The 141162-nt window shown below is 55.1% G+C and overlaps 1 protein-coding gene across 1 annotated transcript; it reads right to left on the reverse strand.

The window, feature by feature from the left end:
* Nucleotides 1-43027: 43027 nt before the first annotated feature.
* EFNB1 (ephrin B1) lies at nucleotides 43028-103660 on the reverse strand. Its single transcript, XM_068157605.1, has 5 exons — nucleotides 103382-103660; nucleotides 67920-68197; nucleotides 50027-50119; nucleotides 49039-49167; nucleotides 43028-48059 (listed from the first exon to the last, which is right to left on the reverse strand). The coding sequence occupies exons 1-5, from the start codon at nucleotides 103495-103497 to the stop codon at nucleotides 47671-47673; spliced, it is 1005 nt and encodes a 334-aa protein (XP_068013706.1). The 5' UTR covers nucleotides 103498-103660; the 3' UTR covers nucleotides 43028-47670.
* Nucleotides 103661-141162: the final 37502 nt, after the last annotated feature.

Consider the following 141162-nt stretch of genomic DNA (forward strand, 5'->3'; position numbering starts at 1 on the left):
ACATGGCACGAGGAGCCTGCTGCAAGGATGCTGCCTTCCGTGCCTCTCATCCGCGCTTCCAGCCGGAGCAGGAGAGCCTGGAACGGGTTCAGAAAAGAGCTGGGAGTGAGTCAAGGCAGTGGAAAATATGCATTACAGTGACAGGGGGAAGAAGCTCTGGCTGTTTAGTTTATTGAGGGGACCAAGAGGTGGCTTGCTCACGGTCTGCAGGCGGACTGCACGGGGAAGAGATCTCTGATAGCAGACGGCTCTTTAATCTAGCAGGAAAAGGCATTACAGCATCCCGAGCCGGGAGCCGAAACAAGACAAATCCAGATTAGAAGGAAGCAGCAGAGTTTTAGCAGTCAGAGCAATGAAGCATTGGAATGAATCCCTCAGGACAGAGTGGGATCTCCACCACTCCAAGGTTTTTAATGGAGACTGAGTACCTCTCTGAATAAAAACATGTTTCGGCTTGAGCACGAGTGGCGGAGTTTCTGCCAAGGCAGCGGGCTGTGGAACGCAGGAGGTCAGCCTGGCTGGTCACAGGGATCCCTCCTGGCCTGAAAATCCATGAGTGGTGGTGTAGTTTGCTGGGCTGGACAAGGGCTTCCTGAGAAGCAAATTGGCACGTTTATTCTGTTGGGCTTTGCATGCAGAGCCTCAGAGCTGCAGCTCAGTCACATTGGGGTGGTGAGAATGAGGCTCACCTGGAGGTGGACAAGGCCCAGCTTAAGGGTTATCAACCACTGCAATGGGCTCCCCAGGGAGGAGCCGAAACCACTGTTACTGGGGGTGTTTAAAAGACACCTGGATGTGATGCTCAGGGACAGTGTTTGCACCAGACTTGGCAGAGCTAGAGAATGGTTGGACTTGGTGACCTTAGAGGTCTTCTCCAACCAAACCAAAGCAATTCCATGATTCCAAAGCAACTCTGTGATTCCAAAGCAATTCTGTGATTCCAAAACACCCATTGCTGGGGGTGTTTAAAAGACACCAAGATGTGATGCTGAGGGACAGTGTTTAGCACCAGACTCAGTATGAGTTAGAGGATGGTTGGACTTGGTGACCTCAGAGGTCTTTTCCAGCCAATCCCAAAGCAATTCCATGATTCCAAAGCAAGGCTGGAGCAACTGGTGCTCCTGGCTGATGTCATGCTCCTGGGTGACCACAGTAGAGTCCTTCAGCTCTGCTGAGCCCCCAGGGCCAGCAGCTATGATCACAACGGGGGACAGCCAGCATACCCTGAGCTAGATGTCCCTACACAGTGTGCTCTGCATGCAGTGGGTGAGGAAACCTCCCTCAGGCAGGTCTGAGAGGTGTGGACTCATCTAAGGTGAGGCAAACCCAGACGGGAAACCTGTCAAGGGCAGAAGAAAGCCAGCTTTGAATGGCTCCCTTTTAAATGAATTTAATTCCAGTCTTTAATGATTATTTTAAGGCCATTTTTAGCCTCTAACAAAAGGAGCTTTAAAGTCTCTTGGAAGGGGGACTGCTGTAAAAGGGGCAGGGGAAGGTGGGAAGCCCACGGGACTTCGTTAGGAACGCTAATGCTGATTGTAAGCTCAGCAGGCCAGCGTGAGGGAAGCCTGACAATTAGCACAGCCCCACCACAAACCCCTTTTCCCCCTCCTTGCCCCCTGGTAAGGCTGAAGGAGCAGATAGAGGTGATATGGCACAGGCAGACACAGAGGCACCATGCCCAGCAGCTGCGTGGCCCCTGTGGGATCTGGCAAATGCCAAGCTGCCAAGCCCACAGCCAGCTGGGACCACCAGGGGCTTCCTTACATGATGCTAACACTGGCTCAGCACAGCTCCAGCTGGGTTCTGGGTGTCCTGGGGTCTTTCCCCTCCAGCAGTGTTTGGACACTGGTACCATCACAGCCCCAGAGACTGATGGAGATGCAGCATGAAGCTCCAGCCAGCAAACCACCAGAGCTTCCCAGCTGTGGGGTGATGCCTGTGGGTGCTCACTAGACAAAGTCAGAGCATCCCAAAATCACCTCAAGGTGAGGGTTAAAAGGGGCCTCTGCTCCTCATCTTGTCCATCCTCCCTGCTAAAGCAGGGTCACCCACAGCAGGTTGCCCAGGATCATATCCAAGTGGGTTTGGAATCTCTCCAGAGAAGGAGACTCCACAACCTCTCTGGGCAGCCTGGGCCAGTGTTCTGGCACCCTCACAGCACAAAAGTTTCTCCTCACATTCAAATGGAGCCTCCTGGGTTCCAGTTTGTGCCTGTTGCCCTTTGTCCTGTCACTGGGCACCAGTGGAAAGGGTCTGGCCCTGTCCTCTTGCCCCTACACTTTAGATATTGATAAGCATTGAGAAGGTTCCAGTATCTTGGGATACCCTCTCCCATGGGGTGGGGTGCTGGATGACTTGGGGTTACCTGGTGCTGTGCTCAGTGCAGGTGTGCCACAAGACCAGGACTAGTCAGGCTACACTACAGCAGGCAGCAGAACACCAGAAAGACAAGACAGCAGCTCTACAGGTGGAAAGTGGTCCAGCAACACCTGCCTACAGAAACCCAAGGGATGGTTATGACCCCAGCAGCTAAGAATCTTCCAGCTTTGGGTACTTTATTTAATTTAATGTTCCTCTCTCTCATTCTTGATTGCATTTATCGTCATTAAAACACCAGCAGAAGGACCTGGCTCCAGCCCAGGCTTGCTGGTGCTCCCATTTAGTTGATGGATTTAGCCAATGTCCTGCCACCTGCTCCTGGCTCTGCCCTGTGCTGTTTGCAGAGGGCAAAACCTAGTCAGGGGTGAAGTGACAGCCAAACAAAGAGAAGCAAATCCACATGGGCAGAGAAAATCAGCCCTTCTAGACCAGCTGGAGCAGTGGTGGGGTGTTCCCAGAGCCCCATCCCTGTGGGGCGAGGGGTTCCTGGTGGTATCAGTCTCTCTCTCTGAGCTGCTCATGTTCAGCACTCATGGAGCCGTTTTTCTCCTTCAAAAGGGGCAGCAACCATGAACTCAGTCTCACAGCCACTTTGCCACAACTCAGACATTACAAGGGAGCAGAAATCAGAGCAGAAACTGTGGCTGGTCAAGGCAGGGCTGAAGGAAAGGCAGGTTGACACCAGCATCCCATTGACATCACCACCATGGCTCCCTCCTAGCCTGGAGCTGAAAGCCAGCCTTCTCCTCTCTTCTGCGACCTTCCTTCAGCCATCTGGTCCTCTCTGGAGGCCAAAAATGGGCAGAAAGGACCTTCCTGAGCCCAGGAGCCAGAGAGTGATGGGAAAGGGCTGCCTTGCTCTCCATCTGGAGCTACACTGATGTCTGACTTCATGGTCCATGAACTATGCACAGGGCCAGAGCACAAGTCTTGTGAGGAGCAGCTGAGAGAACTGGGGTTGCTTAGCCTGGGGAAAAGGAGGCTGAGGGGAGACCTTCTCACTCCCCAGGAGCCCCTGAGAGGAGGTTGGAGCCAGGTGGGTGCTGGGCTCTTCTCCCAGGGAGAAAGCACCAGGATGAAAAGAAACAGCCTCAAGTTGTGTCAGGGGAGGTTTAGCTTGGACATGAGGAACAACTTCTCCCCCAGAAACATTGTCAGTCCCTGGAAGAGGCTGCCCAGGGCAGTGGTGGAGCCACCATCCCTGTTGAGGGTAGAAAAGATGTGGTGCTGGGGGGCATGGCTCAGCTGTGACCTGGCAGTGCTGGGTTGATGGTTGGACTCAATGATCTTGAAGGTCCTTTCCCACCAGAACAACTCTGTGATTCCAGGACTCTGTGACTTGCTCTCACAGGCTGTCACTTCACCAACAAAGAAAGTGCTGAATAATTAGCAAAGCAGCAACCAGCCACAGAGTAAAGGAGGAGGAATCAAACAGGATGTGGGGGCAACCTAAGGTTTCCACTACTCCTTTAGCACAAGCACAGGAGAAGATGCAGCTGGCTCCCTTGGTGCACCCTCACCCTGTGGAGGACAGCATTAGTGGCCCTCAGGTGAGTCTCAGTCTGTGGAGCATGGTACCATGGCAAGATGGAGAGGAGCAGGGAGGGAAGGAGGCCATGGATTGCAAATGACAGGACACTGAAGGGCCCAGGAAGGTTGGGGTGGTTGATGTGACTCTTGCAGAATGTCCATCAATGGGAGGGCAAGGGGTGGCTCTGCCTGCCCAAGGACTGCACTTACACCAAAGAGCACTCTCCTAAACCAGGACACCAGGGCTCCAAGGACATGGAGACTACAATCAGCTGGCCAAGGTGTACCTCCCTGCAGGGAGGCTGGGAAAGCCCTGTGCCTCACTTGGGAGTGTCCACAGGGACAATGCAGAGATTGATAGAGGGAGGCACAGCTCAGCCCTTCCCCTCGGGTAGGGCTTTGATTTCCTCCAAGTGCCAAGTCAGCTGCTCCCTTCTGGTCTCTTCCCAGCAGACAGACAACACACATCTTCAGATTTCAAGCCTCTGCCCTGCGCAGCTCTGTTCACCAGCAAACAGGAGGCATGAGGCCACTCTGGGCTCCAAGATGGGAGCCAAAAACCCAGACACATTTGCATGTGAACCTTTCTGCTGTCTCTGCAGCAGCAGAAATGCCTCTCCATGGACTTCTGTGGCTTCACTCTGGGTCTGTGATGAAATGTGTGGCACTGGGAGGGGCTCCTTAGCAAAGCCCCAGCAAGGTCCTGCAAAGCCCTCAAGTTCTCCAGCGTGCTCTCACCACAAGGAGATCTAAAGAAAACTCCTTGGCCCCATTTCAGGACTGACTTTATCACAGCAGGGCTGGAGATGGAGCAGGGAGGGTCAGAGCTCCCTGGTGCTGCACCAAGTCCTGTCCCTGTGGGTAGGACACCCGTGGAAGATGAGGAGTTGCCTGTAGCTAAACTTCCCTGACATCCACCAAGGCTAGAGAAGGATGAGCCAATATTCTCAGCATCCAGCCTCTGAAGGACAGAGCCAGACAGATGACAGCTTTCCCTAAGCCCTCACCCTGGCTCCCCAGCCATGCTGGCCCCCTCCTGCCCCACCAGCTCTTGCTTATGGCTCACATCCCCAGCCCTGCTGTCGGAGGGTGAGACACAGGCTGCACCCCACAACTCACAGCCCCTCCAGATGCTTGCAGATGGTGTTTGTCGTCTTGGTGTCTTCAAAGCCCTTTTATTCCTCCACCTAAAAGGAAAGCTTTCAGGTTGTTTTGTGCTGCTGCTGTTTGTCAGACAAATCCCCTCCAGAGAAGTCATCCAAAGGCAATCAGACTCTGCTGGCTGCCTCACCTCCCTGCTCCCTGCGTGCTCTCAGGCGTGCCATCAATTGCTCACCGGTCTGGAAACATCCGAGGTGAGCCCAGCCCTCTCTCCCCCACCCCCCAGCACTGACAGGAGGCTGTGGGAGACCCTTGCCTAGCCCCAGGAGAGGGGGCTGAGAGCAAGTCAGGTGCCTGATGGCATTTCTGGAGCGTGGGCAGGATGGAGAGCCAGCCACATAGAAGTGAGCAGGTTTAAAACACATGGCAGGACAGCCAGGAGTCTGCCAGGGCTGCTCCTGGCCCTGCCACCACCCAGGTGAGGGGCACAGCCTGGTCTGAGACACTGCAGACACTGGATAGCAAAGGGGAGACCTCCCAGTTTTGATGTCTTCTCTTTCTTCCCCACCTAATAACAGTGCTGAAAACTGACCACTCTGGCTCCAGCACAGGTGAACATCTCCTTCTCCCAAGTTCTCCCAGGGAACAAGTGATAGGACAAGAGGAAATGGCCTCCATTTGTGCCAGGAGAGGTTTAGGTAGGACATGAGGAACAATGATTGTCAAGCCCTGGACCAGGCTGCCCAGGGCAGTGGTGGAATCATCATCCCTGGAAGGCTTTCAAAGCTCTGTAGGTGTGGTGCTGAGGGCCATGGTTAAGTGGTGACCTGGCAGTGCTGGGCTAACGGCTGGAGTTGATGATCCTAAAGGTCTTTTCCAACCCAAATGGTTCTAAGATTCCTTGGGGAAGAGGCTGAGCTTGGGCAGTCCCAGCTTCAAGCAGAAGATGCACACAAACCCGTTGGTAGCAGGCCACCAAGGATGGGCCCATGGAGGAGCTCTCCATTTACAGCCTGGCAGGATAGACCCAGAAAGTAAGAGCTGGAGCAGCAAGCAGGGGCCTCCATACCTGCTCCTGCAACCCAGAGCCTGAAGCAGAGATGCTGGAGGAGATGTGGGCAAAGGCAATGGCCTCCCACCAGTGGCACAGGGCAGGAGAGCCTTGGGGACAGTCTGGCTGGTGGGGGACACCCAGCCGACAGCAGCTTGCCACACGAGCAGATCCAGCCCTCCAGATGGCAGAGAGATAACTAATTACCCACTAATTAATAATCAGTTCCCTGTGATTTTATCTTAATTGGGCTCTTTCCTATCCAGCCTTCTACAGCATCTCCCTGGCCTTCAGCAAGCAGAGCTGGGGTCCCCTCACTGCTGGAGTCGCTCATGTCCTGTCTGTGCTCACCTCCATGTGGGATGGCAAGAAGGGCTTGAGGAGCAGCACTGGGGGCTGCCAGAGCTGCTTCTGGGAGCACAGCACCTCAGACATCACCCCCTGGCTCTTCTTGGCTGTAGAGGACCCTGAGCACTGCTGCTGCAGGTGAGAACAACCAATGAGACAAGAGCTAAGGGAGTGCTGCTGGGGGGATGCAGCAGCACCTTGCCTCTCCTGCCCTCCATTCCTTTTCCCACCAAGTCAAAGCAGGATGTGGCCTTGGTGGAGCTGACCCCACTCCACCACCCTGCATCTGTTTGCAGGCTCCTCCTCATCAGATGACTCACTCCAGGCCCCCATCCTCCATAGGCTGAGGCAAGCAGCCCCTCACCAGCCTGGCATGCAGTGGTTGTCCCAGAAGACCTGTGGCTGTCTGCCAGCTCTGGCTGTCCTTGGTGGAGCTGACAGCCTAAGCCCAGTGAGAACCATCAGCATTGCTGCCCTGGCTCCTCAAACCCAACCTGGAGAGCTCAAGCATGAGGGGAAGAGGAACAAACCATGGACCATCACTCTGACTTCCTCCCAGGAAAGGAACTATCAACCTTCTCCCAGGAAAGGAACTATCAACCTTCTCCCAGGAAAGGAACTATCAACCTTCTCACTTTCTACAGCTCCCTGAAAGGAGCCTGGAGCAAGCCTGGGGGCTGGTCTCTTCTCACAACAAACAAGCAATGGGACAAGAAGAAATGGCCTCAAGTTGCCCAGGGGAGGTTTAGGTTGGACATGAGGAACAATTTCTCCCCCCAAAAGGGTTGTCAAGGCCTGGAAAAGGCTGCTCAGGGCAGTGCTGAATGGAGAGGTTCCAAAGCTGTGCAGATGTGGTGCTGAGGGAGATGTTTGAGTGGTGACCTGGCAGGGCTGGGTTAACAGTTGGACCTGATGATCCCTTCCCACCTAAAGGATTCCATGATTCAATGCCTCTGTTGCAGCAGTTAGCACACACAGACTCCAGTGATCCCTTGCAATAATTGTGGGTGGGTAAGGTGAAGACAGCAGCAGGCTGGGGGTTGGGGGGGCTTCCTCATGCCAGAGGGGGATGTCCCACCAGCCCTGGGCTGCAGCAGCCAGAGGCAGTGATGGGGCAGGAAGAGGAGTGTTGGCATCTAGAAAACACTCTTTGTGTTCAGTCCTGCTGCTGCCTCCAGGCACAACAGAATCACAGAGTCACCAGGTTGGAAGAGACCTCAAAGATCATCAAGTCCAACCTCTCACCCAACACCTCATGACTAAACCATGGCACCAAGTGCCACATCCAATCCCCTCTTGAATGCCTCCAGGGATGGTGACTCCACCACCTCCCTGGGCAGCACATTCCAACAGCTAACAACTCTCTCTGGGAAGAACTTTCTCCTCACCTCCAGCCTAAACTTCCCCTGGCACAGCTTGAGACTGTGTCCTCTTGTTCTGGTGCTGGTTGCCTGGGAGAAGAGACCAATCCCCTTCTGGCTGCATCCACCCTTCAGGTAGCTGTAGACAGCAAGAAGGTCTCCCCTGAGCCTCCTCTCCTCCAGGCTAAACAACCAAGAGGCAGAGGAAGGTGAAGCCTCCCACCATGGTGTTTCTGGGCTGCTCAGGTTTTCCCTGAGGCTCTCAGGCTCAGGGAAGGCTGCCAGGCTCTGCCCAGCTTTGGCTCTGGGTTATGGGCAGCAGCTCCACCACAGCACCAAGATGGGCAGGCATCCCGTGGGGCCAAGCTGGGGTCTGCAAAGGGACCCCAGTGTGTGGTAGCGAGGTGAGGAGAGCCTGGGGACTGTGGGAATCCCTGGGAAAATCTTTTCCATGGTTTATTTACATCACAGGTATTTTGGTAGTAATTGAAGTGCAACATCTGAGGCAAAAGAAGAGCAAAAAAATCTTCCAACCACTTTAAAGAGAGACTTTGGAAGAGGAAAGCAATAAAACATGCTGTGCTTAAACAAATCCCTTCTACCTTTCATCATTTCCTGGCTAATTATCAAAGCTATCTGTGTTTTGGGAATGAGCCCCACTCCTTGGCCCCTTCCCCCACTCCACCCTGCCTTGCAGTCCCAGTCCTTCCTCCAGTGCATCCCAGTCCTTTCCAGTAAAGCACCAGCAATGCCAAGCCGTGGCTGGGAGGAGCCACCAGGAAGCTGAGTCCTTGGCACAGCCCTGATGGCACAGTTTGGGGTCTCCCCAGGGGCAAAGGGAAGGGCACAGCATCCCCCAGGGGTTGGGCCAAGCCTTTGCCCACCACAGGGACAGGGCAGGATGCTCAGCATCCCAGGGGGGTGCTTTCCCTCCAGCTTGGCCTTCAGCCATGCTGGGAGTCTGCTGTGAATAACAGAGCCCTTATAGCCCCTGCCACGGCTGGCATTGTTTGCTGGCATGAAACTCACCCCAAAAATGATTTATTTTAAAAGAGAGGAACAAAGGCAGGGTTCTGACTTGGCTGCAGGCGGGAAGGGCTGGAGGAGGAAGGGCTGAAAGCTCCCATTGAAGGCCCTGACTGCAGGCTAGTGCCGGGCCGTGGGGAAGCACCAGCACGTCTGGATGCTTTGTGTCCATCCCTGCCCCATGCTTCCCAGGCTGGATGCCTCCTTTGCAGGCTGGAGGGCTGCCCACCACCCTAACCCCCTGCCTTTCCCAGCAGCAGCCAGACTGTGTAGCAGACACCACAGCTCTCACCCACCGCAGGACCACCACTTTCCTGCCCAGAGCGGTCCAGGCAGCTGATGGAATGGCCACCTGCCCAGCTCCATGCAGCTCAGCTCCCCATCCCCGGGTTTGAGTTGCTCAGGCTGGTCACATTCCAGTGGAAAGTGCTACTTTTCCCCCTCTCTGGATCCAGATGTGGAGCAGAGCATGGCAGAACTGCAGAGCAGCTCTTGGGGTGACCAAGGTGGGCAATGTCCATCCCCCCAAGGCTCTGTGCTGGATCTGCTGGTCTGTGCTTCAAAGCATCCACAGAGCTCCCAGCAGCACAGGAAAAGCTGTCTCCCCCACCTGCTCCCTGCACTGATTTATCTCTTTAGGTTTCCCCTAAAGCCTGGCAGGAAAACAAAGAGAGGGAAATCTGAGCACGGTCACTAAACCAACAATCCCTTCAATGCAGCACCGAGCAAAAGCATTTCCTAGTGGCAAAAGGATGATGGAGTGAAGCCGTCAGGGCTTGTGGGAAGGCAGCACACAGGCAGCCAGAGCAGTCCAGGGGTGCTGGAAGCTGCCTTGAGAGGAGTGCTTGCAGGAGAGGCTGAGCCAGCTTTTGGGGAGGAAACACCAGGAGCGGATTAACTCTTCCGTTTGGGAAAGGGGGATGCAGCAGAGAGGGAGATCTGCTATCTTCATGGGAAGGAAACAGCCTTGCTTTGAAGGCAGATGGGTTCCCAGAGCCAGCTCTGTCCCCTGGAGCAGCTGCTGCTCGCCAGCAGGTGAGGGGGAAAAGGTGGAGAGAAGGGAAAATCGGAGTGCAGAGTTCACAGCATTTCAGCAGCAGCCTGCCAGAGGCTGGGGATTTCCCCTCCCATTTCAAAGCCAGGTCCTCAAATAGCTGATCCTCACCAAAACCTCTGCTCCCTGGGGAAAGCTGGATGGTCTCCACTGCAGGGCTTGTTGGCAGGGTGGCTGCACAGCACAGCAAGGCAGCCTGATAGCTTCCTTCTCCCTCCTTACCGGGACCAGCAGCACAGAGAGGAAGGAGCCATGGATGGAGCAGAGATGCCAACACCTGCACGTGTGCAGGGTCTGCCCTGGCCCCGGTGTCTCGTTTGAAGGCTCTTGGACCTGCTGAAGCCAGAACAGAAGCTGGAGAGGTAAAAGAGATGGAAAGCAGGGAAGAGAGGGCCCTGGAGAGGATGCTCCCATGGTGAGGGGACACAGAATGATGACAGCAGGAGAATGAGATGCTTTGGGTGCCATCATCATCCGACCCATGGGGACCAAGACAGCACCAGGAGACCAGACCACCCTCCAGCAGCTCTGGGTGAGCATACAGGTAGGATCCCCTCCCCTTTATCCATGGCCCTAGAGGTGCTGTGAGCCCCTGGGAGCCTAGCTCTCTTCCAAAGCCTTGCATGGGCAGCTCTGGGGCTGAGAGGCTGCTTTGCAGGGCTCATTGCCCACCCTGTGAGCTTTGCACAGCACCCATCACCCTCCTGCTGCAAAATCCCTTTGTTCCTGGACTGAGTCACTCCACCATAGTGTTGCAGAGCTCCCAGCCCCCAGCAGAAAGCAGAGAGTGATGCTGCTCTCAAAGTCAGCATGTCTGCTGGTCTGGGCTTCTTGGGTTTTTTCTCTACAGTACTGAGAGGCTTTTGGCAGGTCAGTGCTGTGGCCATGCCAGCACAGTGAGCCCCTTGCCAGCTGCCTGCTTGCCACTGGCTGCCTTCTGGTTTGAGTTACCCAAGCTGGTCACATTCCAGTGTAAAGTGGATTTTTTTTTCCCTCTCTCTTCCCCTTCTGCCCCTCCTCCAGCTCCCTTCCAGGAGCTCCCTTTGATTTAGTGCTTGTGAAAAGCTGCAGGACATGGCCCCAAGCTGCAGCTCAGGTACAGAGCAGCCGAGCAGAGCACAAATTGCTCTGGATTAACCTGCCTGTGGAAATGGAGCCAGAACATCCCAGGGATGCCAAGTTCTGCTTGTGCCCTGGTTCCCAACAGTCAGCTGGGCTGGGAGCAAGATCACCCACCCCAAATGTTCCAGGCAGAGTTTGGACACCCCCAAAGCTCCTGTTTCAGGCCCCCCAGACACAGCTCAGACCCTCCAAGTGCCAGCTGAGCTGTACCAGTGAGTGACATGTTCCAAGGCACTGGGCAAAGGCTGTACAGAGCCCCCTGAGGAAAGGCTATCCCAGCCCCAGTGCTGCTCTTGAGGCTGGACTGCAAGCAGCAGGAAGCTTACTCCCCAGTTTCACATCAAATGCTTTTCAAGTTCCCCGAGCTCCCTGGTAGCTGAACGACTTCATGGAGCTGCTGCAAATGCCAAAAGCCAATAAAGCTGAAAGTGGCTGCACCTGCAGAGCGGGAGGGGAGCCGCTGCTGTAGAGCCCTGCTCCCTTCAGAGCACAGGCAAACTGGTATTAAACAGGATCAGCTCCGGATTTGCAGCAGAACCCAGGAGAGCTGAAGGGCCAGAAAAGCTGCTCTGAGTGTGTCCCCCACCTCACTGGGGCTGTGACTGGCCTGCAAAGAGCCAGGTCCTGCTGCAGCTGCGAGCCCCAGCCCTGCCATTGCCACCAGGACAGGTGGGAAGCAGAGTGGTGAAGGATGCAGGCAGAAGAATCCATGTGGTCCTTATAGCTCCGTCTCTTTCTCTCCATCCCTGCCTCTCATCCCTGACACCCAATCCATTCCAGCCTCTTCACCCCTGCCACTCCATCCTTACTGCTCCATCCTTGCCACTGCATCCATGCCTCTCCACCTCTGCCTCTACCTCCCTACCACTCCATCCTTGCCACTCCATCCATGTCTCTCCATCCCTGCCTCTCTACCTTTGCCTCTCTACATTTGCCTCTCCACCTTTGCCTCTCCACCTCTGCCTCTACCTCCCTACCACTCCATCCTTGCCACTCCATCCATGCCTCTCCATCCATGCCTCTCCACCTCTGCCTCTCCATCCATGCCTCTTCCTCTTTGCCCTTCCACCCATGCTACTCTGTCTCAGCTGCACCATCCCCAAAGCCCCATCTCTTCTGCTTCATCCTTGCCACTCCATCTTCATGGCTCCCTCCCAGCCACTCCACCCCTGCCTCTCCACCCTTGCCAACCTCAACTCCTGTGTGATCTCCATCCCCAGCTCTGCAGCTTGGAGGAGCTGGGATACTCCTGAGACGCAGTCACACGTGGGGAGGGTGCCCCCAGAGTGTTTGAAATTTGACCATTGCTGAGGAAAAAGCTGAGCAAAATGAAAAGAAACCCTGAAAGGGCTAATGTGAAAATAATAAATGGCAAACATTCCTGTGGTGGAAGTGGATTCTCTGCCTCCTTTTATCCCTGCACATTGTCTTCGCAGCAGCCGCCTGTGAAATTGTGCTGTTATTGAAGTAATTCTGGGGGTAATTAGAGTTAATAATTCAGTATTTTATTTCTATTCTCCGGTTACTGCAGGGGGAAAAGCACACAGATATATAATCCAGGGAGCAAAGGCGCCCTTCTCCTTCTCATGGCAAAAAAAACATCGCTTTGTCTGGGTCCAATCCTTCCCTGAGCCCACCCACAGCCTGCGGCACCCACCTCCTGCCCGCGCCCCACCTGCCCGAGTGCTGCCCGGCCTGCTCCCCGTCCCATCTCCACCAGATCCCATCAGACTGAGCAGCTCCTGGTGGGACTTGGGGTTCCTGCCTGCCAACAGTGCTCCCTATCCCACCTCCACCAGCACTTCACCTGGTGGAGCATCCCCAGGTAGCACTTGGGACTCCTCACTGCTCCTTGCCTGCTGTCCTGCTCCCCATCCCATCTCCACCAGCATCCCATTGGACTGAGCATCTCCTCATGGAACTTGGGGTTCCTGCCTACCATAGTACTTCCCATCCTGCTCCCCATCCCCACCTCCACCATCACTTCACCTGGTGGAGCATCCCCAGGTGGCACTTGGGGCTCCTGACTGCTCCTTGCCTGCTGTCCTGCTCCCCATCCCATCTCCACCAGCACCCCATTGGATTGAGCATCTTCTGGTGGGAACTGGGGTTCCTGCTTGCCAACAGCGCTGCCCATCCTGCTCCTCATCCCACCTCCACCAGCACTTCACCTCATGGGGCATCAGCAGAGTGGGAAGACCTGGGTGCTACACACCCCTCTGAGCACCCCCTGCCCCCTTGCGAGGGGCTGCTTAGACTCCAGTGGGGGCCCAGGCAAGCACTCGGCGGCATGAGCAAAGTGCCACCGGCCGGTCACCAGCTCATCACTTTCACTCCTTCCACAACATTAAAGCACTTTTCTGTTCAATTATTTGGAATTAAGTTTGGCAGCAGAGCCCTCTGGGAGGGATCAGATTGATTTCCTCAGTGAAATGAGTTTGGAGAGGCCTCAGTCTGGTTCCTCGCGCTAATTACCCCACGCAATAATTAAGCCGTCAGCAGTTGGGGAGAGGGAGGCTTGCCTGGGGAGGGAGAGGGGAAGGTGAGCCCACCCCAGGGGCTCAGCCCCGGCCCAAGGCTGGGCTCAGCCTTTCGGAGCAGGATTAGGGCGAGAGACAGAGCGAGCGCAGGAGTTATTAGAGCAGGAAATTTCAAATTATATGGAAATAATCTTCTGAGTGAGAGTTTATTTTGGAACTTTAGACTTAATAATTCAGCACTTCTGGGACTTGGCATGTGAAGTGACAAAGATTAAAGGCACATTGTCAGGTTGACAATTGGGTGTTTTCAAACCGGGCCCTGCCTTACCTGGGTTACGAACGCAGCGGGGCCGGGGCTGCTCCTCGCCGGTTCCCACGCTCCCAGCTCCGCGTCCACGGAGAAGTCCTTCGCTCCCTGCTGAGCCGCGGGGCTTTAACAGCCTGGACAGTGCTGGAGCGAGGGCTCGGATTACCAAGAGGAAAATATTCCTCAGAACATGTGCTAGCACATTAGGAAGTATAATCATAAATAATTAAAACTTAGCTACACTTGTCAAAGGAATGAATAAAGCAGAGCTTGTGCTGCGCTATCCCTGCCTCCCCTCGCCTGCCTTTGTCACCAGCTCGTCGAAAGGGGCAAACTATTTATAGCAAACAACTTGTTCCAAGAGTTTTGCCCTTTTTTTTTTTCCCCTCTTGTTCCCTTCCTGCCTGCCTGTGAATTGTTCACGAGCAGGCTCTGATTCTTCGCTAATTTCTTGGTTCCTCATAATTGCTCTCAATGCGTTTCATCTGCACGGGCTCCAGCGCCAGAGCTGATTGCAAACAGCTTCTGGGTATGGCCAGGAGCTCTTTTGGTGGCTTCCAGCTTTGGGGTTGTGGCTTCGGACCCTTCTCACCCCCAATGCAAGGTAAAGCACCAGAGACTGGGTTCATCCAGCAGCCTGAGTGTGCTGGAGCGAGGATGGGCTTCATCTTCCCACCGTGAGGTGGCTAAAGACTTTGATCGGTGCATCCAGGGGGTAGCTGTCAACAGCTTGATGTTTGAGAAACCACTGGTAACAAATGGTGTCCCTCAGGGGTCTGTACTGGGGCTCCCAGCTCTGGAGTCCTCAGCACAGGAGAGATGTGGACCTGTTGGAGCATGTCCAGAGGAGGCCACAAAAATGATCTGAAGAGTGGAGTCCCTCTGCTGTAAGACAGGCTGAGAGCTGGAGTTGTTCAGCCAGGAGAAGAGAAGGGCCCAGAAAGACCTTCTTGTGGCCTCTCAGTGCTTAAAGGGGCCTGTAAGAAAGCTGGGGACAGACTTTTCAGGAGGGCCTGTTGTGACAGGACAAGGGGTGATGGTTTGAAACTAAAGGAGGGAGGTTTAGACTAGAGAGAAGGGAGAAATCGTTTATGCTGACGGTGATGAGACCCTGGCCCAGGTTGTCCAGAGAGGTGGTAGATGCCACATACCTGGGACCATTCCAGCTCAGATTGTTTGGGGCTCTGAGCAACCTGCTCTGGTTGCAGACCTCATAGAATCATAGAATCAATAAGGTTGGAAAAGACCTCAAAGATCATCAAGTCCAACCTGTCACCCAAACATCCTTGCTGAGTGCAGGGAGTTGGACTGGAGGAGCTTTAAAGATCTTTTCCCAACCAAACCAGTTTATCATTCCATGACCCAACTTCAACTGCAAGTCCCAATTCCAGCTGCATTAACGTCAGCTTCTCCACAAGGAGGCTTTCCACTTTCACACTTCCATGGACAGGTCCTACTCACCCACTGGCCAGGAGGTTGGTAGAGCGATGAGCCACGGGGTCCAGCCCCTCCAGCCTACTCCCACCCCCCTGGGCAGCTCCAGGCTCAGGCGAAACTACCAGACGAGACGGGTCCAGCCCAGGACATGCCCCAGGAAGCTGAAGCATCTGGGGTAAGGTCGCTCAGGGGCATCTCCACCTGGGCTCTGGCCATGGGTGCAGGATTTTGCATGACCCAACCTTTCTTCTTTGTGGCTTCCCAGGCAAATGTGCAGAACAAGCTACTCGGGGGAGAAAAACAAACAGGAGCTGAGAGCAAGCTTTGAGTGTTCAGGTGGTTCCTCTTTCGCTGGTTGGGTGATTTGCATGCAGAACCACAGTGCTTTGTTTGGGTTCTTTCAATAAAACACAAACCACCTTCAAAGCAGCGTTTCCGTTAACCCCTCGCTGTCTGGAGCCCAGTGCTGAGGGCAATTCCAAGTGTGCAGCAAGGCCAGGAGCCAGAGGCAGCGACTTTTGGCAGACAAGGATGAGAGAGGAGCCCACCCCCGCAAAGCTGCAGGGATCCTCCTGAGCCTACATGCTGGATTTGGCTGACAAGGGCCTGCTGGAGCAGCCAAGACTCAAACCTGGAGCGCCCAAGGTGTGGGCAAGGAGGGTCTTGCCCACACAGAGTGAGTTGGCCACCATGAGAGGTGAGGTGCTTGCCATGCCGGGTGAGATGGTGACCATGCAAAGGGAAATGGTCGCCATGGGTCCACCCACGGGGACTTGCTGCAGTTGCATCAATAGTTTTCATTTGAGAAAAGAAAATAACACAAAATAAAATAAAATAACATAAAATAAAATAAAATAAAATAAAAACAAAACCCCCAAAAAACAAAGAGAAAAGAAAAGAAAAGAAAAGAAAAGAAAAGAAAAGAAAAGAAAAGAAAAGAAAAGAAAAGAAAAGAAAAGAAAAGAAAAGAAAAGAAAAGAAAAGAAAAGAAAAGAAAAGAAAAGACACAAAATCAAATAACAAACCTTGAAACAAAGGCTTTATAAGGGAAAAAAACCAAACCAAACAACAAGCAACAAAACCACCCCAACAGAGATGCCAGAAGTGGACCTGAAAGAGCCAGTGGCCAGGGAGGAAAGCTCTGCCATTACCCAGGCCCAGCAGAGCAGAGCTCATTTCCAGCTGCCCACCACCTCCCCAGCGGCAGGACCAGTCGGTCCCAGCACGGTGCTGGCTGTGATGGTGCTGCCAGTTCTGCCCTCGTTGCTGCCAGTCCCGAGGCCAGCAGAGGGGCGAGCCGGGGGTGACTCAGGCGATGCCAGACGGCCGGGCTCACCTTCGCCCGGGGGGGGAATGTCTGGCATCTCGCCGGCATCTCGCCTCCTGCGAGGTGTTGAGCCCATCAGCCTACCAACCAGGGGCCATGAGAGCGGAGCTGGGGGTGGAGGAGATGAAAGCGGGGCGGTGGAAGGCAGCGGCAGACAGCGGGATGCCGACACGCCCCGTGGCTTGGTTTCCGACTCGGGTCCGCACCCAGGTGAAGACAAAGAGCCCGAGCAGGAATTTGACTGCAGGCTGGTGTCTCGTCGAGGCATCGTCATGCCGGCCTCGTCTGGGATGTGCACACGCAGCCCATGGGAAATTTCCACCCCGATCATTGCATCCTGCACATTCCCACCCGGGGGGAGCTGTCCCACCCGCACCCCTAAGGATGCTCCCCGCTGGTCTCTGAATCCTTGGTCCCTCCTCACTAGCAGCTGTCTCCACACCTCTCCTCTCTCCCTGGCTCCAATCAAGCTGCAACCATAACACTCCTGGTATTTCTGCTGTGTCTTTGCCCCGAGGGAGCTGGGGACCTTCCAGTTCTCCTGTTCCCGATGCGGTTAGTCAGGAAATGCAGCCCCATCACCGCGGCCTCACGAAGCAGCTCCCCGGGGAGCTCCCAGCCGTGGGCTCAAGCCCATTGCCCAGCGCCTGGCCTGTCTCTGCTCAGGGTTGCAACGATGCTAAGGGATTTGGGAGGATTTTAGGCCTTTCTGTGTCTTTCCTAAACGCAGAAAATGAAGAGGTGCTTAAGAATCTGCTGTTTATATTGAAAACCAAAATCCCTTTAGAATTTAATCTCCTGGTGATGGATTTAAAACTCTTACAGACAGTGGAGTCCTTTTTTTATTGCAGGAGTTGTGGCAACTCTTTGAAGCAGGATTTTATTGCAAACAGGGTGTTTGTCCCCCAGGCCCCATCATGGCAGTGTCCATACCTAGCTGTGGGTGACAGGGGTGGCCAGGGAGAGGAGTGACACATTCCTTCACCATGACATAGGGAGGATGCATGGGGGCACCTGGAGATTGGAGAGCATCGCTGTGAGGACCAGGCCTTTGTTCTGCTGAGGGCTTCATGCCCAGGGACATGGGTGATGCACTGGGCTCGGTGGGGTGCAGCCAGGTTGTTGTGCCCAGAGAGATGGGTGATGCTCTGGGCTCAGTGGGATTCAGCTGAGGCCTCATATCCAAGGAGAGGAGTGATGCTCTGGACTTGGTGAAGTGCAGCTAAGACCTCAAATCCAGGGAGATGGGCAATGCTCTGTGCTCGGTGGGATGCAGCCAGGATCTTGTGCCCAGGGAGATGGGCAATGCTCTGTGCTCAGTGGGATGCAGCCAGGATCTTGTGCCCAGGGAGATGGGCAATGCTCTGTGCTCAGTGGGATGCAGCCAGGATCTTGTGCCCAGGGAGATGGGCAATGCTCTGTGCTCAGTGGGATGCAGCCAGGATCTTGTGCCCAGGGAGATGGGCAATGCTCTGTGCTCAGTGGGATGCAGCCAGGATCTTGTGCCCAGGAAGATGGGCAATGCTCTGTGCTCAGTGGGATGCAGCCAGGATCTTGTGCCCAGGAAGATGGGCAATGCTCTGTGCTCAGTGGGATGCAGCCAGGATCTTGTGCCCAGGGAGATGGGCAATGCTCTGTGCTCAGTGGGATGCAGCCAGGATCTTGTGCCCAGGGAGATGGGCAATGCTCTGTGCTCAGTGGGATGCAGCACCAGTGCAGGTACTCACAGAGGATGCACTGGCTGCCACGCTGGGATTCACACACTCTCTCTGACATGAGAAACTTTGCTTCACATGGTTCCAGCTAGAAAGACTCCCTTTATTTCTAAGGGAATGGCCAGAAGACCAGGCTTGCAGCAGCACAGTGCCCTGGCACCGCTGAATCAGCCCTAGCTCAGCAGAAGGAAGCACCACCCTCTGAATCACCAGCCGGGCGAGCGCCGGCTCCCATGGCTGACCCATTTCCCTCCTCACATGCAAAGAGCTGCTGAGATTATCTGCAGCGGACACCGCGAGGGCCCGCAGGGGAGGAAGGACTGAGATCATCTTGATGTAATGCAAAAGAAGGGGAAAGGAAAGGGAGGAGAGGGATAGACCCACAGGGCTGGCTCACAGACCTTGCTCTAACCACCACACCACCTCACACTGACCTGAAGGCAGGAGATGTATGTTCTACCTGCCAGTGCCTTGGGCTCCCACCTCACTGACTGGTGCCCTACATGTGTGGCAGTGACCACTGAAGGTGATCTAGCTGAAGACATCCCTGCTTACTGCAATGGAGTTGGATGATGACCTTTAAAGGTCCCTTCAAACCCAAACCATCCTATGAAGGGTAGAGAAAAACAGAGGAAGATGGAGGGCTGGAGAGCCAGGCAGTAAACACTTATCCAGCCCTCCAACCCCCACCAGCCCCACTGTCATGCAACAAAACCCTGCTCCCCCTTGTCCTACCAGCACCTCACGAGCTGGGGAGGTGCAGATGCACTTCTGCATGTGCTTGCAACATCTCAAGGAGCATCCTCACCAGCCCTGGCAGCTAAGCCCAAAGACGAGGTCTCACCCCTCCTCAGCAATAAACCTGCCAGCAGGAGTCATTGACCTTGTCCCCATCTTTCAGCTGCTGTTTCAGGAGATGGAGAAGGGAGACACAAGGTCACTGTCTCTCGCCTGGCAGCGGCTGAGTGGCCATTTCATCACCGAGGAATAGGCTGGTGCTGAAGAACGCCTTGGCTGGGGGAGAGGAGCTGACAGACATGCAGGGGGCTGGGCAAGCGGGGGCTGCGGGAAAGCTGAGCCCCTTTGTCTTTATCCAAAGAGTCCTTTTAAGTTCCTGCTCCAGGAGAGGGGTCTGACACAGCCTGGCCTGACCACCTGGTGATGGGGTGCAAGGTGTCCATCTCCACACAGCTCCCTCCCCTTGACAGTGCAGCTTTAGCCTCAAATCCATCTTGATGTTTCCCTGAGCCTGGGCATCGGAGCTTCCCACCAGGTAGCTGCCTTGCTATAGAATCATAGAATGGTCTGGGTGGGAAGGCATCTTTAAAGCTCATCTAGTCCAACCCCCACCCTGCAGTCAGCAGGGACATCTTGAACTAGAGCAGGTTGCTCAGAGCCCTGTTCAGCCTGACCTGGAATGGTTTCAGGCATGGGGCACTTACCTCCTCTCTGGGCAACCTGGGCCAGGGTCTCACCACCCTTAGTGCAAAACAACCTCAACACCTTCCTTCTCTCTAGTCTAAATCTCCTTCTTCTATTTCAAAGCAATCCCTCCTTGTCCCCTCATGCATCTGTCTCACTGAACACTTGCTGGAATGACATGCTTGAGAGAGCTGTCAGATGTGGTTACCATCAGCCAGTGGGCTCAGGGCTGCTGCGGGGGGACAGATGGACCCTGGCACACACACTGCGAGTGCGGCGTGTGCCCAGCAGCTCCATGAAACCAAGATCCGACCTCCGTGGTGAGTCTGGGCTTGGAGAGGACACGGAAGCAGAGGCTGTGCGGGGCTGTGAGACACGCTGGGGTGAGCTTGGCAGATGGTGTCTGTGGCGGAGGGGCTGGAAAATGGGCTAAAACCTGTCCTGGAGGGCAGCTGGCCCCGAGCCGGCCTGACAGTGCACTGCGCTGGAGGAGTGGAGGGCTGGCTGCAGGCAAGCCCAGGCACAGGAGATGCTCCTGAAATCCTTCATCAAGGAGCAGAAGAGGATGAGTGGCCACCACCCCAGCCTGGCAGCCTTTTTAGCAGCCGTCATCAAGGAGAGAAAGGAACACTCAGCAGAAAAGGCTGTCATCTGAGAACGGCCGGGAGAGATGACAGCCTCCTCCTGTTTCCCCTCGGCTGGCTGCAGCGCTGGGAAGGACAAAAGCCCACGTCCGGGGCCAGGCAGCATGTCCTCAGCACCCTCCTCTCCCCAGGGCTGAGAAAAGCTGCTGGGGAGGCACAATCAGAAGAGAACCAGGGCAGACAACCCAGCCCAGGGCTGTTCAAGCTGGAAAACCTCCTTTCTGCAGGGTTCTGTGCTGGGGCTGCCAAACATCCTGACTGACCTCCCAGCACAGGCTGTGAGGATTCATCACGCTGGGATATGGGTCAGGCCACTGCGTCAGAGGCTGAGCCTCCTCCTTTGCCAGCCCCTTGTGGTCTCACAGAATTCATTTGCTTGGAAGAGATCTTTCAGATCAGGTCCAACCCACCTAGCCTTGTTCAGGGCTGGATGGTCATTAGGCCTGTGTCCATCCCTCTGAGCATCCCTGGTCCTCCACAGATGGTATCACCAGAGCCCATCATCCAGTGCCACTCTCCTGGCAGGTCCCACACCCCACTTCCTCACAGGCAGATAATTACCATCTCCTGAACTCGGCCATAATGAGCCCAGGTGCTCATTTCCCAGCCAAGCAATTTACTCAGCAGATCCTCCAGCAAAAGCAGAGTCCCACCGAAGGGCCTGAGAGAGCAGCTGTGATGGATGCGGAGGAGATCTGAGCAAAATTACCTTCTCAAGGGTGGAAGTGAAACAACAGATAAGGAAAAAGGCTGGAGAGCAAGGGGAAGGGAGGAGGAAGAGACAAAGAAAGGGAAAAAGCAGCCTAGGTAGTGAAGGGAAAGCGGGAGAGGCTCTAACAGATGTTGTTCTGTGGGTTCCCTATGCAAATACCACCCAAAGCAGCATCCTGGCAAACACAGGTCATGCATCAACAGAAATAGCAGCAACCACTGAGCTCCAAACACTATCAAAACACAAACAGGGGAGCTCAAAGGAAAAGCTTTGTGTTTGAAAACCTTTAAAGACAATAAAAACATCCTGCTCTGCAACAGCAACCTGTGCTGGGCAAGGGATAGGGAACATCATCTTGCAAGAGCAAAAGGTGAGCCCAGGAGCCTGCAGCCAGCACTGGCTGCCCAGGCACATGGACACTCCACACCCTACAGCTGCAGGTGACATTCCCAGCAGCAGCTCCCAAGGAGGGAAGCAGAGACTGGGAGAAGCAAGAGCCCTGTGATCCCCCAACCACCAGCCCAGCCATGCTCAGGCCAAGAGCCAAGAGCTGGCTGCTGTGCCAAGGTCAAGGGGGTCGAGCTCAGCCGGGGCCTGGCTGAATGTTTTTCTTCTCAGTCACCCTGAGACAGGGCTTGTGCATGGCAGGAGAAGTTTATAGACACCTGTGAGCTCTGCAAGCCGCTGCATGGTGCAGGCACCCTGCCTCAGCAGCCTGCAAAGGTAAATAGAGGGGAAATGTTACTTAAAAATAGCATCTGGCTTCACCTTGACATCATCTCCCTGAGATTCATGGAATGGGTTGAGTGGGAAGGGAACTTTAAAGGTCATCTAGTCCAAACCCCTCTGCAGTCAGCAGGGATATCTTCAACTGGAGCAGGCTGCTCAGAGCCCTGTCCAACCTGACCTGGAATCGTTCCAGGGACAGGGCATCTACTGCTTCTCTGGACAGCATCAGACAGGGTCTCACCACCCTCAGCATAAAAAATATCTTCCTTAGACCTAGTCTAAATCTCCCTCTTTTATTTTGAAACCATCACTCCTTGTCCTGTCACAACAGGCCCTGCTAAAAAGTCTGTCCCCAGCTTTCTTGCAGGCCCCTCTAAGTACTGAAAGGCTGCAATTAAGGTCTCCCTGGAGCCTTCTCTTCTCCAGGCTGAACAAGCCCAGCTCCCTCAGCCTGGCCTCACAGCAGAGGGGTTCCAGCCCTCAGATCATGTCTATGACCTCCTGTGGACCTGCTCTAACAGGTCCATGTCTCTCCTGCACCAAAGACATGAAAATGCTTTTCAATGCCCCATCCTTCATCCTTTGCAAGGTGGAGGCATTGCAGGAGAATTTCCCACGCTGCACAGTGAGGCTGCTTCACAAATCCTCACCTTGGTGCTGCTGGGCTCAGCTCCCTGGGCACACCTGAGCATCTCACTTGGCCATAACTCACCTCCCCCACCCCTCAATCCAACAGATCAGACACTCAAACTTCCCTGTGTGTGCTGGGCTTAACATTCAGCAGCACAAACTCCTCCAGAAACCCACTGAGCTCCCTCGTGGACCCTGGTTCCCCTCCCCGGATTCTGCTCCAGACTTTCACCTCTCAGGTCATAGAATCACAGAGTCAATAAGGTTGGAAAAGACCTCAAAGATCATCAAGTCCAACCTGTCACCCAACACCTCATGACTACTAAACCATGGCGCCAAGTGCCACATCCAATTCCCTCTTGAACACCTCCAGGGATGGTGACTCCACCACCTCCCTGGGCAGTACATTCCAATGGCTAACAACTCTCTCTGTTAAGAACTTTCTCCTCACCTCCAGCCTAAACTTCCCCTGGTGCAGCTTGAGACTGTGTCCTCTTGTTCTGGTGCTGATTGCCTGGGAGAAGAGGCCAACCCCCTCAGAAACCTCTTCCTGATTTCCAGGCTAAATTAATTCACTCATTGACAGCTATTTGATCTTGTGCTGATGCTATCACTTAAGGCAAACTGTTTGTCTCCTTCATAGACACTTGCTCCCCCAAATATATTTACAGAGTTGCTAGAACCTCTCTCAGCCTCTGTTTGGTGAGGCTGAACCAACCCCTCTCTCTTTCACCTCTTGTCTTAGGGCAGATGCAGTGCTTGAAATCAGCCATTTCAGCCTCAGGCGACTGCCTTCGGCAGCCCAGCCCGAGCGAGGTCAGGTCCAAAGCTGCTCTGAGCATCACGCTGCCCTAGTTCTTCTCTTCACCTCTATTTCAATTGCAACTGGGCATTCAATCTGAATGTGAACATGCCCAGAACGGCCACCTCAGTGTCCCCAGGCCCCCAGGATGGCTCTTTCGCTCGTGACCGTGTTGCAGAAAGAGGGTCTGGGGTGAAGAGAAGAGATCACAGTAGCTGGGGAGGCCCAGGCAGAGCTAAAACACCATTAAAAAGAAAACCCCAAATGATCTAAATGTTAAGGGAGGAAAAACTTAATAAATTAAACATAAATCTATTTTTGTTACATCTGTTCAGATCCTTTAAGGAGCTTTAGGACAGCTGTTTCTATATCCCATTTAATCTTGATGTTATTGTAATGAGCTAAGGCTCGGGGTCTGAGCTGATTGTCTCTCCAGGCAAATTCCTGAGCACCAGTGAAAATGCTGCTCCCTGCCAGGGCTGGATCCCCCAGCTCCCCCCCAGCTCAGGGTGCAGCGGGAAGCAGGGGTGTCCTAGAGCGTGCCTGGGCAGCCCTTGGTGCGGGGCCTCAGCAAACCCCGGTGCTGAGGGGAGCTGGACCCTGGGTGAGCTGCTGGCAGTGGGTGAGGGTTGGGCTTCCATGCACCAAGGAGGCTTTTGGTGAGCAGCAGCTCCCCAACAAGGGTGCAGAGGGGCCATGCCCTGCCAAGCTGATGGAAGCGGGGAGCAGAAGCCCAGCACTGGGGTCCCAGCCGCATGGTGCCGGCACCTTCTTGCCCACAGCGAGGAGCCAGGGGGTGAGCTGCAGCCCCACCACCCACCCACCACCCATTCCTTGCAGGCAGGCAGGCGAAGGCGAGGGCTGCACCCATGTGCCTGCCCCGGCCTGCACACCCAGCGCAGCGCCGAGGGGTCCCGGAGCTGAGCCCCCCGGCTGAGCGGCTCCTGCCCCTCCTCCGTCCCCCCTGCGGCTCTCCGCGGCGGCCGCTCCTCTGATTTCCTCGCCCCGAGTCGTCACGTCCCCCTTTGCTCTTCATCTCTTCCCCCTCTCTGCTGGCGTAGTTATTACTCTGACATTAGAGGCTTTGTTTTTAATTTCCTAAATTACAGCATAATTTAGGCTAATTATTGCTTTGTCCCTCTGATCTTATTAAACCTTTAATCCCTGGGTGATTCCCCACCCAGAGCAAAGTCTGCTGTTCTCACATTCATTCCTGCACTGGGCCTGCTCTTGCCTCTCGCCCCAGGCGGCCTCACCTCCGAAACAGGCTGCAGATGCCCATGATCTTCTTCTCCCCAGCTTCTCTTCCCTCCAGTACCATGGGAAGCCCTTAGCACCAACACATGGTCACCTCGAGAAGGCTCTGGCACCCTGCTAGATTGAGCAATATTTCCAGCACTGTGCTTACAAACCCTCCTGGCTCTTATCTTGTGTGCTGTTGTCCAGCTGCCTATTGATCATGGGGTCCTTGGTAGCCACATGTCCCACCAAGGAGCTGCACATGGTGGTGGGCCCCACCTCTCACATACCCAGCCAGGTCTTGTCCTGATGGGCAACCACTGACAAGGATCTGCTGCTCTCCCTCCTTAGCAAGCTAACTGATGGCTTTTTATTAGCCTTCCTGTCCCCAACCCAACTACCATCCACTTCCCCAAGGCCTGAAAGGTTCCTGTAGGCACCATCTTCCCAAGCAACCCAAAGCCTCTCCTTGCCATGATGTGCAGAGTGTGTCACCCATCCCTCAGTGCCCTGCAGCCACCTGAGCAGTCCTTACCCATGCAGAGCCCAGCAAGGGGGTAAGGACCTCACCTCAGCAGCTGGGACAATCCTTGCTCTCCAAAACCACCTCCTGGGTCTTTGGGTACCTTCGGCATCCGGGGGACATTTGACAGCAGTGATGTGCACAGGGCAAATCCCTGGGGAATACAGCAGGGACTGGTACAGGAGGAACTGTGTCCTTGGTGGATGCTTTCCCTACTTCCCACCTTCTGCCCAGCTCTGCTGAGTTCCTGCTCAAAGTATTTCCTCATGCCAGGGCTCCTGAGTGGCAGAGCCCAGGGCGGAGGGGAAATTCCCAGGGCTGGGGACGTGGGGACATGCCAGGAGCAGGCCTGCTGCCTCACTCAGGTGATGCACAGATCGACAGGGCCAAGGCACCAGCCACGAACTGCTCACATTAATTTGCTTGGGTAAAACAGATTACAGAAGTTTACTTTTTATAGCTACAAAGTTGAAGGATTTTCTGACCACAGGCTGCAAAAATCCCCTTAATGAAGCCCCACAGCTCTCCAGGGCTTTGGGAAGAGCTCTGGCCCCTGCCTCCCCCTCCCCCCCCCCCCTCCCCTTCTCCACTTGAAGTATTGTTTCTGTCTTGAGTCTCCTGCCAAGAATCTCTTCAGCTCTGCAGCTGGATTTGATACAGGGGTGGGGAGAGAAGCTTAATCACAGCAATAAAGAGCGCGGCGGAGAAGCTGTTCTGGGGGAGTCTTTCAAGGAGCAGGGTTTAAAGAGTCCCCAAGAGCTGAGGGGGCTCCCAGATGCCCAAGCTGGAAAAAAAAACACCCAAGAAAAGCAAAACAAAACCTCTCCCAGGCCTTTTCTGCCTCTAATTTATCCCAGTGCCTGGATTCAAAGTAGGTCATTAAAGCAGCGGCAGGGACGGGGTGAGGGTAGCACTGCTCGTGTCAATTAAGCAATGGTAAATCACAGCCCCCAGCCCCTTGTGCTGCCAGCAACAGAGCTGAATTTACAGCCAGGGGTGAGAGGAGCTAGGAGAAGGGACAGATGGGAGAAGTGTGGCACAGCCAGAGCCACCATCCCTGCTGCTGGTACCCAGTGCCAGGCACAGGCAGGAGGAGCCACAGGACTCAGCTGGCTTTGAGTGAGGGAAGCAGGACAAGGATTCTGGGATCTGGTTTTGAGGACTGAATTGGTAACAAGGCTCTGGAGAGAGCCCAGATCATCACTTGGCTTCAAACCTCCTGGTCTGGCACTGCTTATATACAGGAGTAATAGAGTGATGCCCACCAGGACAGTCCCCATGAATCAAACTTTGCCTCTTTTAGTTCCTTATTTTCCTGATCTTTGCAAGCTAGAATCACTGACCTACAGAATTGTTTCACTTGGAAAAGACCTTCATGATCATCAAGCCCAACCATTAACCCAGTACTGCCAAGTCACCACTAAACCACATCCCTCAGCACATCTACTTGGCTTTGAATCCCTAAACAAGGATGGAGACTCCACCACTGCCCTAGGCAGCCTGCTCCAGGCCTTGAAAACCCTTTGGGGGAGGAAATTGTTCCTCATCTCTAACCTAAACTTTCCCTGGCACAACTTGAGGGTGTTTCCTGTTGTCCTGTTGCTTGTTCCTTGGGAGAAGAGACCAACCCTCACCTTGCTCCATCCTCCATTCAGGGAGCCACAGAAAGCAAGATCTCCCCTCAGCCTCCTTTATTCCAGACTAAACTACTCCAGTTCCCTCAGCTGCTCTTCACAGGACTTGTGCTCTAGACCCTTCATCAGCTTCTCTGGACACACTTCAGCACCTCCATGTCCTTCTCCTAGTAAGGGGCCCAAAACTGACCCCAGTATTGAGGTGCAGCCTGACCAGTGCTTGATACAGGGGGTACCCTGTTCCTGCTGGCCACAAATAAAGCCCTCCACACTTGGGCACAGGGGCTCTAGCAGCACAGGATTCCACTCCCACCCAGCTGGAATCGGAGCTTACCCAGCATCACCCAGTGCAGCCAGGGAGCAGTGGCCAACACTGTGCTGCCGCCGGAGCCCCGAGCATCCTCCCGGCTGTGATCCCTGCAAGTGTTTCCAATTAAGCACCTCCGGAGAGAGCCGGGCAGAGCGATACACCTGCAATTAGCCGGCACGGCGGCTCCGAGCGCGGGCGACAGCGCAGCTCCTGTTGCTCCCGACTCAGCACAAAGAGGCCCTTACATCAACCCGGCAGCCGACGTGTGCTGGGGAGGGGCAGCAATTACAGTTGTATTCTCTCGTTTCGGCACTTACTAACATTCCTTCACACGGCAGCCGGGGCTCCGGGACAGACAGGAGCTGCAGTGAGGATGGGCAGCGAGGCAGATGTCAAGCTTGGTCCAAGCATCTGCTGACAGCCTCTGCACCGGGCATAGTCCTTGTGGATCCTCTGCTTTCCACTCCCTGCATCCAAACAGGGGAGAAACCTCCCTGCCAGATTTGTTCCTGCTGTTTGGCTTCAGTGCTGGTAACCAGGCAAGCCATCAGCCAGGGCCAGCAGCACCCAAACCCCGAGCTCAGTTGCCCCATGGCTGTGGCAGCATCTTAGCTGAATCACCCTATCCTACCCTAAAAAGTACTGTGGGAGCCAGGCTCCCCTTCCTGCAGCCAGACAATTGCTCTCTCCACCGGGCACAGTCCTCATGGATCCTCTGCATTCCACTCCCTTCATCCAAGCAGGGGAGAAACCTCCCTGTCAGAGCTGGGGAGAGATTTGGGGATGGCCACAGAGTCATAGAGAATAATAAAACCACAGAAACATAGAGTCACAGAATCACCAAGTCATAGACTGCTAGAATCAGACTCACAGAAACATAGACTCATGGAGTCACAAAGTCATAGAGAATCATAGACTCAGAGAACCATAAAATCATAGCATTACAGAATGGCTTTAGTTGGAAGAGACCTGAAAGATCATCTAGTTCCAACCTCCCTGCCATGTGCAGGGACATCTCTTATAGACCAGATTGCTCAAAGCCTCATCCAGTCTGATCTTAAATACTTCCAGGGTTGAGACATCCACAACTCCTCCCTGGAAGCGTTTCAGACACTTAAGTGTTGTCATCCCTGTCCTTCCCCATCTCCAATTCTGTTCCTTGAAAGTGTGCTCCTACACATCCCTGCTTCCATAGAGAAGATCTCTCTGTGCCTCCTCTGCTCTCTTTTTCCTGGCAGAGCTTTTCTTGCTCTCTCCCTCCACATGCTCCATCATCTGCAATGGTCTTGGAGACAGGAAGGCTTTATCTGTTCACCATGACTCCTGCCATCAGGAGCCCACTTTGGGAAGCAGTTGGACTTGAGGATCTTAAAGGTTTCTTCCAACCAAACCAATTCTGTGATTCTCTGCTTCTAAGGCTGGTGCCACTCAGGCAAGAGCTGCTCTGCAGAACTGCAGGAGAGGATGAATACAGCGAGGACCACACAGCTCTCCTCAGCAGGCTGCCTGGCACTGCCTTTTCATGATTTCCAGGTCAGATCAGTTCCTGCTATTTGACTTTGGTGCTGGTGAGCAGCCAGACCATCAGCCAGGGCCATCAGCATCCAAACCCTGAGCTCAGCTGCCCCATGGTTGTGGCAGCATCTTAGCTGAAAGCTCCTCTCCTGCTCTCAAACGTGTTGTGGGAGCAGGGCTTCCTTCCCTGCAGGCACACAGTTGCTCTCTCCCAGCTCTGTGCAGCATCTCCAGTGATTTTGTCTGCCCTGGGGGTATCCACAGCCAGGGAAGGAGCTGTGCCAGCACCCTGCTCTTGTGCCATCCATCCTGGGAACAGCATGCCCAGTGCTGGCTGGTGGGCAGGGTTAGAGGGTGGCAACAGAGCAGCACGTGGCTGGATCATGTTCTTTCTTACCACTGGGCTCTGGGAAGGACTCTGACACTTCCACAGCTTGAAAGAGCCACAAGGGAAAATATTTCAGGTGGTCCCTGTGATGGAGAATGGCACCTTGCCTGCAGGTGGCTGTCCCAAACCTGGGCATGGGGCAGGGGCTTGGTGGCTACACAACAAAGCATGTCACAGCTCTGCTTTCCCTGAGCCAAGCAGTCACCACATAAAGACCTGAAGGGAGAGGAGAACAGGGGGGAGGTCATCTCAGCTCCCTGCTATAAATCATAATAAAAGACCTGTTTGCCTCAGCCTTAAAAGGAAGAGCAAGCTGGAAGCCACCAGCTGTGGATCACAGAGCCCAGACACGCTTCATGGAGCAGCAGGGAGTGGAGGAGAGGTTGAAATCCCCAGTAACACTAATTACAGTGAGCAGAAGCTGCATGGGGCTCAAGAGCTGTCACAGTCTTCCAGGGGCTCCTCAGGTCTCTCAGCTTCCTCGCCACATGCCTCAGCATGCTCTGGTCCTGGACTCACGGTGAGATTTGCTGTGAAAGGTCTTGGCTGGGGCTGCTGGAGCTCCTGGGGGGCTCAGGGCACAGATCTGGAGCCAGACCCACTGCCAGAAGGGCTGACAGCCCCATGGCACAGCCAGGGCCCATGCTGTGAGACATGCATGCAGGAGCATCCTGCTCGTCACCTCGCACAAGGGATGACAGCAGGGGCTGTTCCTGCGCTGACAGCCTCGTTGGGGTCTCAAGCTGCTCGGGATATGGAACAGCCACATCTCACCATCACCCACCTCCAACCAGTCACCAGAACCCTGTGCCAAGGGGAGAATCAGCAGGGCTGGTCCTCCCCACACTTCCTGCTCACTGCCTCTGGAGAGAGGGGTCTGAGTGGGAAGGAGAGGCTCGATCTCACGGCAAAGGTCGAGTGACCCTATCCCAGGACACGACTGCCCAAAACTCACCCTCCAGCAGTGGCAAAGCAGGACCTGGCCCCCAGTCGACGCCAGGGCATGTGCAAGAAGAAGGACTGGATGGGGAGAAGGGTCCAAGCCGCTCCAAACCAGGCTGACTCCTGCCGTCTTCCAGGTGGCCGAGCTGCCAGCCAAGGAGGCTGCTGAGAGCTGCAGGGCCCTTCTGCTCCTCCCGGAAGGAACCCACAGTTTCACTCCAGGGGTGAGCATTTGGAGGCCAGGGAGGAGGAGAACTGTGGGGGCTCACTGTGCCGGCACCCCCCTGCCCCCACAGCCCCTTCCCATCACCCCTTCCATCCCCTGCCAGCTGATAGCTTGTCCCTTGGCCAACGGGACGGAGCTGAACTAATATTTTATGCCTACAGCCTGGCCAAGTCCAGTGAGGCGTTGGAGAGAGAGATCTTCAGCTGGCCATGAGCATCTCCCCCACTGCTCCTGCTCCCTGCCATCACCAGCTCAGCTCTTGCCATCAGCCCGGGGCTGGGGACAGCAGATGTGGGGAAAGAGAGGATGGGAAGGGTTCTAAATGCTCTTCTGAGCTTGGATTGACCTGGAGGCACCTCTGCCCTCCGTGCCTGGGTACTCCAAGGCGGGGGGCTGCTCTCTGGCTGGCTCTGGGGTCCCTTTGGAGCATCCTGGCTCAGCAGGACGCGGGGGGCTGTCAGTGCTAACAATAGCGAGGGAGAGCCGGTTGTCCCCTGGCGCCGCGGAGCCTGGGCCGCCAGGCTCACCACCCACGGCACAAAAGCAATTAAAAGTTGCACACAGAGGCCACTGTGAAGAATGAGAGCACGTAGCCATGTCACTGCTGCAGCGCTCACGCCTGTCACACCAGCGGAGCTGCTCCTGGGGGACACCCAGGGACGCTGGGAAGTGCTGCAAAGCTGCTGGTCCAGCACGACCGAGGCCTGGGCAGATGGCAGGAGTGGGTTCAAAGGGCCTTTTGTTACCCAGGCACAGGCAGAGCTGCCTCCTCCACCATCTTTCTCCATCAGACATGGCTCAGATCCTTCCAGCCCATAAGCGTCCTCGGTGACCATCATAGCAGCCTCAATGACCATCACAGCATCCTTAATGACCATCACAGCACTCTGAGTGGCACCACAGCATCCTCCATGCCTATCATAACACCCTGAATGACCACTACAGCATCCTATGAGACCACCACAGCACCTTCAATGACCACCAGAGAACCCTCAATGACCACCACAGCACCCTGAATGACCACCACAGAAACCTCAGTGACCACCACAGCACCCTCAATGACCACCACAGCACCTTCAGTGACCACCAGAGAACCCTCAATGACCACCACAGCACCCTGAGTGAGCACCAGAGCATTCTCATGGGAAGGCCCACAGACAGAAGCAGCTGGCAGAGCAGTGGGCAGGATGCTGCCCAGCAGTTCGCAGGGGGTGTGCAGGAAGCCCCCTCCTGCCCTGGCAGCCCCCTGCCTCCCCGCCACAGCCCATTGTATAACGTGGCCAGGCCGTCAGGCTGCATCTCGTCAGCTCGGGCAGCCCAGTCTCCCCGGGGAGCCGGCGGCAGCAGCTGCCAGCCCGCATTAGGCAGCGCTGCCTGCGCCCATGCAGGCGGGCAGGGTGCGGGCAGGGGGAAGGGAGTCAGGCTGGGCTCACACGGGAGCCCAGGGTTTGGTCCCCATGCAGCAGCATCCATCACCTGCCCTGCCAAGAGCTTTTCCAGCACGGAGGACGTACCCCCCACCGAGCCGTGCCTGCTGCCCACCGTGCCAAGAGTTCCCCCACCACAGGGGCACACATGCCGCAGAGCATCACCCACTGCCCACCCTGCCAAGACCTTCTCTGCCACAGAGGACACACAAGAGCAAAGTGGTCTAGCAGAAGGTGTCCCTGCCTGCGGCAGGGGAGTTGGAACTAGATGGTCTTTAAGGTCCCTTCCACCAGAGAATCATAGAATGGTTTGGGTTGGAAGGGACCTCCAAAGTCATCCAGTCCAAACCCCCTGCAGGCAGCAGGGGCATCCTCAACAAGATCAGGTGGCCCAGAGCCCTGTCCAGCCTCACCTGGAATATCTCCACGGATGGGGCCTCAACCACCTCCCTGGGCAATCTGTTCCAGTGTTCCAATTCAAACCATTCTATGATCTCACGATCCCACCAAGCACCACTCAGTGCCCTCCTCACCAAAAGCTTCTCCACCATAGTAGCCAGGTGGGGGTTGGTCTCTTCTCCCAGGCAACCAGCACCAGAACAAGAGGACACAGTCTCAAGCTGTGCCAGGGGAGGTTTAGGCTGGAGGTGAGGAGAAAGTTCTTCCCAGAAAGAGAGCTTGGCCATTGGAATGTGCTGACCAGGGAGGTGGTGGAGTCACCATCACTGGAGGTGTTTAGGAAGAGCCTGAATGGGGTGCTTGGTGCCATGATTTGGTTGCTTAGATGGTGTTGGGTGATAGGTTGGACTTGATGATCTCAAAGGTCTTTTCCAACCTGGTTATTTCTATTTCTATTTCTATTTCTATTTCTATTTCTATTTCTATTTCTATTTCTATTTCTATTTCTATTTCTATTTCTATTTCTATTTCTATTCTATCCCATCCCACCCCGTCCCATCCCACCCCGTCCTACCCTATCCTATCCTATCCTATCCTATCCTATCCTATCCTATCCTATCCTATCCTATCCTATCCTATCCTAATAAAAAACCTCCAAAACCCAACCAAACAACCCCAAATGAGCCACCAGTGGGAAACAAATCTCCACCCCCTCCTTTTTTCCTGGGTTAAACCAGGCAGCAACACATCATCAACAAGGGAGAACAACTCACTGCAACAAGAACTGTGAAAAGAACCAGTTTGGGGTTTCCTGCAGGCCAATTCTCTTTGAGCAACCAAGAACCACCACAAAAGCCTCTCCACCAGGGTAAACAAACAAACAAGCATTAAGCACGGCCCCAAAAACCCCAGCAAAGTTTGTTTGGGGCAGGGAGAGTTACCCCTTAAGAAAAGAAACGTTCCACAGAGCTTCACCTGATCTCCTGCTCCTGGACTCGGGAATATTTCATTTCAGACCTGTCACAGGGAGACATTTTCCTCTTTATAAGAATCCATTCTTTTGGCCAGGGACCCAGAGTGTCTGAAATAGCTCAGGGCTGCTCCAAAAGTGCAGATTCTTTTTCGGTGGAGCAAAGCATTTATCACAAACGTCTCTCCCTGCTCTGCTAGGAGCAAAAGCGGCTGCAGCGAAGCAGCTCCCGCCATCTGGGCTGGGAGAGGGGAGCTGGGCAAGGGACCCGCTTGAAGCCATGCTTTAGTTAGTCAGGAGGTGTTAGGTATTAGGTAATAAGTTGGACTTGATGATTTCTGAGGTCTTTTCCAACCTGGTTGATTCTATGACTCAATGATTCTATGACCCCTCCCCACATCAAGGAAGGCCACACATCCCCCAAGCAGCTGACTATTAATGGGGGCCTCTTAGTTGGTAAGGACTGCTCCTGTCCTGGGTTTGCTGCAGGGTAACCAGGCTGAGCTCTGTACCAGAGCCTCCTTTAAAAAGCTCCAGAATGCCAGGGGAGGTTTAGGTTGGACACTGGGGAAAGCTTCTTTACTGAGAGAGTGGTGAGGCACAAAGGTGATCCAAGGGCCTGTGAGGACAGGCTGAGGGAGCTGGGGGTGTGCAGCCTGGAGAAGATTCTGGGGGAACCTTAGAGTTGCCTTCCAATACCTGAAGGGATCCTACAGGAAGGCTGCAGAGGGATTTTTCATGAGGGTGTCTAGCAACAGGATGAGAGGGAATGGTTTGAAGCTGAGGGAGAGCAGGGTTAGGCTGGAGCTTAGGAAGAAGTTCTTCAGTATGAAGGTGGTGAGACTCTGGAATGAGCTGCCCAGGGAGGCTGTGGATGCCTTTTCTGGGGGTGTTCATGACCAGGCTGGGTGAGGCTTTGGGCAGCCAAGTCTAGTTGAGAGTGTCTTTTCCCACAGTGGGGAGGTTGGAGCAGATGATCTCTGAGGTCCCCTCCAACCTAAGCTGTTCTATGATTGTGTGATGTCATTCCAGTAGGAGATGGGTGGTAGGAGCCTATATCCAGGCAGCCAAATAGCCACTTGCAGGTCCCTGAATGAGGAGCTGGGTGGTGACACAACCTAAGGGGGAAACTTCAGTACATGTAGTGTATACAGAAGCCCAGAAGCCCAGTGTGGTAGGGGTTGGGAAGGCTTTCTGGGGATCATCCAGTCCAACCCCACGCTGCTAAAGCAGAGTCACCCACAGCAGGTTGCCCAGGATCACAACCAGACAGGTCTGGGAACACTCCAGAAATCATTTAGGTTGGAAGAGGCCTTTCAGATCATCAGGGCCAGCAGCTAACCCAGCACTGCCAGGTCACCACTAAACCACGTCCCTCAGCACCATATCTCCACAGCTTGTAAATCCTTCCAGGGCTGGGGACTCCACCACTGTCCCAGGCAGCCTGTTCCAAGAAATTGTTTCTAATATCCAACCTAGACCTCCCCTGGTGCAACCTGAAGCCATTTCCTCTTGTTCTATCACTTGTTCCTGCCTGTCTTGCCTATGAATTGATATAAATGACTTGCCTAAAATTACACCAGTGTGAAAATTAAAGAGAACCCTTTTGGGTTCCCCCCACACACACACCTTGGCAACACATCAATCCTGCAGGACATGGGAAGCCTGACACCCAGGCTTGAGCTGCAGGACATGGGACAAAAAGCATCCTCCTGACACCCAGGCTTCAGTGTCTGTGAGCTGCAGGACATGGGACAAAAAGCATCCTCCTGACACCCAGGCTTTGCTGCTTTTGAGCTGCAGGTGAGGTGCATACTGCCCAGGTCCTTCCCCCAGGTGCAGGATAAACCTCCCAGCCCTCAGCTGCCGGGCACTGCCCAGCCCAGCCTGCAGCCGCCCAGCCCTTCACACCCCTGCCCAGGACAGCCCAGGGCTCATCTTTCCCATTTATTAAGAGCTAATTATCCCTCTATTAGTTTGGGGAAGGATAGCGGGCAGTGTTTGTAAAATCAGCATTCATTAACCCTTTCACCCCGGGCTGGGATTAATTTCCTGCTGACCCCGTGGCGGGCGCTGGGGGTCCGGGGGGAGCCGGGCGGCTGGCAGACAGTGAGGCTTTGTTCAGCTGCGGCTCTCGCCGGAGTATCGCCTTACGTGGCCACCGCTCCAGCCCCACTCCCGGCGTCCAAGAGCAGCAAAGCCCAGCAGGCACCGGGATTATTATTGGAAGTCCGGGGAGGGGAGAGGAGAGGCGTGAGGTTTTGGCAAGGCTGCAGCCCTGGGTTCACGGATGGGAGCAGGAGGTGTGAGGGGGAAGGACAGGCAGAGATGGGAAGAAACAGCAGGACCCACACACCCTTCTCTGCCTGCCTGGAGCTGCCTTCTTCTGCTGGGATGAAGTTCAGCCATCCCCATCCATTCCCTGGGAAGCCTTTTTCCCGGGTAGCACAGGTCCATCTTCACCCTTGGGCTCTCTGTGTGATGCAGCTGCTGGCTCCTCACCGTTCCTCCCCAGGCTGGGCCGTTAAGCACATAATGAACGTCCAACACCTTTACTACATGAAGCAGCAGGATGCTGAAGCTCATCCTGCATCTTTCTTACCATCTGCTTTTCCATTTAGAGCCTGTCTAAAGTCATGCAGGGATGGGAGCTGACACCCTTGCAAGAGCCTGCTGCCCTGGCACATGGAGCTAGCTGCGAATTGCCCAAGGTCATGCTGAAGGTGAAGCAGGGCTGCCCACAGGTGAAGGTGAAAAACTCTTCACTGGGATGCTGCTGGCATGCACCAAGATGTGTCTGCTTGGGACACCATGCCACACAGCTTCCTCCACCACCCTGCACTGTGCATTGCCCTCCACTTGCTTCCCACCACTGCTTGTGGATGGCCTGCAACAGGCACAGGCAGCTCTGAGCATGGGATGGGTTTGGGATGCTGCAGGCACAGAGCCGGGCACCAACTGCCCAGAAGCTGCAGATTTGGTGCTGGGAGATCACAGCCTCCAGTGCCTGCTCCTTGGCCAGCTCCAGTGTCCAAGACTGAGCACCATGCCCAGCATTGCTCCAGGGGCAGCCAGGGAAATGGCACCTTCTTTCTCAAGAGCAAGTCAGCGCCCAGACTGTCCCATCCAAGGTGGGCAGCACCAGCCTTACAGAGCAGTGGGCAGGGCTAGCAGGCAGCACTGGGCACAAGCCACCTGCCAACAGCCCAGGCAGCCCCATCACAGGGCCAGGGCAGCAGGAAACCTCTTGGCACTTTTCTCTCATTAGTGCAAAGGAAAATAAACCCGGCAGGCAGCTGCCTTTGTGCTCCTGGCTCTGGCAACACGCTGCCATTTCACACACCAACCCATCTCCCCACACCAACCCATCTCCCCACATTTCCCTGTACCCCTCCCCCAGCTCCATCCACACCACCACTGCACTGTAAGGACAAAGACCCTGGAGAAGCCCACCCCCAGCCAGGGCATGTCCTGAGCACAGAGAGAAGCCTCTTGCCTCCTGCTGCATGGGCACCCACACCTTGGGGCCAGCTCCACTCCAGCACCTGGTGGGAATTGGGGCTTTTCCCATCCTATGCCAGACACCAGCCGAGTCCCCACCTGAGGTCCCCTGTCCTCATCCCCCCAGCCTGGGTAGAGCAAAGCCTCCCTAGCCTCTGCCTTTCTGAATTGCCATCTCTTTTTGTTCTGGCTCAGCTACCTTACAAAGACCCCAGAGCCACAGCAAGAGCCAATTTCCAGCAGGATCCTGGCACTGGGATCACTCAGGAGGATTACACCAGGCTGCAGGAATTAGGGGGCGGGGGTTTGGGGGGGTGCAGAACCCAGCTGAAACCAAAGCCTTGCTCAGCCAGGGAAGGGAGAGTGGGTCCAAGGCAGGAGGAAATCACTGGGATGGGGATGGGAGGCTTGCCTGGCATCATCCCAACACACAGCTCTATGTCGTGCCTCTGCCCAAATTGTGTCCTCCCCTGCGCTCTGGGTGCTGGCCTTGGGGATGCAGGAGGTGGCAGGAAAGGCTCAGCCACATCTCTCTGTGAGATGGGATGAAGTGGTGGGTGCACAGCTCACATCTCAGCCCCTCGAGGCACACCCCAGTGCCCTTACCTCCCTTTGCACCCAGGGATGCTGCTGTACAGGCAGAGGCACAGAGCACTCGAGGAAGAGGGGTAAAGCCCCAGCCCAGGCGGCAGACAAGCAGGATCCCCCCACCCAGGCTCACAGGGTGGCCTCAGCACAGACATTTCACATTCACCTTTCATCCTCCAGCAAGACAAGAAAAAGGCAAAGCTCAGTGTTTCCTTCAGACCCTGCTCCAGCAGCCAGGGGACCCTCTCCCAGGGTTGGGTTTCAGCAACATGAAAAGCTTGCACATAATTAATTGACGTTTGCTGCAGAGCAACACTTGTTTTCATTCCTTTTCTAACAAATGAGAAACTACTGGGTTTATCCCCTTGGAAGCAAACTCACCACCTCCTCCCTCCTTGGCTCTCCAGCACCCTCCAGAAGGTCTTTTCCCTTTCTCAGCCCTGCTGCCCTGTCAGCCCAGTCCTCTCCTCCCATCAGGCTGCTGGGAGGATCGTTGCAGGGGCAGTGTGTGTCCCGTGGCTCTTCCCTCCTCGCACACAGGCTTCCACATCCAGGGAAGAGGCATTTCAGGATGCTAGAAGCTCTGCCAGAGGAGCAAGGCTGCAGCCATCGCCCTGGCTTCGGGCCTGCGGAAAAAAGAGCCCTTGGCAGCATGTGAATCCTTTCTTGGAGCGCTGGAGATCAGCTGGGTTTAGCTCCGGAGAACTGCTGCTCCTTTGTGTGGAGCCTGGGCTGGCTTTCCTCTCGCCACAGCTTTGCTCTGCCTTGGGGCACAGATGGCTTTGCCATCACGAAGGACGATGCCGCTCTACGGCAGCCGCGCAGAAACACAGAGCAAGCGCTGGATCCTCACCCGCTGCCTTGGCATCCACGTCCTCATCCTCCTCATCCTCATCCTCCTCTGCCAGGCAGAGGTGCAGGGCGAGCCAGCAGCATCCCTTGGTGATTCTGTGACCAGCCAGCCCTGGGGCAGGGAGCGCCGGTGCCCCACGCCCCGGCACTGTCCCTGCACAATGGGCCGGTGACAAACGGCTCTCCGGTGCCTGGCCGTTATTGCTCTCATTACAGAGCCCCCGGGACTCGTTGCATTCCACGACAGCCTGATGGATCTTGCAGGCTCCTCTCCGGGCCAGCGTGGAAACCAGGTGCAGGAGCGTGAGTGGATGCCGCAGAAAGCTTGGCCGGGAGAAGAGCCCAGCGCCTCGACCAGGGGAACCTGTTAGTTACTTTGGATGGACTACAGGGAAAACAAGGATAAACTTCCCTCTCCTCATGCAGCAGCTGGCCCAGCCAAGGGTTGTTAAAAGGCATTGCTGTTACGCAGTCCTACAGGCTGAGGGGTTTCAGATGCTCCCCTTGGAATGGAAATGCTGAAGGAGGGCTGGGAAGGCCAGCCTGTGTCCAGGAAAGGGAGGTAAAACAGTGTGACAACGGAGAAGGAGCCTGGAGCAGCCTAAGAACTGTGGCTGTGCTGCCCTGCTGAGCCTTGGAGACCTCAAGGCAATGTGTGGCAGGGATGAGCAGGAGGCTGGAGGCACCAGTGCTCAGGCTCTGTTCCCAGTGCCTCCTGGCGCTGGCCGATCCCACAGCAGCTGCTGCTGGGAGAGGGAAGCTCCAGGGAAGGCAAAAATCACAGGGTGAGGAGTGGAGAGGAGGATGGGTGCAGCTGCAAAGCACCAGGCAGCAGAGGTGCATGGAGCCATGGCTGCAGGATCAGTGCCCCTGGTGCTGCTGTCTCCCCTGCTCAAAGCCCTTGGCACACTGGGAGGCACCTACAGCAACGGAGAGATTGGGATACACCAAACACATCTGAAAAGCATCAAGTCGCTCTCTGTGGTCTGCTCTCCACCCAGGGAGGTTGCTGCCAGGCAACATGGCTCCACTGGTATGCGAGGCTGTGGCCATGAGGCCAGAGGAAGCCAGAGGTGGCCAAGCCTTTGCTTGGACCTTTGTCCGTAATGCACAGGGGTGCTGTGGGGTGTGTGGTGTGAGAGGCGATGCTGCAGCCCTAGCACACATCCTCCCAGCAGTCCTATGGAGCATCCCATGAGCTCCTCATGTCAGGCCTCCGCCCAAGCCCCACAGCCCAATGCCTTATCTCCAGCTGAGCCTCATCTCAGCCCAGAGATGGAAGTGCTGCAGATGTTATTCCTTTATCACCCACCACCGAGGTAGTTTGAGTTTCCCATCATTCAACCAGGCTAAAAAGGTGGTTCTCACATGGGCTCCCCCTTACATGGAGCAGAGCAGGCACACATGAAGGGCCACCCTGGCCATGCCACCCCCAGGCTGGCTCCTGCACTCAGCACCCAGCTGCTGCAAACGCTCCTGGCAGCTGCTGCAGACCCGAGAGGGACCCGGCCAAGGGTGAGTTAATAAACTTGACAGAAAGCTCCTTTATGTTAAATAATTAAAATATCTTCCCCAGTCCTGATAGACAGCCAAAAACATCAGCAGCTTTGCAGCTGTAATGAACTTTCCAGATCTAAAGGCTCCTGGGCAGGATCCTGCTGAGCCCTGTTGCGACCAGCCAGCCCTTGGGAGCAAAGGCATCCCATCTCGTATCCCCATGGGTGCTGGCTCTTCCCACCTCAGCCAGAGCTGAGGATGCTCCCAGGTAAAGCCCTCCCAAGCTCCATGATTTTTGAAGGACCTTGTAGTAAGGTGTGAGGAGGAGGAGCGGAGTGTAGCAGCTCCCCAAAGCCTGCAGCCACAGGGATGATTCATCTCCATCGTAGCCATGCCCCGTGGTAGCAGCAGCCTGGAGGCACACAGATGGACAGAGTTTAGCACCAGGCTTGCTAGAGTTAGATAATGTCTGGACTCAGTGATCTTAAAGGCATTTCCCAACCAAAATGATTCTGTGGGTAGGGAGACTGGGTGAGATTCCATGGATCCATGAGAGTCCACCCCACCAGGCCCTGCCACGGGTGTCCCTGAGCCTGTGCTGGGTCCCTTGCTTAGCCCACCTGGAGCAGCCCCGGAGCCGGGAGGAACCTGCCATGCTCCCACTCGTGGGCTGTTACAGGAACCTGTTAAAGTGCTTTTCTCCTCCTCTGGCAGGCCCCAGCAAGCTTGGCTCTCACAATTTTACCCTTTGGGCATCGGGGACCAGCGAAGCTGTTTAAAATTAAAAGCATTATTTAATTCACACTGGGATCAAAGCACGCAGAGCAGGAAGATTTCCAAGGCAGCAAACCACATAGAAGCACGTCTGTCACACCCAAAGGCCCACTCCCCCCACCCTCACCCCAATTCCAAGCAGCCCCTGCTCACTCCCACAGACATCTTGGCATGCTCCCTGCACCCTCAACACCTGCGAGGCAGCCTGCTGCATTTGACCTCACCCCACCTTGCCTCTCACCCCCTCACACACTGCCCAAGAAGCAGCCTGCTGCATTTGACCTCCTCAGCCCACCTTGCCTCTCACCCCCTCACACACTGCCCAAGAAGCAGCCTGCTGCATTTGACCTCCTCAGCCCACCTTGCCTCTCACCCCTCACACACTGCCCAAGAAGCAGCCTGCTGCATTTGACCTCAGCCCACCTTGCCTCTCACCCCCTCACACACTGCCCAAGAAGCAGCCTGCTGCATTTGACCTCAGCCCACCTTGCCTCTCACCCCTCACACACTGCCCAAGAAGCAGCCTGCTGCATTTGACCTCCTCAGCCCACCTTGCCTCTCACCCCTCACACACTGCCCAAGAAGCAGCCTGCTGCATTTGACCTCAGCCCACCTTGCCTCTCACCCCCTCACACACTGCCCAAGAAGCAGCCTGCTGCATTTGACCTCCTCAGCCCACCTTGCCTCTCACCCCTCACACACTGCCCAAGAAGCAGCTCATCCTCCCCCCTCTCTTGGTGCCTCAGACTCATTTCCCCTCCAAGACCCCATAAACCCAACCCATCCTTTCGTGCATCCCTGCAGTAACCAGGAAACCCAGCACCCACAGATCACACAATCCCAGCACGGTGGGGAGTGGGAGGAACCTCTGGGGATCATCTAATCCAAACCCCCTGCTAAAGCAGAGGCACCCACAGCAGCTGGCTCAGGATCACAATGCCCAGGTGGGTTTGGAATCTCTCCAGAGAAGGAGACTCCACAGCCTCCCTGGGCAGCGTGGGTCAGAGCTCCAGCAGCCTCACAGGAAAGAAGTTGTAAGGATGAGGCAGCCTGGATGGATGCAGGCAAGGTTTATACCAGGCAGCCAGAAGTACAACTCCTCCATCCTCTCCTACAGCAACTGCTGGGTGAGGCACAGGGAAGCTGGCCTTGCTCCCCTCCTCCAGGTGCCCTGCTGCACCCTGGTTTTCCCTCTGCCTGTTGATGAAGGTCACTAAGGTGAAAGTCCTTCTGGTCTGGGCTGGAAATGGGCGAGGTCATGGTGCCCCAGGCTCCACACCACCTTACTGGACCCTGAGATCTCCCTGGGACATCAGTGGTTGGCACTCACATCCCCACATTGCCTTGAGCAATGACTGGGAGAGGACCCCTTCTCCATCACCCTGCTCCATCTGAGCCCCCATATCCCGAGTCCTGAATCCACCATCCCACATGCAGCAACGCAATGGCTCCAGCACTGCCCTTTCCCAGGACCTTCAGCCTTCTTCAGCCATCCCAGGTGCCCTGAGCTGCCTCTGTGCTATCCCATGCTGCTCCCAAGAGATTCAACCCTCAGAGAAGGAATAAGGCACAGCCATGGGGTTGCACTCACCAGGGAAGCAGGGAGGGGAAGCCTCTTGTCCCTGCAGCAAAGAGGTGCCAAAAAAGCCCACCAACATCAGAGTGCTGAGCTTCAGGCCAAGCAAGGCAACTGAAGAACCCCTTGAGCATTTCCCCTCCACACCTGACATCTCATCCCTTGTGTGTTCACTGCTTGGTGCTTCCCAGCAATGCCAAGCGCCCCGTGAAGGCTGGTTATGAAGAGCAGTGACTGTGATGGAGCCCACGGTGGAGCTGGCAGAAGCACCATCTGCTCAGGATTTATGGCCAGAACAGTTCCTGAAATGGCTTTTTAATAACTCATCAAATGAAGGAACACTGAGGAACGAATAAATCACCATCAGTCACTCACTGGGATGAACAATGCTGTCCCAAAGCCATCCCAGGAGGCACTGCCTGCCTCCAAAGGCAGGAGCAACCTCTTGAGCTCCCGGGGCACAGGGACCACCAGGTAGGACATATGATGAGCCAAGGAACGTGCCAGCAGCTCTGCTCTCAGGGGCCAGGCAGGGGGATGGTCACCCACAGGGAACAGGTAGCCTCCAAGGAGCCTCCAGCTGAAGGGAGTTACAGAATCATCACTGAGACTGGAAGGGTCCTCCAAGTCCATCTAGTCCAACCACACACCTTCAACGAGACCAGGTTGCTCAAGTCCCCATCCAGGCTGACCCTGAGCACTTCCAGGCATGGGGCATCATAACATCATAGAACCAGAAGCTGGTTTGGGGTGAAAGGGACCTTAAAAAAAAAATCATCTACTTCCAACCCTCCTGCCATGGGCAGGGACAGCTCCTGCTAGAACAGGCAGCCCAAGGCCCCAGCCAACCTGACCTTGAGAACTCCCAGGCATCCACAACAAACCTTTAAGATCATCAAACCCAACGACATCCCTCCCTAGGCAACACTAAGTCCACTTGCAGCACGTGAGATGCTGCAAGCACAAAGACAAAACCCTCCAAAAGCACACCCAAGAGAGCTGCCTCCAGCAGCAGGAGGAAGAGCTTGTGATGAACAGCACCAGCTTGACTTAGAATCAATAAGGCTGGAAAAGACCTCAGAGGTCATCAAGTCCAACCTGTCACCCAGCACCTCATGACTACTAAACCATGGCTCCAAGTGCTACGTCCAATCCCCTCCTGAATACCTCCAGAGACAGTGACTCCACCACCTCCCTGGGCAGCACATTCCAAGGGCTAATGACTCTCTCGGTGAAGAACTTTCTCCTCACCTCAAGCCTAAACCTCCCCTGACACAGCTTGAGACTGTGTCCTCTTGTTCTGGTGCTGGTTGCTTGAAAGAAGAGACCAACCCCCTCCTGGCTACAACCTCCCTTCAGGGGGTTGTAGAGAGCAATAAGGTCTCCTCTGAGCCCTCCTCTCCTCCAGGCTTGTGCCAGACCTCTTCAGAGCAGGCTGTGAGAGAAGGTGGGGCAGCAACAAAAAGCACACGGGAGACAGCCAGGATTCCATAGGAAAAAAACCCTTTTATTTAACAATATATCAGGTTCCATCACGGCTCCATGGAGCTGAGGTGCCACAGAGCTGCTTACTGATGCCGATGATATGCTACTGGGCAGGAGAGAGCTGGGGAGGAGGCGAAAGGATTCAAAAAGAACATGACACGAAGAAACAAAACCTCTGCGGCTGCAGGGAGCGCGGCCCAAGGGACCTCACCGCCCAGCGCCGCTGCGGCCCCACCGGCAGCCCAGGATGGCCAACCGCCGCGGGATTGCTGAGCCCTGCTCGGGGATGTGCCCTGGGGACCGGCCAACCCCCAAGGAGATCCTGGGACAGAGGGTCTGGGTCCCTCCGTGCCACAGCCAAAGCCTTGGCAGCCCCCAGGTCGTGCAGTGCCTGCTTGCCAGTGGCAATCCCCAGGCCCCCAAGCCCTCATCCCCTGTGCCCTGCGCTGGCACTGGCCACATCCAGGCTCCAAGCCCACAGCCAACTCTTGGCTAAGAGCAGAGGAGGACAGACCAGGAGAATCTGGCAGCCTGGATGCTCCAGCAGCGTGGCACAGACAGCTGGGCACAGGGGGAAGCTGGGGCAGCAGCTGGTGGATCCTGGGGTGGATCCCACTTCCCCACCTCGGGATGCGGGGCCGTGGCGAGGGTGCGGATGCGACGTCATGGGATGGAGACGTGGTCACAGCTCTGAAATGTGGGAGCGTGATGAGGGGGTGCTGGTGTGAGGAGCAGCCAGGAGGGAGGGAGGGAGGACCCCCAGGGCAGCCCCTCCTCACCTTCTGCTGATATAATGCAGGTTCAGTGGCTCCAGTGAGCTGCTGGGACTATAAGGAACTTCCAGTTGCCCACTGGGAGATGCCAGGCAGGGTGGTGACATCAGAGATGGCTCTGTAAGCACTGGCCACCCCTTCGAGGGCAGGGACCCCCAAAACACAAACCAAGGGTGCTGCTAAGAGGGGCAACACCCCCAGCCTGGGCATCAAGCAGAGACTAGGCTACGGGGGGGCTGGTGGTTGGCAAGTGGAAAATTGAGATAGCTGGGGAGAGGGATCTGCAAGAGGAGCAGTTCCACAGGTCTGGGAAAGCAGTCTTGGGATGCTGCACCGAGTTATGCACCCCAAGGTTTGGCATTTTTGGTTAAAAGAGATGAATTTGATGCTTTTTTGTTGTTGTTGTTATGGAGCCCCTTGCCCGTGAAGAAAGCTCTGTCCAGAACCAGGGTGGTCAGAAATCCACCAAGAAGGAGCCAGCTCCAACCCTGCCAGGAGTAGGGATCTGGAAGCTCTGTCTAGACCGAGGATGGCCAAAATCCCGCTGCGAATCAGCCAGCTCCAACCCTGCCACGAGCACCAGGGCCGAGCTGGCACGCAAGGGGCACAACCAACCCCTGCTGCCCGCGCCGGGAAGGAGCCAAGGAGGAGCCAGCATTCCCAGCCTCGCTCTCTGCTTGGGCCCCAGCAGACCCTGCATTATATCCAGGGGGATGGTCCCCAACTCCATCCTGACCCCCCCTGCCCCGGAGCCATCCTGCCTGCACACCAGCACACCACCCTGGGGGGCAGCGGCGGGGCTGAGCGCCGTATGACAATGTTTGAACACCCGTTCTCGTGGTTAACATTTCTTTGTTTCTTTGCCTTTTTCTTTGTTTGTTTTTTTTTCTTTGCCTTTTTTTTTCCTCTCTTTTTCTTTTTTTAAGTTCTCATTTGTTTCTTTCTTTTTTTTTTTTGTGTGTGTTTTTTTTTTCTTGTTTTTCCTAAGAAAAAGCAACCAGAAAATAATTCGGAGTTTATACAAAACATCTTTACATTATTTCTTCCAAAAAAGACTAGTATTTACACAAACAAAAAAAAGAGGGGGGGGGGAGGAGAGGGGGGAAAAAAAAAAAAGGGCCCCCCAAAAAAAAGAAACAAAACCAAAAAAAAAAGGACAAGAAAGAAAAGAGAAAGAAAAAAGAACCTCACCAAACTTCAACGGACAGGGCTGAAGGGACACGCTCCATTTCAGGACCCAGCAGACCGAGGTGCTCAGCAAAAAACCCCAAGAGAGTTCTGATTTCACCCTTTCTTCACATATTTACAAGGTTTCTTGGTTGCCCTCCCTCCCACCACCCCACTCCCCACCCCACTCTCCCCCCCCCCCCAGCAATGAGCTAAGCAATGAGCCACAATCCAGCTTGGGGGGACAGCCGCCGCGCCGGCGACGGCCACCAGCGCTGCCAGCTTTGCTTCTGGGCTGACCCCATGCTCAGATTCCTTCTCTCTCCTCCAAAACTGAACCAAAATAATAATAGTAATAAAAAATAAATCATCCCCCCCCAGCTGCCTCCTCCATCAGAACCTCCTCAGTGCTACAGCATCCTCCTCCACCACCACCACCACCACCATCATCAGCCCCCAAGCTGGGGCTCTGCTCCTGGCAGGAGCTGCCCGCGATGGTTCTGCAGACGGAAGAGGGGGAGGGAAGGAGGGACTTCCTTTAAGACAATTCTCTGTGATTTCAGGGAGCAGATCCCAGGTGGGGAATGGGAGGTCCTGGCCAGAGCAGCTCCCAGCCCTTTGGCAGCCCAAGGTGGGTGGTGCTGGCATAGATGCTGTGGAAGAAGAGGGGCTGAAAGGTGCTACACAAGGGGGACAAGGAGAAGGGCTGGGAAGGGAAGAGCACCCACGTTGGCTCCCCCCTCCAAAGTAGAAGGTTTAGGACCCTGGAAGTTGTTACCACCTTGGGATGCAAAGAACAGGGTCAAAAGCTGTGGCAACCTGCTCTGCTCCAGAACAAATTCCTGCCTTCAAAACCAAAAAAGAACCAACACCATGACCTGGACCGCAGCTGGCTCCCCAGCACAGCACTCAAGCCAGCAGGTTCCACCATCCCCCACTCTGCTCTGTCCCTCCTGCCCGCTCCTGTCAAGGCACTTTTGCAGAGCAGCTCTCTCACTCTTTGGGCACTTCCTAAGGCAGGTTTCAAGGCCCTGGGGACAGGCCTCATGCCACCCCAAACCCACCACCTGCCCCATGCTTGCTCCCTGAGCAAAAGCAGCTACTTCTGAAAGGAAAAGAAAGCATGGAAAGAGGGGGTGGCCACTAGCCCCTGGGCTGGGACAGCCCAAGGACACTGCCATCAGCACCACTGGGCTTGCTGGCATCACCCATGGTGCTGGTGAGGAGTCCTAGGATGAGGAAGCTGAGAATGATGCCACCAGAGTCCAAGGCTCAAACCCTTCCAGTTTGGGGCAGGAATGGGCAAGCCCAGGCTGTAGGACTCCCAGAAGGTGGCACAGCTCTGTGATCCCAGCAGCATGGCCAGGAAGGGGTCAGGCACTGCTGGGGGCCAGTCCCCAAAGGCAGGACCCACAGAAAGATACCAGGAGCCTTCAGCTCCACTCCCAACCAAGCCAAGCCCAGTGCTAGAGGCAGCTCCAAGGATACTTCTTTGGGGGCTTCCAGCCCTGAATCAAGCACTGTCCACCTCCTTCCTGGGAACCCCAGCTCCTCCTGGTGCCTCCAGCTCCTTCTTGGCACCCCCAGCTCCCCTCAGCGCAGGCTGCCAGTTTGTTTTCCAGTTTTCCTTTCCAAGGATAACCACCTGGGCGAGGGACAGGACTGGGGCCTGCAGCAGTCCTGCGCCCTCCCGCTGCCCCCCTGCTTCACTTCCAGCCCCACGGAACCCCCCAGCAAAGGCTTCCCTCGGCAGCAGGGTGAGGCAGAGCTGCTGGGCTGAGGCTGGGGGGCAGAGGAGCAGCTGGGCTCTCGCACACTGAAGGCTCAAGACACGGTCTAGGGCTAATTCTGGGCTTTTTTTTTTTTTCTCTTTCTTTCTTTTCTTTTTATAAAGAGACTAAAACAAGAGTCAACAGCTATGAAAAGTTGGAGAGGGCAGCGGTGGGAGCAGTGTGTGTGGGGGGGGAGGAGGGGGTCTGCCCCCCACGGGGACGGTGAGATGGAAGGAGGCGACGGCGTGCGCCCAGAGCGGGGCCCCGGGCGGGCAGGAACCCTGCCAGGAATTCACCAAAATAAAAACATTACCCCCCCAAATTAAAATAATTATAATAATAATAATAGTAGTAGTAGTAAATCGGGGTGGCCAGCTTCCTCCCTGCACAGTCGTCTGCATCTTGGCACCTAGGCAAAGCATCCTCCTCCTCCTCCTCCACCCAGCTCCTCGGCCTCGGGGCTCCGGGAGCCGAGCGGCGGCGGCGGGCGCAGGGGCACTTCTCGCAGGAAGGACCTGGGGGCAGGGCCCCCCCAAAAGGGCCGAGGGGGAAGGGCGGCGGAGTCTCCGGGTTTGCCGGTGGTGTCCGAGCGAGCGCGGTTAAAAAAAGGCACGGCCGGCCGCAGTCTGGAGAAGAAGAGGAGGAGGCTGAAGGCTCGCCCTCGAGTCTCGGGATTACAAAAGCTGAGAACTACAAAACTAAATACAAAGGGGAGGAGAAGCCGGCGTGGGAGCGGAGCCGTCCGCGCTCCGCGCCGCCGCACCCCGGCGCTCCCCGCGCCGCCGCGGCCGCCGTGTCGGGGGGGCTCTGGGGTTCGTTTCGCTTCCTCCCTCCCGGCGCCAGAGCCGGGGCGGGGCGGCCGCCCCCGCCCCCCGCCGCCACGCTCAGGCTCTCCCGTGCTCCTGCATCAGCGGCTTCGCCCAGGCTGCTCCTCACACCTTGTAGTAAATGTTGGCTGGGCTCTGGGGAGGCATCTCCTGGACGATGTAGACGGGGTGCCCGTAGTCCCCGCTCACCTTCTCGTAGTGCGGGCAGTAGTTGTTCTCTGTAGTCCGTAAGGGGATGATGATGTCGCTGGGCTCCGAGCCCGCGTTCCCGCTGCATTTCGGGCTGGCCAAGGTGCTGAGGGACAAGGCTGCGGCTCGCTGCTGCGTGTGCTTCCGGTGCCGCTTGCGGATCTTGATCAGGAGGACGACGAGGAAGATGATGATGAGGATGAAGATGACGCAGCCGGCGCCGATGGCGGCGAAGACGGCCACCTTGGAGCTCAAAAAGCCGTCGCTGGGACCTTGTGTCTCCTGGCCGTCCTGGTTGACGGGGCCTGGAAGGTGAGGGGAGAGGGGTGTCAGCAGCCTGCACCCCACCTCTGCCTGGATCACATCATCAGAGCCCTTCTCCGCTCCCACACTTGGCACAACAGCTTCCTCCTGTGCTGCCTTGCAATAGGGAGCAGCCCCCGCGCCTCCAAGAAACATCTCCTCACCTCCCACCCCAGTCAGACCCACTATTCCCGGTCTGCAGGCACTGGGTGGGGCAGGCAGGAGCCCTGGGCTCACATGCACCCTATCCCCTACCCCACACGGCTGCTTCCCCTTTCCATCTCCCATCACTGCTCATGTCTGGGTGATGGCCAGTCTGGACCTCAAGACCCTTTGGTCTCTACAAGAAACCTGGATGCTCTAGTGAACGTGGAGCCCTTTGATATCCAATTACTGACCCCCCACCTCCGCCTGACCCCCAGGCCAGGGCAGCCCATGCCCCCCTGAGGGGACAGCACTTGGCTGGCTGTCCTGGGCAAGAAGAAAGGAGCAACTCTTCCCTCCTTCATCTGATTTCACTTTTCTCTCAGCAGGGTCAGGAACTCAGGAAACCACCTTCAAAGGGCTTTCACACTGGCTCAGCTCAAAAATCTGAGGACCTCACCTCCTCCAAGCCCTCTCAGATGTAGTGCAAGGAACAGATGGGCAGCGAGGAGGAGGAGGAGGAGAGTGCTGAAACAGCACTTCCCTGCAAAGCTCCTGCCAGGACATACCAGAGCTGGGAAAACAAACCCCAGCTGCTCCACACCACAGCCTGGCTGCCTGCGCCAAGCCCCAGCCAGAAGGCAGAGGCCTGGGGCAAGGAGACGCTGCGAGCAGCGAGGGTGGCAGAGACGGGCACAACACTGCTGGAAAAAAGACATCTGGGGCACCCAGCACCCCCAGGATCCACCCAAGAAGCCTGGCTCAGAGGTGCTCTGCTGGCAGCAGCTCCCTGCCACATCCTGGTCCCTGTCCTGGGGGGGGCCCAGTGAAACCCACCGGGCTTGCCAGGCTCCTCCGCCGCAGGGATCTTGCTGCGCGGGCTCTGCGTGACGATCTTCACCGTGTTGTCCGACTCCTTGCTCGGCCGACTCGTCGTCAGCTGCTCTGGGATCACTGCATTTGGATCTGGGAAGCACAGGGAAGGGATGGATGAGAAACCTCAAGTCGACCTGGGTGGCAGCAGCTCCTGCTCCCACCTAAAGAGCTGCCCCCAAAACCCCTCCACGGGACCAGAAGTGATGGGAGATCCTGAGAGCAAAGCAAGGCTGCTTCAGGGCAGCAGGTCCCTCAGAGGGGAGGCAAGAGGGGAGGCAAGAGGGGAGGCGCCGGCCAAGGCTGCAGCACTGCTTCTCCTGTTTATTATAAATATTGGCCCCAAAGTTTTCCCACACTAATGAAAAGCAGCCATCAGGAGCTGCACATCCAAGTCAGGGGCTGAAACGAGCCCAGTGCATTGCTGGGGCTCTGGGAGCACCACCATCAGTGGTACCCTTGCTGGCCACCACCACCATAAGCCTGTGGCATCCTCACAGCACAGTGGCATTGTCACTGAGACCACACAGAGCCCAAGCACTAAGGCCTGCCCAGCTTGAACTCCTCCTCAAGTGCCCAGTGAGTCACAGGGGCACCAGCTGTGCCAAAGCCCCTCTGCCAACGAGTCCCACATTGAGCTGGCTTCCCACTGGGCCAGGGACCACGCAGCAGTGCAGAACAATCACCCATTTTAATGCCAGTGCACCACACATGTGCAAGGCTTGGCAAAAGGAAAAAAGGGACAAAGGCAAAAAAGATGCTAAAAATGAAATTCTGCTGAACTAAACGAACTCAGAAGGTCTGCTGGGCTCCCAGGACCAACCAGGATGGCCTCCCTTTCCCAGAACCCAGATTCCTCCCCAACACAGCCAGACAGGGCCCATGGTTCAGAGCCTTTTGCTGGGCAAAGGCATTTCAGCAAAGGGAGAGGCCAGGGCTCAGGGGGACTCACCCTGCCCCACTTTCATGACGATCTTCATGGAGCGCGTCTGGCAGACCCCTCCTTCCCGGTTCTCCAGACCATCCAGAGTCCCATTGGAAGTGGCTGCAAGAAAAGAGAGGAAGCATTAGGCACAGGGCTCCTAAGACCTAAAATGAGCCCAGCTATTCCCAGGCACCACTGGGCAGGTCCCAGGTCTCCTTGGGCAGATCATTGCTGTCCCTGGGCACTGCCAGCCTCACTATGCCTGGGTACCACAAAGGACCTGGCAGAAGCTCAGCACCTCCCAACACTGGGGCTTGCTCCTGACTCCCCACAGTACAACCACTTCTTCAAGCCCCAGTCTGGAGCCCACCACAAGTGTTGAAAACCCCGAGCTCTCACTTTCTGCTCAGAGTTCTCACTTTCTACATCTTCTAAAGCCATGTGCAGGATGAGGATGTGATCCTTCCAGCTTCCCCCCGCTGCCACATCCACACAAGGAGCCATTCTCCACTCTGGCACCCTCCTCCTCCCCCTTTAATTCCTGGATAATTTCCTTTGCTCCTCGGTGTATAATAGGAGCACATGCATATGCACAGTTTAAATTATACATCTATAATTACACCCTGTGCCTCAGTAAAGAATGTAAACTCAGAGCCCCAATGGGGTTGAGTGGCTTTAATTGCAGGGCAGAAGTCAGTTAAATTCACATTAACTTTCTGCTTTAGCGAGGGTGGATTTGGAAGGCTTTCGCTCCCATGGGATCACAGGGAGCTGCGCGCCTCCCGCTGCCACCACGCAGGAACCCCTCCACCCACGTACCCACCGGCTCCTGGCCACAGCAGGGAAAGCTCAGGGCGTGAGGAGGAGAAAAGCCAAGCTGGAGGATTACAGGGCTAAGCACCCAAATAGCAGATTCCTGCTACACATGCTCCAAAAGCTGGTTTGGAGCCCAAAAGGCCTCTCGGCAGCGGCACCAGCAGTGAGCGCCTGCTGATGCTGGGCTGAGACAGTGACAGGCTGGTGGCTCTGGCTCTCCTCAGCGGCCAGGCTCTGGAGCCAGCACCTTCATCCACCTCAGCAAACACAAATCATTCCAGTGCTCCACTAAATCCGGGCATGAGGATTCATTCACCCAGGGAAGCCACAAAATCTGGGAGGAGCACGGAGACAGCTCAAGTGGGGCTCAGGAAAGGTGATGAACGGAGAATCAAGGAGCTTTGGGGATAATTTTCCAGAGATGAGGCAAGGAAGTAAAGCAGGATTTGGCCAGCACAGCACAGCCAACACCTTCCCTGAGCCTCAACACCAAAACTCTGCCTCGGGGTTTCAGGTTGCCTGAGCAGACCAGTTCCTGCCTTCCTCCCAGCAAAGCTTTGGATGTGGGGAGGGCAAGTGGCTGAGTGCACTCCCCCCACCCTGGTGGCTGTCAGTGAGGAAGAGTCTGGGTTACACAGACAGCTCTTTCTGCAGCCCTTTTCCTGCAGCAAGGCTTTTGGGTGGTTCAACAAGGACTCAATGCTGGGCTCCGCTGGAAAGCAAGCCTGGATCCCACTGGGATGCAGACTCTGAGTCCACCAGCTCTGTCCAAAGGCCTCTGTGCAGTGGAGGCTGTGGTGTGAAAGCTGGGGGCCGCTGGGCTGAGCGCCGAGTTATTGCCTGTCCCACGGCGGCGGTCGCCTGCCAGCAGCTCCCAGCATCCACGCAGCTGGGATGGGCACCTTGACAGCAACACTCTCAGCACAAATCCCCACCCAAACGCCTGGGAAAGCGGAGGAAGACCCCCCCTGCAGCCTGCACAAGCTGCTCCCAGCGCCAGCCAGAGGGGCCCGAGCTCAAACTCCCCATAAAACCCATCTCAGGGAGCTAGCTCCAGCAGCAGGCATCACAGCCCAGCTCTCCTGGGCCAGAGACACTGCTTGGGCATGAAATAAAATGGAATATCCCAGCTCACAGCAACTCCATGAAGAGATTCCCAGCCTCCTAGCCCAGCTCTCCTGGGCCAGAGACATTGGTTTGGGGATGAAATAAAATGGAATATCCCAGCTCACAGCCCTGAAGCAACTCCATGAAGAGATTCTCAGCTCTCCTGGGCCAGAGACATTGGTTTGGGGATGAAATAAAATGGAATATCCCAGCTCACAGCCCTGAAGCAACTCCATGAAGAGATTCCCAGCCTCCCAGCCCAGCTCTCCTGGGCCAGAGACATTGGTTTGGGGATGAAATAAAATGGAACATCCCAGCTCACAGCCCTGAAGCAACTCCATGAAGAGATTCCCAGCCTCCCAGCCCAGCTCTCCTGGGCCAGAGACATTGGTTTGGGGATGAAATAAAATGGAACATCCCAGCTCACAGCCCTGAAGCAACTCCATGAAGAGATTCTCAGCTTCCCAGCTCAGCTCTTCTGGTCCAGAGGCACTGGTTTGGGGATGAAATAAAATAGAATATCCCAGCTCACAGCCCTGAAGCAGCTCCATGAAGAGAGTCCCAGCTTCCCGGCACCATGCTGTGGGTTGCTCCATCTGGAATAGGCTTCCCTGACTTCACAACAGAGCTCCATGAAGAGATTTCCCAGCTTCCCAGCACCATGCTATGGGTTGCTCCATCTGGAATAGGCTTCACTGACTTCACAACAGAGTGGGGTAGGGAAAAACAGAGCAGCCTGTAAACACAACCCTCTGAGACCTCCAAAGGTCTTGTTTACACGGAAATAATCTAATTATACCAAAATTATCTACGAAGTATGGCTCAGGCACAGAGAACCAGGAGATGCCTCAAATGTGGAGCATGCAGCAGCAACAGGAGACAGCAGTTCCTTTAAAACAACCTTGGAAATGTCCCATTTGGACACAAAAAACCCATAGAAAAGGTCCAAAAAGGACAGAGAAGAGCAGCTGGAGTCAGAGGGATGGACAAGGGGATGTGGCTGAAGATCCTTTTCCCCCCACACATACACAGGGGGCTTTGTTCAAGGAGCCTCTTCTTGCTCAGATCATCATAACGAGGAGAGGAGGAAGCAGCTTTGAAAAGAAACCACAAAAAAAAAAAAAAAGAAATGAAGCAGCTACTTGAGGGAACATTAAAAAAGGGGCAGTCAAAAGGGTAAACTGCTTGAAAAATAAAACAAACCCATGGCAATGGTCTCCAGTGGAGCCTCTTGAAAGGAGGCCACACGCTGCCACGCTCCGTACAGATCCAACGCAGGCCACAGCGAAGGGAAGGGAGATGCTCCACCCAGCTGGCCAGGCTGTCAGAACTCCAAATCCCATCCACAGGGCTAAAAGAGATGAATGCAGCTTCTAGTGGGGTTTAGATCAACACACAGGACAGGCTGACACTGCTGAGCAGTGGGTTTGGAAGCGGCCAGGCAGTCCCCACTGAGCCACGGCTGTGGTGGTGGCACTGAAGGATCTCACCGCAACACTGAGAGGTGGAGAGCTGATCCTCCTGCCCTGTTTCTTTCTGTCACTGTGGAAGATTCACCAGTGGGCCATAGGATGCAGCCCTGATCCAGCAGAGACCTGGCAAGCAGCAAGATGGAAGTCCAAAGCATCTGAGAGAGTTGCTGGGAGAGGCACCAAGGATCCTCACAGCAGATGAAATCCAGGGTCAACGAACACACGAAACAGGTTAAATCCACAGGCAAGGAGAGGCCCTGAGCCCAGGGGGAGGTGGTTGAGCTCTGAACAATGAAGACAGGTAGGGAGCTGAGGATATCCAAGGAACTGCAAACAGCAGGTCTGGAACCATGGCTGTCATCTCCACATCCTTCACTTGCCATGTGCAGCTCCATCACAAGAGCAAGGCTTGATCCAGTCAGCCCCAGCAATGCAGCTTGGGAGCATTTCCTTGCCCCTCTTCCACTTTGGAGGGACTCACAGTTCAGGCTGTAGGACAGGAAGAGCAAAAGCAGCCCCTGGACAGATGACTTCTCTGGGGCTTGAAGAAAAGGCAGCTCCCAGCCTGAGAGCCATTAGATGCCTTTGCCTTAATGAAGCATTAAGCCCGGGGCTGCTGAGTGATGAGGATTTACCACTGATACCATTAACCATGTAATTGCTTGTCAATTTAGAAGAGATGCTCAGCTTGCACAGGCTGGACCTCTGCTTGCTGGTGTGACTCACCCTAGTGGCTCAGGCATGAGACCAAGGAAACACCAAATCCCAGCCTTGTGACACACACCAAGGTGGGATAGATGCCTCCGAGAGCCCCAACGACCCCCCCCTCCCCACTCCCACCCCCAGCAGCAGGCAGGGCTGTGCCGACCTCTGGCATCACATTCTGCCTCCCCATCAGGAGCGTCACCCTGGCTTTTCCTCCTCCCCTACAAATATTCCAGAGGAGAAGTTGGGTTTTGGCAAGATGGGAGGCTCTGGAAGCAATAGCTGGCAGCAGATGAAGGCAAGGGTCTCTTAAATGGTCAGCCTTGGACAGAGCGAGACGTTTGGTTTCTCTTCTGGACTCCCTCTAGCTGGACTGCGTTATGATTTGGGCCCCAAAGCACAATTAATGTGCTGAGACTGTAACGAATCCAAGTCTCTTTCCTTTTATTATCCTTAATTACTCTTCCATCTGCACAGCACGGCCCTGCTCCAGCCCCAGCCAGCCGCTGCCTGGACGCGGCTCGCCCCGGAGCCCCCCGAGCCCCCAGCCCTCTCCAACACTCACGTTTCCATCCCACAGCCCGCGGCCTCCCACAGGCACCCACTGCCAGGGGCTGGGGTGCTGAGGGGCAGCTGGGTCAGAGCAGCCCCAGATCAGCCCAGCCTGGACAGCCACCCCAGGCTGAAACCCCTCTTGGCCCAGGTAAAGGCCCTGTGGGTAGCCCTGAAGATGCGCCTCACCCATCCCCAGTGTTCCCAGAGCCTGTGCCAGCAGACTCTTGGGCGAATCCACAGTCAGGCTCTACTTACAACCAAACCTGAGCTCATGCCACCTCCCCTCTCCTCCAGAGAGGCTGTTTTATTCACCCTTAGTACAGAGGTGTGGGTGTCATTGCATCAGCAGAGGTGCTGCACTGGTGCCCAGCCCCAGGCACTGGGCTCCTCCCTCCCCCCATCCCAGCCAAGGCTGGCACCACAGAGGACCCAGAGCTTGGCACTCCAAGGGACATGCAGAGCCACTTCCAGGTCACTGAGCAGAGGCACCCACATGCTCCACTGCACACCAGCACCCTGGGGCTGCCCACAGAGCAGGGCTTGCTGCAGCCCCCTTTCCTCCTCCTCTCCAGCTGAGCTGGGAGGTGGCAGGGGCACGCTCCTGGTATCCCCATCATTATTTCCTCCCTGGGCCCCACTGAGGGGAGGCTGAGCTCGCTTCACACCCTCCCCCCCTTCCCCCCATCACCCCCAAACCCTTTCCATCAGCTCCAGCACGTTGGTTGGGTCGGCTGCCAGCACAAGGGCAAGGGCAGCGCGGGGGGAGGCGAGCCCCTGGCTGTCACCCTGCCAGCAGCCTTCATCCAGCCCAGAGGCAGCTGCACCGGGAAGGGGCCCTGCAGCCCCAGAAACATGTCTGCGAGCCAGCCCAGCCCCGGCCTGGCCCTGAACGTGCAGGGCTAGGGTTTCACACAGCCTCCTGGCAGCTCAAGAGCTGCTCCAGCCTTCCCAGTCTGCTATGGGAAGGGAAGAGCCCAGGAGCCCTGCCCTCCCAGCACCCCAACCCCAAGGGTGCCCTGGGGTTCAAGGGCTGCCTCCTTCCCAGCTCACTGGTCCCTGCAGCTGGTCACGATCAATGCCAGCTGGGATTGCTCTGTCCCCTATACCTACACTGGGCATGCAAGACAGACAGTGAGTCAGCTCCAGGTCCGTTCTCTCCACTGCCTCCAGCAGGCACCAGGAGATGACCACCATGAGCACTGATCCCTAGCCTGGCAGCTGCCACCATCACCTACTCCTCATTACCCAAAAAGCCTTCTTTTGGCAGGAAGCAGCTCTGCTCTGTGCATGGCAATGGTTCTTGCCACGGGGTGGGAAACATGTGGAGATCCTCAGAGGTGGGGACAACCACCACGGCCTTCCTGCTCTGCCCTACCAAGCTTCCAACACACCCCAAGACCCAAATCTGTTTGTTATCTGCATTGTTCTCTTTGCCCCTCGGGGTCCCACAGACACAAGCAGCTCAGGAGAAAGAGATACTGCCAGGAGCTCCTCCCAGGACTGCCAGTGCTGGGCTTTTAAAGTGTGGGATGGAGAACCCTCCTCATGACCTAGCAACCAGGGGCAGGTTCCCTCTGCCTGCAGCACAGCAACTCCTGGGGTTATGGAACCACCACTACAGGAACATGAAGCCCATGTCCTCTCCTCTGCAGGGGGTGAATAGGAGCCCTAGCAAGTTCTAACCCCCCCTGCCCCAGGGCTGACCACTGCAGGCTGTTGAAGCAGCAGCAGTGGGACCCACGCCAGCACGCACTGGGTGATGGAGTGCCAAGGTTCACAGAATGGTTCGAGTGGGAAGGGACCTTTAAAGGTCATCTAGTCCAACCCCCCTGCAGTCAGCAGGGACAGCTTTGAGCAGATCAGGTTGCACAGAGCCCCAAACAAACTGGCCTGGAGTGTTTTCAAGGATGAGTCACCTACCACCTCTCTGGGCAACCTGGGACAGGGTCTCAGCAGCCTTAGTGTAAGAAATGTCTGCCTTGTCTCAAGTCTGAATGCCCCTCTTTTAGTTTAAAGCCATCACTCCTTGTTCTGTCACAGCAGACCCTGCTAAAAAGTCCATCCCCATCTTTCTTACAGGCCCTGAAAGGGCACCAGGTGGTCTCCCTGGAGCCTCTTCTCCAGGCTGAACCACCCCATGGCTTACACTCCTCCAGCACAGGCACAAAGCTTCCCACCCTTGACAGCTTCAGCTGCACCGTTTGCTTCCACAGCCCCCTCCAGCCTGTGGCTCTGGTTCTGCTGACAGCATCAACCCTCCAGAGTGGTGGGAGGCTGCTCCAGCAGCACATTCCCATCCCAGTCCCACACCCAGTGTCACACTGGCCCAGCCACCAGTGTCCAGCCACAGCAAGCAGGCACGCAGCAAAGCCCACTGCTGGCCCACGCACAGCTGCTCCCCATGGCTGAGGTGTTTGCCATGCATTTCAGCTCTCCAGAGCATTATGTTCTCCTAGGAAGCCCTGGAGAGCCCAAGGATGGCTGGTGGGGATGGTGCCCTGGGATCACCTGGCTCAAGAAGCAGGTTTTAGATACAAACACACACAGCTCTCCTTGTCACAACCTCAGACCAAACCCTTCCAACAAGAGGGAGCATGCAAGTATGGCCAAGAGCTGGTGGGTCTCCAAGCAAGGCATGAGGAGATGTCCTAATGGAGCTGATTCAGGCTGAATTTGTTACAGCAACCATTTTGTGGTGGTGTGCTAATTTTCACCACCACAGGCAGAGCCTGGTGTAATGTTCTGGTCTGCTTCTACCAGTCAGGGTCAAGGTAGAACCTAGGGCTTCCCCTCCACCTTCACCACACATGGCAAGCAAGGGGCAGCCAGGGTGACCACAGAGGACAGACCATTCTCACAGGCCCTGGAGAACCCAGACATCCCAGCTGGGCTTCTTCACACACCACGAGGTGAAAGCCACCAGGTTCAGATATGCTTCTGGACACAGTGCTGGGTCTGGCTGGGATGAAGGTCATCTCCTCCAAGCCAGCCCCTTCAGCATGTTGAATTAGCTCCACCCTTCACAAGAAGAGGCAGCTCCACTCACAAAGGACAGGCCCAGCAGCACCAACCAGGTTCAGGGTGTAGAACCATAGAACCATTTTGGATGGAAGAGACCTTTAAGATCACTGAGTCCAGCCATTAAGCCAGCACTGCCCAGAAGAAAGGAGGACACCACACACCCACACTCATCCTCCCCCCACACTCATCTTTGTGTGCCACAGCACCACTGCCTGGGGAATGGCTAAGGTGCTTTCCTGGGGTGAAGGGAGAACATCAGGCATAGCAAATGATACTTGAGCACAAGTAATGACCAAGTGAAAATCTGTTCTCCCATTAAAGCACCTTTCTGATGGAGAAATTACAACCAACCCTAATTAGCATCTAATTAAGAACCACAGCTACATCACAAGTAGCCTCAGCAAGGCCAGAAAACACTTCTTGGTCACAAGGGCCACTGCTGGGTTCCTTGTTCACAAGCTCTTTAGTACTGATGCTGCTGAGATGTCCACGTAGACAGACTCTGCAAGCTGCCAACATCCTGTGCCAGGGAGCTCAAGTGGACCAGGACACTAAACAAAGCCTTTGTCTTCAGGGCTCTCCACCCCCTTCATAAACAACCTGAGAGCACTGGTGGAAAAGAAAGGTGACTTGCACAGTCTCTGCAAGCAGCTGCTCGTAGGTCAGGAGGCAAGTGCCATGGAATTCTCCACCTGAAGCTCTGCCAGAGCCCCTTGTGGGCACATCTGGGAGCAGGAGAGAAGGAAAAGTGCTTACTGCATCTTAACAGGGTGCAAATCTCCTTGGTTAGGTAGCAAAACATCCATGACTGACTGAGAAATGGGTCATGCATGGGATGGAGAGGAGTGGTGCTCTCTGGGGAGGTCAGTGTCAGCTCCTCTTCACACCAAGATGCTGCAGGAGGCAATGCTGCCCACTGAGACTACAGCTGCAGGGTCAGATGAGTCTGGGCTATGTCATCTTTGCCTGGGAGCTGAGCTGCAGGCAGCTCAGATTAAAATCAGTGCTACCAGGGACCAGAGAGGTGAATTCCTGTGCATATCTGCCTGGGGAGAGTGTGGGGAGCCAAGAAGTAAGGAAGCACAGGAGCTCAGGGTGTGCTGTGGGGCAGAGGGGGCAGAAGCATAGCCACAGCTGCATGGGGAACACCTTTTGGGGGGTGCAGGCAGAGTCACACTGATCTGGCAGTGCCAAGGGGTGCAGAGCAGGACCAGGCAGGGGATGCAAGGTGTCAGCTGGATGTCACCTCCTTGCTGCTATCACCCAAGCTGCATGCCACATCACCTCTGCAGGCCAGCTCAGTTTTCAGGAGCACTGAGGTAAACTCATCTTATTTTCTCCTAATGGGCTATGTTCAGAAGGTGACCTTAGAAATGCTTTGTCCTTGGGAAGAGCATCCTCAGAGGCAGGAAGCTGGGTATCAGAGAATCACACAATCATTCAGGTTGGAAGAGACCCTGGAGATCATCCATCAGGCCCAGCCATTAGCCCCACTCTCCCAAACTCACCACTAAACCATAGTGCTAAGTGCCACACCTAAACGACCTTCAAACACCTCCAGGGATGGGGACTCCACCACCTCCCTGGGCAGCCTGTGTCAATACTTCACCACTCCTACACTTTAAACAAGTTTTCCATGTGTCCAGGCAAAGCCTCCCTTGGTGCAGCTTAAGGCCATTGCCTCTTGTTCTACCACTCAAGAGACCACCACCTACCTCTCTTCATTGTCTTTTCAGACAGCTGGGCACACACAACCCGGTGCCCAGATCCTGAGAGCCCTTGGCTGGGCAAGAGCTGGGTGCAAGCAGGGGCCAGGCTGCCCAGCAGCCAGAGAGTTAAGCAGGCAGCAGCACCTCTGGCCGGGGGTCTTTGTTGCAGGCAGGGCCCCCCTCTCCCGGCCCAGGAGCAGATCAAAGTGCTGGGTATTTACCTCCTGGCTGGGTGTGGGACACTGGCCCTTTCTGATAGGGCTTTTCATCCCTATTAGGGCCGTGAAAGGCCTGAGCTATGAGATCAGCTGCCAGGGGCTGTCCGGGGACAGCGCTGAGCCGAAAAGGTCAGGAGGGAGGAGGAGAAGAGAAAAGAGGCAGAGGCTTAAGGGACAGGGCTCAACAAAATCGCATTTACGGTGGTCACGGTCTTCAGCCAAGCCTCCAAGACAAGGAACCAAGTGTTGTCTAAGGGCCATTATTTGGGTCTGACACGTCCAGCACCCGGGCTTTGAAGTTGGGAGCAGGACACCGTTAGAGCCCCGTTTGTCTCCGGTACAAGCCTGGCAGCTCCCACGCAGCATCTCCTCTGGGGAGAGGGTCTCATCCCCCCTCCCAACCCCCCCTGCCACCAGCTCCCAGGGCATCAGATCAGCAGCAAAGCCAGTCCCCAGACCCAGATGGTTGTGCCAGCAGGATGGCTTCACATCACAGAATCACAGAATCAATAAGGCAGGAAGAGACCTCAAGGATCATCAAGTCCAACCTGTCACCCAACACCTCATGGCTACTAACTCATGGCACCAAGTGCCACATCCAATCCCCTCTTGAACACCTCCAGGGATGGTGACTCCACCACCTCCCTGGGCAGCACATCCCAATGGCTAACAACTCTCTCTGTAAAGAACTTTCTCCTCACCTCCAGCCTAAACTTCCCCTGGCACACCTTAAGACTGTGTCCTCTTGTTCTGGTTGCCTGAGAGAAGAGACCAACCTCCACCTGGCTACAACCTCCCTGCAGGGATTTGTAGAGAGCAATGTGGTCTCCCCTGAGCCTCCTCTTCTCCAGGCTAAGCAACCCCAGCTCCCTCAGCCTCTCCTTGTAGGGCTTTGTGCCTGAGGCCTCTCCCCAGCCTCCTCACCCTTCTCTGGACACGTTCAAGACTCTCAGTGTCCTTCTTACACTGAGGGGCCCAGAACTGGCTTTCCACAGCACCACAGGTATGTTGTAAGGTGGTGGGGATGAGGATGAGCAGGCAGCAGCCCATTTGGGTGAAGAATGAGGAAGGCACTTAATTGAGGTTTTTATCAGCTGGAGTTCACAGCTCTCATGGCAGCATCAAACGACACTTCTCCTTTCAACTCATCTTCACCAAACAAGCTGTGGGCTGCAAGATGAGGAGCACATGAAAGGGGCCACATTCAAATGCAATCAGCAAAGAAAGCCAGCAAAGAGCTGGCAGGGTGACAAACTGCCCTGGAGGGGGGGGTGGGGGCTGCACCCACACACCCCCCTCACGGCACAGCACCCATCAGAGATGGGCAGAAGGAACCGAGGAGGAAATGATTAACTACCAAGGGCTGCAGAAAAGGAGCTTGCCTGGTTCCACAGCAGCTCTCACCCAGGCTGCCACGGGCTGAAGGCTTCCCAAACCAACAGTGGCTGTTTCAGAAGCACAGCCAGCAAAGCAAGTATGGCAACAGGGCCCAGGATAAAAGAGAGGAGGAAGGAGGATTCTGGCAGTCGGCAGCATGCAGGTGACCTCCTCCTTTCTCCACGCTGAAGCTCAGGCTATAGAAAAATGCTGATATGGAAGAGCCCAGGACAAAGCCCACGTGGCAGAGGCAGAAATGGTTTATGACAACTGATTCCTGCCAGGTAAAGTCTAATTGCATCTAAAAACAGAAATGCAAGACAAGGGCTTTAAAGAAACACTCAGGGTAATAGAATCAGGGCTCGCTGACTCCTGCTGCCAAAGAGGCATTGGATTGGATTAAATCAAGAATGGATGAAGGGCTTAAAGACCAACAGTAAACAGCAAACACAGTAGTTTTGTGGGGCAAACATCTACCAGGGCCTTGATTTTCCTTCAGCATCTTCAAGTGAGCTCTTGTTGTCTTAAACACACTCACAGGAGTGGTAGGACACTCCCCACCTGACTGAGGCCACGTCTAGAGTCCTGGGTCCTGCTCTAGGCTCCCCACTTCAAGAGAGACAAAGAAGGAACTACTGGAAAGAGTCCAGCAGAGACTAAGAAAACGCTGAGGGGCTGGAGCACCTCTGAGAGGAGGAAAGGCTGAGAGCCCTGGGGCTGTTTAGCCTGGAGAAGAGCAGCCTGAGGGAGGATCTGATCAATGCTGATCTGAAGAGCAGGGGATAAGAGGCCAGAGGATGAAGTCCTCCAGGATAAGGGGATTCACACTTGGGGGTCTGTGCTCTCCCATACCCCACCAAACACAGAAAGGGCTGTGGGGACCAACACACCACCACATGCAAGGATGGATCAAGCACCAGGCTGGAGAATATGGCACCCAGGAGACCTCCCTGCCAGCTCATGGTGGCACCACTGGGCCCCATTCAGAGCTCCTGCATGGTGAGGAGCCACACCGGGAGCTCCTCCTGTTGCCAGGACGTGGGGATTAATGCCTCTCTATCTAGGCACCTCATTACCAGAGATAGCAAAACTGGAGCAAGTTCAAAGAGGAGCAGCAAATGCAATTAAGAGCTGGAGTGAATTAGGAGGGGAGGTGGAGGGAGCCAAACCGGCCCGGCTGGATACGCCGGGGAGGGTCGGAGCTGCCCACGAGCACCCCAGGAGTGCAGACACCAGGAGAGGAGGAAAGGCTACTTGAGTAGAAGAGGGAAGCAGAGCAAAATCATCACAAATTGGTAAAAAACAAGGCTGAGGAGAAATTTTGGCAGCATCAGGCTCACAGACCTGAGGTAGATGACCAGCAAGCATGAAGGAGAACTCTCACCACACCTCCAGGACAGCACCTTCACAAAACTCGTTTCAGCTTTCACCTCCCTGTAGCCTTTTCATCCTGCTAGCCCAAAAAGCCAATTGGGTGGATCATTTTTAGGCACCCACACATCATCTTCCCTCCCATTTCAGCCATTCACAAGCCAACAGCTTCTCTACCAGCTTGGCAGGGACAAAGGGAGGAGTAATCACACATCTGCTAATGAGCCAGAAGCACCTTCTGCCTGGAGGAGATGGTGAGGATGATCCAAAACCTCGCTGCTGGCCCAGGAAATGGTAGCAGGACTTGCATCCACACACATGTCTACAAGTACAAGCCACCCTGGAGTCCCCTCTGACCTTTCCTGCCTCCACATTGCTTTGTGCCTGGCCAAGAAACTCCCCAAAGGACTTTCTTCTGGGGCCAAAAAACAAAGATTCCTTCCTGTTGGACCTCACCTTTCTACCTCCCACACAGCAGAGCAAGAGGAACCACCTGGGAGAGCTGCCACCACGTGCTTCCCTCCATGTGCCTGTGGTGTATGATAGCTTTGGAGGGAACAGGAGACTCCAAGCCAGGGACAGAAGACCACAGCAAGACGAAACCACAGGATGCCCTAATCCCAAATCTCACCATGGAGCAAAACACCCAACTCCTTAACTCCCAACCTCTCTGAAGTCTCAGGGCCCCATCCTGAATTGGTACTCAGGTGGGGTTGGTGCCCCATGTCCTGCTGGAGCCCTATGACCTCCACCAAGCCTCCATCATTCTCCAGCATGGACCTACAGGCAGAAACATCTTGTTCTTGATGAAAAGGCTTCAGAAGAAGCACCACCTTCCCCTGCCTGGCCTGGGGAGAAAAGAGGCTTTTAAGGGAAGCCAGGGAGGGGCTGGCACAGGGGGGGACGAGGAGAGGTTACGCTCGCTTTCAAAAGCCTTTTTCATTGCTAAGCTGAGGGCTGGGGCCACATCCCTCTGTGATAAAAGTGGTCCTCAACGAGGCTTGGCATGTCCAAGGCAAGGGGGGGGAGCAGCCCCTGAATGGGGAAGGACCCCAGGAAGCCCCCCACCAGGCTCTAGCAAGGAGGTTTTCCAGCTGCCTGGGGAAGGCGGGGGGCGAGCGGCACACTCCGCTCCCCTCCGCTTCAGCACCGCTTCCCGGCTTAGGGCTGCCGGTAAATGAAAAGGGAGGGGGAAAAAAACCCTATTGTGTCCAGGCAAAGCTTGGGGAGGGGGGAGAAAGGGAAAGGCAAAAAAGACAACACGTGGGTGGTCTGCTGGGGAGACTTTTGACTTTGTTTTTTTGGCTATTTTCTTCCTTGGCAGAAAGAGCTCCTGGGGCTGCTCGGCAGAGGGTAGGGCCAGATCACAGGAGCATCCTCGGCCCACCCAGGGGCCAAAGTTCAGCTGGCAGCAGCCGCTGGCTCCCCGCGCCGAGGGGGCTGGCTTCAAAGCGAGGAGGAGTCAAGAGAAATTAGAGTCAGAAACGGTCCAGGGAAGGGGCAGAGGGCACTGCCGGCCCCCCGAGGAGAGGGGGGGGATGCTCCGAGCACCCCGCATCCCTACACCACTTCCCACATGCTGCAGCGGGAGACTGGGGAAAGGAGGATCAATTGGATTTTATGGCTGTTCCACAGAATCACAGAACTGTCAGGGTTGGAAGGGACCTCAAGGCTCAGCCAGTTCCAACCCCCCTGCCATGGGCAGGGACACCTCACACTCCAGCAGGCTGCGCAGAGCCACATCCAGCCTGGCTGCAAACACCTCCAGGGATGAGGCTTCCACCACCTCCCTGGGCAACCTGTGCCAGGCTCTCACCACCCTCATGGGGAAGAACTTCTTCCTGACATCCAATCTCAATCTACCCATTTTGAGTTTTTTCATCACTCCCTGACACCCTCAAAAGTCCCTCCCCAGCTTTCTTGGAGCCCCTTTCAGATACTGGAAGGCCACAATAAGGCCTCCTCAGAGCCTTCTCTTCTCCAGACTGAACAGCCCCAACTCCCTCAGCCTGTCCTCACAGGAGAGGTGCTCCAGCCTAACAAGAACAGAAGGAACAGTTCCTGGGGAGATTCCCCCTCCCCATCTTCCCCACCTTGGGATGAAGTGGGATTGCATTACAAACAGACTCACATCCAAAAGAAAAAAATCAAACAACCAACCAAACAAAGATTGGGCAACAACACAAGGAGCTGAAAAGACTCAGCCAAACCTCCCGTGGGATGCAGAGCCGGGAGCTCGCCAGCCGCGTTGTGCCGGCTGTGCCCACAGATCCCATCGGATCCGTGGCCACGGTGACCCAGGTGTGCTGGCAGCGTTGGAGGGGAGCTGGCAGCGGCTCAGAGCCGCAGGGACCCGCGCTGGTAGCCGGCAGCGCGCCGCCAAAACGCCAGCGACAGCTGCGGGGAGGTCGGTCTGAGCTTCGGCAAGAAGCTTGTGTGCGAAATGCAAAAGCAGCTCCTGGAAACCTGTGGGATTCACAGCCTGCTAAACTTCTCCCTGCACTGACAGACTCTGCCTGCAATAGTGTCACAGTATCAGTCAGGGTTGGAAGGGACCACAAGGATCATCCAGCTCCAACCCCCCTGCCATGGGCAGGGACACCCCACACTAGATCAGCCTGGCCAAAACCTCGTCCAGCCTGGGCTTAAACACCTCCAGGGACAGGGCCTCAACCACCTCCCTGGACAACCCATTCCAGGGCTTCACCACTCTCATGGGGAAGAACTTCCTCCTCACCTCCAGCCTGAATCTCCCCACCTCCAGCTTCATTCCATTCCCCCTAGCCCTATCACTACCTGAGATTCTGAGAAGTCCTTCCCCAGCCTTCCTGTAGCCCCCTTCAGATACTGGAAGGCCACAATTAGGTCACCTTGGAGCCTTCTCTTCTCCAGACTGAATCACAGAATCAAGGGTTGGGGTTGGAAGGGACTTCCCTAAGGTCATCCAGTCCAACCCCGCTGCACTCAGCAGGGACAGCCTCCACTACAGCAGCTTGCTCAGAGCCTTGTCCAGCCTGACCTTGAACATCTCAAGGAACAGGGCCCCAGCTACCTCCCTGGGCAACATGTTCAATGAGGATTCCACCACCCCCACAGTGCAGAGCTCACTCCTAACTTCCAGTCTAACTCTGCTCTTCTTTCATTTCAAGCCATTGTCCCTCACCCTATCACTGCAGGCCTTGCAAACAGTCCTTCTGCAGCCTGCTTGTAGCCCCCTTCAGGTACTGGCAGGCTGCTGTTAGTCTCCCTGGAGCTTCCTATTCTGCAGTCTGAACAACCCCAGCTCCCTCAGCCTGTCCTCACAGCAGAGGTGTTCCAGCTCCCTGATCATTTTGACCTCTGGACCTGCTCCATCAGGCCCATGTCCTTCCTGTGCTGAGGGCTCCAGAGCTGGACACAGTGCTCCAGGGGAGGTCTTACCAAAGTAAAGTGGCAGGACCACCTCTCTCAATCTGCTGGCCATGGGACAGATACAACAATAAACAAACAAAAGAAAGGATCTATGATATGGTAAAGAAAACAATAAATCTCCAAATGAATTTGTGTAAAGCACTCTGAAAGAAATAACATGAAAATGTGACCTGCTGTTGATAAACCCCTAGAACTGATTCAGTTCTAGTGAGGTCTGAGGGGACTGTAACACTGCTGAGTCTAGTTGGAGGGAGTGGATTTACTCCAGGAAAAAAGCTGCAGGTTAGTGCAAGCAGAAAGCCTGAACAGGACATTCTGAACAAATGCCTCCCAGTTGCATTTTTACCTCCTTAACTCAGTTTGAGAGCCACGTTACAAGGCTGGGCTCCAACCCCTAAAGAACAGCCAGACCTGCAGACTTCAACATCCAGAGCTGAGACTCAGCCCAGGAGGCTGCTCTCTAGTTGAAGGCGGGGTGGGGGTGGTGTGAGCTGCTTCTAGGGAGTATCTTTGGTTATGGGGCCTATCTGCAGGCTCCTGAGCTTGTTCTGGGCAACACATTTTGGCTTGGGGGTTGTTTGCAGCCCAAGGGTCCTGTGGGACGTAGCACAGGGACCCCACTTTCAGCCCTCATTAGGTTGATGATGAAGTCTCTGCTTGAACTTGACCCCTGAGTGTGGTGGAGGCCCTGACCAAATGCTTCAAGATGTTTGCTTGACATACAAAAGGCAGAGCCATGGCTCTGCTTTCAGCCCCTCTGAGGGATAGCAGAAGAGCTGACCTTTCAGTGTCCCAGAGCCATCAAGGCTGATGCCAGCCATGGTTACCAGTGGTAAAATAGATGGGAGCCTGCTGGGGAGCTCTGCCAGGGCTTTTGGCTTCCTCAGCCCATCTCAGGGGCACCTGGGCTTGCAGCCAGCTGTACCCCTGGAGCAACACCAGGCAGATGGCTCCAGATCCTAGCAGAGAGGGTGACCAAGCAGTGGCAGCTCTCAGCAGAGCCTGGCCGTGCCAAACGGTGACTCAGCTGCACTCTGTGGGCACCAGGGCGATGCTGAGCAGGATGAACAGGTTATTGCACCACGTCCTTCCTGTGTCACCTCTCCTGTGGCCACACAGTGACCAAAAATCCCTCTGAGCCCCTTTGCTGCTGCCACCACCCTGTGCTCACCCATGCGTTGGGCAGCGAAACTACTGGCAGCCCCAGCCCCAGGGAGGGCTCCTGGCAGGCAAACCCAGCCTGGGAGCATCACTGCAGCACCATTCACTGGCACAGCACCTCCTGCCCCTTGCCACCCGCTCTGAGAGCAAAGATTTCAGGCTAAAAATACATTGTTTATGGTCTGGGAAGCTCCCATGCAGGTGGCTGACCTCTGCAGCAGCAAGCCTGTAGCAAGTGATGGACAGAGGAGAGATGAGCTGCATGGCCATCGTGCCCTTTGCCAGCTGCGGGCTTGCATGCCATGGGCCAAGCCAGGCAGAAAGAGCGAGGTTGAGGAGAAGACAAGGAGAGGAAGAATGAACTGACAGGCACAGATGAGCCCAACAAGCTCCCTGGAGTCCTCCCTCCATCCATGCCAGAGCTGGCACAGGCAGATAGATCCTTGAACAGTCCCCTGCACGCACAGACCCAGACTCAAGGAGAATCCATCCCTCCTTTCCTCTGTGCCCTACCAAGAAACAAGAGGAACAAGCCAGCATGCAGACCATTTAGACCACAGCACCTGCTGCTGGGGCTGCTCTCAGAGGCCACATTCACAGAGGAAGATGATCATCTCCTCAAGTCACTGTTCCTCCTGATCTCAGACTGCCCCATAGCAAAGCCCTACAAGAAACACCCCACGGCACCTCCAGCAGAGACGGCAGCACAAAGCAAGCTCGGGGTGTGACGGTGCTCCAACACACATTGTCCCTTGGCTGAGGGACACACTCCTGCTCCCAGCTGCAAACAGGGCACAGAGCACAGCACAGGCCCCAGAGAGGGGCTGGTGACCCGCTCAGGCCCTCCCCTTTCTCCCATCCAGCAGGAAATACTTTCCACACCTGTCAGCTCCCTGCACCAGCCAGGTCCTGACCGAGGGCCTGGGGACATTCGCCAGGACCACCCCCGGCCCCGCCGAGCTCAGGGCTGGCAGCGAGGAAGAGGAGGGCAACTCACATGTGATGAAGTAATCCTGCTGCCTCTTGAACTCCAGGCCCATGTAGTTGGGACTGAACTCCTGGAACTTGATGGTGAAGCGGATCTCCTGCTCAGGCCGGTTGCAGGTCACCAGCACGTTGGGGTCCATGACGGTGCTGCAGGCATCAGCCTGGTCCTTCCTCACCAGGTACAGCTTGTAGTACTCGTAAGGCTTGGACGGCTCTGCCCTGGGGCAGATGATGTCCAGTTTATCCCCAATCTCCGGGTAGATGACCAGCCCCTTGCCACTCATGAACCTGGAAGAGACAAAGCAGAGAGGTTAGTCACCATCTCCACAGAATCCCAGCACCATGAGGGTCAGAAGGGACCTCTGGAGATCACCCAGTCCAATCCCCCCTGCTAAAGCAGGGCACCCACAGCAGCTTGCCCGGGATCACAATGGCCAGGTGGGTTTGGAATCCCTCCAGAGAAGGAGACTCCACAGCCTGCTCCAGGGCTCCAGCAGCCTCACAAGAAAATTTTTTTGTTCACATTCAGATGGAACCTGCTGGATTCCAGTTTGTGCTCACTACCCCTTGCCCTGACACTGGGCACCACAGAAAGGAGTCTGGCCCCATCCTCTTGCCCCCCACCTTTTCACTATTAATACTGAGCAGATCCCCTCTCAGGCTGCTCTTCTCCAGACTGAACAGCCCCAGGTCTCTCTGCCTTTTCTCCTCACAGAGGTGCTCCAGGCTGCTCAGCATCTTCATACCTCTCTGTTGGACTCTTTCTACTAGCTCCTAGTCTCCCCTGAACTCAGGAGCCCAGAACTGGACCCAGACCTCCAGATGTGGCCTTACTAGGGCAGAGTAGAGGGGGAAGGAGCACTTCCCTCAACCTTCTGCTCACACTCTTCTCAACATAACCCAAGACACCATTGGCCAGAAGGCAGAAGGGCACATTGCTAGCTCATGGTTAACAGCTCAAGAACAGGCAAGCAAGGACCATGCCAACCTGTCCCACCCCAAGCAGAGCCTCTCTGTCACACCATCTATTTCATGCTTTCTCTCCACAAGATGTTTTTTGACACCAAAATGAAGTCCTCCTCTTCCTTCACCATCACTGCATGTGCAAAGAGGCAACTCAGGATCCCAACGACCCAAACAGAGCCTTGTTTGGCTTAGTTCCACTCCTCATCCATAGCAGGGGTGAGCACCCTCCCCAGCCCCCAGCCCAGCACCCAAAAGGGAACACAAAGGGCTGGAGACACCACAGCTCTGCCCAAAGGCCAGGCAAAGAGCTTCCTGCAGGGAGAGGTGATAATCAGAACGGGGAGAAGTCCTGAGAGCAGGGTGTGGGGAGGGAACCCGTCCACGCCCCAGCTCCCCGAGGAATTCCTGCCCTTAAATGGAAGGGAGGGAGGGAGGGAGGGAGGGAGGGAGGCATCCTGCAGGACAACTTCTCCCATGCCAGGCTCAACGGCGTGCCCAGGAGTGTGGGAGGACCGGATGGAGAGGAGCAAGGAGAAAGGAAAGCTATTTGGGGCTGGAAGGCAGGGCACAGGGAAGGGAAGGGAAGGAAGGAGAGATGCTGATAATTACCATTCAGATTTCGTTACTGAGCAGCAAGCCTCTGAAACTCATTCATTTATTTCTTTAAGCGTGAAGTAGAGGATTAGGGTATCAAGGAGGGAAGCAGCAGATCAACTACTTTGATGTAGGCAAACATGAGGCATTCTTGATGGAAGATAAGGTGGGAATGGATGCTCCTGCAAAGTTATCTCTGCTGCAACTCCCTCACGTCACAGCCAAAGCGCGTGCTTCAGCAGGCCGCACATCCACAGCCCTCCCTTCCCCACCATGGCCAGGCCCTGCCTCATCCCATCCCAGCAGCTGGATCCAGAGATGGCCCCTCACCATCTCCCACCAGCCAGCTGTCCTGGCCAGGGCTGCAGGCACCATGGAAGGAAGATCAAATCAAGTCCAACCTGCTTCATGGCTCTGCTACAAGTCTTCGCAAGAAGTCAAGGAGCTGAAACCAGCTCCTGAGCAGCTCAGACTCTGGAAGCTTCAGCAGATCCACATCCTCCCAGCCTGGCTGGAAGGAGGCAGGAGCTGGAGCCCACGCACACCCCAATGACCTTGGCAAGGGCTCTGGAGCTTGGTGCCAGCAGTAAAAGCAGGAGGAGCAGCAAAGACAAGACAGACAGACAGACATCAGCTGTGCCAGGGGAAGTTTAGGCTGGAGGTGAGGAGAAAGTTCTTCACAGAGAGAGTTGTTAGCCATTGGAATGTGCTGCCCAGGGAAGTGGTGGAGTCACCATCCCTGGAGGTGTTCAAGAGGGGACTGGACTTGGTGCCATGGTTTAGTAGTCATGAGGTGTTGGGTGACAGGTTGGACTCGATGATTGATTCTATGATTCAAGGCACAGGGAGAGCAGGTGAAGTGCCCCTCACCCATGCTTCCCTCAACACTGGATATGAATTCAAGTGGATTGTCTACCCTAACCTCCCTGTGCCACAGCAGAGCCCAACTCCACAGAATCCCAGCATGGTGAGGGCTGGAAGGGACCTCTGGAGACCATCTAGTCCAAAGTCTCTGCTAAAGCAGGGTCACCCACAGCAGGTTGCCCACGATCACAATGTCCAGGCAGGTTTGGAATCTCTCCAGAGAAGTCTCTCCTCATGTTCAGATAGAGCCTCCTGGGTTCCAGTTTGTGCCCCACTGCCATTTGCCTTGTTGCTGGGCACCACTGAAAGGTGTCTGGCCCCATCCTCTTGATCCTCACCCTTCAGCTGTTGATGAGCCTTGAGAAGATCCCTTCTCATTCCCAGCTCCCCCAGCAGGTGAGCTTCTCTTTGCCCAAATGCTACCAAGTAGGTCAGTTGGCCCTTGGCCAGCAAGCCAAAGCCTTGGGAGCAATAGGGGCTCCTTCCCCCACCCACAGCTGCAGCCCTGACGCAATGCCAGGAGCCATGCAGGAGGAGATGCAAAGGAGCCCCAGCCCAGGCCGCAGACATGCAGCACAAGTGAACGCTTGCACGCTCGCTCAGGGCTTCCCACCCCGGCAGGCAGCGGCTGGGTCCCACACCCCTTTCTCCACCACTGGCCTGAGTCAGAGGCTTTCTGGCACAGGGCTCCCCAGTGACTCAAATTCCCTCCTCCAGCCCCTGCCAGCTCCCTCCTGTCCAGAAGATGCCAAACAGGAAGCCACAAACAAGTCATGCAGATGTCTTGCAATGGCAGAGCAGGAGAAGGCGGCTCCTATCCACCTCCCATCTCCATACCAGCAGGCCCTATCACACCTCCTTGGCCAACACCTGCAAACCGACCAGCCCATGCCACCCCAGCCTGTGCCAACGGCACGGCCCCCTGGGATCCAGGCAAGATGGTTTTTAGCCAAGGGAGAGACCAGAAAACAGTCAGAAGAGCTAAGAACAGCCCAGCACCACATCCTGCCGGCATCACTGCACCCCAGGAGCTCCAGAAAGATCACCTGGGTTTGGGTCCTTTGCCTCAAAGATAAAACTAATTCCTTCCAGTTCTTCAGAAGCACGTGGCTTCTCCCTGGGAATCAGCCCAGGAACATCTTCCAGCTCTCCCACACAAACATCAAAAGCAAGACAAGAGCTACCAGCCAGCACACACAGACCTTCATTGCTTGGTTTGGGGCACTCCTTCCAGCTTCTGCTCCCCACCAGCCACATCCATTCCCACCCACACACGTTTTAGCCTTTGCCCTCCAACTTCCCTCATTTTAGCTCCTCCATTTCCCCCCCTCAGTGTCCTCCTCTCAAAGCAGCTGAGAGGCTGGGCACCACAGAGATACAACCCTGAAGCTGTATCCTCTCACTGCTCCTTGACCTCCTAACCACACACAAAGATCATTTTTGCCCCCAAAAAAGTTTTGTTTCATGGCAAGCAACACCTTGATGACCATCCAAAGGAAGATCAACAACAGCTCCTGTGATGTGAGAGGCCAAATTCTCTGAGAAATCCTCCTTTAAACTGCAGAAGGCAAAAAAAGCAACATTTGTCACAAGAAAAGGAGAGAAAAACAAGCTCAAATTCCCTCCCCAAACTTGTCAGGAGCTGCCTGAACAAAGCCTTAGAGCAACTTGTGTCTCTTGTGTGATGAGACATTTAACTTCAGGAAGATCGTTGAAGGCAAAGAGAAATGAGACTCCTGACTGCTCTTTGCAAGGATATGTCTCTGAATTTATCTTAACTGAGTTAAAAAATGAGCAGATCTCCTTTTAAATTAATAAGGAAATTCATCATGGCCTCAGAGCACCAGCTGTAGTTTAGGGAGGGGAGGGGGATCACAGGATGTCAGGGGTTGGAAGGGACCCAAAGAGATCATCCAGTCCAACCCCCCTGCCAGAGCAGGACCATAGAATCCAGTTCAGGTCAGAGGAGCACATCCAGATGGGGCTTGAAAGTCTCCAGAGAAGGAGACTCCACAACCTCTCTGGGCAGCCTGTTCCAGTGCTCTGAGACCCTTACAATAAAGTTCCCCCTTGTGTTGAGTTGGAGCCTCCTATGCTGCAGCTTACATCCATTGCTCCTTGTCCTATCCCAGGGAGCAAGTGAGCAGAGCCTTCCCCCCCCCCCCCCCCCCCGCTCCCTTCTCCATACTTCAGTTTGATGTCCCTCCTCTAAGGTGGGGAGGGAAAGAAAAAATCAATCTCAAAACTCCACCTCAGCACTGAAGCCAGGACTGACACCTGCATGATGATCCACGCTGGGATGTGTCAGACAACCCAAATGTGGGTCCAGAACAGCAGGGGCGTGAAAAGTCTGCTCAAAGTCAGGACACCCTGAAAGCCCAGTTTGCAACCCTGCTGCTGGGCCACAGGCAGTCCCCTACCCATCATCTGCACCAGCTCATCAGGAGGGGGATGTGCCCCACCAGCAAGAGCCCAGTGACTTTGGGGCTAATTCTGCATGGTGTGTGCTGGAGCTCTGCCACAGAAGGCCATGAGCAGACACCCAGCACCACAACAGTCAACCACAGCACCCAGTGGGGTCTCCCCATGTGGCCAGCAGGTTGAGGGAGGGGATTCTGCCCCTTGGCTCTGCTGAGGCCCCACCTGCAGTGCTGGGTCCAGCTCTGGAGTCCTCAGCACAGGAGAGACATGGAGCTGTTGGAGCAGGGCACAGTAATGATGTGAGGGCTGGAACCCCTCTGCTGTGAGGACAGTCTGGGACAGTCAGGGTTGTTCAGCCTGGAGAAGAGAAGGAGACCTTCTTGTGGCCTTTCAGTACTTACAGGGGCCTGTAAGAAAGCTGAGGACACACAGACAGGACAAGGGGTGATGGGTTTAATTTAAAAGAGGGAGATTTAGAATAGATAGAAGGGAGGGTGGTGAGACACTGTGCCAGGCTGCCCAGAGAAGTGGTAGATGTTCCACCCCTGGAAACACTCCAGGACAGGTTGTCTGGGGCTCTGAACAACCTGCTCTAGTTGAAGATGCCCCTGCTGACTGTATGAGGGGTAGACTAGATGACCTTTGAAGGCCCCTTCCCACCCAAACCATTCTGTCTCCTTAAAAAAACCCAACATCCTCCTCTACCTCTCCCACCACTTGGGAGGAAGATGGTGACTCCAGCTTTATTCCTTTAGCCTTGGTACCATCACAAACTAGCAGCTGAGAGGTGACATCTCAGCATTCCTTCCTCTGGTGTCAAAGGTGCTGGGAAAGATTAACCACAGCCATTAAAGTTTAAAAGCAAAATATTTGTGCCTGCCAGGGGCAGAGTGCTTCTCTCCACTCCAGTTATCACCAGCTTCATCACTTCAAGCACCTCAGGGTGGTTTTTGGGTGGCACCTGTCGCTGCCCACCCACAGAGCCAACGCTGGCCACTGAGAAGCGTCCCAGAGAGGCATCCCCAGCTAGCAGCCATCCCGGCCCCCAGCCCCTGGCCCCCCAGCTCCCGGCCCAGCAGGTTCTTTGGGAGCGATCAGGTGGCAGCATCCAATTTCCTCATTGTTTCAGGAGGTGTTTTCTGCTGGGAAAGGTGAAAAGGGTATTTGTGAGCCTTGTAAACCGACTCCTCCACGTTGGGTAAACAAGGGGAGCTCTGTTGGCAGCGGGATGCCGGGATGCTGGAGCAGAGAGCTGGGATTAAAGAGCAGCCTCCCCACTGCCCTGAGCTGGGAGGCCACTGCTAGGGACCACCCCCCCCCCAACACTTTTTGGATCAGGCAAAACCCCTTCCCATCAGCACAGAGGGATAATCTCCCCTCATAGTTCCACAAAGTTGCAGTGGCGCCTGATGGACTGACCTGGAGGCTGCAAGTGGTTGCTGCTGGGAGGGCTGGGGCTCAGCCAGTGCCTGGGGTCAGAGGTGGCTGTCCTGGCAGCACAGAGGTGGTTTCACCCAGTCATAGAATGTTTTGGGGTGGAAAGGGCTTCCAAAGCTCATCTAGTCCATCCCCCTGCAGTCAACAGGGACATCTTACAACTAGAGCAGGTTGCTCCAAGCCCCATCCAACCTGACCAGGAATAACTCCAGGGCTGAGGCATTTACCACCTCTCTGAGCAACCTGCAACAGTGTCTCAACACCAAAAATGTCTTGCTCTAAATCTGCCTCTTTTAGTTCAAACCCATCACCCCTTGTGCTGTCACAACAGGCCCTGCTCAGCAGTCCATCCCCAGCTTTCTTACAGGCTCCTTTAAGCACTGAAAGGCCACCAGAAGGTCTCCCTGAAGCCTTCTCTTCTCCAGGATGAACAATCCCAATTCTCTCAGCCTGGCCTCACTGCAGAGAGGCTCCAACCTTTAGACCACTGCTGAGGCCTTCTCTGGACCCATTCCAACAGCTCCATGTCTCTCCTGTGCTGAGGACTCCAGAGCTGGACCCCGTACTGCAGGTGGGGTCTCAGCAGAGCAGAGGACCTGCTGCCCACACTGCTGGGGATGCAGCCCAGGAGAGGGTTGGTTTCTGGGCTGTGAGTGCACACTGCCAGCTCATGTCCAGCTTTTCACTCACCAGCACCCCCAAGTCCTTCTCCACAGGGCTGCTCTTCATCCCCTAGCCTGTGTTGATACCAGGGTTTGCCCTGACCCAGGTGCAGGACCTCACACTTGGCCTTGTTGAACCTCAGCTTTGCTAGGAGAGGAAGAGGAATGGGCTGATAAAAGATGAAAATCCCTTGAAATACACAGCAGGGCTGCCTGGAGTCCAAGAAGGGATCACAGCCCTCACGTCCTAGGCAGGAGCCCAAGCCACACAGGGAATTACCAGGACTGCTGGTGCAACCACAGGCAGAGAGGTGGTATCTGAGGAGCTCCCACCTCAGGTTTGAGGAGGAGCAGCTGTGTGGGAGGGTGGTGAGGCTCTCAGCAGACTGTCTCCCAGATCACGAGTCCCCAGCTTCCTGAGCTGGCTCACATGACACTACCCACACCAAGCAGCTCTGGATCAGCAGACCCCAACAGGCACCACAGACAGTGACCTGCTCCATCCCACCACTGCTGGATGCTTAACAAACCCAGGAACATGGGGTGAGAAGGCAAACCATGGACATTTGGTCAGAACAAGCTCAGGGTGAACGTTGGGCACGATTCCTCTCCTCCTCCACACACCATGCAGGCTCTCTTCTCCCCGTGGGCATGTACAGGCTAGTAGAATGGGTCATGGTTAACCAGGGATGAGCTAAAACATTAACAGCAATAGCTGCAAACCCTGCAGATAGGTATCTGGCAACTTTACCAACACCCTAGGAGTCCTTCAACTCTTCCTGGGGGAGAGCATGACCAGTAAATCACCTGAACACAGTTTGTTAGGCAGGAGTTGAAGGACCATCAAGCAATCTCCACAGCACTCCTCACACCATGGCCATTCTAAGATCTTTGGGGTGTCATAGAAGGGTCTGGGTTGGAAAGGACCTCCAAAGCTCACCTAGTCCAACCCCCTTGAAGTGAGCAGGGACATCCTCCACTACAGCAGGTTGTCCAGAGCCTTGTCCAGCCTGACTTTGAATAGCTCCAGGGGTGGGGCCTCAACTACCTCCCTGGGCAACCTGTTCCAGTGTTCCACTACCCTCATGGTGCAGAATTTGTTCCTAACACCCAGACTAAATCTCCTCTTCTCTAATTCCAAACCATTGTCCCTCATCCTGTCACTGGAGACCTTTGGATATAGTCCCTCTGCAGCCTTCTTGTAGCCCCCTTCAGGCACTGGCAGGCTGCTATTAGGTCTCCCCAGAGCCTTCTCTCCTCCAGGCTGAACAACCCCAGCTCCCTCAGCCTGTCCTTTTAAAGAGAGGTGTTCCAGCCCCCTGAACCACCTTCCCCCACATCCAAGAGACACTGAACTTCACCCTATTTCAGCCTTTGCAGGAAGCAGAACAACATCTAGCAACCATCTCCTCCTTGGAGTAGATGCTCTGCAGCATTAATGCTGACACACATACAAGATGACACATGCTGAATGCTGTTTTCTTCAAAGAAATCCAAAAATAACCCCATCTTACAAGGAGGGCATCCACTCCTGGCAGGGAAGGCTGCTGATGTCTGGCAGAGTGAGACCCTGCAAGAGGAGGGCAGCGATAACCAAGGTGCAAACAGCGTTTTCAGGCCTGCAGTTGTGGTGTTCTGCTGCTGCCTGGGCAGCTGAAGGCCATCTTGGCAAAGCTCTCCACACAACAGAGCACAGTAGTCCTACCAGCAGGACCACAGCTCCTGGGAGCCACCACAGCTGGGAGCCACCTCAGGATAGGGACAAGACATAGCTCTTCAAGCTAAGCAGATGCAGCAGAAAAGCCAACTGGGTGTGCTCCCCTGGAAAATGCTACTGAAGCCTCTCAGAGCTTTGCCAAAGCCCAACTGCACACAAAACCAAGCACCTGCCTGCCTCTGCCTCCTCCTTACTTGCACCACCAATCCACAGGCACAAGGGACTCTGTCTGCCCAGGGCACATGGCCACCAGCTAGAAGAAATCAGTCCTGTAACCAGTGGAGTCCTCCAGGCCTCTTGATGCAACAAAACCAGGTCATGCTCCAGCCACCAGAGTGTCCATTTGGAACTCACGCTCCAGAGCTCCTCCAGTGACATCCAACCACCTCTGAGCTTGCCCAAAGCTGCACTTTCACCAAGCAAGAGATACCAAGGGGTTGGCAGCAAATGGTGGCTGCTTACTTGGGCAGAACCTTGCTAGCACCGTGGCTGAGGTGAAACAGCCCCATCAGAGAGGGACAAGGGCATGGTCCCCTGCAAGAACATCCAATAGCCCACTTCATGGGGACAGGGCAGGTTTTCCTGGTGACTCCCTGGCAGGGCTGGGCTGCCCACAGGCACCAGCACATCAAGGTGGGGAGACACTGGCCCAAGTTGCCTAGAGAGGTGGTAGATGCCCCATACCTGAAAACATCCCAAGTCAGGTTGGACAAGGCTCTGTGCAACCTGACCCAGTTAAAGGTGTCCCTGTTCACTGCAGAGCTGTTGGACTAGAGGACCTCTAAAGGTCCCTTCCCACCCAAACCATTCTATGATTTCATGATCAGTGGGACTTCTCAGGCAGTCCCACAGCAGCCACCATCCAACTCACTTCTCTGAAGAGCTGAGAGGAGTAAGCCAACATCCACCTCGTCCCAGCACTGTCCCAGCACACCAGCAGCATCCACAGCCCCTTCCCAGAGCAGTGCCAGAGCCTGGAGGCCCAGGATCCTTTCTCCTTTCTGACTCTCATTAAATTCTTGGGAACAAAGACATCTCATGGAAGGAAATTAATCAGAACTTGAAGAAGGTGGTTGCCTGCTCTGCCTCCCATCTCTGTCTGTCACCTTCTCCCTGGTTCAGAGGAGCTATTCCTCACCACGAGGGAGGGCAAATAGGAGCCACACGAATCCCTTGCTTTTAGATCCCGCTTCTTTTATGTGCTCTTCTATTCTTAGCCTCCTTCAGAAAGAGCCTTCCATCTTTTTATTCCCCCTGCTAATCTGTGGATAATTATTTTCCTTGCCCTTCCACAGACCTCTTCTATTTCTGCTGTGTCCTCTCGGAGCTGAGGTGGTCAGCAGCGAGCCCAACGATTTCAGGTAGCTCTGAGAGCAGTCTCTGATCTCCTGCACTTCCTCGGCCCCCTCTGCTCAGCAAGATATTTTAAGCCGTTCACCACACCGTCTTCCAGCCCCACCACAGCTCCCCAGCATCCCCCTTAGCCCCCTACAGCCACCCCACGGGGCCATCCCGCCCAGCTCCCAGACACACTCTAAGACCCCTTCCCCCCCACCTCAGGTTTAATGAGGCCCATTCAGCCCTCCCAAAGACAAAAGGCCCTTCTCGTTTCCAAACGGATTTACACGCCGCACCAGTGAGGCAGAAACGGGGTCGCCATGGCAACCAGCACCCCGACCCCCCAGCCCCCCCCCAGCACAGGGGATGCCATTTTCCACCTCCCCTGCTCCCCCAAACCCCTTTGTTGCTTTAACACCAGCTGTGAGGCTCGGCACAGGCTGGTAAAAAACACCCAACCCGCCCCAAGTGTGACCTTCCCAGGTGCCAGGGATGCCACGTTTGGAGATGAAGAGATTCTCCAGCGGGTGTCCTCCCCACCCAGTTGCAGGCACCACAGTAAGCTCTGCACTGTGGCTGACTTCAGGTCATGGTCAAGGCAGGGTTCAAATTCAGTGGAAAGCAAGGGAAGGCCAGCTCCAAGGGGAAAATGAAACCAAGCCACTCCTCTCTGCCCAGAAAGAGGTGTCCAAGCTCAAGTATCTGAAAGGGACCTACAAGAAAGCTGGGGAGGGACTTTTTAGGGTGTCAGGGAGTGATAGGACTGGGGGGGATGGAAAAAAAATAGACATGGGTAGATTCAGATTGGGTGTTAGGAAGAAATTCTTCACCATGAGGGTGATGAAACACTGGCACAGGTTGCCCAGGGAGGTGGTGGAAGCCTCATCCCTGGAGGTGTTTGCAGCCAGGCTGGATGTGGCTGTGAGCAACCTGCTGTAGTGTGAGGTGTCCCTGCCTGTGGCAAGGGGGTTGGAACTGGCTGATCCTTGAGGTCCCTTCCAACCCTAACAACCCTATGATTCCAAGTGCCAGCCCCAGCTCTCTTTGCTGGCCACACCTCAGCACCCATGGCCAGCAGCTGCCACCAGACATCTCCAGCCGCACAGCCGCCGGCAGCCAGGGCTGGCCCCGGTGACTCAGGGCTGCGGGAAGGGCTTTCTCCCTGAGCCATCCTGCTAATTGCAGCCTGGCGAAAGTACATGGCCACCCGAGAGCAGCCCCGTGCCAGACCGCCCACCAGGCCCAAGGAGAAGAGGTGATGGAGACCCACACCACGGGTGGACAGCAAAGCAGCCAGCTGGGCAGGAAGCCCAAGGAAAGCTCTACCAGCAGGTCTGCATTTCCAGCCACCTCATCCTGACTGTGGCCCATCAGCCACCCACAAACACCCAGCAGATTTTTGGGTGGCTTCAGGTTTTGGCCCACATACGCCAGAACATATACCAATGATAGCAAAGCCACCACAGAACCTACCAGTGCAGGCTCCCACAGTGCCAATGCCAGCCCTTGAGCTGCCCGATGCCCCCCACACTTCCTACACCCCCTTCCTCAGGATGACAAACTCAGGACTTCAATTTACCTCTCCAGCACCCTGCCCAGGTGCTCACTGCCTCCTCCAAAGCTGAAGACAACACACAGGGGCAGTGGGGGATGAGGGGGGAACCTCCAAGTACTGCCAAAAGGAAGCACCCACATAGAGGTGAAGGTTTGCCTTTGCCCTCTTTGTTGACCTGGCCTGGTTGCCTCACAGTGCTCACCAACCAGTTAAGGGGATGGCTGCTGACCATCCCAACACCCTGTGGACGAGGAAGACCACTTGAAGGGATGGCTGCTGACCCAAACAGGAGGAAGGCTCACAGCCCTTGCAAGAGGCCAGGCGCTGACGTGAGCAGCCATGTGCTGCCCCATCTCCCCACCTCTGTGCAGCACCTCTCGTGTTGCACCCAAACCACGCAGCCAAGCCATGTTAATCCAACCCCTGTGAGGCTGGACTCGATCTTAAAAGTTTCTCCCAACCAAAATGCTTCTAAGAGGGGGTGAAAACAAAAAGAGCTGCTAATTGATGGAGCTTGGAGGAGATTTAATTGGGGCCAGAGCGCTGGCGCAGGCGGCTGCTGCCACCTGCAGCGCTCGCCGCAGCCAGTGACGTGCAGCTCGGGGGACCCCCCAGCTCCTGTCCCCACCAGCCCGGGGTGCAGGCACAGTCTGGGTGGAATAAGGAGCATTGGGGGTCTCCTCACAGGGCGCACCCTGAAAACTCGTCATTTTTCAGCACAATGAGAAACTCTGCCAGTGATGGAACTAGAAAATAAAAGGGGGGGAAAAAAGCCACATTTTCACCCTGCGTCCTGCGGGTCCCTCCGGAGAAATAAAGCCCAGCCCAGTTATCTAATGAATGCTGGCAAGAAGCAGGGAGGCTGGGGGCCCGGGGGGGGGCTGCCGGCAGCCCACAAAGGCGGCATGGGGAGCGGTCTCCCCGCCGCCGCCGCCGGCATCCCCCGTCAATGGGGCCCCACGCTGGGAGTGAGGTAAGAGGGGATTGAAAGCGGGGTTTGTCGGGGGTTTTGTCTCTGAAAACCGGGGGAGGGGAAGGGGACAGGGCTTGACAAGAGCTGACAGACAACTGAACAAAACCATAAGGGCCATGAATGGCAACACGGCTCTTTAATTGGCGTAGGAATGGAGAGAGAAGTGAGACAATGAGGCTCAGGGTTTGGGATGGGGGGGGGTAGGGGGGGCGGGACTGAGGTGCTGGCAGCGAGCGCTCACCTTCTGCCTGCCCACACTGTGGGTCCTGGCTGCCCGGCCAGATGTCGGCAGCTGGATGCTGTGGCCGCCATCTCCCCAGACCCCATCAGAATCCTCCAAGGAAGGAGGAAAGCAGCAAGGAGCAGAGCCCCGCACGCCAGCAGGCGCTGCAGAACGCACCCAAGCGGCACGAAGCCAGCCCCCGAGCGGGGTGCTGCAGATCGTCAAGGATCCAGCGGAAGCAGCTCCGGTTCCCCGGGTGTTCCTCGGCTTCGCTCCGGTTTGGCCGACCCTGCCCTGGCGGCAGCCTCGCTCATCCGGAGAGCAGGGGGCCGGGAGCGGGGAGAGAAGGAGGTTAAAAGGGAACAAGGTTGGATCAGCGGGGTTCCCACTCCTTCCCTGACCCCTCCGGAGTAAAATGGAGAAGACTTCAGCTCCCGGTTCCAAAGCAAAGAATTACTTTGGCAGGGGACACGGCGGCGGCTGAGCGCCCAGTTGGAAGGGAAAGCGGTAGGAATATGCCCAAGGAACCCAAGATCAAGACCTCCTGGACAAGCCCTGCTCATTGTCATGCAGATGAATCCCCAGCCAGGACAGAAAGGAGGCAAACCCACAACGCAGGGCTGGGGGGGCACAAGGGAGGGCAGCTGAGGGTGCTCAGCCCACCAGACCTGACACCAGCACCAGCATTTCCTCAAGCATTTCCCCCCTTCCTGCCCCCTGCTTCCCACCTCTCACTTTTCCAGCTCAGTTGGAAAAATGAATAACTGAAAGCAAACAGCCAGGAGATGAAGTTACTAAGCCTGTGGTTAGTCTTTAGGCAAGAGGAAGCCCCCTCCTCCCTGCGCTCCAGTACCCAACTCTGCCCCCCACAAACTCAATTTGTAGCTGGAAGCCCCAAAACCAGTCACCCCCCCCCACCATGGGACTACAGATGGGCATGTTCCTGCACTCCAACTCAGGCAACACCAAGGGCTGCATCCCCAGGGGTACAAGGAGGGGTTCCCAGACCCCCTCGGCTCCCCCTTTCACACTTTGCCAACCTCCAAAGCAAGGAGGAGCAGCAACCAACCTCAACTATTTTTTTCTGAGGACTTCCACCAAAATAAAGCCCACATATGCCCTGGGGAGCAACTGCAGCAGTGGGGACTTCCTGGTTTCACTCAGGTCTCTGGGAAGCCCCTTCCCCTCCCACCCAGGAAGCCCTCTATGGTGTGCCAAGGTTGAGTCTCCATGCCTGGAGATACCACCGGGGGCTGGGTGATGGTCCCCATGCACCCACCCAATTTGCAAGAGGGCTGGAGCTCTGGCTCACCGTGGGGAAGCAATCCTGTGGTTTGAAGGACTAATCCCAACATTAGGAACTGGGCAGGAAGAGAGAAAGGGGGGGAAAGAAAAAAATCCCTGTGGATGGTTACCCACAGCTCGGCCGCAGGATGCCCTGCCCTGCCCCAACAGGTCCCCCGGGTTTCGCCAGCTGGGCCGGTGCTGGGTGCCAGCCCCTTGGTCCCGGGGGAGCAGCGTCACCCCTCACCACGCCGCCATGACTCAACGCCTGGCCTTTGATCTCCCAGCTCCCAGATGTGGCCAGACGAGTTCTGGCATTCCAGCTGGGTCTGGAAGTGCCATCTTCCCAGGCAGCTGCAAATCCCCAGCCCTCAGCCCTCATGTCATTTACCGGGAACTCGCTCGACTGCAGCCTGCCTCGTAACTCATTAAGACTTTTCCTTAACCACCCCACTATAACAAAGTGCATGTGTGCAGCCACCCCAACAGCCATACAGGAACTGCCCCAGCAACCAGGTCACCCAGTGTGTTCCTCACCTCTGAGTCAGCCCTACCACCACCACGCTGCGCTGGGCTGTACGGGACCTTAGGCCCCACACCGTGGGGGTGGATGGCTCTGGTTTAGGTCTAGGAGAAAAAGCTCAAGATGAGTCATAGGACCTCAAAAGATCACTTCTTTTTTTCCCCTCTTACCCCCCTTGACCCTTTCTTCCTCCTGCACACAAACTGTGAGTGATCACCAAAGCATGGGGAACAAGCTTCAGAAGAGAGCATGAATGCAGTCTTTATCTCCTAGAACTCACTCAGTGGAGAAGAAAACTGCCCCTCACTTGCCAAAGTACCTTCATGGAATGGTTTGGATGGAAAGAGACCTTTTAAAGTCTTCTAGTCCAACTCCTGCTGCACTCAGCAGGGACATCTGGATCAGGTTGCTCAGAGCCCCAAAGAACCTTCCCTGGAATGGTTCCAGGGACAGAACATCTACCATCTCTCTGGGCAACCTGAGTCAGGGTCTCACCATTGTCAGCATAAAAAAGTTCTCCCTTCTATCCAGTCTAAATGTCCCTCTCTTAGTTTAAAACCATTACCCTGTGTCCTGTCACAACAGGCCCTGCTAGAAAGTCTGTGCCCAGCTTTCTTACAGCCCTTTTAAGCACTGAAAGGCCACCAGAAGGTCTCCCTGGAGCCTCCTCACCCCTGCCACTGAACAACTTGAACTCTCTCAGCCAGGCCTCACAGCAGAGGTGTTCCAGACCTCAGACCATTTCTGCACCTTCCTCTGGACCCACTCCCAACAGGTCCATGTCTCTCCCGTGCTGAGGAGTCCAGAGCTGGACCCAACTCTGCTGGTGGGATCTGCTCCCTAGAATGCCACTGAATGGAGAAGAAAATTGCCCCTTTCTCCACAAATCCTCTTCCTGGCACTGCCCACATCCCCCCTTTACTGAGGGGTCCTGTTCAGACACAAACCCCTCCATTTTCTACAGCCCATGGCAAAGGAAAAGGGACTCATAAAGGCTTCACCCACCAGAAGAGGCTGGGGGTTGGTTCCCTGTGCTCTCCCTCCACCGCTCCCAGTTCACCCAGTTCAGGGCTGGTCAGCAGAGGAGCAGCGAGAGAGAGGGGCTGGGAGGGAAGCCAGCACGTCGCAGGAGTGTCAGGTTTAAACCTCTCCTCCTGCTGAACAAGATCTGGCTCATACTTGCTTTTATTTTTAGGCCAGATACATGTAGGGCTGAACTCTAACAAAACGTTCAACCTCCTGCTGTGAGAGCAGAAGAAGGAACGAGAGAGCTGATTGTGCTCTCGGGTGTCAGGGATGCTGCCAGGCCCAGAGATCTGCGCACCGGTGCTGCTCTCCAGCCCTTTCCCCATGGATGTCCCAGACCGTGCCAGGGCACATGGCTGGAGCGTTAACAAAGCACTAAGAAAAGCTTGGGTTTTAACCCTAAAAATAAACCAGCCCTCAGGCCCGGGGAAGAGAAGGAGGGGAGCACCCAGCTTGCCACCCAGCTCCCCGGCCACCCTGGCCGCTGCTCCAGTTCCCAGTTGCCCGCGGACTGGGAGCGTTCCCCATCCTGCCCTCCCCCGCAGTGAGAACCTCTGTCGTGCCACCCACACGCATGGAAGCGAGCTGAGGAGATGCCGCAGAGGAGACCAAAGTCTCTCTTCAACCACTTCCTCCCCCATGTGCTGCCAGATGTGACTCTCCTGAGCCCTGCCCCAAAATCCCACTAGCTCCGGCATTCCCGGCTGCGGTCCTCGCCCCACCACACGCCACGCCACTGGGATGGGGACACATCCCCACCATGCCACCAACCCTTTCATTGTATTGGGGAGCTTATTGTCCCCCTCTGACTCCCACCAGCACCCCCCAAGCCACACACCCTGCGGAGCTGGGGGGGTTCAGGCTGCTGGGAGGACACCCACTGCGGCAGAAGTTGGGTGGCGCGATGCCTGCAAACCCACAACCCAACATGGAGCAACCGGCACTTGGAGCAACCAGAGCTGCAGAAGCAAATGGGGCTCCACCACCCACCTTGCACACGTGCAGGCAGCGAAGATTTCAGGGCATTCACCACAAAGAGGGGGGAGGGTTATTCACCTGAAAAACCATCCCAAGCAAGGCTGGGAACCACCCCAGTGCTGCCCTGCAGGAACCTCAGTTCCCCTTCCCTTCCCACCTCCCCGTCACAGCTCACGACAGGCCCCTCCGAAGGCCTCCAGCCTTGGCTCTCCCTCTTCACTCCGCTGAGCTAACAGCATTTTAGCCTTGCTTTGCATTTAAGGTGGTGTTTTTTGTTGGGTTTTTTTTTTACTCCTCCTCTTTTTATTTTTTTCCTCCCCTTTCTCCCCCCCCTCCTCTTTCCTTTTAACTTATTAAGGAGAGAGTTCAAAACGTTTTGCAGCGACTGCGCCGCACTAATTTGGAACTTGCCGCGGTGTCGACACCGCATTAAGGATTTCTGTCAACCATGAGGACACACCATGTCTATGGGAGAAATTACACCAGCAATTATAGCTAAAGAGGCATGTAAAAACCCAGGGAAAGGAAAGGGGAGGGAAAAAAAGAAGAAGAAGAAGAAGAAGAAGTTTAATGTATTCAGAAATGATAACTGACATTCTTATTAGGATTAATCTAATTTTAGTTGAGTCATTTATATCCTGCTGCTGGAGTTAGGGGGGGGGGGGGAAATTAAGGAGAATTTCCATTTTTAAAGCCTGGCTCAAAACTGGCATTTTACAAGAGACACTTTTAGAAGTGTGTGTGTGTGTGTCCCACCCTCCATCCCCCACCCCACAGCGTGATGAAACGTGATAAGAGGGAGAAGCTTAAGGAAAAGCTTTGCCATTAAAGAGGGTATTTGTTGAACAAGATGGAAACAGAGATATTGATCAACCCAAGGAGACCGTTCCAGGCTATCTTGGGACCCCTGCTTGTGGTTGCAGGGTAGTGAAGAGCAAATCAGCAGTGGGAGATAATGGGGAAGGGTCAGAGGTTTTGCATCGCGGAATGGTTTGGGTTGGAAGGGGCCTTAAAGGTCCTCTAATCCAACCCTCCTGTGGTCAGCAGGGACATCTGTAACTAGAGCAAGTTGCTCAGAGCCCCAGACAACCTCACCTGGAATGTCTCCAGGGATGGGGCATCTACCACCTCTCTGAGCAACCTGGGACAATGTTTCACCTCTCTCAGGGTGAAAAAAGAATTCTTCCTTCTGTCTAGTCTAATCCTCCCTCTTTCAGCTCAAAACCATCACCCTCTGCCCTGTCACAACAGGCCCTGCCAAAAAGTCTGTCCCCAGCTTTATTATTGGCCCCTGTAAGGGCTGAAAGGCCACAAGAAGGCCTCATCCTGCACCCAGAAGCAGGGATATACCAGGGGTGATACTGGGCATCCACAAGCCACATCAGACACAGGTGAGGAGCAACAGAAAGCAAGCATAGAAGTGATTCAATGAGTGGAAAGAAAAGAGGGGGGAAAAAAAGGAATAACTGGGGGGAGGGGGTCAGAAAACCCAAGCTGGGTCAGTTTAGCTTATCCAAAACCCAGAAAAAACAAAGATTCAACCCCAAGGTCATCCACATGAAGAAGCTGCAGGGCACTGAGGTTTGCTGTGACCTGGAGCAAGGGCTCTGGGCACACTGGGGCTCAGGTCCACATTGCCCGCTCTACCCAGAGAGCAGCTCAGGCTCCTCCACGGAGCTGGCACAGATGAGCTGTCTCACAGAAAAATGTGCTGTTGGCCTTGTGCAGCAGGCTCTGTTCTGCTGTAACATGATGGAAATTGATAGTTTGGGTGACAAAGGTCCTGGCAGCCTCCACTCCCCAGAGGCAGCAAGGAGAAGGAGGACAATCTCTGTACCCAGCACTGGGCCAGCAACAGAGACCATGGTGGACACAGAAGAGCTTCTTTGCTTCCTTCCCCAACTGACCCAAGGAGAAGACTTTTCCACAACTTGTGCTTTCTGTTACTTGGATCTTTAACACCACTAAAATAACCCCCAAATGCACTTGTTCTTCACAGGACCCAGGGCAGGAAGCCAGCTGAGATGCCTCCTCCAGGCAGGCACGTTGCTCGATCTTAAGGGCCACGAGGATGAGCAGAGGGCTGGAGCACTTCTCCTATGAGGACAGACTGAAGGAGTTGGGGCTGTTCAGTCTGGAGAAGAGAAGGCTCCAAGGTGACCTCATTGTGGCCTTCCAGTATCTGAAGGGGGCTACAGGAAGGCTGGGGAAGGACTTCTCAGGATCTCAGGTAGTGATAGGACTAGGGGGAATGGAATGAAGCTGGAGGTGGGGAGATTCAGGCTGGAGGTGAGGAGGAAGTTCTTCACCATCAGAGTGGTGAGGCACTGGAATGGGTTGTCCAGGGAGGTGGTTGAGGCCCTGTCCCTGGAGGTGTTTAAGCCCAGGCTGGACAAGGCTCTGGCCAGGCTGATCTAGTGCGGGGTGTCCCTGCCCATGGCAGGGGGGTTGGAGCTGGATGATCCTTGTGGTCCCTTCCAACCCTGACTGATACTAAGATACTATGATCTTCCTCATGTCCACCACCTCCACATGCCCATGACCACCACAGACCACAGTACACCAACCAGAAGTTCACCTTGCCCAGCGTGAGGAGAAGAGGGAGGCAGGAGAGGGTGGGAACAGGACAGGACCTGCTCCTAACCCAGGATGGGATATGAGGTGCCCAGCACCAACCAGGGCTGGACGCCCTTCCTCACACCACAGTTTGAAAGGCATTAAGCAGGCAGGCAAGACATGAAATGATTTAAGAATATGTGGAAAGAGTCAAATACCAAATAAGGTGAGGAGGGGAAGTCCCAGGCTGATTATTTTATTTTCTACTGACAGTTTCAGCCACAACGGCCAATAAATCCCAGTTACGGATTTTAAAGGCGCTTCCTGCAGACACTTGGCCCATCAAGGCAATTCCAGGCCCCCATAACTCCTGCTTTATGATGGTCATACATGGCAGCTCTTCACAGAGCCCAACATTTCAATAAAGATGACCATAAAGCTAGATTGGGGATTAAAGGACTGACTCAGGACTCTGTCAGAGCGCGAAGCAAGCCTCCCTGCCACCCCCTCGCCGTTCCCACCCGCCAGCAGTTGGCTTTTTCTGATGGTTTTATGCCGGCAGTAAATTTTGCGGACTGCTGACAGCTCGGTGTGCAAAGACAACAACTCAAGGAAGGCAAACGTGGCAGCAGGGAGGACGTGAGCTCAGCCAGGGGCTCAGCCGACAACGCCGAGATGAGAAGTGACAAGGCCTCCTCTCGGGCTACCCATCGCCTGCGACGGCTCAGGGACGCGGACGCCGGCTCCAACCGACCTTCCTGCTTCTCCCCTCCCAGCCCCCCGACCTGTCAGACTTCTCTCCAGGGAGCAGCTCTGCCCTCATTTCTCCTCCTCTCCCCTTGGCGGGGTCAGAAGCTGCCAAGCAGAAACACACAGGAAGGGAGTAAGAGAGCAGTGACTCCCCCAAGGGCTCCTGGCCGCCCTTGATGCACACAAGGAGCATCCTCAGCCCTGCACCACCTGGCAGGCCCAGGGATCCCAAGGCCAGTTGCCATGGGGAGCATTTCAAGCCCCCCAGTGGCCAAGCAGGACCAGGGACAACCCCCCCCCAAGGCAGATTCCCACAAGGAACATTCCAAACCCCCCACCACTAGGCAGGACAGGACTACAGGAGCAGCCCTGGCTCCCCACCTCCAGCAGCCACCTGTAGCCTCCATCTTGCCCAAGCAGCAGCAACCACCATAATGGAGATGCTGTTTGTTAATCTAAATGCCTGTGTGTGTTGTATTTTTGCTTCCTGGATGAATATTCTGCTTCCTTTTCCCAAGTGCTCTCTTAGAAGAAGGAAGAGCAGAGAAAGGAAGGGAGATGACTCACAGCAAGGTCACATCTCCTCAAACATGGGAAAGTTGCCTGACAGTGCCAAGGACAAGGGTCGTGACCAAAATGGAGAGCAGATTGAATACGTGGCCTCCCAGAGAAGGGGAAGGTTTGAGGGGAGGAAGGAGGGGATGTGGCCATGCTCTCCTGACCACCCATTGTTTGCCCCCTTGGACTGGGAGAAGCCACCCCCCTTTGCCAAGGTTCAGTCACTACTTTCACATTTTGAACAGGACTCTGCTTGTTCAATTTCACTGAGAAATGAGGCTGCTCCACACCAGGACACGGGTGGTGATGGGGAGGAAGCCCAGGAACCATGGGTGCAGCCACCAGGAGATGGAAAAGTGCCCTTTTGCCAAGGAAAGGAAATGAAAGAGCTGAGCCTGGAGCTCAGCACACTGAAGGGGGCCGGTGCCCTTTCTGCCAGTGTCTCTCCAAGTCGATTAAAAAGTCCCATTTACATCAAAATGCCCTTCCAGACATGCTTCAGTTTTACTTTTCCCCTTTCATCTCCTTCCACCCTCCGGCCCCACCTCGCAGCCCCATTGTGCTTGCAGCATCCCGTGCGGTGGCGAGGCCCGAGCCGGCTGCCAGGGCCAAAGGAAAAGGGAGAGAAAGGAAAAGGCTTTAAACTAAGGGAGAAGCCGGAATCGCTCCTGGTCCCGCTCCAGCAGGAGCTGTGACCTCCTCTCCTCCCGGTCACTGCTTGGCAGCTGCCCCAGGGAGCCGGCAGGGGACAGCGCTGGCCGCGTCCCCACTGCGGGGACAAGGAACTTGGGCTGCCCCAGCCTCCCCTGCTGCCCAGATTTCTGGTCAGGCTCCGGTAACCAGAGATGGTTTCAATGAGCTCTAAGAAAAGCCTTGGGCAAAGGTTGCAGAATTCACTGCCCTGCACCAGCCAGCAGCCTCCCCTCAGCACCCGTTCTTGGCCAAGCGGTGTCCTGCACGCCCTGCTCCCAGCAAGCAGCAGGGCTGGTGGCACTGGCACGCCCCAGCAAAGTACTTTGAGCACACTGCACGATGAAGTGGATTGAGTTTAAGTCCATTTGCCTCCAGATCGGTCCTACAAGTGCCATTTCCACCCAGTGCCAGGCCCTCCCCTGTCGAGGCCGTGCCCCACCTGCTCTCCCCAGTCCTTTGGGGTTTAAGGAGCTGCTCTCCCCCCGCCCTGGCCCCGACAGCACCGCATCCTCTCTAATAAACTTTTGCAAGACTCTCAAAAACAAGCAGCACTTTCCCCAAGGTTGCTTGATTGACATCCAAGCCCGGGAGTGAAATCCACGCCAGGTTATGAGAAGCAGAAAGGAGGTTTAATTCCAGTCTAACCCATTAAAGCCCAGCTCTAGCACTGCACAATCCTGACGCCTTTGGCTGGGGCTCTGTCCACCTCCCCTGACACGGAGCTTTTCCAGTCCTCCCTTCCTATTGTCAGCTTCTATTTTTAACCCCCAGCATTATTTCTCCCTGTGTGACTTCAGATGCTCTCCGGGGACAAGGTGGAATTGCTGAGCTGGTATTGGGCAAAGTGACCCAACTCTCACCTTCAGCAGCACTACAAATACCACAGGAGGGGTGAGTTTCCCTCCATTCACATTTTCCCATCTCCTTCCCGCTGAGCTTTGTCTGGAGCTAAAACTGCAGGCAAATGAAACCTGTGTCCAACGTGCCAAGAAGCCATTTTGCTCTTCCTTCTCCCTCCCCTCCACCTTCCCCATCAGCAAAGATTTACCTCTGTTGCAGTCAGGGAAAATGCCGTGTCCACACCCATTGTGGCAAATCAAGGTCAGAACCATAACCTTAAAATAGGTCTTCGGAGTCGAAGCTCCAGGGAAGGAGCTGGATAAAGACAGGCAGAGAGGCAGGGCCACATCCCCAGCAGCCTGCGTTCTCCGCGCGGGGCCCCGGCCGGGCTGACAACGCTTCATTACTCCCTTTCAGCCGGTCCTCCCGGCACTGCAGAGCAGTAATTAAGGAGAAGGTCAGCAGAGAAGCCCTTCAAGAATCTCTACCTTCAGGGAAGTTGATCCAAACAAGCCACCATTTGCTGCCTTCCACAACTCGCGCAGCACCGAAACCCAAGCGCCAAACGCTTGGAGAGGTCTCGCGGCGCAGACGACACATGCTGCCAGCCAGAGGTTTGCAGCCTTTGGTGCCAATGCCAACAAATGATCATTGATAATAACAAATAATCACTGATACCAACAAGCAATCGTTAATAGCATTGCTAAGAACAATGTGGAAAAGCCCAGATGCCAGAACACCTGTTTTGTGCAGCAAAATAATCCCAACGCGGTGACAGCCGGGCAGGCTCCTCCAGCGCAGGCTCCAAGAGAGACCCATGCACAATGGTATCCAGCAATGCCAGTTCTGGAGTGCACCCCTGGTCCTGCAGCACTCACCACATCTCCTAAAGTCCTAACTCAGGGGTTGGCAGAACCAGAAGAGCCCCAGCTCATACATCCACACAGGACGAAATCCAGAGCTATCATTGTCTGAGCTGTTCAGAACTGCTCAAGCCAGAGCCAGTTTTAGGGCTGACTCCTTGGGTTTGCCAACTGGAACACACACAGCACCAGCAGCATCTGGGAGGCATTGTCCCACCACTCCTGTGCCTGCCACCCACCCCTCAAGCCTCCTGTAAGGAAACCATTTGTACTATCAGCAAATCTCTTGAACAAAACCAGGAAAGGGACTCTTGTCCCACTGTCTGGCAAGGGGGTGGCAGCAGAAGGTTGATCAGCAGAGGGCACAGAGTGGGCAAGGTCTCTCCTGCCAGGTCAGAGGCAGGTGGGGTGAATTGGGCACACTGGGGATCTGCAGGTACTTGCAGGAGAAAGTGCTCTCAGACAAGCAATACAAAAGACTCTGCTCCTTCTGTGCACTGCTATGAAGCCACAGTACATTAATGCTTTACTTGCAAGTTTGATGTCCCACAATTTCTTCTCCCAACTTCTTTACAAGCATGGTGGAACCTCTGGGAGCTTTGTGGGAAGGTCCCTGTGCCTTTATCCCCAACCCACACATCTACATCCCCAACTCAAGTGCCTCCGTCCTTAATCCATACATTTCCATCCTCAACCCACATATCTCCATCCCCAAACATGAAAAAGGTGGAGGAAATGCCTTGCATGGGAGAGCAGGAGCCAAGAGGATCTCACTGCCCTTACCCAACTCCAGATATCCCCTCCCCAGGCTGGGGACAGCAAGAGGAGTCCCTGCTTTCTTTCTCCCACACTGCTCCTGTCCCTCAACGTGCCCAGATACAACATGTATCCAGCACCAAGAGCAATAAAGCCTAGCTGAGCAGGGACGCTGAGCAGACACCCATGCCCTCCCAGCCAGGCAGTACCACCCAGCAGACCCCCAGCTCCACCAACTGGTTTGCACCCTGAAAGGGAGGCACCACCTTGAGCCCACAGGCTCCACACACAGCGAAGGGAGGTGGTTTTGGAAGACTTTCGTGCCTCTCCTGGATGTTATGAAACCAGCCGAGGAGCATGAAAGCGCCTGCCGTGGGTGGGAGCACCCAGGGCTATCCGGAGAGCGCAGTCGGATTCCTGCCTGCTCTGGGAAAGCATGCTGTGCTCCCCCACCCTGCACACACCCTGCCAAGGGGATTTCATTCTTTTTTTCCTGGGAGACAGACCAGGGTAAGCACAAACAACCAGCACAGCCCCACGTGAAGAGGGTAATTAGGGAAGCGGCACCCATCGCTAAGCGAGGCAGGGCAGAGATCAAAAGCATTGCCAAGCGGTGAAGCTGCCTGGGATCGGGACTTGGTCCTGGGAATGGACTTGTGTGGGACCCACCTCATGCCAGCTATGTGGGATTGTCCCTGGGAGGACACCAGTACCCCAGGGTGCCATCCTCTCCCCATCCTTTTGGGATCAAAGGTGAATGCTGCTAAGGAACACAAGGGGAAGAGCCCAAGACACAGAGACAACAGACTGGCCTCTGCACCACCATTTGTCACCCCCCAAAACCGTCAGGGCTGTGCCCCTCATCAGGTTGCCACCCACAGACCCAAGCCCTGGCACCCACTGCCAGCAGGATGGGAGCAAGCAGCTGAGCCAATCCTGTCAGCCCCAACATCCCACAGGCAGGTTTTCCTCCATTCCCAACAAGTTTTCCTGTGGGCAAGTGAAACAAGGAAAGAAACCATGGAACAAAAGTTCTGCTGGAGCAACACTGCAGAGGCACAAAGCTATGGTGGTGCATGATGGAGAAGTGGGAGAAGGCTCAGAGGGGCCACACAATGGATCCTCCTCTTCCTCCTCTGCTGCCTTGACAGGCCATTGCCACCCCAATTATTTCAGCAATTAGCTGCCACTAACAAGGGTGCAGGGGAAGGAGGCAACGTGGATGTGCAACCAAAAAACAGAATACATCAGATTCAAACCCAAAAAGAGTTGAAAGGGAAATCCCAGCCACCTCCAGCCCTTTGCACCTCCTTGAAACCCTATCCTGGCCAGGCCTCCAAACCGTGGAGCACTGTGGCTCTACCCACTGAGAGGGAAAGGGGCTCTGCCATCCCCCAACAGCCCTTCCCCACCTCTTTGAGAACATCTCATCCTCCTCCTGCTGGGAAGGAAGTTGGGAACAATAGGATGCAGCAGTGCCAGCTCTGGAAGGGTTGCTCCAGGGCCACCAGAGATGAGGGACATGCAGGGGAGAGGGACAGTTGAGTGGCAGGGGGTTTGGGACAGGCAGCACAAGATACCAAGCCCTCAATTCCTTCTTGCTTCAAGGGGCAAATCCCCATCCTGCCAACAGAGAGGGAGCTCGGCGGGGTGGGGGCTCAGCAACTGCAAGCAGAGGCCACCACAGCAGGGGCCAGGCAGAGCCCCCCCACCCAGCTCATCCCACTGGAGAGCAGCTGCTGGCTGATGCATTGGCCAGGCCTTCCCCCAACCAAGAAAACCCCCACGCAAGTGAAGAATTATTAGTTTTTAGTCTAACAACTTCTTCTCAAATAATTGCCTAATTGGCCCAGCCCCAGTTCCGTGCTGGGAGTGGATCCCAGGCTCGCTCTTGCATGAAGCATTTATTATAGACATCAGAGGAGGGGAGGAGGGCAAGGCCAAGCCTGGCAAGCCAGGGGAGCGGGGCGGTGCCCACGGCCAGGTGGAAATTTCCCATCGCACCCAGAGGGAGGAATCCCAAAAATTAATCCCGGCCGGCCCCCGCAGCACAGCTCTGAGTCAGGCGGGGCGAGCGGCGCAGCCCGGCCGCAGCCGAGGAAGGGGGTCTGCAGCCCCCGTCCATCCCCGCGCCCGGGGCGCCCCCTCCCCTCCTCTCCTCCTCCTAATCCCCAGCCCCAAAGCAGAGCCCTTCTAGGGGAAAGTGTAACGCAATACCTGGAAAATTTCTCCCACCCGCTCTCCCCGCTGCCGGCTGCCAAATTTAAAACATATTTGCTGCTCGGCCTTGAAGAAACGAAACCTGCTGCTTAATTCCAACACGTTGATTCTTTGGGGGCTACAGAAAAAGTCCCTGCTGCTGCCGCTCGTGGCTCCTCTCCTTACACCCCACGGCCCTCGGGGGGCGAGAGCTGCCAGAGAGCTGCCTGGGAGCCGTCTACCACCAACGCAAGCCCCAGAACGCCAGGGAAGGGCAGGAACCACGCTCTGCCCGTCCTGCTCTGCCTGCGGCACCGGTGCGGGCAGGGCAAGAAGTTTTTGACCAGTGAGTAAGGTGCCCTTGAGCTCTGAGCATCGCAGCTGGAGGTGCCACCAGCACAAAAGCCTGTGGGATGAGTGAAGTCCAGGGTGATGTCACGCTCCGAAGCACGGGATGGGGAAGGGCCCACCACCCAGCCACCGGGAGAAGAGCCCTCCGTGGAGATGGGGCCACCGCATTCTCCCCTCGCCTTGCTGGGGGGTCCTCACACAGCCCCCCAGCTCCTCACCCCACCACCTCAGCTCGTCGGCAGGAGGAATTTTCCAGCAGGGCCAGGTTTGCAGGGGAAGCTGGAGCAGTGGAAAGGGGCTGGGGGGAAGGCACAATGTGTTCTGCAGACTGAGCGATCCGACAGGACCCATTAAAGGAAACAATTTGTAATACAATAATTATTATGTCGTTCCTCTGGACTCTTTCCTAAGCCTCTCTTTAAGCAGTTAGAGGCTTGACGTGCCTGTATATAGCAGACACGAGCTGTAGAGCTGAGGATGCTGAAGTGCCTACATGTGCCGAGATGAGGCCAGGCACCCAGCACCAGAACAAGAGGACACAGTCTCAAGCTGTGCCAGGGGAGGTTTAGGCTGGAGGGGAGGAAGAAGTTCTTCCCAGCAAGAGAGGTTGGCCCTTGGGATGTGCTGCCCAGGGAGGTGGTAGAGTCCCCATCCCTGGAGGTGTTTAGGAAGAGTCTGGATGAGGCCCTTGGTGCCATGGTTGAGTTGATCAGATGGTGCTGGGTGAGAGGTTGGACCTGATGATCTCTGAGGTCTTTTCCAACTTGGTTCATTCTGTGTTCTGAGGCAAGACCGGGTGGACTTTCTCCATGTGCTCATCCAGTGGGATGGGAGCTCATCCCTGTTTGCTCACAGCCCTCAAGGGACAGCTGGGAGATCACCAGGAACTCGGCAGGCAAGGGGAGCCAAAGCTCCCCAGCTGCAGAGATGCCAACATCCCCCCACCACCATCGGACGAGCAGCCTCGCCCCGCACGCTGCTAGCCACCTTCATTCAAGATCATGGCAGGGGCCACATCCTGGCAGCGCAGCCAGGACCTGCAGCTCCTCCAGCTCTGCCTTTATGCTCTGAAGTTCTCGGCCGCACATCTGAAGAAAGCAGCGGTAGCGAACAACAGAGCGAGAGCAAGCAACACAAATCCCCGGGATAATGAGCCCGGAGGAGGGAGACGGTGGGCTCTGTCTGAGGAGGGAGCCGTGCTTTTATTGGAGAGGCCTAAAAGGGCTATAAATCCTCAGATTCAAAGGCGAGCTCAAGCTCTTTCAAGTCTGAGGAAGGCCTGGGATGTGTCAGCCGGGAGGACTAACCACGCCGCGTCCCCTGCTGAAGTGGCCTCTTCAGCAAAGCCGCGCTGCAGCCGGGGATATTACACCCAGATCCTTTCCATATGCCACCCGCCCAGCTGCGCCCAGCCTGCGCCCTCAGCCCTGCCACCACAGGGGGAGCCTGCCCTGAGCCCTCGCCCGGGCCCAAACCGGCCACCTCCTGCATTACATCTATTGCCACTTCCCAGGGCACGCTGACAATTTGCCCCCCAAATCCCCGGTGGGAGCTGGAGGGCTGCAATAAACCAATGAACACAAAGGATGCCAGAGCCCAGGATCATCATCGCATGCCTGAGCATCACCAAACCCCTGAGCACCATCACTGTGCTGGGGGTTTTGGCGATGCTCAAGAATGCAATCTCCCTGAGCACCACTACATTCCCAAGCACTATCATTGCATCCCTAAGCACCACCACCACAGGCTTGAGCATCACTGAAACCTCCAAGCACCACCACCACAGCCACCAGCACCACCGAAACCCCCAGCACCGTCACTGCATCCCCAAGTTTCACGCTGCACTGCTGCCTGAGCTGTCCCTGTGCACAAGTCCACACCCCAGCCTGTGCCCACACATTTCAGGGGCCCATTAAACAGTAGAACTGCTAGCAATGAGATGATGGTGTTGAGTCTCGGCCCTGCACTAACACATGGGCAACTGCAGACATTTCCTGGCCTTGAGGAGAACATGTGAACGCTCAGGGATCAATATTAACGGTGTAAGGCTATTTATAGCTGATAAGCACCGAAAACACACTTTGCTTCCTGAAGAACCTACTCAAAAGGATGCTGAAAGCCAAGTTGGGTGGAAGGTCTCCAACGCTGAGCTCATGCTCCAAGCCAGGGAGTCACCAAGTGCAAGGAAAAGGATTTCCAGGAAGTGAATCACAGAATGGCTGAGGTTGGAAGGGACCTCAGAGATCATCTATTCCACCCCCCCACCATGGGCACCAGAGTTGGTTGCCCAAGGCTTCACCCAATATGGCCTTAAACAGCTCCACGGAGGGGGTATCCACAACCACTCTGGGCAACCTATTCCAGAGTCTCACCACCCTTGTACTGAGGAACTTCTTCCTCAGTTCCAGTCTAACCCTGCTCTCCCTCAGCTTCAAACCATTCCCCCTTGCCCTCTCTCTAGACACCCTCATGAAAAGTCCCTCTCCAGCCTTGCTGTAGGATCCTTTTGGGTATTGGAAGGCAGCTCTCAGGTTGCCCCATGGAGTAATGAGGGGGACAGAATCATTTAGGCTGCAAAAGACCTTTAAAATCTTCAAGTCCAACTATGAACCCAACACTACCAAGTCTGCTACTAAAGCACATCCCTCAGCACCACATCTACACAGCCTTTAAACCCCTTAAGGGATGGGGACTCCATCACTGCCCTGGGCAGCCTGTTCCATGGCTTGACAATCCTTTAGGGGAAGAAATTATTCCTCATGTCAAACCTAAACCTCCTGTGGTGCAACTTGAGGCTGCTCCCTCTCATCCTGTCTTGCTACTTGGGAGAACAGATCAATACTTGCCTCACTCCAATCACTCTTCAGGTAGTTGAGGAGAGTGAGAAAGTCTCTCCCTAAGTCAACAGAAACAGCTGGGTCCCCCTTCAAGGGAGGGCACTGCCATGCCAAGCCTTCGCAGAGAGGCAGGACCCAGCCACCAAGAGGAGACTGCTTCTAAAATATCACAAGGGAGCAGAGAGAGAGCTCACGGGGCATCCCCTTGGCACCCTGCCCCCAGCACCTCCGTGCTGGCACCAGTGAGAGCCAACCTACGTCAAACTGGGTTCACACAAAGCCTCTCACCACAGCCCAGCCCCCCTGCCATGGTACACGTGGACGTTCACGCAGGCACAGCACCACGGTGGGATGGAAGCCCTGGATAACACCAATCTCATGGCTGGACACTTAAACCCCGCCAGGTCCTGGTGCAGCTCTCCCGGCAGCCCAGCCCCACAGCCTTGGGAAGGGGGAGCAGCCCACCTGGGAAGAGCAGGCGGCAGCTAGAAGAGGTTATTCCGGAGCAGGCGAGAGGATATAAATAGCTGGCATTGCTCAAGCACAGCTGCTCGGCTCGGCCGGGGCGGCACTGCCACGCCGGCACCTGAGCCGGGCTGCATCCCAGACGGAGGCGCCGGCAGGGAGAGCTCCAGAAGCCACCACTCGCTGAAACACCATGAGAAACCCACCCCCGCCCTCGGTGCCACCCCCCATCTTCTGGCTCTCCTCAAGGAGAAGGGTGCTGGAGACACCCAAGCACCCCCATCCCAAATGGGCATCACCCTGCAGCTTCAGCAGGGTTTGGCTCCAGTCCCAGAGGGAAAACTTTGCTCCCTGAAAGCGCAGAGGCCATGCAAACCCCACCCTGGGCACCAATCCAGCCTAACCAAGCAGGACGTTCAGCCTCGGCTTGTCCGACTCATCTGGAACCAAGCCTGGACAAGCTGGCGGAGCCTGGAATGCCAGGATCCTGAGGCTCCAGCCCAGCCATGAGCAGAACACCGGTGTTCCAACCAGACAGCCCACGAGGAGCAAAAGAAACCTGCCCAAAGGATGCACCAAGGGCCAAATCTCTCCACAAACAGGCAAAACGCCACCACCCCCCTGCCCCCGATCGGCAAAGGAGGCTTCTCCACCGTGCCACCTGCCCCAGAGCGAGGGACAGGAAGGAGAAGAGCATCAAAAAGCTGCAAAAAGGTTGGAAAGCAGCAGAAAGGACCTCGGTTCTTTGAGGCAAGCACAACAAAAGCCCTGCAGCCCTGCCGCCACATTCCTGCCCAGATGTGACGCTGCGATAGCGCTGAGCCCAGAGTCCTCCTCCAGCTCTCCCGATAGGGGCGATCATTAATTAGACACAGAGAGGATTTCAGCTTTGTTTCTCCCCACCCTGTTTCAGCTGCCAGACTCCAAGTAGCATGTGCTACTGATCGGTACAAGATGTTTTCCCACCAGAGCCCGACGCTCCTCGGGCTTCCCAGCAGCGCTGCCACCGCGCTGCCCACGACCGACAGGGCGCAGGGACCGGAGAACCGCCAGGAAGCCGTGGGGCAGGTGGGATCCAGCAGTCCCACATGGAAAGACAGAGCCTCTCCAGTTTCCAGGGGACAACCCAGCACCTCCCAATATGTGTCATGCAAGAGACTGCACACACAGCTCTTCGACATTCCCAACCAGTACAAACACGTCCAGGGCTTAGGGGGGACCCCTCTTCACCAGTAAAGTGGATCAGGGAGGGAATCTCTGCCGGCCCAGTAAAGCTGCTCAATGTGGACCACTGCCCACCCAGTAAAGCTACTCAAGGAGGATCTCTGCCTGCCCAGTAAAACCGCTCGGGAGGGCTCTCTGCAGCTCAGAGCCACCCCTGCCCACCTGACCTGGGCTGTGGGCACATCTCCCCCTGTTTAGGGACAAGGATCCAAGAAGCAGCTTCAAGCCCTAAGCGACGGAGCAGCTCAGGTGCAGCAAAGGGACGCAGCCCCCCCGGGTCCGAAAAGGCCTCGGCGCCCCATGCCGTCCCCGCTGCCAGGCGGCTCCGAGGAGCTGCAGCAGCTGTTCCGCTCCGGAGCGAGCTCCGGGCTCCTTTTACAATCAATCAGCCACCCCATCACAGCTCTTTTTTCCTTTCCAAGGAAGCAGTTAAATCCATTTTATAGAATCCAGCGGTATTTACCCAGCTACTGCCACAGCCGCAGCCCTGCCTGCGCTCGCTCGCTTTTTTAATTGAAATTAATGAACTCATTCCCAAGTGACACACCAGGAGCCCCAGATGCTCCTTTCCTTCCCTCCTGAGCCCAGCAAGAAGGGCAGCTAGGCTGGGCACAGGCGTTTTGGGCTTGGGGGACTCGTAGCAAGAGCCCCCCTATGCTGAGAGAACACCCAAGAGCCCCGCACCAGGCTCCCTCCACCAGCACAACCCCACAGTGCCCAGCTAAGGGCTCACCCTAGCACCCTCTCAGGGCGCTGGGAAAGGGCTCCTTCATTCCAGAGGGAAACTCCAACTGAGATGCAAACTGCCCAGGTTCACTTAAATCCAAACCAACCTTCAGAGATTCAGCAAAGGCCCAAATCTCATCAGATCCCACAGGATCCTTTACGGGACCTCCCGTGTACCCCGGGGAGTCCCAGCCTCCAGGAGATGGGAGCCTCCAAAGGCTCCACAGGCCACATATGGCTTTCAACTGAAAAACAAGGAACGTGTTTTCCCTCTCTCCCAACTTCTTGCACTACAAAACACCTCCTGCACCCACCACGACGGTAATTCAACTCCATCTGCTCCAAGAAGCCTGAGTGCACCCATGCAGAGCTCCAGGCCTGGCTATCCCCCTCGGGAAAGAGCCTCCCTATGAGAACTTTGTGCCTCAGAAATGTCATTAAAAGAAGGCAAAGACAGAGCAAGCTTCACGCCCAGCGCTCGCAGAGCTCTGTGGGACACCTTAACGCCAAAGGCAGACTAAGAATCCCACAAAGGGTTAGACTTTCGCCTCGGAGTGGGGTTTCTCCCCCACCCCTTCTTCTCCCTGTACTTTTTTTTTGTGTGAAATCCATGTAGTTATTTTGTCTTCAGAAGGTTGCTGAGTTGTTCCACTGAGCTAGCAAGCGAGCAGAGCCCAGTAAAACTTTATCTGAGGTGGGAGCAGGGGGGGTGAACAAGAAAAGAGCGAAGCTGAGCAGCAAGGGCCCGTCCTGCGGAGCCGTGTGGATGATGTGTCCCATTTCCCCCACCTCCTTATTAAAATACTTTCTGGAGAGGCAAATTCCAGCCCGAAATGAATTTTCCAAGCCATATTTTATGAGGAATGCTTCCTTTTAACGGCCGGCACAGGAGCCCACCAGGGTCAATATTTCTCCGGAATTACAGCCAAGGGAGCTCCGAAAGGATCGAAGCCAGAACTTCGCCGGCTATCCCCTGGCTGCCCAAGGCCAGCACGCTCTCACCAGCCCCCCTGGCTGGGCTGCACAGGGGTGGGTTAAACCCCAAACACATCCCTCCATCTCCCCCTCCAAAACCCCCTTTGGACACGATGGAATGACATTAAAACCATTTTCGCTCCCCGAGAGTCTTTCCAAGGGGCTCCTCGGACATCTGGGGGTGGGAAAAACGTACTGAGAGGAGATTTAGCTCACTCCCAGCCCATCCCAAACACAGGTTTAGGACAATTGCAGATTTTGACTCAGCAGAAGCATTTCTAGGCCTTGGGTTTTTTGCCCTTAAAAGACAGAGTTGATCACAATAGGACAATGGTGACCACTTCACCGCCAACTTTTGGACACACGCAGAGCAGCCAAAGGGAGACGCTTCCCAGTACAGCACAGAGCACTACAGCTTCAGCTGGCCTTAACTCCACCAGGAAACCATTCCTCCTATCAGACACATTATCAGCATCACATTCTGATAACCACCACAAGACCAGGAACCCACCAAGGACATCCTGGTGAAGTCATAACCCCAGACGCTGTCAGCGCTGCCCAGGGGACGAAGGGCAGGAAAATCTTTTCCTTATTTCCAGCAGATCCCAAGGTGAAATGTTTTCTCCTTCTATCTGTTGGAAAATTCCACTGAGTGGTGGTGGGTTTTTATAGCTTTCATTCTCTTCACTCCAAAAGCAAGAGTTAAAGCTTGGCAGAGAGTTGGCACAGGCAAGGCATTGCCCACAGATGCCTTGGAAGCCCAAAATAGGGTGGTGGGCACGTGAGGGAGGGTGGTTAACAGATCCACCCAGGTTTAAACCCAGCACAACAAAGAGCTCAGCTTCTCCTCAGACTAGAACTGGACTTTGTACACCCCCAGACTGGTTCACTCCAATGTGGTCGCAGGCAGAAGCGACCAGGAAGAGGCTCTGCCCGGTGCCACCCAACCTGCAACAGCAATGAAGGTCTGAAACAATGCAGAGCCTCAACACAGGGCTCCAAAGGTGAGGGCCCAGGGTCAGAGGAGCTCGTGGCTGGGCAACACAGCACCCACCACAGCAAAACCCAGGAGCGGATCCTGCCCCATCATGGGATCCCACCCCAGCAGAGCCATTTCTGGGTGGAAATGATGACATTTTGGCACTCCTCAGAGACCTGGAGAAGCAGCAGCACCCTCCCCAAGCCCACACCCAACACGAGGCACCCACCAGAGCAGTCCCCACGCGGGACAGCACCCAACCAGAAAGCCACACTGCGGACAAACCACCTCCAAGCTCCGAACTGGGAGAGAACCTTGAGAATCCTCAAGCAATGCCCCAGGGGAAGGGACACCTCAGAGCCCACCACACCCAAGGCTCAGTGCCAGGCACCAGCAGCCTCTCAGGAGGCAGAGAGAAGGGTGAAAACCCCCCTGGTGTGCATATCACGTCCTCCCAGTGTCCCAGGCCTCGGCCATTTAATAAACCCAACACTAAGGAAGGGGACTGGGGCAACATGGCCACGAGCAGCAGCAAGCCCAAACCTTTTCCACCCCCACTTGCCCTTTCTCACATAAAAAGGTACATTTTTAACTTTTTTGGGGGAGCCAGACTGCCTGCCTCTCCCTCACCAACTCACAAACCCAAGCAATTCCCAGGAGAAAAGCCTCAAAGGGTTCGTTCTGCTCCCTGCCAGCGGACACGTCTCCAAAGGGAAGGCAAGAGAAGCCACACCAAGCAAGGAGAAGCAGCTCACGGGAGCTTCCACAACCTCATCCCAGCGTTCCCAGCACGCTGAGCAGGAGTTCGAGGCTGTTCAGCCTCCGAAGTTGCCTTTTGGGTTTTTTTTTTCCACCACAAAAAGAAAAAGCAGCCATAAACGGCTGGCTCAGAGTAAAAGCGTCCAAGCAAGGAAGGTTGACCAAATCGTTTCAGTCCTCTCCAACCCTCCAAAACTCTCTTTTGTGAGGAATGTGGTTGGGGAAAAAAGAGGGGAAAAAAAAAAAAGGGGAAAAAAAAAACCCAGCCCAGGCTGCAAGCAGGATTTATTGTTTTCTAAGCCGAGAAGGGGCTAAAATCAACAAACATTCCATGATTTACAAGATAAAGCCCAGCAAGAGGGCGAGCAAAACCACCCTGACACCATCCCAGGGCAGCAGTGACCGCTCAGGCACCTTCCACTCCACCTTCTCCTCCTCACCCTTCATCCCCTCTTCATTGTTCCCGCACCTCGGCCGGGACAGAGGCACAGACCGATACAGAACGTATGGATGTAGGGAATGTGGGGATACGTCGAGGCAGAGGAGGGCTGCGGAGGAGCCCCACCGCCGGCTTTGTTCGCCGGACCGGGGTGGTCCCACCGGCACCAAATCCTACCCACCCCCCCCGCCCTGCTCGCTTTCCACCATGAGCTGCTTGGAGAAAGAAAAAAGTCCTGGGGGGGAGGAGAAAAAATACATATATATATGTACTAAAATTAAAATGAAAGATAAAGAGGATAAATCCATCTGTAGCGTCGGTGTGAGACCGGGGAGCGGGCAGCCGGCCCGCGGAGAGGCAGCAGCACCTTCGGAGCCTCCCCAAGCTCCGGGGAGGAGGAATTAAAGGTGAAAAATAATAATAATAATAATAATAATAAAAATTTAAAAAGAAAAGAGGAAAAAATATTTTAAATTAAACAGGAAAAAAAAAAAAAAAGAAAAAAGAAAAAAGGAAAGAAAAAGCCACCAGATGGCAAAAAAAAAAGGCAAAAAGATTTAAAGGTAGGAAAAGGTTTATTCCTAAGCCCCAGTCTTTAAAAGCTGGGGAAAGAAACCCTTAAAAGCCTGGGGTGTGGGTCAGCACAAAAACCGCAGCAGCCCCGGGAAGCAGCCGGGGCTCAGCGAGGGTCCGTACTCCAGCCCGGGGTCGCTCCTCTCCGTCCGTCGCCCGCAGCCTCCAGCCGCTCCGCGCTCCGCTTCCCGGGGAGGGGAGTTCTCCTCTGGAATCTTGCGGGCTGGGTTACATTCATTTCTGGGGTGATTTTTCCCAGGTTCTCGTATTTTGCCGAGGGGGGGGGTGCGAGGCGGCTTTCTCTCCCCCCCCCCCCCCCATCCCCGCTTCCCCCTCTCCGTTCCCCCGCGCCCCTCCGTTGCACGTACTTTGGGTTACTGGAGCTCCAGGAGACCGGTTCCAGGCTCTTGGCGAACGGCGCGGCGAAGCGGCACAGGGCGAGGAGGACGCCCAGCAACCACCGCCCGCCGCGGGGCCGCGCCATCGTCCCTCGGCGGCGGGACGGGACGGGCGTCAGGCGCCCATGCCGCTTCCCCGCCGCCTTCCTCCGGCTCCCGTCCCGCCGCCTCCTCCTCCGCCGCCGCTGCCGCCGCCGTCCCCTCCCGCACAGCGGCGCCGCCCGCCTCGGCGTTCCCTCTACTGCTCCGCGCAGGCAACGCCACGGGCAGCCCTAAGCGGAGCGGCCAATGGCTGAGCGGCGCGGGGGGGGCCTTGAGCGGCGGGTCACGCCCACTTGCTGCTCTTAAAGGGCGCGCGTCGCTTTTCTGTTTTTTTAACACCTCACCTCTCCACCCCCCACCCCCCCCAACAACCCCTCCCGTTCACACCGCTCACCGCTTGAACCGGGGGGGGAAAAGGGGATGGGAAAGGACAATCGGGGCGCCGGGGTCCCGACGGCCCATCCCCATCCCCGTGTCCCCCTCCTCTCCGCCGCGTCCGCCTCTTCCGTCATTCAGCCGCGATCCAACAGCGCCGCCCAGCGGCTGCTGCTGGCCCCCTCCCTTCGCCTCCTCCCGGGAAAGCATCGACGGGGAGGGAGGCGAGAGGCTGCGGGTGGGGGTGACCGGCCCCAAATACGAGGCGGCATCGCCGCGTTGAGAGGGGTTGGGAAGGAGGTTTGGGATCGTGGAAGGTCGTAAGAGGTTTTTCGAAACTCTGTGGAGGGGGGTTGAAAGTTTTCGAGGGTCTTGGGGAGGCTCTTTTTACACTTTTTAAGTTGTGGGTTTCATTGTTTGGGAGGGGGTAGGATTTTTGGTGGGGGTTTGACATTTCTAGGCATCTTTGGAGGGGTTTTGGGAGGGTTTGGGGAAGTTTTTGGAGCTTTCTTGAAGGCTTTCTGCAGGCTTCTATTTTTCATAAGGGTTTTTTTTTAGGCTTTTTGGTGGGGGTTTTGACATTTTTAGGCATGTTTGGAAGGGTTTTGGAATTTTTGGAGCTTTCTTGAAGGCTTTCTGCAGGCTTCTAATTTTCATAGGGTTTTATTTAGGATTTTTGGTGGGGTTTTGACTTTTTTGGCATGTTTGGAGGGGGGTTTTGAGGGGTTTTGGAGGTTTTTGGAGCTTTCTTGAAGGCTTTCTGCAGGTTTCTATTTTTCATAGGGTTTTATTTAGGATTTTTTGTGGGGTTTTGATATTTTTAGGCATATTTGGAGGTTTTTTTTGAGGGGTTTTTGGAGCTTTCGTGAAGGCTTTCTGCAGGTTTCTATTTTTCATAGGGCTTTATTTAGGCTTTTTGGTGGGGTTTTGCCATTTTTAAGCATTTTTGTTGAAGGTTTGGGGGGTTTATTTTTGAGGGGGGTTGGAATTTTTGGAGCTTTCTTGATGGCTTTCTGCAGGTTCCTAATTTTCATCGTTTTTTTGTGATTTTTTTGTGATTTTTTTTTAATCTTTTGGGGGTCTGGGGGGGATTTTTTGAAAGGGTTTTCTGAGGCCTTTTAAAGTTTTGTTGGAAGGTTTCTTGCTTTTATTATATTTCTTTTCTAAATTTGAGGGGCTCCTTGGAATTCTTTTGGATTCTTTTTTTCCCATTATTTATTTTTCTGCCTTTTTTTTTTTTTTTTTATTGAATGTTTCAGATATTTGGGGCAAATTTTCCAGATTCTTTTTGAGATTTGGATATATATATATATATATATATATATATATATATGGTAGGAATTTGGAGTTCATAGTATTATAGTATCAGTCAGGGTTGGAAGGGACCACAAGGATCAGCTAGTTCCAACCCCCCTGCCATGGGCAGGGACACCCCACACTAGATCAGGCTGCCCAGAGCCTCGTCCAGCCTGGGCTTAAACACCTCCAGGGACAGCACCCCAACCACCTCCCTGGACAACCCATCCCAGGGCTTCACCACTCTCATGGGGAAGAACTTCCTCCTCACCTCCAGCCTGAATCTCCCCACCTCCAGCTTCATTCCATTCCCCCTAGTCCTATCACTACCTGAGCTGGGAAGTTGGGAAGGGGTTGGGGGGGAGGAAGTACCAAATTCTGGAATCAGTTCTGTTTCTATTAAGCAAGAAAAGTGATGAGCTCTAATAAACTATTTAAGTTTTCTATTAAACTCTTCAGGGTTTGGGGTTTTTTTGAGGGTTTTTGGGAGCTTTTTCTTAAAAGGGTTTTAATTCTTGGAGATTTTGAGGGGGGGGGGGGGGGGGGTGGAAATAAACCAAGCTGTGAAATCCTTTTTCTCGGGGAGACAATTGTGACAACCTCTGCATTCAGTTCGCTTCTTATTTATTAAGGGCTTCCTGAAATTATGGATCTTTTAGTTTCTTTTGGTGGTTGTGGAGGGGTTTGTTACCTTGGGAAAGGTTTGGGGGGGAGGGGGGGTGGAAAAAGATCAGAATCAATTTGGCTGACTTTTTAGATCATTGTTGTTAAAATGCCTGGATTCAGGCAACTTTCTATTGCAAGAAAGATTATGATGATGATGATTATCATCATCATCATCATCATCATCATCATCATCATCATCATCATCATCATTATTATTATTTAATAATAATAATTAATAAAACCCACCTCTGGAGCCAGTTCCATTTCAATCAATTTCCAACCACCACCCCCCACACAGACAAACAAGCAAACAAAAAACATAAAGCCCAGAGTCAGTTCCCTTTTTCCTTATGAAAGCCACAAAAACATTCTCAGCCTTCAAATCAATTGGAGGAGGGAAGGGGGGGGGGGGGGGAAGAAAAAAATTCAGCAACAAACTTTTGGAGTCAGTTTCATTTGTGTTAGGAAAACATAAACCACATAAACAGCTTTGGAGTCACTTCGCTTTCTGGTACCAAAAACAAACAAGCGAACTCCAGGGTGGGTTCTCTTCCTGCTAAGAAAAGTGAAAGCTGGAGGCAGTTCACTTCCCATCACAAATGTTTTAACAAACCCTTCGATTTCTGTGGAGGAAATACACCACCACCACCACACACACACACACAAAACCCCACTCTGGATTCAGTTTGCTTTTATTAGGAACATTTAAACCCTTCCCCCCCCCCTGCCCCCCCAAGTCAGTTCATGCTTTCAGCTAAGAAAATATTCACCGGTCCCATCCTGTGTCGCCCTCCCCAGACCCGTTTCTCTCCATTGCTTGTGTTCTTTCCCCCTTTCCACATTTCTCCTCCAGCTCCTTCCATGGCACTGGTGAGTTTGGGTGGGGGCTTGCCAGATGTCTGTGTTTTGTTGTCACATCTAATCCTTGGGCGCTGGGCGGTGTTGAACCGTTCTGGCCTGCGCTCCCCCCGGATGCATACCTTCGAGGTTCTGATGTCACCCTGAGTCAAAGGAGATGGAAAATAGCCAAGAAAAGAGGAGAAAATCTAATGACAATTGTGATTATAGTTGTTTTTTTGGAGGGAGGATGGAGAGGGCAACCTCAGGCCCTGTGGCTGAGAAATGGAGAAGCAGCTCCTGCCCTGCCCTGCCTACCTGCCCTGCCTGCCCTGCCTGCTGCCTGCCCATTCCACCCTATCCCTGCCCCATCAGCTCTGCCAATGACATCATGACTGGTTGCCATGGCGATGCTGGCTCTCCCAGCACAGGCTCAGGTGGGGATCTGGAGCTCAGGAATTCTTCAGAAGGAGGTTGCTGTGCCTGTGGGTCCCCTGTGCCCACCCTGAGAACGAGGAGCGGTCTGGCATCACTTTGGGATCCGATCCCTTCTCCTTGAAGCACTGGAAACGAGCTTGGGGCTGGTGCATCCTAGGGGTGAGGGGAGCCTGTGTGCAAGCCAGGCAGAGGCACCAAGGAGCATCCAAAGGTCACTCAGTGCCATTTTATTGTGGATTCCAATGGCATGGCCACGCCTGGCACGGCTGGTGCTGGGTAAACACCAACAGGCAGCACCGCTGCCCGTGCAGGAATGTCTCACTACCTGTGAGGTGGGAAAGGCAGCGTGGCACAGGGGCAGGGCTCACAAGTGGTGGTGTGTGCCCCAAAACGGTGGGCAGGGTGCTGGGACAACAGGAAAAGCCCTTTCCAAGCCTTCCTCGTGTTGCTCCTGTGGCAGGAACTGCCAGACAAAGCCTGCTTCTCTCACATAAGGAACTCAGTGGTGCTGGACCAGGGCAATTTCTCAGGTGGTTCTGAGTTTAAAAAACAAAACAAGACAAAACAAAATAAACCAAACCCCCCAATAAACTAATTGGCAAACTGTTCCTAGCCTCAGCTGCTCTGGGGACACTGGGAACTAGGCCAAGCTCCAGCCAGAGCAGCAGGAAAGGATTGCTGTGTTCCTGGAGGGCCCAGACAAGGATCTCTCAATCAGTTGTGGGACAACTTCTCCAAAATTCCCTGGCTTTATGAAGGATCCTTGTGCTCACAAACAGCTTGGTGCAGGAGAGAAGTCACCAGGAAGCTGCTGCACTGCCCATGCCCACCCATCAACCTGGGAAGCCATGGGTGAGATTCCGCCTCCCTTCCATTTTCCTGCCCTTCTCCTTCTCCACTGAGTTCCCAGGGTTGGCATTGATGGCCCTGAGTGCTGCCCCCAGCCATGGGGCACTCTGCCCAGGAAAGCAGAGAAGCATGCACAGAGAGTGCAGAGAGCAGGCATGTATGGGGAGTGCACACAGAGAGCATGCAAGGAGAGAGCACACACAGAGAACATGCTTGGACCACATGTGCACAGAGCAAGTGTGCACTGGGCAAAGTCCAGATGCTGCCAGGGCAGGAGGAGCCCAGCAGCTCCCACTGCCTGGCCCCAGCTGCCCAGAGGACTCTAGTGCCATACATCAGGGGAAGCAGCACTCACACAATCCTGTATCACGGACACTTGTCTGTGCCCACATGTGCAGGGCAGATATCACTGCCCACGCTCCCTGCTCTGGCAGTGAAGGGTGTCTCTGGTTGTGTTTGATGTCTGAAGCATGAACAGCTGCACCATGTGTTGAATGACTGCAGGAGTCACGAGTTTGCAGGGACTCAGCTCCCTCCCTGGCATCTTGGAGGGTAACACCACACTAGGCTCCCTCTCCAGGAGGGTGCAGCCTGCATACCCAGTGATCCCCTAGCCTACAACTGGAGGGGAGCCACAGGAGAGGAAAAGGGGTCACTTAATTCCAGCATTCTTGCTATTTTGGGGACCCAGGAGTTGCCTTGTGCCACCTTAGTGCTTCCTCTGCCCAGACATCACTACCACCACCTATCCACACCATCGGTACCAGCGTGTTCTGCTCCCCTTGCTTCCACCTCCTCCCTCTTCCACCTCACTTCAAATGATAATGCAATTTTGGGGGTGATTTTGGGGATTCCCCCCATCTACTTCATTCTACAGGCACAAGGCAGGAAGGAAGTCCTTGTCCCATCTTTGGTGAGCCCCAGTACCACCCCAAATCTCTGCAGCTCTCCAGCACTCTCCAGCACTCCGTGGCTCACAGTTTCTCACCGAGCACAATCACACCCTCATCAAATGATGAGCTGCATCCCCATCACATTTAAATTACCTGAGAAATCTCCTCCTGAAAGAGCACTGGGATAAAACAGAGCAAAGGGAAATTTAGGCTGAGCACCAGGAAAAGAAAGTGCTTAGTGCTGAGATCTGTTGGGCTGTGGGATGGTTCCCCCGGGGAAGCATCGGAGTTATTTAAAACTCACCTACATAAAACTCGGTGGGGAGCAAGCTCCCCTCGTCCCAAAGGCATGGGCACCACGGGACCTGCTACATGTTGCCCCTAACTGTTTTCTGGGATGAAAGGGATGAGAGCTCACCAGGCTGAACCCACGCAGCACGTGTATCCCAAATGGCTTTGCAGAGGCGCAGCTCCTCTCCCTCGGCAGAACCTTTCCAGGGAGAGCCCTGTGCAGACTGAGGCCAAAATTCAGGATGAATCTGACCCTCTTGAAAAACAAATCCAGAATCCCTGGATAGAGGGATGTGCTGCACCCTCAGCCAGTTTGCTGATGATACCAAAGCCAGAGATGAGATGAGATGAGGGGCAGGCTGGAGAGTTGGGTGGAGGAAGTTCACAAAGGTCAACAAGGGTGAGTGTAAAGTTTTGCCTCTGTGAAGTAACAACCCCCCTGTACCACTACAGGTGAGGAGTGACCAGCTGCAAAGCAGCTCTGCAGGAAATGCTGGGGACAAGCTGCCTATGAGCCAGGAACATGCCCTTGGTGGCCAAGGATGCAAATGCTCTCCTGGGCTGCATTGAGTGTGGCCAGCAGGTCAAGAAAGTGACCTAGTGAGGCCATATCCTGGAGTACTGGGTCTGGTTCAGGGCACCCCAGCTCAAGAAAGACAAGAAACTACTGGAGAGAGCCCAGTGGAGGCTATGCAGATGCTGAGGGGCCTGAAGCATCTCTGTGAGAAGGAAAGGCTGCGAGACCTGGGGTTGTTTAGCCTGGAGAAGAGAAGCTTGAGAGGGGATCTGCTCAATGCTCATCAATACCTAAAGAGTAAGGGACAAGAGAATGGGGCCAGGCTCTTTTCAGTGGTGCCCAGCAACAGGACGAGGGGCACCAGGCACAAACCAGAACCTGAGAGATTTTATCTGAACAGGAGGAAAAAATTCTTTCCTGTGAGGGTGCTGGAACCCAGGGGCAGGCTGCCCAGAGAGGTTGTGGAGTCTCCTTCTCTGGGGAGATTCCAAACCCACCTGGACATTGCCATCCTGGGCATCCTGCTGTGGGGTGCCCCTGTTTTAGCAGAGGGCTTGGACTGGATGATCTCCAGAGGTCCCTTCCCCCAACCACCACGCTGGGATTCTGGGATTTTTGAAAGCCCAGGCTGTGGGGGGTGTGGAGCTGCCTGACAAGCCTCAGACCTGTTAAGCAGCAAACAGGCAGGCAAAACGGGTGCCAGGCGCTGCTAAATCAGAGGATCAGGCTGGGGACTGGGGGTGATGTCAAGGCTCTGCCTTGGCTGTGATTTATGCCATCGTTCCTGCGCTCAGGCTCCGGGAAACTTGCACCTTCGGCAGATGTGCTGCCTGATTAAAATGATGCAACAGAGTGGCTGCCTGGGTAATGGGATTTAAATTAAAAAGCCCAGATTTGAGCTGAAAAAGCTGCCCCGGCTCTGGCAGCCCCAGCAGCGCCTCCGGCACTTCCCACCTGCCGCGGGGGTGCCGGGAAGGAGCAGGGGGAGCTCCAGCGGGGATCTGAACCGCTGGGGCGAGGACCAAGCCGGGAAATGCAGCGGCACAAGGTGATCAGGTTCCAGAAGGCACAGTTTATGGGGCTGAGAAGTCTGCTGCATAATGTTCCAGGGAAGGAAGTATTAAAATCTTTAACCAGTTTTTCAGAGACGTGATAATTAAGGTGGTGTAAGCTAGAACTGCCTGGGAAAAAGGGAAAGGGAAAGGGAAAGGGAAAGGGAAAGGGGAAAAGGGAAAGGGAAAGGGAAAGGGAAAGGGAAAGGGAAAGGGAAAGGGAAAGGGAAAGGGAAAGGGAAAGGGAAAGGGAAAGGGAAAGGGAAAGGGAAAATGGACAAGGGAAAAGGAAAAGGAAAAGGAAAAGGAAAAGGAAAAGGAAAAGGAAAAGGAAAAGGAAAAGGAAAAGGAAAAAGGAAAAGGAAAAGGAAAAGGAAAAGGGAAAGGGAAAGGAAAAGGAAAAGGAAAGAAAAGAAAATAGAAGAAGTAAAAGAAAAAAAAGGAAAAGAAAAAGAAAAGGAAAAGAAAAAAAAGAGGAGAGGGAGAGGAGAGGGAGAGGAGAGGGAGAGGGAGAGAGAGAGGGAGAGGGAGAGGGAGAGGGAGAGGGAGAGGGAGAGGGAGAGGGAGAGGGAGAGGGAGAGGGAGAGGGAGAGGGAGAGGGAGAGGGAGAGGGAGAGGGAGAGGGAGAGGGAGAGGGAGAGGGAGAGGGAGAGGGAGAGGGAGAGGGAGAGGGAGAGGGAGAGGGAGAGGGAGAGGGGAGGATTAACCAGGTTGGAAGAGACCTTTGAGATCATCAAGTCCAACCTATCATCCAACACCATCTAATCAACTAAAAACAGAGAGGAAACAAACTAAAATCAAAGAGGAAACAAAACAAGAAAGGTGAGGAGTAAGACTTTCATCACTTCAGAAGTGGCCACTCATGGACTTGAGGTTTAAAAAGAAAAAACACAGAGGAGGGAAAAGGCAAAATAAAATGGAAAAGGTGATGGAAGAAGGGTCAGGCCAGGGGCTGTGGGGATGAAGAGCAGCAGAAAGCAGGAGCCTGGTGTGCAGCCGTGGGCCCAGGGAAGGCAGAGAACCAGGCTCAGGAAAGCACTTAGCATTGTCCCGGGTCTGGCCATTCACTGCTTTAATCAGGAGCTTTAATGGAACTTGAGTAGAGGCTTAATGCTTAAGCATCTTCAATGGAGCTGCTCTCTTTCATCAGGACCTCTGGGGAAGAAAGAATATTGGCTTAAATTAATGAGGCCTCAGAATGGGTGAGAGAGGCTGAACTCTCCACTTTGCTCTGCGACCAGCGATGGGAGGCAGCACAGGCTGCAGCTCCTGGTCCTGCACATCCCTCTCACTCCTGAGGTCAGGGCAAGACATCGCCCCAGCTCTCTATCTCCCCATGGCTCATTCCTTCAGCTGTGCCCCTGGACAAGGATTGGAGCTGGGGGCTGCCAAGTAGAAGCTGCACTCCTGGCAAGCAGCTGGCATCACCATGAACCATGACAGGAGGGCAACCAGGGAGAGAAAGATCCTGAGCATGCAGCAGGTATGGAAAGCCAAGCTGTGCAAGCCCAAAGTCCTTGCCTTGCTCTTCTAAAGAGTAATGGAAACACAAAGCTACTTTTGGCTCTTTTACCTGGAGAAGTGGAATCATGTGAACTCCAAAAGACTCAACAAGGCCAAGTGCATGATGCTGCACCTGGGTTGGGACAATCTTTGGTATCAGCTGGGGGATGAAGGGATGGAGGGCAGCCCTTGGGGGTGCTGGTGGGTGAAAATCTGGGCACTCCCCAGCAATGTGCACTCACAGCCCAGATGCCAACCATCTCTTCAGCTGCATCCCCAGCAGCATGGGCAGCAGGCTGAGGGAATTGTGCCACTCTGCTCCACTCTGCTGAGACCCCACTCACAGTGCTGGGGCCAGCTCTGAGTCCTCAACACAGCAGAGACAGAGACACAGCAGAGACCTGTTGGAGCAGGGCCACAAAAATGATTTGAGGGCTGGAACCCTTCTGCTGTGAGGACAGGCTGTGAGACTTGGGGTTGTTCAGCCTGGGGAAGGGAAGGCTCCAGGGGGACCCTGTGGTGGCTTTTCAGTGTTTAAAGGAGCCTGCAAGAAAGATGGGGATGGACTTTTTAGCAGGCCCTGTTGTGTCAGGACAAGGAGTGATTGGTTTAAACTAAGAGAGGGAGGTTTAGACTAGACATGAGGAAGAATTATTGCCCCACTGAGTGCAGTGAGACACTGTGCCAAGCTGCCCAGAGAGGTGGTAGCTGTCCCATGCCTGGAACCATTCCAGGTCAGGTTGTCTGGGTCTCTGAGCAACCTGCTCAGTGCAGAGGGATCAGACTAGCTGAGCTTTAAAGATGCACACAATGGAAATGGGCTGCAGCATGAGCAGCCCCAAACTGCAGGGCAATAGCTAATAAATCCCCCCCAAGCAATCCAGGGAGGGGGGAGGAGATAGATAGATATATATATATCTATAAATACAAGGTAGCACTCTTGGCAGAGCTTGCTGGAGGAGGCAGGAGGTGGAGCTGGGAGTATCTAACGGGGTATTGCAGAGGTCATTCGTTAACATCTTCCTTAATGACCTGGCAGAAGGCATAAACAGCATGTTAATGACCTGGCAGAGAAGATAAGCAGCTTGTCGATGCAATTCCCGCCGATGCCCCGATGTGCAGGGCCGGGCACGCTTCCACAGGCAGGGAGACATGAAAGGGGGCTAAATGGCCAGAAATATGCAGGGGAAACTTAATGATTTTTTTTAGAGGGATAAAAAGAAATAAAAAGCCCAAAACCAACAAAACCCAAACCTCTAATCGGATCTATCTGGGGTGAGTGATTAAAAACTTGTTGAGGGGGGAGAGAGAGCGAGCGAGAGCTCAGCAGCGGCTGCTGGGGACAGCAGCAGCAGCAGCGGTCTGGTTTAATATGCAGCTATGCCAAAGCTCTTCTCATCTACCTCTCCCAGGGAAAACCTAAAGTGCATTTGCAGGTCACTGATCCACCAAAAGCAAGAAAAAAAACTTAAGAGAGGAGGAGGAAAACCCCCAAAAAGGAGCAGGAGCTGGAGGAATGGTATGTAAGCCGAGATTTTAAAACACATGGATCTGTTTTCTTTGGAGCAGCAGCGGCGAAGGGAAGTCACAACTGCATGCAAATGTCCCACAAGGTTTGAACACCAAAGGAAAAACGACTGAGGGTGGCAGAAGAACAGAAGGTGACCTCGGGTCGGATCCTACCCGAGGGGAAAGTGCTGGGAGCCTGAGGCTGCGCTCTGCACCGCGTCGTGCCGGGGCACACGGCTGCCAGCGGAGCTGCCCGGGGCACGGCACCACAGCTGCTCCCAGGGCTGCTCTCCCGCTTGCCATGGCCATGGCCGGGGCAGCAACTACAAGCTTTGATGTCCTCAGGGTGAAATCTGACGTCCCCTGGGTCAGATCTGCTGTTTCCAGGGTCAGACCATCCATCCCCAGGGGCGGATTTGCTGTCCCCGGTGTCAGACTCGCCATTCTCAGTGTCAGATCTACTGCCTCCGGGATCGGCGTTTCCATCCTCAGTATCAGACCTGCCATCTCCAGGGCCAGAGCCTGTGTGTCAGCATGAGAGTGGGTTTCTGAGCTATCTGGACAAGGTTGAGGGACAGACGTGCCTGGACAGAGTCATGGTACTGCTGCAGGCAGGTCCTGGGTGGAGGATGAACAGAACTCTTCTCCCAGCTCCCCACTTGTGGGCATCCCCCCAGGGCAGGGTCCCCACAGAAATCCCAGCAGGTATCTACCCGCGCAGTGCCCCGACCAAGCTGGTGATCTCACGTGAATGAGCTAAGAGCTGGCTGAGTCCTGCCAGGATTTACATGGGAGGCTCCAGAGAGTCTGTGTGTACTCCCAACCCTCCTGCCGAGAGCCACAGCTCTCCCCTAGGGGAGGAGGAGAGGAGCGGGGCTCTCGTTCCTGCTTCCCCACCCTGCCCTGCCAGCCCTGGCTCGCTGCCAGCCGTCCTGTGCAGGGCTGCCCACGCTGCCTCCCGAGGCGGCTTCACTGCCCTGGGCCAATGAGCTGCAGCACGCTGTGCCTCTGTGCCCCGAGTCTCTGCATCCCTGCACTCCTGCATCCCTGCACTCCTGCATCCCTGCAGCCTTGCATCCTTGCATGTCTGATTCGGGCATCTCTGCGTCCCTGCATCCCTGTACCCTTACACCCTTGTATGTCTACGCTCCTGCCCTTGCATCCTTGCATCCCTGCACCCCTGTGCCCTGCAGCCTTGCACCCCTGCAGCCTTGCATTCCTGCATCACAGCACCCCCACACCCTTGGATTTTTGCACCTCTGCACCCCTACATCCTTCCATCTCTGCATTCCTGCATCCTTGCATCTCCTGTATCCCAGCAACTCTGCAGCTCTGAGCTCTTGCACTCCTGCGGCCCCACTCCTCTGGATCCCACAGCCCATTCCCACCATCGGGAGAGGATCCCAGTTTCCTCAGAGCACCAAGGCCCTAGGAGTCTTCCGTGTCAGCAGATCCTGGTGCCCTGCTCCCTGCCTGACCCATCAGTGCGCAGAGCCACAGGTTGTACTGCTGCAGCCCAGGGTGCTCACGGTGGTGGTGAGGCTGTTCCAGGCACGCCGAGGTGTGAGCTTCCAACACGGAGCAGGATGGGGCAAAAGGGAAGAGGAGAACTGATGCTTTATCTCAGCAATCACAACGGGGATGAGCTGACATCATGAGCAGTTGCACAGCAGCATTTCTTTTGTGGGGCTGGTAATTTGTGACAGAGAACATCACTGAAAATATCTTAATTAATGTTTATTTTGATGGCTGTGTAGGTTTGGGGTGACGTGTCCCTGAGTCTGGAACAGGGAGAGGGGAAGAATGGCAGGGGGGGAAGCAGATAGGGGTTTTTTTTCCCCTTTTTTTTGACTCCCTGCCCAGAACCACAAAAATGTCTTTTAAAAGGCTCCCTCCCTCGCCCTAACAGGCTCATCAGGAGCGGGGAAGAGATCATGGAAAGAGAAGAGATGGAAAGATAGAAGCTGAGAGGAAGGGGGTGAGGGGCAAAGCCCTGGGAAGGAGACAGACAAACACACACCGAGCAATTTGCATGCTTTATGAGTCTTTGATTCTGCTGTATTTACAACCTCGACGCTAACGCCCCGGTGGGAAGTTGTGGAGATTACTGTACTTAGCCTCTGCTTCGCTTTACATCCTTATCGAGCGATCTGCCTGTCTCGCCTGCTGCCAGCCCTTTAACGAGCCGCATCGCATCCAGGGCAGGTAGAGGAGCCCCTTCCCCGCCAGCTTCCAGCAGCCATTCCCACCACCAGCACCCCGCTGCGAGCCCAGAGATTCCCCCAGCCGCTCCCGCTGGGTGCTCGGCTCCTGCTGAGCCCTTGCAGCAGAGCTCTAAGCCCTTTGGAGCACCGTGAGGTGCTGCCTCTGCAGCACCGCCACTGCACAGGGGATGGAGGGGGTTTTGCAGGGGTGATGCAGGAAACACAAAGAGAATCTCAGCAAACAGCCTTGCTGGTGATATCTGTGGGGTTTGTTTTTTCCCTGGAGGGATCTCAGCTCTTTGTTGCTGTCGTGTTTTTCCCCAGCTTCAAGCACAGGCTGTGTTTCTGGGATCAGATCAGGTGGTTTGTGGTTCAGCCCGAGCCCAGAGCACTTGGTTCCTAAACGGGAAAGACACTGAGGGTGGGAGAGCTCCTGCCCTGCAAGCATCCCATTCTCCCATTTCCTCCTCTTTGAGCCATTTTCTCCCTGCATTTCCACTGAAAAAAAGAAATGGAGCTCCCTCAATTCCTTTACTCAAGCGTGCCACAGAAAGGGGGTGGCTGGCAGGACCAGTGGGCAGAAACACACAGCCAGCTGCTCTGTGTTCATCTGATAGCTGAAATACCAACACCCAGCTGCAGAGCAACCTCTAGACACCTCAATCTGGGAAGTGTCTTTTCTACCAAGTGCATTTCAGCTGGAACAAACAATTCTGGGGAGGCATTTCCAGCCCTGGGTAAATCTGTCCCCTCACCAGCAAGCCCTCATCAGCCAGGCACAACTGAGCAAAGAGCAAGTGGCTCATGCTGGGTTTTGCAGCACCCTCCCTCCCCAAAAGCATGCCATGACCCCAATTAGCACTCTGGGGAAACGAATAATGAGTCCTTCTGATGCCCTTTTCAGCATGTTTGCTTGGTATGACTCTTATGAGATGTTCCTCCATCACTCAGAGCACACCCCCAACTCATCCCATATTCTCTGCCCCTCTGAGCACACCAAGGTGTGAGCAAGGGAACTTTTCTGAAGGATTTTGCCTGCTTCTTGCTTTTGGACTTCCCTCAGAGAATCATGATTTCAGTTTCCTCTCTGATTTTCTTCTCAGCAAGAGAGATTGGCCATTGGAATGTGCTGCCCAGGGAGGTGGTGGAGTCACCATGACTGGAGGTGTTTAAGAAGAGCCTGGATGGGGTGCTTGGTGCCATGGTTTAGTTGATCAGATGGTGCTGGGTGATAGGTTGGACTCGATCTTGAAGGTCTTTTCCAACCTGGTTGATTCTATTCTATTAATACACTCACACAGAACCACAAAATCTTACCAAGGTAGGGGTCAGAAGGGACTTCTGGAGATCATCCAGTCCACCCCCCTGCTAAAGCAGGGTCACTCACAGCAGGTTGCCCAGCATCACAATGTCCAGGCAGGTTAGGAATCTCTCCAGAGGAGGAGAATCTCTCTGGGCTCTGGCACCCTCACAAGAAATAATTTTTTCCCCATGTTCAGACAGAACCTCCTGTGCTCAAGTTTGTGCCCATTGCCTCTTGTCCTGTTGCTGGGAACCATTTAAAGAGAGTCTGGCCCTCTCCTTTTGCTCTCTGGCCATCAGATGTTGCTCAGCATTGAGCAGATTCCCTCTCAGTCTGCTCTTTTCCAGTCTAAACATCCCCAGGTTTCTCAGCCTTTCCTCCTCACAGAGATGCTCCAGGCCCCTCACCATCTCCATAGCCTCTCCTGGACTCTCTCCAGGAGTTCTCTGTCTGTCTTGATCTGGGGAGCTGGACCCAGTACTCCAGATGTGGCTTCAGCAGGGCACAGCAGAGGGGAAGAACCTCCCACGGTCACACTCTGCTTAATACACCCCAGGAGACCGTTTGACTTCCCAGCCATGAGGGCACATTGCTGGTTACACTCACACCAGGCCTTGCCCCATGCCTGGCAGCCCTTTCCCCCAGCCTGGCTCTGCCATTTGAGCTGCAGGAGCTGGTTCCAGTTGGCTGCCAACCCCCCAGTATCTTTTCCATTCCATAATTGGGCAAGTGCTGCTCTCCCTATCAGATCTTCAGCACAAGCACTGACTAGTGGCTACAAGCCTTCTGTGAATAATAAGGAATATTCAAGGAAAATCCTGAGCTTTTTCTCATCTCCCTTCTGCCAGGAAACTCATTTTTGGGGATACCTGTGGGAAGCAGCAGAAGCCCAGGCAGCTCACAAGCACGGGCAGCTCTTGCATGACTATTCATGGGCAGCCACTGGAGTGTTTCCTTTAACACAAAGCAGATTTGCAGGAAAAATAGGAAATCTGGAAGGCTCTGAGAGGCAGCACTGGGGGAGCAGCAGGATGAGTCTTTGCTGGAGACACCTCACCATCATTTGCTGCTGCTGCTCAGACTCTTCTTGGCACTATGGGAACCTTCTCTGCTCCTCCAGCTCATTTATATTGATTCCCCCTTCCCAACAGTATTTAAATCTTGTTCCTTAATAACTCTACAACTAAAAGCAATTAAGGAGTTCAGTGAGCAGCATCAGTTTCAGCAGTGCCTTCAAAGCATGTCCAGCCCAGATAAGCCCTGCCTGGAAGGCAGTAGGAAGGCAAAGGGGTGAGAGGCACAGAGGGGTCCTTGCTGTCCCCAGTCCAAGCACCTCTACCCTGCCAGGAGCTCCCAGACCTTTTGCTCAGAGGGTGGCTGGCTGGCAAGGGGCACAGCCCCACTGCCTCACTCCTCTTTGAGAAAAGGTGCTGCAGCTCTGATAATGATGCTTCAAACAAAATAAAGAAGCAGAGGGAGATGGATTATTTTTTCTTTTCCAAGGACACAACAGATCAAAAGCAACTGTATGTGAGGCAGATGAAAACTACCCCTCTGCAGCTACTGCTGGAGGAACAACGTTGAGCAAGAGGCAGGAGATCGAGGGGTCCTGAGAAATACCAGCACAGAAACCCAAGGGACAGACAGAAACAGGGGTGTGCCCATGAAAGGGGACAGTCAGCTTCACACATGAGGCAGCCAGCTTCAAAGCCAGCCCATTCAAAGGGGTCTGCAGAAAGGGAGCAGCAGCACAGAACTCAGGGAGCAGGACAAGGGGCTGGAGGGGTCCCCTTCCCCAGCCTCCCTCTGCCAAAGCAGGGAGAGTTTGCACTGCTGGGTATGGACACAGCCAGATGTCCAAGTATCCTCATCAGCACAGAGAAAGCCCTTTCAGCCAAACCTTCAGGATTATCGCCCAGAGGAAGACAAGGAAGCTGGTAAAGGGTCTAGAGGATAAGTTTTGTGAGGAGCAGCTGAGGGAAGTGGGGTTGTTCAGCCTGGAGGAAAGGAGGCTGAGGAGAGACCTTCTGGCTCCCTTCAACTCCCTGAAAGGAGGCTGGAGCCAGGTGGGGGTTGGTCTCTTAGCCCAAAGAGCAGGCAACAGGGTGAGAGGAAATGGCCTCAATCTGAACCATGGGAGGTTCAGGTTGGGCATAAGGAACAATATCTTCCACAAAAGGATTGCCAAAGCCTGGAACAGGCTGCTCAGGGCAGTGCTGGAATCCCCATCCCTGGAGAGGTTTGAAAGCTGTGTAGACGTGGTGCTGAGAGACATGGTTTAGTGGTGACCTGGCAGTGCTGGGTTAATGTTTGGACTTGATGATCCTAAAGGTCTCATCCAACCAAAACAACTGTGTGATTCTCTGGTTCATCCTGACAAAGAGCTGCTGCTTGCATCCCGGCAGCAACAAAACACCGAGGCAGGATCGGTAACCTCTTCCCACCGCATTGTAATGAAGAACACACCCACTGAGATGTAAACAGCAGCCACAACACACTGCCTGATGATCGTCTCTCCACCGTGCCTCGTGCAGGGATGCAGCTCTCCAGCCCACCGCAGCCACTCACAGCACCCCCGGCAGGGATGCCCAGAGGTCGCCGTGAATCCCACATCACACAGAGTCGGGCATCCCCCAAACAGGGCTGCGTGGGCAGCGGGCTGGAGGGGCCAGGAGAGGAGCGAGGGGAGGGAAAGCTGCATTAATTAGCAGGAGGCAATTTTCCACTCATCTCCTAATCACCCTCTGCGCACGCCGCTCGCAGGGCTCGCAGCACGGCAGGGCGGGGGCAGCCCAGCAGCTCGCTTAAAGAAAACAGAGAGCGGGCTCCGAACGTCAGCACCTCCCTAATTGCCGGGGAGCAGGCTCTGGATCCCGAAGAGGCAATGCCAGCTTTCTAATAACGGGGTGCCAAGCGCCTAGGGCCGGATCCTGCCCTCCCCGTGGTACCCGAAGCCCTCCCTTGACCCAGCTCCTTCAGACAATCCCGGTCGAGGCTGCTGTCCTTCGGCAGCTTGGCCTCTGCCAGCCCTGCGTGGCTCCTGCCAGCCTCTGTGCAGTGGTGAGGAACCTTTGTTAATGGGCAGGTGGGATGAACTACATTGGCCCTGTGGCTCCAGACCATGCAAACCCCATCCTCTGAGCTTGGAGTCCTGCTGGAGCATTTCCAAAGGACAACGAAGCTGGTGAAGGATCTAGAGCTCAAGCCTTGTGAGGAGCAGCTGAGGGAACTGCAGGTGGTTAGCCTGGGGAAAAGGAGTCTGAAAGGAGACCTTTTTGCTCTCTACAACTCCCTGTAAAGGAGGTTGGGGCAAGGTGGGGATTGGTCTCTTCTCCCAAAGAACAAGCAATATGAGGGGAAACAGCCTCAGGTTGCACCAGGGGAGGATTAAGTTGGACTTGAACTATTTCTTCCGCCAAAAAGCTTTCCAAGCCCTGGCACAGGCTTTGCAGGGGGGTGGGAGGTGGAGTCCCCATCACTGAAGGGATTTAAAAACCACATAGATGTGGTACTGAGGGACATGGTTTAGCAGTGACCTGGCAGTGGTGTGTTAGCAGTTGGACTCAATGACCTTAAAGACCTCTTCCAACATCATGATTCCACACCCAGGAGGATTCACTCCATCGCCTGCGTGTGCAGCACTCAGCTGCAACACAGACAAGAGGCTCACTGTGCTGGCTCTGCTTTGGTGGCTGTGAAGAGAGCATGGGGAAGGGTCTCCACTCTGACATAGACCCCCTCAGGAACCACTGGCATCTTCCCACAGCTCCCTTGGCCTCAGAGGACTCAGCCCAGCTGACCCACTGCCCTGCAGAGTGGGTAACTGATGGGCAGCTGTGGCTTCTCTCCAGCAGCTCTGATGCCATCTTGGAGTGTTGTCTGCCAAAGAATGGCAGAAAAGAGGAGAATGATTTATTGAAGTATTCCCTTTTTTCTTTGCCCCCCTTTCTCTCTTTTTTTTCCCCCTCCTGAAAACACAACAAATTTTTTCCTCCCAGAAATGTGGTTTGCAGCTGGAGACTTCTTAACTGGAAAAGAAACAATAATAATAATGTGCAATGTGTGCAAACAAAAGGCTGTTTGGAGGAAGGGGGAGAATAAAAGAGCCCAACCTGGAAGTACAAATATCTGTTAGGAAAAAAAAATCAGCCCTGGGAAGTTGGGAAACCCCCCCCACTAACAAGCACCATGGAGACAAAGGTTGCCAAAGCTTGTGTTAGAGCAGCCCCTGGGCAGAGAAGTCCCCAGGGTGTCCAGCAACCAAGGTGGGCTCAGCCCTAACATGCAGCTCTTGCTCCCAGAACAGCCAGGTCCCCTGGGTGCTGTCCCCAGTTAACTCTACTCACCCCACCCTCAGCTCCAACAAGAAAAGCTTAATTGACTTAAATACAGGTGTTTGGCCTCAGGCTGATGCCCTTCCAGCTCTTCTGCACCAACGAGGAGGGGAACAGAAGTGCCACAAGCCAGTCAAGTCCTCCCTGACCAAAACTGACCAGGGTTGCAGCATCACCAGGGCTGACATCGTCTCCTCCACAGCTCCCTCTGCATTTGGCCTGGTTTGGGGGGGAAAGTGGGGCTGTCAGAGCATGTTCCTGGGGACCAAAGATCCCTGTGATGGGTAGATGTGGGAGCCCAGACGGATGAGGCTCTCTCCTGTCAAAACATTTCAGAGTGATAGTCATAAAGCACAGCCAGATCAAAACAAGTTAAAACAGAGCCGCCAGGGTCTGGGCACCTCATAAACCACAGATAAAGCCAGAAAGGCCTCGTGAAAGCAGGTTTGATCTTCCTCCCTTCCTGTATCTCTTTCATAAACATCTTTGGGAGCTGCAGGAGAAGAGCCTTATTGATGAAGTCTGAAAACTAACATCCTATGGCCGCTGGGAAAGCCCAGCTAGCGATCCCACGCTTCACCCTGCCTGTCCTCAGCAGCACCAGCCTCAGCAGATTCTGCCAGCTCTGCAGAACCGATGGCCAGCCCACCCTCAGGGACTCCTCTGTTTACTTTAAACCAATTCCTGTCAAGCTCCTCACTCAAGAAGAGAGAAAAATTGGGATAAAGAGGCCCTTGGCCTCCCAGCTGCCTGACCTCAGCAGGGTGTTGGCCAGACGAGTGGGGACCATCGACAGAGCTTTTGTCAAGTCCAAGGTGCTCTCCCAAAGCCTCTTCTGCCTTAGCAATAGTGTGGCCAGCAGGACCAGGGCACTGTTGAGGCTGCACTTCAGATAACTGCCTTCAGTTTTTGGCTCCTCACTACAAGAAAAACATTGAGGTGCTGGAGCATGCCTAGAAAAAGGCAACAAAGGCAGTGAAGGGTCTTGTGAGGAGCATCTGAGGGAACTGGGGCTGTTTAGCCTGGAGAAAAAGCAGCTCAGAGATCTCAATACATAAAATAGCAGTGCAGTTGTATTCTGAAAGCCCCAAAGAAGGCTGAGAGGGGTCACCAGAGGTTTGTGTGCTGCTCCTGCAAGACTTCACACACAGATGGACAGGACTCTCGTTGTGGATGAAGAGCAAACATCCAGCTTCCCTCCTGCAAACCAGAGCAGTCAGGCACATGCTAATGCAGGGTATCCAGGGCCTGGGAGGTGTGAGGGTGAGAGTGGAGTGCTGCAGCTCTAAAGGGCCAAAAGCAAGGGGGGTGCCAAGTGTGGAGACTGGACACACATCCCCAGTTTAACACAGAGGCTTTTGGCATATTAATCAGAATGTTTGTCCCCCCAGAGTCTTCTCTTCTCCAGACTGAGCAACCCCAGCTCCCTCAACATGTCCTCATAGCAGAAGTGCTGCAACCCTTGTATCATCCTTGTGGCCCTCCTCTGGACTTGCTCCAACAGCTCTATGTTCTTCTTATGATGGGACACCAAGGCAGGATCTCAATCCCCTCTTGCCCTGATGCCCACACTCCTCTGGATGCAGGCCAGCACACAGATGCCTTCTAGGCTGCATGAGGCCACTGCTGGCTCCTGGAAAGTTTCCCATCAATAATACCTCCAGGTCTCTCTCCTCAGGGCTTCTCTCAGCCTACTCTGCACCCAGCCTGGATCTGTACTATGACCCTTTGCCTGCCCCAAGCTGCTCCTGCTCCTCCCTCACCTTCCTCCACCCTGCCTAAACAGCTCCTGCTCCACCACCACCATTTTTGCAGCCATCCCAGAGCCAGGGGCAAGACCCTCAACCAGCCAAGACCCCACATAGAGGAGCTCAGCCCCAGCCAGCCCCCGTGGATGATGTTGGAGTAGTCATCAATCATAGCCCTAACAACCGGGGGGCCACCAGGCCCCCCGGCCTTTGTAGTCACCACCACCATCACCCAGTGTGCACCAGGGGCACTCACCTGAGATCAGAGGAGGATCCTCCAGCCCAGAAGGGCTCAGCTTGGGGCTTCTGCCTCTCCTGGGGGGGATTAAATAGGGGAGTGGGTGGGGAGGGCCAAGTGGCCACACCTGGGGTGGGAGGAGGCTCCAACAGAGCCCAGGTGCTGTGGGATCTTTAGATTGGACATTAGGACAAATTTTTCCCAGCAAGAGTGGTCAGGGGTTGGAATGTGCTGCCCAGGGAGGTGGTGGAGTCACCAACCCTGGAGGTGTTTAAAGGTGGTTTGGATGTGGGGCTTGGGAATAGGGTTTAGAGGTGAACTTTGTAGAGCAGGGCTGTGGGTTGGACTTGGTGATCCTGAGGGTCTTTTCCAACCTGAATGTTTCTGTGATTCTCTGATCTCACTCATTACAACTCCCTGAACAGTGCCTGGAGCCAGGTGGGGGTTGGTCCCTTCTCCCAAGGAACAAGAAACAGGATGAGATGAAACAATCTTAACTGACACCAGGGGTGGGGTTAGGTTGGACATGAGGAGCAATTTCTTCACTGAAAGGGTTGTCAAGCCCTGGAACAGTCTGCCCAGGGCAGTGGTGGAGCCCCCATCCCTGGTTTTGAGCAGAGAGGTTGCTGTGCCATGTAAAAGTGGTGCTGGGGGATATGACTTAGTGGTGGTCTGGCAGTGCTGGGTTAATGGTTGGGTTTGATGCCTCAAAGGTCTCTTCTAACCAAAACAATTCCATGATCCTTGTGCTGATGTTCCTGGGAGCTCAGGTCCCCTTTGGTCAGGCTGAAGTTCTATTGCAGAGCCCTGAGGAGCAGAGCACCCAGCCCCTGGACTTCCAGACCACTCAGCTCATGGGACAGAGACCTGCAAAGCCTTCAGCACTAGATGCTGCAGGAGGAAAGCAGAGTGAGCATTGAATCTTGGCAGGGCTGGAGTTGTCCCCAGACAGCTCTGGTCTGTGCGTGGTGGCCCCTGGCCTGAGCCTGGAGGTGTTTAGGAAGAGCCTGGATGAGGCACTTGGTGCAATGGTTTAGTTGATTAGATGGTGTTGGGTGATAGGTTGGACTTGATCTCAAAGGTCTCTTCCAACCTGGCTAATTCTATCCTATCCTATCCTATCCTATCCTATCCTATCCTATCCTATCCTATCCTATCCTATCCTATCCTATCCTATCCTACTCTATTCTATTCTATTCTATTCTATTCTATTCTATTCTATTCTATTCTATTCTATTCTACCACACCCCTGCTGTAACAAGTGTAATGAGAGTAACTGAGCTCAGATCCTGGGAGAGGTTTTGAGCACAGGGGTTGCTGGGCAGTAGTTGGGGTTTCTGAAGGCTTCCTACAAGGTCACTGAGCCGAGGTAGGGTGAGGCAAGAGAGCTCCCCTGAGTTAAATGAGAGGTCTTCCAGATTAATCAGTGGTTAAAGACAGCAGGAAAGGATTTCATGGAGAGGACCTTCCAGAAAGGTCTCCCAGGCACCTGCCCAGGGACCTTCACTGGGCCCCCTCCCAGAAATCATCTGGCAAAGTGGAGTGAAGCAGTGAGCTTGATGCATGGCACTGAATCGCTCAGGCAGCCAAATCTGATGCTGATGCTGAAGAATGGCAGAGAAATGTAATGAAGAGGGCAATAAAATGGCAGATGAACTTCACCACTCCTAATTGCAAAGCAATGAAGATGAAAAGCATCTCCCCCGCCGCACAGGCAGGGCGACAGGCTCCCTATCAGCAATTACTGCTCTTTAAAGAGATCTGGGAGATGCTGGGGAGAGCTCTTTGAAGACATCCTCCCAGTGATTAGGCAGAGTCAAAAAAGGCAAGTGGAATATTAAGAACTCTGAGAGCCAGGAGAGAGAACAAAAGAGGAAATGTCATTTTTCTCCTTCATCTGGAGCTGTGGAGCTCCTGCAGCCTGGCTCCAAGTGGCCCACACCACACAAAGAAGAGATGGGGCAGGAAAGTGGTGCAGGTTGGTCAGAGGCTGCAGAGGGACAGTTCCTGTACAGAGTTCAGAGTCCTCCTGGTTGGAAAAGACCCCCTGGGATCATCAAGTCCAACCATTGACCCTACTCTGCACACTTCACCCCTAAACCTTATCCCCAAGCACCACATAGAATCATAGAATTGTTAAGATTGGAAGGGACCTCAAGGACCATCCAGTTCCAACCCTCTGCCATGGGCAGGGACACCTCACACTGGATCAGGTTGCCCAGAGCCACATCTAAACCCCCTTTCAATACCTCCAGGGATGGTGACTCCACCACCTCCCTGGGCAGCCCATTCCAATGCCTGACCACTCTTGCAGTGAGAAAATCTCTCCTCATGTCTAGTCTAAACCTCCCCTGATGCAGTTCCCTCTCGTTCTATCACCTGTGAGAAGAGATCAGCACCAACCTCTCTGTATTGTCCTTTCAGGTAGTTGTAGAGAGTGATGAGGTCTGCCCTTAGCCTCCTCTTCAAACTAAACAGCCCCAGCTCCTTCAGTCACCCTTAAAATGGAGCAGGGTTCCACTGCCTGGAGAAAAGGCTGAGGGGACAAACAACTGAAAATTCCAGAGGTTTGCTACGGAGTGGATGGGAAAACTGGCAACAGTCCTTAGATTTGCCCCCAGAGTGCCTTCATTGAGTTTCATAGTTTCATAGTTTCATTCAGGGTTGGAAGGGACCACAAGGATCATCTAGTTCCAACCCCCCTGCCATGGGCAGGGACACCCCACACTAGATCAGGCTGCCCAGAGCCTCGTCCAGCCTGGGCTTAAACACCTCCAGGGATGGGGCCTCGACCACCTCCCTGGACAACCCATTCCAGGGCTTCACCACTCTCATGGTGAAGTACCTCCTCCTCACATCTAGCCTGAATCTCCCCACCTCCAGCTTCATTCCATTCCCCCTAGTCCTATCACTGCCTGAGATCCTGAGAAGTCCTTCCCCAGCCTTCCTGTAGCCCCCTTCAGATACTGGAAGGCCACAATGAGGTCACCTCAGAGCCTTCTCTTCTGCAGACTGAACAGCCCCAACTCCTTCAGTCTGTCCTCACAGGAGAGGTGCTCCAGCCCTCTGCTCATCCTTGTGGCCCTTCGCACTAGAGGAGCTACCTCACCAGCCTGGTCCCTGGGGTCAGCTCAGCATCCTGCGAAGGGGCAGCGAGCAGGCACAGGATCGGCTGCAGCCAGCCCCCGCCGGGGGGCTCACAGCGAGCAGTGGGCCTGGCCCAGCAAACAGCAGCTGCTCCCCGCCCCAGCAGAGCCCTTTGATGTGCCACAGCTGTTTGAACATCACCATCAAGCAACACCTCGAGGCCCACGGGACAAGCAAGCCATGTCCCACAGACCCTGCTCAGCCTGCTGGCGAGGATGGGGAGCGTATGGTGAGGGGAGGGAAAGCGAAGAGCATCAGGGGCATCAGTTCTGAGCCCTTTGCCTGCAACTTCCTGGGATATTTATGGAGCTTTCTGGGCACTCTCTTAGGTTTAGACCAGAGATTAGGAAGAAATCCTTCACAGTGAGACACTGGCACAGGTTGCCCAGGGAGGTGGTGGATGCCCCCTCCCCGGAGGTGTTCAAGGCCAGGCTGGATGAGGCTTTGAGCAACCTGGGCTGGTGGGAGCTGTCCCTGCCCATGGTGAGGGAGGTTGAAACTAGATGATCTTGAAGGTCCTTTCCAACCCAAACCACTCCATGAGCCCATGTGTCACCAGCTTTCAGAGGGTTTTGCCCAGAGCTGTGAGTTTGGGGAGGGGGTGTTCCTCTTAAATCCTGCATCCTTTCTGGTGATGCCCACCATTTTCTAGGAATTTCTCCTATTCCCCTGGGAAATCCTCAGCCCAAAGCCTTTCTACCTTTAACACTAAGTTCTTTCTGTGACTTGTGTCTAGATTGCCAGGAATATTCAAGGGCTTCGTAGGATTTCCCCAGCCTGGAACATCTCAAGGAGTGCCCTGGGGCTTGGGTGACCTCCCTTCATCTAGAAACTTCCCAGGAATTTTCTGCCTTTCAGGAGGTTTCTGCCATTTCCTTATCTACAACCTGTCTGGGAGCATCCCAATGCATTTCAAGAACCCCACAAGAGCCCTCAAGAAATTCCTCACTCTAGAATCCTTGTAGGAAATTCTCCAAATGCTTTGCAGAGACTTTGCCATCCAGGCAAGCCTCAGCCCAGGGTTTCCCCTCAAGCTTTTCCACTGCTTTCCAGAAATCCCTCAGGCAAAGACCTTTCCAGCAATTTCTAGTACTTTCTTTGTGCTTTCCAGGGTGTTCCAGCAGGAACATCTCCATTGCTTCAAGGAACCTTCCAAATGCTTTCTATTGTTTGGGAATTCATCCCTGCTCTGTGGGAGATTTCCCAAGCTCTCTGACTCCTGCAGCATTCCCTCCAGGGTACCAACTTCCCTGGAGAGCCCAAGTCAGCATGGAGGAGGGGAAGTCTCACTTTGCTATCCCAGCCCCTCAGCCATCCCAGTCTCCAGATGAAGAGTAAAGGTGCAGCAAGCCTGGTCCCAGCTGTAGTGGAGGAGATCTCTCCATGGATGTTGGTGCAACCCCAGCAGCTTGCACCAGCTCTGCATGCTGCATGTGCCAGTGGGGTGATGCCCAAAAGCCCCACAGAGCTGGGATGGAGCAGGGGAAGGATCTCTGATGGTTAATGGTTGGGCTTGGTGATCATAAAGGTCTCCTCCAGCCTAAAGAGAGCATAGTGTGGGCAGAAAGAGTGTGTCCAGCAGAGCTAGAGAAGGGATTGCCCACCTGCAGTCAGCACTAGGGAGGCTGCACCTGGAACACTGGGTTCAGTGTTGGGTCCCTCACTCCAAGAAGGACACTGTGGTGCTGCAGCATCTCCAAAGAAGGGCAAGGAAACTGCTGCAGGGTCTGGAGAACAGGCCTTCTGAGAAGTAGCTGAGGACAGAAAAGGAGCCTGAGGGGAGGTCTTGCTCCCTACAACTACCTGAAAGAAGACTGGAGAGGGGCAGGGGTCAGTCTGTCCTCCTGGAAGAACAAGGGACAGGATGAGAGGCAACAGCCTCAAGCTCTACCAGGGAAGGTTTAGGTTGGGCATGAGGAGCAATTTCTTCCCTTAAAAGGCTGTCAGGGTTGGAACAGGCTGTCCAGGGCAGGAACAGGCTGTCCAGGGCAGTGGTGGAGTCCCTATCCCTGGAGGGGGTTACAAAGCCCTGTAGGTGTGCTGCCAAGGGACATGATTTAGTAGTGACAGTGCTTGGTTAGCAGTTCGACCTCATGATCTCAAAGGTCTCTTCCAACAGAAACCATTCAATGATTCTGTGCTATTCAAAGCACTTCTGTGATGCTGCAGCATCCACAACCTGCCCCTGAAAACCAGAATCATCCCTTGCAGGCACGGAGCCAGGCCGTGAGGCAGGCCTGTGCTCTCCTGAGACCTGCTCTACGAGCCCCCAGAGGCTGTTCCTAAGCAAGCAGCCCGGCCTGAGCGCCCTGGTGGAGCAGGGGAGGCTGATTTGTCACTGTCACACCAAGAGCTGTGTTCTGGCATGCGAGCCACCCTCCTGCCCCTTCCCTCATCCATCACCGCCAATTAGTGGGGTGCACATGGGCTGCAGGCACGGGGGTGCTGCAGCAGCCAGCACCAGCACAGGCACATGTGGCCAGATGTGAGGAGAGAAGGAAGAAGCAAAGCTGTGAGCAAGGCAAGATAAATCACGGTGCTAAACACCCTGGTTACTGCAGAACACCCCCCTGCCAGGCTGCCTGCTCTTGCTCCTCCTGATACCATCTGCAGGTCCACTATGGCCATCCCCCACCGAGGTCCCTAAAAGTGCTCAGAGATCTTCACAAGCCCCTCTGGATGGTCTGGAAGCTGGACTCTGGGTTCCTTGTTCAACAAACTCAGTGACCATTGAAACAGCTTTGCATCAGGGGCTGCAGAGCAAGCAAGGACACAGGCTCAAGCTGTGCCAGGGGAGGTTTAGGCTGGATGTCAGGAAGATGTTCTTCCCAGCAAGAGAGACTGGCCATTGGAATGTGCTGCCCAGGGAGGTGGTGGAGTCACCATCACTGGAGGTGTTTAGGAAGAGACTGGATGAGGCCCTTGGTGCCATGGTTTAGTTGATCAGATGGTGTTGGGTGAGAGGTTGGACTGGATGATCTCAAAGGTCTTTTCCAACCTGGTCTATTCTATTCTATTCTATTCTATTCTATTCTATTCTATTCTATTCTATTCTATTCTATTCTATTCTATTCTATTCCATTCCATTCCATTCCATTCCATTCCATTCCATTCCATTCCATTCCATCTCCTAGGGTGTCCCTGGGGAGCTGGGGAGTCAGCCCCCTCTCCCCTCACAGCCCCCCTGAGATGAAGTGACCCACAAGCAGAGAGGAGGGGCAAGGTCTGCAGGAGGAGGCAGCTCATTCACCCCTAACAAGAGCTTTGGGGCAGAAAGCACGGGGTGCTTTGGGAGCCCAGGCAGGAAGTGCTGGGAGAAGGCAGGTGCTGAAGTGCCAGGGGAAGACAGGTGCTGAAGTGCCAGGGGAAAGCAGGTGCTGCACCCTCAGTGTCAGTTCCAGGGAGCCCCATGGGCAGGGGCAGGCTCCTGCCACTCATCCCTGGAGCTTGCACAAGCTGCCAAGCCACTGGCTCAGGCCAGGCAGGATGGACACACCTCTTGTGCAAATGTTTTGTGCAGTGCAGCACCCAGGGCCCTGTTGACTTGGGTTATCACTGACATTATTTGTTTCCTACCTGCCAACCGCAGGTTGGGCACTGGCGGCACTGGCAGCGGGCTGAGCGCCTCACCGGGGCCCTGTTGACTTTGGCAGAGGGGAGGAAAGCCTAAGCCAAGTTGCACAGGGTGGAACGTGGTGAGGAAGAGGAGGTGAGGAAGAAGGAGGCAGGGCTGTGGCATCAAGAGGAGGAAGATCTCTGGGCCTCCTGAAGTGGGGCTGCTGGGCTGTGGGCAGAGCAGAGAGGCAGAAGCAAGGGGCAAAATGTGTCCTGCCATCCGGTTTTGAAGGCCCTGGGGTTGTGATGCCCCAGAGAGAACAAGCAGGACCAAGGCTTGGGGTAGCAGAAAGCTCCTCTCCACTCTCCCCAGGGCTAATTCTGCAGGCAGGCAGCTCACAGTGGTGCCCAAAGGGCAGTGAGGATGAGGCTGGATGGTGGCAAATGTGGCAAAGGAGCCCCGCCACTCACTTTACTTCTCCTCTTCCTCCCCTCCCACTGCTGCAGCCTGGGCTTTCTGCTGACAATAAGCCCCCAGAGCACAAAAGATCCCAAAGGACCCCAAAAGCAGCACCAGCTCTCTGCCCCTCCTGCTCCTGGAGGGTTTAGGATGAGCTGTCAGCTCACATGGGGACATTGGTGAGGGGTGCCGCCCACAGCTGGCGACAGGGGAGAGCCAGGCAGAAGGGTCCTGCCCTCATGGGACCAAGCTGGGGGCACCCAAGTGTGCAAGAGGTGGCTTAGAGAGGAATTGGAGGATTTGGATCCTGTTTCTTGCTTAATTCCCCTGACATCCGATCCCTGGGGAGGAAGAGAGGATTCCTCTGTCCCCGTCAGAGGGGACTTAAGAGCTAAGACCAGAAACTAAGCAGGGCTGAAGCACCCACGTGATGAGCTCTGAGCCCTTCCCAGAGCACTGGAGGCGATGCCTCGGGCTGTGGATGCAGGATTAGGGTGGGCTCCTGGGGGGATGCACAGCCCTGATGCTGCCTGGGTGAGCAGGGGACAGTGGCTGGTGGCCACCCATCCCTGTTGCTGGGCCAGATTTCTAACAAAGCTGAGATCATGTTGCTGTTTAACTTGCTTTAAGGTCATTTTGCCTCCAAATCCTTCCTAATTCCTCCCAGGCACTAATTACAGCACATTGTAGCCAGGCTTGGGGAGTGGCAGCTCTTCCTGACATTCCATGCCAAGGGCCTTCCTGAAGCCCTGCTGACAGCCAGCACTCCCTGGGCTAGATGAGCCCCTGGCCTAATGCACTGACTTCAATTAGATTTGGACCTCCCATCTCTTCTCTGCCTCTTTCTTCTTCTTCCCCTGAGCATGTATCATGGACAAAACAGAAGAGACATGGAGGGATGGAGCTGGCTGCCTCCTCCAGCTCGCTTGGACCATTTGCCCTGGGTTTCTCCAGAGGGCTCCTGTCCCACAGCAGTCACTTGCTGCCTGCAGAAGAGTGTGTGAGTGGATGGATGAGGCTCTGCTCTCGCCTTGGTGGCTCACTTGGGCTTTTTGGTCCTTGCTGCAGGGCTGGGGATGCTGCAGCCAAGACACAGAGCTAACTGAAGCTGTTGTCAGGTCCTGGGGCTCCCCACAGCTGAGCTGGGATGGGACCATGGGTGCCCATCGTGGCTCGTCTCCATCCTTGGCTTTGACCACGATGTGGCTGTGCCCCCAGCCCTGGCAGTGGGCAGAGGCTGGGCAGGCTGCCCTCCCCCTCCCACCCCAAGCACCCACCGTGGGCAGGGGTAGGAAGGGGGCACACTTTGCAGGAGTGGGGAGGGGGTGAGCTGTGAGCTGAGCTGGGGAGGGGGTCATGCTGACCTTTTAGCTTTAATGACATCACAGCTTCAAGGGAAAGCTGAGAGCCATTGCTCAGCCCCTCTGCAAGGAGGTTACACCCGTGGGCTCTGCAGAACATCCCACGACGGCAGCCCTCCTAAAGGCTCTCCCCTGGCCTGTGCGTGGCTCCTGTGACCAGGGGAGCCAGGCTGCCCTCAGCATCCGCACCCAAGGGTGCTGGGAACACTTCACACCGCAAGTGAGAGCCATCTGGAGCAGCCAGCAGGCAGGGGTGGGAGACGTGGGGCTGTCATCACTCCCAGGCTGCACACAGAGACACGCTGCCTCTTCCCCGTGCGGGTGGGATGCTGGGGGGCTGGGGGGAGGTGAGCAGGAGCTGTTATTGCAGAGCCACTTCCCAGAGCAAACAGCAAGCCCCCAGCTGGTGCCCTTTGCCCGCTGCCAGTGACCTGTGGGCAGCACATCGCAGCAGCCTGGGCTCTGCAGACAGCTCTGGGCTGCAGACCCCTCCTCGGGCAATGATTTATGGGTGTCTGTGCCTCAAACAGGCAGAAACCATCTGCAGGACTGCCTGTGGAGCCCAGCCCCAGCTCACCACCCTGCTGGGACTGGGCTGGGGAGAGGGGTTGATTCCAGGCAGTCTGGAAGATACAAATCAAAGCTTCAGAAACCCATGAGGGGTTGGGGGTTGTCCCAGAACCCCCCCAGACAGGCAGGCAGGCAGATACATGGTGCTGCAGGAAGGCTGGGGGTTGAGCAGGGGCTTCCTGGGCTCTCTCCTGCCCTGGCAAAGGGTTTTTTTGGGTGCTCTCAAGCACAGCAATTTGCTGCAGCACCCAACCAAGGCACTGCCAAGAGACAAAACTTGTTCACCTTTGCTCTCCCCCACCTCCCCCCGGGGAATGCCTTAGTTTCACCAGGGTTTAGTTATGTGTTTGTTTTTATTATCTGTTAATCTTTATGCCACTGTGTGCCCGAGATGGGAAGGGAAGGGCAGGTCAGGGGCAGCTCCAGCCCCCTTACCCCATCCTCCCCACCCCTGCACCCCTCTTTGGGGTGGGACCCCCTCACCAGGCAGCAATTGCTGACTGGTTGGAAACAAGCAGCTGAGCAGAGCTGGTTCCCTCTTACACAGACTTGACCATACCCCAGCTGGGCTGGGGAGGGAAGGTCTCCTGCCAGCCTGCTCCCCCCACCGCTGTGCTCATGCCTTGTCCCTAGGCTGAGGGTGCCAGCTGGGGACCTTCTTACCCCTGCCAAGGCAGCTGCCTGGGGGAGAAGCCCTTTCCCTGTGGGTGCACCGAGCCTGCCCCCCTCCTCACATCACCCCACAGCCTGCCCTACCCTCATTGCTCATTAACCAGCTCTCACACTGAAGAATAATGAGTCGTAAATCACACCAGCAATCTGCTCTGGACTTTAAACACCAGCCCATGGTGAGGTGCTCAGCAATCCCGGGTGGGAAGGGGGGGAGTCCCCTCATCATCCCAACCCAGCCTTGTCTGGGCTGCCTTTCCTTGGACTTTTGCATCTTGCAGGCTCTGACTTAATCTTGGAGCAAACAGTCTCAGGAGATAAGGAGACCTGGTGACCCACCAAGCCCCTCTCCCTCCAGTCCATGTGTCACCTTTGTCTCCCCTGAGCTGAGCCCTGCAGGTGTTTGCTCTGAGATCAACCCCATTGCCTCCAGATGCCAAAGTCTCTGCTGGTCAGGTGGGACCAGGATGAGCCAGCAACAACCCAGCTCCATCCTAGCCGAACTCATCAGGCTGTATCCTCGAGGTCTCTTCCAGCCTTAGTTATACTGTCATACTGTGATACTTGGTGCAGCTCTGGGCTCACCACTAGAAGAAGGCCTTTGAGGTGCTGTAGTGGGCTCAGAGAAGAGCAACAAAGGAGATGAAGGGTCTGGAGAACAGGTTTGGTGAGGAGCAGCTGAAGGAACTGCACTTGTTTAGCCTGGAGAAAAGGAGGCTCAGGGGAGACTTCATCACTCTCTAAAACTCCCTGAAAGGAGGAGGGAGCAAAGTGGGGGTTGGTCTCTTCTCCCAAGGAACAAAGGATAGGACAAGAGGAAATGGCTTCAAGGTGTGCCAGGAGATGTTTAGGTTGGACATGAGGAACAATTTCTGCACTGAAAGGATTTTCAAGCCCTGGAAGAGGCTGCCCAGGGCGGTGGTGGAGTCCCCATCCCTAGAGGGATTTGGAAGCCACGGAGATGAGGTGCTTAGGGACATGGCTGAGTGGTGACCTGGCAGCACTGGGTAAGCTGTTGGACCTGCTGATCTTAAAGGTCTCTTCCAACCCAAACCACCCTGTGATTCTATGCCCTAGGCAGTGCCAGGTGCTCCTTGCTGTGGCCATGGCCCCATGGCCTCTTCCCTGGTGCTCGGCCCAGGCCAGCCCCGTCACAGCATCCGAGTGTTTGCGGCCGGGGCCAAACACGTTCTCCTCCATCCTGGGCGATGAAATCACTTTCATTTCCTCCTTTACCTCATGCTTGCTGCCGGCTCCAGCAGCTCAGGGCCTTGCCACAGCCCTGCAGACGTGGGATAACTCGTTAGGTGATGATAAGACGATAAGAGCAGCGCATGCTTTCCGCCTTGGCGCAGGCAGGGCACCCGTGACTCAGCCAAATCAAAGGAGTGAGGGCTAAGCCCGGGGGTGGGATGGGTCATAAACCAGCCAACACCTCCCCTACATGTAAGAAATGGGGAGGGGGGGGGGGGGGGGATGTGGTTTCAGTCTTTCCTAGAAATGGAGGGAGACAGAAACCAGAAGTTTGTTTCTTGGAGCAAAATAAGGGAAAGGAAGAGCTCCTCCCAAACCTCTCATCCCCAGACTTTCTCTTTCTCCACCCCAAACTCTTCCAAAAAAGAAGAGGAGGTTTCAACAGCCACATCTGCCTGGTACAAGGTGGAGAGGCCTGTGTGTGGCAGTCCCACAGAGGATGGGCTCTTTCAACATCACCCTTTTCCCCATCCAGATGCTGCAGCCTCCTCTGTGTCCCCCCCGCCCCATAACCCTGCCCCACCGCCCTGCTGCACCCCTGGGATCACACGTGGAGCCCTCACTCTCCTTTGAACCTTTCCCTTTGAACCTCCCCTTGAGATGTGCATCTTCAAGGACACCTGAAAGACATTACCCAGCAGCTGCTCCACAGGAAGGGGAGCGGTGGGGTGGCTTTGGCTGTGTTTACAAGGATGACCTATCTTTGATGGAGACCTTCATCTGCTCCTCCCAGCCTCCTTGGGTCGGTGCATGAGGGCAGTGCTTAGCACAACACTGCAGGAGCTGTCCCACAACCACTTAAATATGAGGACATTCAACCTCCCTTCAGCCAGATTCTCTCCTAGGTCACCCCACGGGGACCTTCTCCTGCTGCTCCATGACATGGAAGGCTCTTCCATGCTCCATCCTGCAGCTCTGAGCTCTAGACATTAGCCCCATGAAACAAGCTGCTTCTCCAAATCACAACAGTCAAGAAAATGGCTGAGACCTCTGATGTGGCAGAGAAAGTGGCTGCTGACTGATGTCCATGGCTGGGGGCTTCAGGATGAGCCCTCACTGACACAGCTCAGGCGTTAGATCTGCATAGATGAAGAGCTGGACATGGGCTGGCAATGTGCATTTGCAGCCCAGAAGGCAACCATCTCCTGGGCTTCATCCCCAGCAGTGTGGGCAGTGGGTCAGGACAGGGGATTCTGCCCTTCTGCTCTGTTCTGCTCTGCTGAGACCCCACCTGCACAAGCACCTGAGCAAGGGCACTGGAGTCCCAGGAGCTTCAGGAGAGATGGAGCTGCATCCTCCCCAGCCACATCCACCCAGCTCAGGGGTAAACACCTCACAGCTCTGCAGCAAAGCAAATCCAGGCCTGGGTGAGCCCTGCATGGGTTCCTGGGGCCAGGGCACGGCCACTTCCCTGCTCACCAAGTGCAGTTTAATTGGCTTTGCAGCCGTCTGAACCTCCCCACCATGGGGTCTCCCCCACGGGTCAGGACCCTGTCAGCAGCGGCGCAGGAAGGAGAGCTGCGCTAAATCGTGCGTCCCCACCACACATGCTGCTCTGCTCAGCGCCCCTGCCCTCCCCAGCCCCGAGCATCCTCCCAGCCAGCCCTCTACAAGTGCTTCCAGACACGGTTCAGAGCACCAGGAGCTTCCCTGGCCCCCCCACCAGCAGCTGCAAAGATGGGAAAACAAGAGCCCTGCCCAGCACTGCTGCAGAGTCTGGTCAGCACTGCTGAGCCAGCAGCTCAGGATCCTGCTCACAGCACCACAGAATCCCAGGATGCCAGCATGGTAGGGGTTCCAAGGGACCTCTGGAGGTCATCCAGTCCAACCCCCCTGCTAAAGCTGGGGCACCCACAGCAGGCTGGCCTGGATCACAGAATGTAGGGGGTTGGAAGGGACTTCCAGAGATCATCAGGTCCAACCCCCTTGCCAAAGCAGGGTCATGTCCAGCTGGGTTTGGAATCTCTCCAGAGAAGGTGACTCCACAACCTCTCTGGGCAGCCTGCTCCAGGACTCCACAGCACCCTCTCCCTGTTCAGAGGGAACCTCATGGGGTCCTGTTTGTTCCCATTTCCTCTTGTCCTGTCACTTGGCACCGTGCATCCAGCTTCCCCTCCTCCACCAACAATCCCTGCTGCAAAGGAGCCTTGCAGAGCACCTCAAGCCTTTGGGCTCACCTAGATGCTTGTAAGGGATTTGTCCCTTGATTAATCTTTCTGAGAAGCCTCTGCAGATCCACTTGGCGCTGGGGAGGGAACATTTTGGCTCTGGCTCCCAATTTCTCTGGATTAGCCATTTAGACATCTTTTCTCACTCTGCATCCAGCAGAGAGAACTTCTGCTAGAGCCATTACTGCTGTCACACAGCCTCACTCATTGTCCAGCAGACATTTCCTCTCTTGTATTTTCTCCCATCTTTCACTGAGGCATTTTTTTTTTCAGGGACCCTGAGCTTAATTAAAATGTTATTCATTATGCCTTTAGCACCAAGGAATGCCTCAAAGACTCTGTAATCCCCCTCTGAAAAGTCATGAGAGCAACAATAACAAACAGCTTCAATGTTGGCTTGATAGTGCAGCTAAAATTGCCAACTGATAGAATCCCAGGGGTGGGGGTTGGAAGGAACCTCTTGAGATCATCCAGCCCAAACCCCCTGCTAAAGCAGGGTTGCCCATGGCAGGTTGCCCAGCATTGCAACATCCAGGTGGGTTTGGAATCTCTCCAAAGAAGGAGACTCCACAACCTCTCTGGGCAATGTGCTCCAGGGTTCAGATACTCTCACAGGGGTTCAGATTCTCCTCCTGTTGTCATAGAACCTTCTGGGTTCCACTCTGTGCCTGTTGCCCCTTGTCCTGTCACTGGGCACCACTGACAAGAGTCTGGCCCCATCCTCTTGCCCCTCACACTTTAGTTCTTGCTGAGCACTGAGCAGATCCCCTCTCAGGCTGCTCTTCTCCAGGCTGAACAGCCCCAGGTCTCTCTGCCTTTTCTCCTCCAGGCCCCTCAGCATCTTCACACCTTGCTGCTGGATTCTTTCTAGTAGCTCCTAGTCTCCCTTGAACTCAGGATCCCAGAGCTGGACCCAGCACTGCAGATGTGACCTTACTAGGGCAGAGTAGAAGGGGAGGAGAACCTCCCTCAATCTGCTGGCCACACTCTTCTTAATACACCCCAAGAGACCACTGCCTCCATCAACCCAACATGAAGTGCCAGCATCCTTCCTTTGTGACCTCCTACCACCCTCCCTCCCTGCAGCACTTTGCTGCTGTGGCTCCATCAGGGCTGGTGGGGCAGAGCTTCCCTCCATGGCTCCTTGTGGGGGGATTTCTGGGCCCCTAAGACCCTTCAGCCCCATGCTTGCTGTCCTCAGGGGCTCATACACTTCCCCTGGGCCAGCGCTTCTCTTGCCCCTCTCCATCTGAATCCAGCTACCACTGCAGAGCTGAGCAGAGAGGACATCCCAGAGCAGGAACAAAGTAAGAAGGAAGAGGGGAAGGGGAGCTGCTTGCACAGAAGAGCTCAGGACAGTCAAGCCCTGCCCTACTCATGTTCTCACACGTTTTTGCTCCAGTCGTGACAGCCATTGATTTTTAACCACGTTTTCCTATCATTAACTTTAATTTGGGGATTTTGGGGGACAGGCAAGAGCTAACCAGTCAGTAATTCAGAGGGGTTTTCTCTTTCTTGCAGTGAAATAAGCAAGCAGCGTGGATCTGCTCGGGACAAAGTTGATGAATCGGCATTTCGAGTAGACAAGTTTTTCCCCTTGGCCCGCTCCCAGCCCCATCTATTTAGTCTAGCAGCTGAGATGCTTCATCCTTCTACATCTTGGAGGAGGCTGGCCATCCTCGGGGCTGATTCATGGTGCTCTCCAGTGATTTCAGGACCCCTTTTCATCGGCAGCCCCTGCCTGTGTCTGGGCTGGCCACCACCAGCCTTCCGCCGGTGCTGCAGGAGCCTGCTGCAGAGGAATCCTCTCTTTCTCTCTCTCCTCCACAGTGTCCTTCCCTCCTTCGTTTTGCTTCCACTGCCTCTGGGTTTCTCACAGAGGCACGGATTCCCCTGCAGCCCTTCTCCTCTGATGTGCCAGAGGACTTTGTTCCCTGCCCTGGCGGCAGTCTCACCTTGTCCCCCCAGCGCCACACCTCACAGCTGAGCTGCCAGGTTTTCTGCTCCTTGCTCTTGCCCCAGGCAAGCTGGGCTCCTCCGGGCTGCCAGGAGCCTCTTTAGCTCACATCCTCTGTGGGGTCCTGCCCTCTTCTTTGCCTTTCCCTCTTTCACTCTCATCTCTTCTCTGTTGGCAGAGCTCCAGCACTCTAGTCCCAGCTCTCAGGCCAGGCTGGGCCTTCCCATGCCCTCCCTGCTGCTTGTCAAGGACTCTGCCCTTCTCAAAGTGACATGGCTCTCAGCATCCCTGCCTGCACCCTGCCACCATCTCCACAAACCACTGCTGGAATTCCAGATGGAGCTTTTCTGTGCACTGGACTCAGAGAATCACAGAATAGTCGTGGTTGGAAGACACCTTTAAGATCATCAAGTCCAACAGTTAACCCAGCACTGCCAGGTCACCACTAATCCACCTCCCTCAGCATCACATCTACATGGCTTTGAAATCCCCCTAGGGATGGGGATTCCACCACTGCCCTGGGCAGCCTGTTTCAGGGCTTAAGCACTCTTAACAGTGAGGAGATTGTTCCTCATGTCCAACCTAAATGTCCCCTGGCACAACCTGAAGCTATTTCCCCTTGTCCTGTTGTTTGTTACCTGGGAGAAGAGACTAACCCCCACCTGTCAGGAGACCTGCTTTCAGATCATTCTAGAGAGCAAGAAGGTCTCCCCTGAGCCTCCCTTTCTCCAGGCTAAACCTCCCCAGTTCCCTCAGCTGCTCCTCACAAGACTTCTGCTCTAGACCCTTCACCAGCTTTGCTGCCCTCTGGCTTCATCGTGCCTCATCCTGTTTAGAGTGTGAGGCCATGTGGGCAGGATGCTGATGAGCAGGAAGGAGCTCCCACACAGGATCCTCTCCATCAGGACCATGGGGCTGGGACCCACAGCACCCATCAGGGCTCCCCAGAACCCAAATCCAGCCCAGGGGGGCTCGGTCTGGACATCATCCTCCAGTGCTGAAGAAAAGGATTTGGAAAACAAGGTCAGTGGTGAGCACATCAGCTGAGGGGACATGGGGACAGGGAGCTGTTCCTGCCCCTACCAGGGATTCAGCTCCTAAGGAAACAATGCAATGCTGAGGGACATGGTTTAGTGGTGACCTGGTAGTGTTGAGCTAAGAGTTAAACTTGATGACCTTAAATGGTTTTTTCCAACCACAACAATTCTGTGACTCCGTTTGACACGTGCTGCCTCAACGAGGGGGTGCTGGGAGGCAGAGCTTGGGGGCTGCCTTCTCTCTTCCTTCACACACATCCAGAGAACTGCCACCAGCTCTGGGAAGGTGCCCCCACCGTCTCCTTCCCAGGTGGAGAGGGGCTGACACTGGAGAGCATCTGAGCACACAGCCTCAATACATCAGGAGAAGCAAAGAGACCCCCCTGGGTCCCTGACCTTTCAACAGCCAGATGCAAAATCCCCACTCCTGTTACCCAGGTCCTTACTCATTTCCAGTTGATTGAAACACAAATACATGTCCTCAGCCTGATGAATCGCTTCTGCTCTGAGCAGCATTTACCTTTGAGGGGGAGTGAGAAAGAGAGGAAATGGTTTCCTATGTGCTTCCCACCCAGCCCACGGCAGGGAGAGAGCACCAAGCACATGGAAAACATCATTGTTCTGTGGATAAGATACTGATTTGCCTTCTAGACCTGCTAGCATGGGCTTAGGAATCTCATTCATTTCATCTCCTTTCTACCTCAGCTTTTCTTTTCACCCTTTGCCCTTTCCAGTTAGATTCTACACACTTGTAGCTGGGCTTAACCATTTGTTGCTTGTTGGAGTATCGTTAAGCAGCCCTTACACCAAAGAGGCAACAAAGACACGGCAGCTGGGAAGCAAACCCACCCTCAGCCAGCCCCAGTGCTGTCAGGACCCTCTCCCTCCCCATGCCCCCATGCAGGAGCACGCATTCCTGCTGCAAAAGCTGTGCCCCGAACCCCAGTGACCCCGGGGAGGGAGGTGATGAGCCTGGAATGCATCGGGACGATGAGAAGGACCCTGGCAGGAGAGGGCACGGCCGCCACGGTGCTGAGCCCTTCCCAGAGCCACGATAGCAGGGCTGAATTCCTAGATAACCCCGGGCAGATATACGGCCGGGCTGGAGGGACCTGCCCTCCCTCCTCCTCTGAATGAGAGCAGCCCCGGCAGCCGAAGCCCGGGGACATAAATTAGCGCTGAAGATCTGAGGCCGGAGCCAGCCCTTGGCTCGGAGGGGCCAGGAGCCCTGCGGGAGCTGCGGGTGCCCATCCCCAGCGCAGGGATGCTCTTTGCCTCCCCAAAGACAGCGAATTCCTGTGCTCCCGGGGCGGGCAGGCGGGAGGGGGGTGGGTAATACCTGCTGACCCCGAGGTCACGGGTCAGGCACCAAACCGTCCCGCCGGGCCGGGGGAAGTGGCCTTTGCAGTGACACGCAGCTGCCCCAGGCACCGTCACCGTGCTGGGGAGGGGGGCACTGCCCTGGGACCCAGCAGCAC

This window comes from Melanerpes formicivorus, unplaced genomic scaffold (assembly GCF_026170545.1).
Source record: "Melanerpes formicivorus ecotype bairdi unplaced genomic scaffold, bMelFor1.0.p_v2 SCAF_37, whole genome shotgun sequence".
Lineage (NCBI taxonomy): Eukaryota > Metazoa > Chordata > Aves > Piciformes > Picidae > Melanerpes > Melanerpes formicivorus.

Excerpts from the sequence above, each read along its gene's own strand:
- EFNB1 (XM_068157605.1), bottom strand. The coding sequence starts at position 103,497 with ATGGCGCGGCCCCGCGGCGGGCGGTGGTTGCTGGGCGTCCTCCTCGCC. Across the intron at positions 50,120-67,919 it reads GCAGGATTACTTCATCACAT|CCACTTCCAATGGGACTCTG; the intron begins GTGAGTTGCCCT and ends CTTTTCTTGCAG. Across the intron at positions 48,060-49,038 it reads GGAGGAGCCTGGCAAGCCCG|GCCCCGTCAACCAGGACGGC; the intron begins GTGGGTTTCACT and ends CTCACCTTCCAG.